At 42.9% G+C, this 103,818-nt stretch overlaps 5 protein-coding genes and 2 long non-coding RNA genes across 16 annotated transcripts; 6 read left to right on the top strand and 1 right to left on the bottom strand.

The window, feature by feature from the left end:
- Nucleotides 1–19,126: 19,126 nt before the first annotated feature.
- Nucleotides 19,127–48,024, bottom strand: LOC115139937 (phospholipase A2, minor isoenzyme-like). Of its 10 annotated transcripts, none has more exons than XM_065026588.1 (6): nucleotides 47,912–48,024; nucleotides 47,242–47,358; nucleotides 35,397–35,497; nucleotides 34,292–34,343; nucleotides 19,562–19,689; nucleotides 19,127–19,387 (listed from the first exon to the last, which is right to left on the bottom strand). In XM_065026588.1, the coding sequence occupies exons 2-6, from the start codon at nucleotides 47,340–47,342 to the stop codon at nucleotides 19,263–19,265; spliced, it is 507 nt and encodes a 168-aa protein (XP_064882660.1). In that variant the 5' UTR covers nucleotides 47,343–47,358; nucleotides 47,912–48,024; the 3' UTR covers nucleotides 19,127–19,262. The 10 variants fall into 10 exon arrangements, 8 of the variants coding, with proteins under 8 accessions (XP_064882660.1, XP_029533688.1, XP_064882655.1 ...); XM_029677828.1 differs by lacking the exon at nucleotides 47,912–48,024 and adding an exon at nucleotides 34,955–35,091 and having other exon boundaries at nucleotides 47,246–47,333; XM_065026583.1 differs by lacking the exon at nucleotides 47,912–48,024 and having other exon boundaries at nucleotides 35,397–37,379; nucleotides 47,246–47,334.
- On the top strand, nucleotides 31,532–34,228 carry LOC135574725 (uncharacterized). The gene is made up of 3 exons (XR_010465613.1): nucleotides 31,532–31,615; nucleotides 33,266–33,412; nucleotides 34,155–34,228. It is a non-coding gene; the product is annotated as an uncharacterized LOC135574725 (long non-coding RNA).
- A 31-nt stretch (nucleotides 48,025–48,055) lies between the features above and the next one.
- LOC115139938 (cytochrome c oxidase subunit 6A, mitochondrial-like) lies at nucleotides 48,056–53,353 on the top strand. The gene is made up of 3 exons (XM_029677832.2): nucleotides 48,056–48,239; nucleotides 52,711–52,859; nucleotides 53,047–53,353. Exons 1-3 carry the CDS (start codon nucleotides 48,137–48,139, stop codon nucleotides 53,134–53,136), a joined length of 342 nt encoding a protein of 113 aa, XP_029533692.1. The 5' UTR covers nucleotides 48,056–48,136; the 3' UTR covers nucleotides 53,137–53,353.
- A 142-nt stretch (nucleotides 53,354–53,495) lies between these two features.
- Nucleotides 53,496–63,611, top strand: LOC115139936 (BLOC-3 complex member HPS4-like). Its single transcript, XM_029677823.2, has 13 exons — nucleotides 53,496–53,745; nucleotides 54,024–54,082; nucleotides 54,225–54,315; nucleotides 54,470–54,613; nucleotides 54,881–54,988; nucleotides 56,889–57,005; nucleotides 57,170–57,264; nucleotides 57,367–57,439; nucleotides 60,735–60,874; nucleotides 61,095–61,830; nucleotides 62,338–62,464; nucleotides 62,838–62,949; nucleotides 63,118–63,611. Exons 2-13 carry the CDS (start codon nucleotides 54,042–54,044, stop codon nucleotides 63,287–63,289), a joined length of 1,956 nt encoding a protein of 651 aa, XP_029533683.1. The 5' UTR covers nucleotides 53,496–53,745; nucleotides 54,024–54,041; the 3' UTR covers nucleotides 63,290–63,611.
- Nucleotides 63,612–64,743: 1,132 nt separating this feature from the next.
- Nucleotides 64,744–67,039, top strand: LOC115140562 (uncharacterized). Its single transcript, XR_010465482.1, has 3 exons — nucleotides 64,744–65,264; nucleotides 65,511–65,655; nucleotides 66,301–67,039. It is a non-coding gene; the product is annotated as an uncharacterized LOC115140562 (long non-coding RNA).
- A 1,968-nt stretch (nucleotides 67,040–69,007) lies between these two features.
- Nucleotides 69,008–76,985, top strand: pop5 (POP5 homolog, ribonuclease P/MRP subunit). Its single transcript, XM_029677822.2, has 5 exons — nucleotides 69,008–69,095; nucleotides 69,177–69,319; nucleotides 72,617–72,766; nucleotides 73,117–73,200; nucleotides 76,422–76,985. Exons 1-5 carry the CDS (start codon nucleotides 69,076–69,078, stop codon nucleotides 76,502–76,504), a joined length of 480 nt encoding a protein of 159 aa, XP_029533682.1. The 5' UTR covers nucleotides 69,008–69,075; the 3' UTR covers nucleotides 76,505–76,985.
- A 1,472-nt stretch (nucleotides 76,986–78,457) lies between these two features.
- On the top strand, nucleotides 78,458–103,616 carry rnf10 (ring finger protein 10). The gene is made up of 17 exons (XM_029677821.2): nucleotides 78,458–79,020; nucleotides 84,859–85,043; nucleotides 85,321–85,526; nucleotides 85,623–85,713; nucleotides 85,802–85,986; nucleotides 86,105–86,241; nucleotides 99,727–99,881; nucleotides 100,047–100,175; nucleotides 100,268–100,481; nucleotides 100,599–100,732; nucleotides 100,849–100,966; nucleotides 101,078–101,179; nucleotides 101,277–101,414; nucleotides 101,775–101,866; nucleotides 102,028–102,085; nucleotides 102,246–102,410; nucleotides 102,512–103,616. Exons 1-17 carry the CDS (start codon nucleotides 78,855–78,857, stop codon nucleotides 102,589–102,591), a joined length of 2,355 nt encoding a protein of 784 aa, XP_029533681.1. The 5' UTR covers nucleotides 78,458–78,854; the 3' UTR covers nucleotides 102,592–103,616.
- The last annotated feature ends 202 nt before the right edge of the window (nucleotides 103,617–103,818 follow it).

The following is a 103,818-nucleotide window of genomic DNA, read 5'->3' as shown; positions in this document are numbered from 1 at the left end:
ATTTTCCAGCAATCCTCAACGTAGACTTGCACCTACGACACTAATCTAGTGAGCATTATTGGAGCTCCGTCCAAGCAAGGCATTTGATTGGTTTGACGCGTAGCGAGGCGTCACTGATTTACACCGGGTCTCCACCCCTATTTACCTATTTTTCTGCCATGAACTTCCCCAGGCTTACCCGTATTAGGGAAGCCTGGTTCTCGACGAGGCTCGCTTAGTAGAAACGCAGACCAACCCGAACCCAAACTTACACTCTTGGGGATACAATACACATTTCTTCAGTAAAAAGACAGGTGTTGCTGATAATACTATCATCATCGAGGCAGAGGACATGTATGTGAAGCCCATGTATCTAATGCTGTCTGGCAAAATAGAGTATGGCATGTTATACTCTTTTTGGCCAGACAGCATCAGATACATTGGCTACATATAGTAAGACAAGAGGGGGCGCTGTTTCTCTCGCTCGGATGCTTTCTCTGGTGAGATAGTCCATTGTTGATTTAGTCCCAACATGTTTTGCATGTCAGCAATCAAGTTTTCAAGATATATTACTTTCAAAATACAGTTATATGTATATTTAATGTGACCAGAGTAGTCATTCATAGGTGATTTACTTTTAAGTGAGTCTTCTGAGACATTTACAATGGGCAGAGGCCCACTAACATCATGATCCATAACATGACTAGAATCTCCCAACCACCATTAGCAGTTTTCACTCCTACCCCTGTGTAAAAATGGCTCAATCTTTTCCTGCTCTCTTTTTTTCCCTTTTTTCTATGTGGCTGATTCAGACTTAGGAATTTACGCTTTTCCTACGCATACCTTTCCGACACACTTCTCAGTATTTGGTATTCAGTCAAGTTCAGTTGCTTAACAGACTCTGGAGTGTGGCTACCTTGCATGCGTTGAATACATTTCATTCAACCCCTGAAAACCCTCCCACTTGCTGGCCAACATATTTTCCATCCCTTTAAATACGGTGTACATTTTAGTTTGAATTTTGTCGACAGACTCACTAGAATATATAGAGGGAACGCGTACAGAATATTAGGGATCAATGAAAGAAAGCCATCTAAATAAATGCATATTTGTCTCCGTTTCAGCACATATTGGTCTTGTAGATTATTTAGGTTTAGGGAAGTATTTATGAATCATAAAAAACAGGTTTGGAGAGCCTTTATGCATGAAAGAAAGTAAACAGTGGTTTGATTCCTCCTGAAAATTGCCACATTCAGTTCTTTAACTGAATGGTCATGTTGGAAAACTAGTGTACATAGAATGATAATAGGGAGAATAGTGTACAACAGTAGGCTGTACCCTCCTCTATTGCCTGCACTAACCATGAAACTGTGTGATGACACGGCCAGGTATTGCGCCATGCGTCAAGTTCAAGCTGTTAAGAATTGGTCTGCACTCCGATTCATAACAATTTAATTAGCCTATATGTCTTCATTAAAACATGATCAACTGTTACTAATGATCCTCAGCAACAACCACACAGCCGTGATGGCGTTTACAGATGAAGAAAAGGAAGGTAAAGGAAACAGTGTAATTAAATGGACTGTATGCTACATCAACTAAAGGGAACGAACAGTAAATTGGCAGTTGAATATGTGTTATTATTAGGCCTACTGACGGTCGATACTGATAGTGGATAATATTTAACATGATAGGAAAGAGAGAATCACGGGTTAGCCTATAATTAAAGGAGCTATATGTAATATTGTTTGGGCCAGCGAATCTCTTGTCAAATTGACTGGGGGCGCTAACGGTTTGTGCCACGTTCGGTTCGTGTGAGGCTCAGGCCCTGTCTGTCTTTTGTTGACCAATAAGAAGGCTGCACCATTAGAATGGGGGTGGGTCCGATACATATGAAAGTTTCTGAAATTACAATGCAAAAAGATTACATGTAGCTCCTTTAAGACATTCGAGTGCCATCCCTGCAAATGAAAAGACCATACAATTTCAATTCTGCATAATGGCACAGCATTTCATAAACTTTACTGTTGGAAAATTGATATGTTGATATGCTTCCGTTTGCTGCCATATGACATTTGTCTTCAGCGATTATAAGGTAAAATAGATCTAAGACAATTGTCATTTATATTTACAATTCCCTTATCCAATCGGTTTACTTATTTACATAGCTCTTATCAAGTTGTAAATTACAGAGCATGGAGAAGAGAAGGGTGTTTTTTCTATCTGAAAAAATAAAGTAGATGCTGTTTCCACTTGGAAGTGGTTGGTTTGCTAGACCTGGTTTCCATGGTTTCCTCACGTGTAAAGGTGTTGGAATATAGTGTATCTGCAGACACACCTCCGCCACGCCTTCATTTATATATTCGATCTCCACCCCAAAAGAATAGCGGGTGAAAAGCATGCAATTCTCGTGCTTAAGTTCAAGGTTAGAATACATATAGAGAAGTGCATAAAAAGGGAATTACATTCAATTTACACACGCTTGCAAGTAGCCTAGCAGTTAAGAGAGTTGAGTCAGTAACCTGAAAGGTTTGAATCCCGAGCCAGCAAAGGTGGAAAAATAGGCCATTAGTCCCCTGAGCAAGGCAGTTAACCCCAGTTTCTCCCTATCATCGTCCTCTCGCAGCCCTCCTCTCTCAAAAGAAGGATAGTATTCACCCCTGAAAGTAATTAGGTCATCTCTCATCTCTGGCTGGAGCCCCCAGTCTGCGTCCTTCTTCCCAGGCCTAAGGCAGCCTTAAGACACTCTTCCCCAGGTTGTTACATTTCCCATACATTGGCTTACTTTTTGACCTGGGTCTTCTACCTAATTTCTGTCCATCTCTGACTGACCAGTGTGACCCGTTTAGCTGGTTCGATGTCTCCAGGAACGCACCGGTCAACGGAGGTGAAGACCAAGCGACCACTGGACGAGAGTGCTGACCACTTGGGGGGCAGGGAGGCACAAGAGATCTCCCCTCTGAAGAACAATATCTACCTTACCATCCTCACCTGTCAACATCAAGGCTTTGACCTTCTCTGTACTGGTGTGTCGAAACAAATGCCCCAGGCATTAAAACAGGCATTAAGTAATGAGTATTGGTCAATGATATGTAACCTCTTGAAACTTCAGCCATGACATCACTTCATGGTAGTTTTGTGGCACAACAGTGTGCTACAACATACAAGGCAGGGGCAGAAATATTTATCAAGGGAGGATCAATGAACAGGCAAAATAACGTAGTCCAGCGATTGGAAGTTCTCTTTATTGAAACGTGAAGACCCCTAATTAATAGTCTTTTTTTCTGTGTGTGCATTGTGTAAATCTACATCAGCATTTCCCAAACTCGGTCCTCGGGACCACAAGGTGCACGTTTAGTTTTTTGCCCTAACACTACACATCTGATTCAAATTAGCAAAGCTTGAGGATTAGTTGATTATTATCAGCCGGGCAACAACCAAAATATTCAGTTTGGGAAACCCTGATCTAGATAGTACCATCTACTCCTGCCAAAATAAAGGAAACACCAACATGGTGTCTTAATAGGGTGTTGGGCCACCACGAGCCAGAACAGCTTCAATGTACCTACTACCTTGGCACTGATTCTACAAGTGTCTGGAACTCTATTGGAGGGATGCAACACCATTCTTCCAAGAGAAATGGGATAATTTGGTGTTTTGTTGATGGTGGTGTAATACGCTGTCTCAGGCACCACTGCAATTCAGTTGGGTTGAGATCTGGTGACTGAGAAGGCCATTGCATATGGTTTACATAGTTTTCATGCTCATCAAACCATTCAGTGACCACTCGTGCCCTGTGGATGGGGGCATTGTCATCCTATATGGGCATAGCCATGGTAGCCAAAATAATGGCCTGCCCCCCAGCATTTTAATACATGGCCCTATGATGGGATGTTAATAGCTTAATTAACTCAGAGACCACATCTGTGTGTGTGTGTATATATATATATATACACACACACACACACACACACACACTGAGTGTACAAAACATTAGGAACACTGTCCTAATATTGAGTTTTGCCCTCAGAACAGCCTCGATTTGTCGGGGCATGGACTCTACAAGGTGTCAAAAACATTCCACAGGGATGCTGGCCCATGTTGACACCAATGCTTCCAACAGTTGTCAAGGTGGCTGGTAGAGGATCTCTACGCCGATTCATCAGACCAGGCAATGTTTTTCCAATTCTCCAGTGTCCAGTGTTTTTGGTCCTTAGTCCACTGCAACTGCAGTTTCTTGTTTTCTGCTGAAAGAAGTGGAACTCTGTAAGGTCGTCAGCTGCCATACCCCATACGTGTCACAGTACAATGAGGTGTGTATTCTTCTTATGTCTTTGGGCACCAATGTTGTACTGGACTGTCAGTTGACTAAATGTATCCCGACTGTTGCGCTCCACAATTTGTGTCAGCTTCCTTTGTCCTCTTTCATCAATGACCCATTTTCAACCACTGGCCTGCCGTTGACTGGATGTCGTTTGGGTGGTGGACCATTCTTTATAAACAAATGAAACAGTAAAGCGTGAGAAACCCACTACTACCATACCCCGTTAAAAGGCACTTTTCTTGCCCATTCACTCTCTGAATAGTACACAATCCATGTCTCAAGGCTTCAAAATCCTTCTCTAGCCTGTCTACACCCCCTCATCTACGCTGATTGAAGTGGATTCAACAGGTGACATCAATAAGGGATCATAGCTTTCACCTGGATTCACCTGGTCATGGAAAGAGCAGGTGTTCTTAATGTTTTGTACACTCAGTGAATATCCCTAATTTACTAAATGTCCATTATTTTGTCAGTTACCTGTATGTAGGGTTGTTAATATGACAACTAGTTGATTCACAAATATATAGCTGATGCACTGAGAGCTTGCATACAACTAATGGACTTTAAATGTGGATTTCTCCTGTTGTTGTTTGATTTTGACATTCTACCTGCTTGACCAATACGGCTCTGGATTTTAATCTCTCTCTATTTCTCTTGGACAGACAGACACACACATTTATTCATACACCATGAGGGCCTCTGCAAGCCACCAGTGATTTTTCACAGGTTGGGTTCAACCTGGCACTGATGGGTGAGATGTTTTTTTGTCTGACTGCCTTCCCTACTCCCCCACCATTCCCACTTATTCTTCACACCCATTGCAATCTGGCAGGTCTGAAGGATCCTGTATTCTGATATGTAATCAAATCAACATTAAAAGGCTAAAAATAGAGGAGACGTTCCCCTGGTCTGTCACTCAGGTGGAACCTTAATGATGGTTTCAACATCACTGATTATGTTGATGATACGATGGGGGTGTTGTTGACGATGGTGAAGATGAGAAAAATAGAACCTTATGATGATCATTGCTTTGCTCTTATTTCATTCCACACATTCATATTTTAAGTAATTTCAGTAAAGAATGTAAAGGATTCAACATTTTGCAGTGTACAAGAAACTGAATCAATGCAAAAACGTGTTTTCCCATCTCTGATTGTCAAAACCTTGAGCTGCAGCTCCTGCTAAGACTGGTGTTCACACCCATCTGTGTTTATCTTAGTGTGTAAATTGTTTGGAGCCTCTGCGGATAGCTATGACTGGTTTCCCAGAGTATACTGTGGCGTGGCCCAGTTGTGAGACAGTGAAACTGGATAGCCGTGTGAAAGCATGAGAGAAATAAGTCAAACTCCAATGGGTGAGCTGAGACACCGTAGGTTATCTTCGTCAGGTGTCATATGTGTAGACAAACACATGATATTACCATTTTTAAAAGTTGGTTGATAAGTACCAAGAATGTTTTATCAGTGTAAACTCCACTTGCACATCATTTCCATATTTATTTATTTAGGCTATCAAAAACGTGATTATTGTACACTATCAAAAACTTCACTACGTCAAGGGAAATGTAGTATTATTTCTATCATTATTTCTAACAAAGATATCTAAATATATTTCAGGATGTTGTGCATCCCTGGAAATAATCTGAATTGATGTAAACATAAAAATTTTGAAAACAAAGCTTTTCCCAAAAAAGTGGTCTCTTGGCACCACTTACTCCAGTTATGTTGGGCATAGGGACAGGGTAAGTTGAGCTGCCTTGGGGTAAGTGGGTGATTGCACTGGTAGGTCAAAGTTGAATTCATGGAATGGGGGTGTGGTATATTGTACATATTAAATGTGCCTACATTCAGAGCTCTCTGTTCAATATAACTTACCCTTACATTTCTTGAACAGTTTTCTGTGGCAGGGATGTTGTTTCAATGTTTCTATGCATTTTAAACTAGTCCACGAGATTCTTGATATGTTTAGCAAGTTTGATGGAGTTAAACAGGAAATGAGGAAGCTTGTGGATAAGGTCTGCAGTCTCCAGCCAAGCAGAGCAGACCTGCATCAGTAGTCAAGACGCCAGACCACCCTCCAAAAGTGTCTACACCTCCGCCGTGTCCCAGAGAGCTAAGTTATCACCCTGATGGGGACTATCGCCAACCTCCTCACCAGGCCAGTGCCGCACCTTCACAGCGCTACGTTGGTGCAGTGAACCGACAGTCTTTTCCTCCTAGGGCTCACCCTGATGCAGCAGCCTATGAGCCACGAAGCGCTGCCAGCCAAAGGCAACCCACCAGGTCGCCAATCAGGTCAGGTTCCATGGATACCTAGGCCAGACCCTCAACACCATCCACAGCCACCTAGAGAAATCACCGCCGCAGCAGCATCGCAGACCTACAGAGGCCCTAGGCCAACCATCCCTAACTTCAACAGCTTTAAGATCGCACTAGGGAACCTCCTGCCAGTTGACGGGAATGAGCTCTTCAAGTATCGGATCCTAGTGGATCACTTAAAGCTAGAAGAAGCCTGTCAAGTGGGAGATTCATACCTCAACTCCCCCATGCCTTACTCAGACATCATGGCAGCCCTGAACGAGAAGTTTGGACAGCCACACCATGTCACCCTGAAGAAGATAGCCAGTGTCATGGACTCTCCCAATGTCCACTGTAGAGATACAGCTGCCTTAGATAAGTTCGCACTACAGGTCCAGTCCTTAGTGGGCATGCTCCGAACACCACAGCCAGAAGGCGACATAGACCTGATGGTTGGGTCTCATGTGGCACTCCTACTCAGCAAGCTACCACCTGAGATGAGGTCAGACTTCCGCCATTGCATGTTTCATCAGCCAGGTACCACATAAACCTTACTCGAGTTCTCAGAGTGGTTACAGTATGAGTCCTGGTGTCAAGGCTACGATGGCCAGACATCAAGCAAAGGGCATAAGGACAGGCTTGGGGCAGAAGTCAGAAGAGCGCACACAGGAAACATGGAGCATCCATCCTTCACAGGGCTAAAGACAACCCGGAGAGTGGAGCCGCTGCCTCAGCAATTCAACAGTTCGGCTGCCGGCAAGAAGAAAGGCAAAGCCATACTGTCCTTATTGCAACAACCCTGAGCACTATCTCAACCAGTGCTCAGCCATCCAGACGCTCACCAAGGAGAAAGTAACAAATCAAATCAAATCAAATTTTATTTGTCACATACACATGGTTAGCAGATGTTAATGCGAGTGTAGCGAAATGCTTGTGCTTATAGTTCCGACAATGCAGTGATAACCAACAAGTAATCTAACTAACAATTCCAAAACTACTGTCTTATACACAGTGTAAGGGGATAAGGAATATGTACATAAGGATATATGAATGAGTGATGGTACAGAGCAGCATACAGTAGATGGTATCGAGTACAGTATATACATATGAGATGAGTATGTAGACAAAGTAAACAAAGTGGCATAGTTAAAGTGGCTAGTGACATAAGAATGCAGTCGATGATCTAGAGTACAGTATATACATATGCATATGAGATGAATAATGTAGGGTAAGTAACATTATATAAGGTAGCATTGTTTAAAGTGGCTAGTGATATATTTACATCATTTCCCATCAATTCCTATTATTAAAGTGGCTGGAGTTGGGTCAGTGTCAATGACAGTGTGTTGGCAGCAGCCACTCAATGTTAGTGATTGCTGTTTAACAGTCTGATGGCCTTGAGATAGAAGCTGTTTTTCAGTCTCTCGGTCCCAGCTTTGATGCACCTGTACTGACCTCGCCTTCTGGATGATAGCGGGGTGAACAGGCAGTGGTTCGGGTGGTTGATGTCCTTGATGATCTTTATGGCCTTCCTGTAACATCGGGTGGTGTAGGTGTCCTGGAGGGCAGGTAGTTTGCCCCGGTGATGCGTTGTGCAGACCTCACTACCCTCTGGAGAGCCTTACGGTTGAGGGCGGAGCAGTTGCCGTACCAGGCGGTGATACAGCCCGCCAGGATGCTCTCGATTGTGCATCTGTAGAAGTTTGTGAGTGCTTTTGGTGACAAGCCGAATTTCTTCAGCCTCCTGAGGTTGAAGAGGCGCTGCTGCGCCTTCTTCACGACGCTGTCAGTGTGAGTGGACCAATTCAGTTTGTCTGTGATGTGTATGCCGAGGAACTTAAAACTTGCTACCCTCTCCACTACTGATCCATCGATGTGGATAGGGGGTGTTCCCTCTGCTGTTTCCTGAAGTCCACAATCATCTCCTTAGTTTTGTTGACGTTGAGTGTGAGGTTATTTTCCTGACACCACACTCCGAGGGCCCTCACCTCCTCCCTGTAGGCCGTCTCGTCGTTGTTGGTAATCAAGCCTACCACTGTTGTGTCGTCCGCAAACTTGATGATTGAGTTGGAGGCGTGCATGGCCACGCAGTCGTGGGTGAACAGGGAGTACAGGAGAGGGCTCAGAACGCACCCTTGTGGGGCCCCCGTGTTGAGGATCAGCGGGGAGGAGATGTTGTTGCCTACCCTCACCACCTGTGGGCGGCCCGTCAGGAAGTCCAGTACCCAGTTGCACAGGGCGGGGTCGAGACCCAGGGTCTCGAGCTTGATGACGAGCTTGGAGGGTACTATGGTATTGAATGCCGAGCTGTAGTCGATGAACAGCATTCTCACATAGGTATTCCTCTTGTCCAGGTGGGTTAGGGCAGTGTGCAGTGTGGTTGAGATTGCATCGTCTGTGGACCTATTTGGGCGGTAAGCAAATTGGAGTGGGTCTAGGGTGTCAGGTAGGGTGGAGGTGATATGGTCCTTGACTAGTCTCTCAAAGCACTTCATGATGACGGAAGTGAGTGCTACGGGCGGTAGTCGTTTAGCTCAGTTACCTTAGCTTTCTTGGGAACAGGAACAATGGTGGCCCTCTTGAAGCATGTGGGAACAGCAGACTGGTATAGGGATTGATTGAATATGTCCGTAAACACACCGGCCAGCTGGTCTGCGCATGCTCTGAGGGCGCGGCTGGGGATGCCGTCTGGGCCTGCAGCCTTGCGAGGGTTAACACGTTTAAATGTCTTACTCACCTCGGCTGCAGTGAAGGAGAGACCGCATGTTTTCGTTGCAGGCCGTGTCAGTGGCACTGTATTGTCCTCAAAGCGGGCAAAAAAGTGATTTAGTCTGCCTGGGAGCAAGACATCCTGGTCCGTGACTGGGCTGGGTTTCTTCTTGTAGTCCGTGATTGACTGTAGACCCTGCCACATGCCTCTTGTGTCTGAGCCATTGAATTGAGATTCCACTTTGTCTCTGTACTGACGCTTAGCTTGTTTAATAGCCTTGCGGAGGGAATAGCTGCATTGTTTATATTCGGACATATTACCAGACACCTTGCCCTGATTAAAAGCAGTGGTTCGCGCTTTCAGTTTCACGCGAATGCTGCCATCAATCCACGGTTTCTGGTTTGGGAATGTTTTTATCGTTGCTATGGGAACGACATCTTCGACGCACGTTCTAATGAACTCGCACACCGAATCAGCGTATTCGTCAATATTTCCATCTGACGCAATACGAAACATGTCCCAGTCCACGTGATGGAAGCAGTCTTGGAGTGTGGAGTCAGCTTGGTCTGACCAGCGTTGGACAGACCTCAGCGTGGGAGCCTCTTGTTTAAGTTTCTGCCTGTAGGCAGGGATCAGCAAAATGGAGTCGTGGTCAGCTTTTCCGAAAGGGGGCGGGGCAGGGCCTTATATGCGTCGCGGAAGTTAGAGTAACAATGATCCAAGGTTTTACCACCCCTGGTTGCGCAATCGATATGCTGGTAAAATTTAGGGAGTCTTGTTTTCAGATTAGCTTTGTTAAAATCCCCAGCTACAATGAATGCAGCCTCCGGATAAATGGTTTCCAGTTTGCAAAGAGTTAAATAAAGTTCGTTCAGAGCCATCGATGTGTCTGCTTGGGGGGATATATACGGCTGTGATTATAATCGAGGAGAATTCTCTTGGAAGATAATGCGGTCTACATTTGATTGTGAGGAATTCTAAATCACGTGAACAGAAGGATTTGAGTTCCTGTATGTTTCCTTCATCACACCATGTCTCGTTAGTCATGAGGCATACGCCCCCGCCACTCTTCTTACCAGAAAGATGTTTGTTTCTGTCGGCGCGATGCGTGGAGAAACCCGTTGGCTGCACCGCCTCGGATAGCGTCTTCCCAGTAAGCCATGTTTCTGTGAAGCAGAGAACGTTGCAGTCTCTGATGTCCCTCTGGAATGCTACCCTTGCTCGGATTTCGTCAACCTTGTTGTCAAGAGACTGGACATTGGCAAGAAGAATGCTGGGGAGTGGTGCGCGATGTGCCCTTTTTCGGAGTCTGACCAGAACACCGCCTCGTTTCCCTCTTTTTCGGAGTCGTTTCCTTGGGTCGCTGCATGCGATCCATTCCGTTGTCCTGTTTGTAAGGCAGAACACCGGATCCGCGTCGCGGAAAACATATTCTTGGTCGTACTGATGGTGAGTTGGCGCTGATCTTATATTCAGTAGTTCTTCTCGACTGTATGTAATGAAACCTAAGATGACCTGGGGTACTAATGTAAGAAATAACACGTAAAAAAACAAAAAACTGCATAGTTTCCTAGGAACGCGAAGCGAGGCGGCCATCTCAAGACCAACAATAAGTGCTGGTGTTGTGGAAGGGACCTTCAGGCATCCCAGTGCACCCTGCCAGGGAATGAATCTACAAGTCCTTCACAAGATCAATGCTAGAACCCGCAAAAAGACACCAAAAGAGGAGAGCTGCCTGGTAAGCACAGCCACAAAGGTGCTTTATCTACACAGACCACCCTGCTGAAGGTGATCACGCGTCCCTCGCGTCCTGCTGAAGGTGATCAGGGTGATTTACACCATGGAGACCATACCCTCAACACCTATGCTATTCTGGACGACAGGACCGAGCGTACCATGCTCCTTCCAGATGCTGCACAGAATATTGGGTTTCAGGGTACCCCAGAGGAACTCACCCTCAGAACCATTTAGCAGACCATCCAGACCCTCCATGGTGCATCAGTGACCTTACACATCCCTCCTGCCTCGCAATCCAAGACAAGTTTCCAGATCTAAGGGGCCTTCACCGTGACTCGCTTTGGGCTAGCAGACCGTTCCTATCCAGTGACCAGCCCTCAGAAGAGGGACAAGCACTTGGTTGGTCTCCCTTTACAGCCGTTCATCAAGCCTCTAGTCCTCATTGGTGCAGGTCATTCTCATTTGATCACCCCATCAAAACAGTGAGGCTGTGTCCTACCAGTTCCAGGGTCTCAACCTGAACGAGTCCCTGCTGCCAGAACTTACCTTGGGTGTGTCACTCCTGGGAGTACTGTTGCAGTTCTGCGAGCACGCCTTCAGGATCAGTAGGTACATCAAGGGGATGTTTAACCAGGTCCGCCTTCTGCCTGAAGATAGGCCCCTCCTACAGTTTGTGTGGCACGAAATGAAGAGAGAAAAGCCCCCTGATGTCTTTGAGTGGCAGGTGCTTCCCTTTGGCACCACATGCAGCCCATACTACCCAATATTTGCCCTCCAGAGGGATATCACAGAAAACAGCGAGCCTAGAATAGATATTCGGTTCTCCATAGAGAGGTGCTTCTACGTTGACAACACCCTCCAGAGCGTGTGAACACCAGCAGAAGCCAGACAGCTAGTGGACAAGCTATGAGAGCTCCTGGCATCTGGCGGGTTTGAGCTACGCCAGTGGGCCAGCTACGTGCCAAGCATCATCAATTACTTACCAAAGGAGGCCAGATCAGACAACCTCGAGCTTTGGTTTGACTAAGAGAAAGAAGATTCACCCGAGTCTACCCTAGGCCTCAGCTGACAATGCCAGTCGGACACCTTGGGGTACAAGCATCGAGCCGTGGACTACGGAGTGCCGACCATGCAGAATGTGTACAAGGTTCTTGCCAGCCAGGTTGACCCCCTTGGGTTCATTTTTGCCATACACCACCCAAGCCAAAGTGTTGGTCCAGCGCCTCTGGGATTAACATAGGGACTGAGATGTCTCCCTTCTCCCTCAAGATCTACTCCAGGCTTGTAACAATTGGGAAGGAGAGCTACAGATCCTGCCATGAATCACCCTGTCTTGGTGTTACATACCTGCAGATGTCGAGTGACCAGAGAGGTCCATGTGTTCTGCGATGCGTCAAAGGCCTATGGGTCCATTGCATACCTGAGGACAGAAGATAGTCACAGCAAGGCCTACTGGTCATTCCTGATGAGCAGGTCCAGAGTTGCTCCTAAGCGACTACATTCCATGCCAAGACTGGAGCTCTGTGCAGCTGTCACTGGAGCCCAGCTTGCCAAGCTGCTAGAGAAAGAGCTTAACTTGAAAATCGACCAGACCACCCTGTGAACAGATTCCACAATCGTGCTGATGTGGCTGCAGTCCTGCTGCTTCAAAACCTTAAAGACCTCTGTGCATGGCGCTATGTGGATTTGCGAGGAATCCCGCAGATTACATCACAAGAGCCAAGACTCTGAAGAACCTTGCATAGCCGAACAGATGGAGCCAAGGACCACCGTTTCTCCTTCAAAGTCCAGACGAGTGACCAGCTAAGCCAAACGCTCATCCTGAATACAACACGTCTGAACTCTGGAAGCTCACCTTCTGCGGTGTCACTGCAGTTGCTGGTCCCCAAGACCCAGATGTGAACCAGTGTTTCACCTGGAAGGAGCTTCTAGAAGTAACTACGCAAGTGCTACATGGGGGGGGGGGGGGGGGGCAGGTCAGGTCAGGGTGATGACCCTACTACCGAAGACTACCTTCCATCGCTTACATCGCACACCTGCACAGAATTCCGTAGATGGAAATCCAGACCTGCTGTCCCCAAGATGGCTGACCTGCCAGTTGCACACCTGTACCTTTCCAGGTCAAACTGGGGCAGCGTGTCGAGAAGAGATGGGGGATAATCTTCAAGTGTCTCACCACAAGGGGTGTATACTTGGACCTCCTGACCAACATTGATTCCAACTCCTTTCTGATGGCCTTTAGAAGATTCATCGCCTGCTGATGAGCTGAGCTGTTCTCTGATCAGGGAACAAACTTCCGGGGAGGCCTTCGCTGATTTCTCCCAACCTGCAACAGCAGCTTGCAAAACAGAAGATTGCTTTCCGCTTCAACCCCCCTGCAGCACCACACTTCAGAGGAGTTTGGGAGAGCAAGATTGACTCCATTAAGACTGCCCACTACAGTGGGTGCCCAGTCAGTGACTGAAGAAGTGCTCAGAAATGTCCTCATTGAAGTGGGGTATCCTGAATTCGAACCCCTTGGGCTCCGGGTCCTCCAGTATTGATGACCTGGACCCCATGACCCCTAACCTCCTGTTGATGGGGCAACCAAACGGATCCCTGCCGCAAGTGGTGTACCCAGAGACTGAGCTCCTCAGCAGGCGTCGATGGAGACACTGCCAGATCCTGACTGATCACTTCTGATGCAGTTGCATCAGGCACTACCTACCCAGCCTGAAAGCCCACCAGAAGTGGCATGCTATCCCTGGTGACCTCAAAAGGGATATGGTGGATATGTTGGTGGACCCCCAGCTTCCGAGAACACTCTGGCCCATTGGACGTGTCACTAAAGTTCACCCAATCACAGATGGTTATGCGAGGTCTGCCGAGGTCAAGATCAAGGACTGAACATACACCCGTCCTGTTGCCCGGTTGGTAGTCCTCCCAGCTATCCCAGACAGAGAAGATGATGAGAGTACGCCTGCCATAACCCCTCCCAAGATCCCTTTCTCAGGAGCAAATTGACATCACAATTTGGGGGCGGCTATACAGAAGGCTATTGAGAGTAAATATTAGTTCATCATAGGAGAGTTGTGGTTCCACCCACTGGTGATGTGGAGCCGAGCATTCTGAGCAATCTCTTACTGAGGAGAAGATAGTATCTAGAGAATACACAAGCCAAGTGATAAGTTCCAGCCATCTCCTGTGATTACCTTTAGTTAGCTTTCTTTGTTTTAGCCAAGGCCATTGTGCGTCCTTCAGAAATGTGAGTTTATATGTGTTGTGGACGCACTCCTCTTTGTTATGCTAATTCGCGTTTTTACAGCGAACTAGAAACTGTAAGTTTTCTAACCCTGTTGTTTCTGTCATCTCATTTCAGACATTTAGCGTTTCATTGTATAGCATAATGTCCATCAGTGTCTAGTCTTAAATGCTCTGTGGTTGTATGGATGTATACTGTATAGGTTATGTGGGCATTTTGTTAGCAATGAGCCTTGTGGATGTAGCTAATATGCAGTTGAAGTCGGAGGTTTACATACACCTTAGCCAAATATATTTAAACTCAGTTTTTCACAATTCCTGACATTTAATCCTAGTAAAGATTCCCTGTTTTAGGTCAGTTAGGATCACCACTTTATTTTAAGAATGTGAAATGTCAGAATAATAGTAGAGAGAATTATTTATTTCAGCTTTTATTTCTTTCATCACATTCCCAGTGGGACAGAAGTTTACATACACTCAATTAGTATTTGGTAGCATTGCCTTTAAATTGTTTAATTTGGGTCAAACGTTTCTGGTAGCCTTCCACAAGCTTTCCACAATAAGATGGGTGAACTTTGGCCCATTCCTCCTGACAGAGATGGTGTAACTGAGTCAGGTTTGTAGGCCTCCTTGCTCGCACACGCTTTTTCAGTTCTGCCTACACATTTTCTATGGGATTGAGGTCAGGGCTTTGTGATGGCCACTTCAATACCTTGACTTTGTTGTCCTTAAAGGCACAATCAATTTAGTGTATGTAAACTTCTGACCCTCTGGAATTGTGATACAGTGAATTATAAGTGAAATAATCTGTCTGTAAACAATTGTTGGAAAAATTACTTGTTTCATGCACAAAGTAGATGTCCTAACCGACTTGCCAAAACTATAGTTTGTTAACAAGAAATGCGTAGAGTGATTGAAAAAACGAGTTTTAATGACTCCAATCTGAGTGTATGTAAACTTCCAACTTCAACTGTACATTCAAGTTCATGCAGTTGTGTGAGGATTATGGTGCTGCTCGGTAGTGCTGTGTAGTTGCACTCTTATGATCATTCATTAATGAAGTCACAGCCATGTTGTTAGGTTGTACAGGAGTGCAGCACATAAACTATTGTAGGCATATTATTTACAGTTTATGTAATTGGAGGTTGTCTTACATTTATACCTGCCATTTACTATTGTATTTAATTTCCCCATTTTCAGAACCACACACACTCTTGGTTAACACAACTGTGAAGCCATACACTGTGCTGTGTCGTTGCGGCTTTATGTGAATCAGCGTCATTAAACTTCCTCAACTGGAATCCTACCTGTCTGTCATCTGTGCCCTTATAAGAACTTGGGAGAGAACAGTGCTAAGAAAAGGCTAAGAATATACAGGACAACGGGTCCTCCACTACACCCAGCCAGTTAATAAGCTAACTGGAACTGACCATTTTTCTAAATGGTAAACTGCCTGAGTAAGACATCATTTTTACACCATCTCTGCTCTTGCCAAAGATTATATATTATATTCCTCAGATCAGTCACGACTCACAAACTTGGCAGGCATTTCTAATTAATAAACAATTCCATGCTGGTGGGTGGTAACATTCAAATAAAACCCATCCCTGAAACTAAACGTAGGCAAAAAATTATTTACACGTCATTTCATAGGAAAAGACACATTGGCACGACGCGGGCAGTTCCCTTTCAAGCCCAAATATATCATACTTTGATTTTTTTTTAAATACTTATTGACTTACATCGTTGTGCAACATCATGGGTAATTGCACATCGTTACCCAAGTAACTAATTAGCTCAAATGTTAAAGTTGTCTATGATGAGATTTGAACACGCAACATTTTGGGTTGCTAGACGTTCATGTTATACACCCACTCATCCACCTCCATTTGTTTTTGCCTGAAATGCCCACACCAGTGAAAATCCAGTTTTTCATCTGAAAGACGATGCCCAGAGTTTACCCATGATGTTGCACAATGATTTAAGTCAATAAGTCATTGTTTTAATCAAACTATGATATATTTGGGCTTGAAAGGGATAACCGACACTGTTGTACAACTAAATGCATTCAACCAAAATATGGTCTTCCGCATTTAACCCAACCACTCTTAATCCGAAATTAAATGTAGGATTTTTCCACTTGGCAAAGATGAAGTGGGCTGTGAGTCGATGATAAATTAACAAGCACCGCATTGATTAAATGCAACGCAGGACAAGCTAGTTAAACTAGTAATATCATCAACCATGTGTAGTTAACTAGTGATTATGTTAAGATTGATTGTTTTTATAAGATACATTTAATGCTAGCTAGCAACTTACCTTGCAGCCACCAGGTCCTTTTGATGCTGCACTTGCGTAACAGGCAGTGTTGCCAATTCCTCAATAAGGAAAGTAGCTATTGTCTGTCCTAAAAGTCGCTAGAAGTCGCTAAAAGACATTGTCGCCTAATTTGCATAATTTGCCATGTGCATGTAATTGTGATGGACGCTGTAGAGAGAGTTTGCTGCACTGAAAGTAAAGGGGCTGAATAATTTTGCACGCCCAATTTTTCAGTTTTTTATTTGTTAAAAAAGTTTGAAATATCCAATAAATGTCGTTCCACTTCATGATTGTGTCCCACTTGTTGTTGATTCTTCACAAAAAAAAAACAGTTTTATATCTTTATGTTTGAAGCCTGAAATGTGGCAAAAGGTCGCAAAGTTCAAGGGGGCCGGATACTTTCGCAAGGCACTGTATATCATGTATCCAACAGTTACATTACCTACAGCATGGTCAAGCAAGTTAATGTTTATGACATTTTCGGATTAATAAACAACTATTTAGAACCAGAGTTAACGTACATCGCAAAGAAAACAGAAGCTGCCTCCACTAATTCCAACATCACCTATTCTTAGTCTAGTTTTTGTTGTCCTAGGCTACCTGAAATGCTTGCTTGCTAACCTAACTTTTCTTAATTTAACTAGGCATGTCAGTTAAATGTTTATTTACAATCACGGCCAAACCAAAACGACGCTGATCCAATCGTGTGCCAGGACAACTCACAGTTGAGCGCAAAGCTGATTGGGTATTATTTTCTAATTTAATAAATTATGAAACAGAGACAAAATAAATAAAAATTCTTGGTACATTGTGTCATGTCTTTGGCATCATTAAAGTGAAGACTGTTATTTTATCAAATCAATTCTCTGTAATTATTATTACGTGATTAAACTAATCATGTAAATGTAATTAACTAGGAAGTCGGGGCACCAAGGAAAATCTTCAGATTACAATTTTCCTAATATAACTTTTCAGATATTTTAATATCGGATCAATTTGTCTTCTAATTAATGAATTATTCTTTACCTCACGTTAGTCTAATTCCAAACATCGTAAATGGTTGGTTATCTGCACGAACCCAGTCTTTGCTATGAATCATTCATACATAAATTGTCTTAATCATTTATTTACTAACTAAATAATCACAGAAATACATAACAAACAGTAGGTATGGTTACAAGGAAATGATAGGGGATGTGCCCTAGTGGGCTAAACCGGTATGGCGGCTTGGTAGACAAAGGGACTGAGAAGGGTGCGAAAGACAAAAAACACTACACAGTTGATAATTGAAATGCTAATCCTTTGCAATCAATATATATATTTACGCTCAGTGTGTCGTGATCTGTTGGAATCGTCCTTTTCTGTTGGAAAGTTAATCCGAGATTCTCTCTGCGTCCCTGGAGACTTTGGTTAGAATGGATACTTGAGTAACATTCAGAAATGTTCTTATAGAATAGATGTTTCGGCTGTTGTCGGTCTTCGCATTCAATGGAACATAATTCCTAGCTGCAGTCTAGTAATTAGTATTGAAGATTTGCTCATATTCTGTCGGTATCGGTAGTCGGAGTTCAACCACGTGGTATGGTTAAGAATTCAGCAACCGAGGAATGCATGGTCTACTCAAACCTTAGCCCTCTCGGTAATCGAGGTATGCTTGGTCTGAAGGGACTTCCTCCAGGTGGGGGTTATATATGTAACAGTAGAAAGGCTGTCCCATGATGCCAGATCGATGTCTGTGCTCATTGGGGGTAGACCAATGACTTGGTGAAACTTTAAAGGGAATTGGATTTTCTTTCATTAAAACAGTTTAAAATCACAATTGCAAATAGTTTCATCTTTACTCATTCTATACAATTAGATGCAAATCTCATAACGGAGAATCTTGTATAAAAACAGAGTTATGGTAATGTGGCTATATTGTCTCGAGGTTACAAATATTAGACAACATGGACCAGTCGTAGCTGGATTCTCCAACGACCGTTTACACATTCTCCAAAACATGGATATTGTTCAGTTCAAGTTGAGAGATAGAAGTTCCTTTGTTCTGTGAACCCTCTCTCTATACTGCGTGAGGGAGAGAGTCTCCTCCAGGAATTTACAACCAGAGATAACAGAACCTGGGTGTAAGGGGGAGAGCGGGGGAAGGCACTCGCTATACCCAAAGAGGACCACGGCATGACCATTTTCTTTGGGGAAGCCTGGTTTACCTTGGCACCTATGAATACACATGACTGCTAACTAGGCACTTGACAGTGAGCAATTTGACCAGTCAGTCATATACAAGTGATATTTGCTTTAATTACCAGAACGTGCTGTTGGACTGAGCTATGTTAACACAGCCAACTACATCAACGAATTGAATTGGCTGATGCAGAACTTGTTCCAGGATATAGTCCCTGCCACCTGGAAGTTAGCATAGGCCTTTTTATATGATGGGACCAGCTCCAATTTAGAATTCTGTCAAGTGCAAGTAAAGAAACAATTTAAATTGGCTGATAAACTAACACAAATACTCAAGAGTGCCATTCAATAATTTAATCAGGTTGTCAGTTTTGTTAGCAAAATAAATTCCATTACAGCAAACATTATGCATGAAACAGGATTCATAAACATTCTGTGAATCTACAGTTGGTGCTGCTTCCAGATTTGACTTGGCTCAGGAGAGACAGTGGACTTTGGGGTCCAGGTGCTTGTTCTTAGGGTTGTAGGTCGACTGGGCGAAGCAGTTGCTGGCGACACGGTCACACTCACACACTGAGACCTGGCACACGTGGCTGGAGGCTGAGGAGTAAGGTCACAGGTTTAGGCTCATGATGAACATTAGTAGCAGACAAAGCTGAAACCTCACCTTCACAACAAAACGTCAGTGCATCTGACAATTTCATAGAGCTTGGACAGATTGCAATAAACAATACAAATGTCCAAATTATTTTGTTTCTAGAGTTCAGTTGTTACCTGAACAGGAAACCTGCCCATTAGCGCAAGAGAATCTATACGGATTGATGTAAGGGTAATCAATGACGGGACGGCAAGCTGGAAGATGCCTGCTCGCTTCATAGCAGTGGTCGTGGACCTCACAACACCTGAGTTAAAGAGGAAAAAGTAAAGAGTTTGAGATACACAGGGCTGTTGTGGTGACAATATTACTGCCATGAAGGCAGTCAAATTCCACATGACCGTTTAGCCACGGTAATTACGCTTCTCCAAGCTCTGATGCTGCTGATGGTCATTAGTAGCCTACCAAACGTGCTAGCTGCCTGGTACTCAGCACTCTATTGTCCCGCTAATCACTCTGACATCAAAGCAAATGTATTTGAAAATCGAATCAAATACTTAATGAGCTCATGTTGCGCAACATTTCAATAGGCTATGCAATTACACGAGAAAACAAAGTAATGGCCTCTACTAAAAAGAGGAGTATCAGCTTTCTATAGGGTAGGCCTACTCTATTTATTTTTCAACTTTCCTAATATTAAGCATATTGCTAATCTTTACAACAGGAGTATAGCCTAACTGGCAAGCATAAAAATAAACTACAGGGAAAAGCGTACTCCAGTCGCTATTTAAGTGCATCGATTACATGTATTTTTTCCTGCTGCCCCCGTTTCGTTACAGGTGCATGATAATGGTCCATGCTAAATCAATTCACATAATATTTAGTATATGTAAAGACAAGATTTACACTGCTCAAAAAAATAAAGGGAACACTAAAATAACACATCCTAGATCTGAATGAATGAAATATTCTTATTAAATACTTTTTTCTTTACATAGTTGAATGTGCTGACAACAAAAATCTCACAAAAATGATCAATGGAAATCAAATTTATCAACCCATGGAGGTCTGGATTTGGAGTCACACTCAAAATTAAAGTGGAAACCCACACTACAGGCTGATCTAACTTTGATGTAATGTCCTTAAAAGTCAAAATGAGGCTCAGTAGTGTGTGTGGCCTCCACGTGCCTGTATGACCTCCCTACAACGCCTGGGCATGCTCCAAATGAGGTGGCGGATGGTCTCCTGAGGGATCTCCTCCCAGACCTGGACTAAAGCTCCACCAACTCCTGGACAGTCTGTGGATGGAGCGAGACATGATGTCCCAGATGTGCTCAATTGGATTCAGGTCTGGGGAACGGGCGGGCCAGTCCATAGCATCAATGTCTTCCTCTTGCAGGAACTGCTGACACACTCCAGCCACATGAGGTCTAGCATTGTCTTGCATTAGGAGGAACCCAGGGCCAACCGCACCAGCATATGGTCTCAAGGGGTCTGAGGATCTCATCTCGGTACCTAATGGCAGTCAGGCTACCTCTGGCGAGCACATTCCCCAAAGAAATGCCACCTCACACAATGACTGACCCACCGCCAAACCGGTCATGCTGGAGGATGTTGCAGGCAGCAGAAAGTTCTCCACGGCGTCTCCAGACTCTATCACATGTGCTCTATGTGAACCTGCTTTCATCTGTGAAGAGCACAGGGCACCAGTGGCGAATTTGCCAATCTTGGTGTTCTCTGGCAAAGGCCAAACATCCTGCACGGTGTTGGGCTGTAAGCACAACCCCCACCTGTGGACCTTTGGGCCCTCATAGAGTCTGTTTCTGACCGTTTGAGCAGACACATGCACATTTGTGGCCTGCTGGAGGTCATTTTGCAGGGCTCTGGCAGTGCTCCTCTTTGCACAAAGGCGGAAGTAGCGGTCCTGCTGCTGGGTTGTTGCCCTCCTACGGCCTCCTCCACATCTCCTGATGTACTGGCCTGTCTTCTGGTAGCGCCTCCATGCTCTGGACACTACGCTGACAGACACAGCAAACCTTCTTGCCACAGTTCGCGTTGATGTGCTATCCTGGATGAGCTGCACTACCTGAGCCACTTGTGTGGGTTGTAGACTCAGTCTCATGCTATCACTAGAGTGAAAGCACCGCCAGCATTCAAAAGTGACCAAAACATCAGCCAGGAAGCATAGGAAATGAGAAGTGGTCTGGTCACCACCTGCAGAACCACTCCTTTATTGGGGGTGTCTTGCTAAATGCCTATAATTTCCACCTGTTGTCTATTCCATTTGCACAACAGCATGTGAAACTTATTGTCAATCAGCGTTGCTTCCTAAGTGGACAGTTTGATTTCACAGAAGTGTGATTGACTTAGAATTACATTGTGTTGTTTAAAACCTGTTAGGGATGATGCGGAATTTGGTCCCTGTACAGGAACCAAAATCAGCGGAAATTTCAGAGCGCCACCTGTAGTACTCGATAAAACTCAAACTTTCATTAAAACACAAATGCAAGGTACTCAATTAAAGCTACACTCGTTGTGAATCTAGCCAACATGTCAGATTTGTAAAATGCTTTTCGGCGAAAGCATGAGAAGCTATTATCTGATAGCATGCACCCCCCCGAAATACCTGAACGAGACCTAAACAAAAGATTTAGCGGTAGCCGGCGCTACACAAAACGCAGAAATAAAATATAAAACATTCATTACCTTTGACGAGCTTCTTTGTTGGCACTCCTATATGTCCCATAAACATCACAATTGGGTATTTTTCCCGATTAAATCCGTCATTGTATATAAATGTCCATTTATGAAGGCCGTCTGATCCAGGAAAATTCACCTTTACAAGACGCAACGTCACTTTTTAAAATTAAAAAAGTTGCCTATAAACTTTTACAAATCACTTCAAACTACTTTTGTAAACCAACTTTAGGTATTAATAAACGTTAATAATCGATCAAATTGATCACGGGGCGATCTGTATTCCATAGCAGCAAGTCTTGAAATCATCGTCCATTTTTTCACTTTCATAACTTCCTCGGTGGACCCCAAGACAGGAAGTGCCTATACGTCATCCCACCAAGGATAAACATGCAATGAAATGCCAGTACTGGCGACATCGTGTGGAAGCTGTAGGCATTGTAAACGGGACCTCATCTATTTTCTATCGCCTTAGACTGGCGGATGAATATTTTTGTGTTTTTGGTGAACAGTTTTCCCTGGGATTTTTACTTCTAAACACGTTCTGTTTTGAGCAGTGTATATATAAAAAAAACAGGTGTATATATATATTAAAATCAAGAATAGTCTAATGGGTGACAATATTACCCTATCACTTGTGAATGATGCCCAGCATAAGAAACAAAGCCTTTTTTTGCAACTTTTTCGAATCAGTCGCACACGTCATGTAGCCTAGCGGCCTGTGTTTTAATAAGATTTGTATCACAACTAAAGTGGCCAAATAATTTCTTAAAATTAAGCACATTAATCCACTTTACAAGGGGTGTAGAGCCTAACTGGCATACATCAGCAGCGCGTGAGGTTCAAATTTAGGTTAGATAATTTGCCATAAAAATGCACCTTTATAATAAAAGCATTACATGCATAATTGCATTTGCGGTCACTTTCGATAATGGTGTTTTCCACTAATGGAACATTCACGATTATAACCTACCACCATGTGTGCATTGCTGCGCTTATGTGAAGAAATAGCCTAATAGTTGATCAATATTTTAAGCTAAACGTTCTGTTGGGTCAGCCACACTGCGTAAAAAAAGTTGATGGTAGTGGTTGTATTAATTTGGGATTTATCGCATCCCACAACTGTCCCAGTCCAGAGTGGTGCAATGCTAGCTGTGCCACTAGAGATTCTGGTTTCGAGTCCAAGCTCTGTCGCAGCCGTGAGACCCATGGGGCGGCACACAGTTAAGGGAGGGTTTGGTCGGCAGGGATGTCCTTGTTCCATCGCGCACTAGCGACTCCTGTGGAGGTGCAGTGCACGCTGACACGGTCGCCAGGCGTACGGTGTTTCCTCCGACACATTGGTGTGTCTGGCTTCTGGGTTAAGTGGGCATTGTGTCAAGAAGCAGTGCGGCTTGGTTGGGTTGTGTTTCGGAGGACACGCGGCTCTCGACCGTCGCCTCGCCTGAGTCCGTATGGGAGTTGCAGTGATGAGACAACACTAACTTCCAATTGGATATTGGGAATTGGGGAGAAAGGGCTAAATCTTTATTTTTTTTAACCTCTTAAGTCGACCCCCTACTTTTTCGAACATTCTGTTAAAAATTGCGCAACATTTCAGCGCCCTGCTACTCATGCCAGGAATATAGTATATGCATATGATTACTATGTGTGGATAGAAAACACTCAGCCGTTTATAAAACTGGTTAAATCACGGCTGTGACTAACAGAACGTGCGTTTCATCGAAAAGCGCAGGAAAATCTGATCACTGAAAATGGGAAAATATATCCATGCGCCACTTGAACCTATTGTTGAATGGGAACCACATTAAATGGGGCCGAGGTTGCAATACCTACAGCTTCCACACGATGTCAACAGTCTTGTCATTTGCCTGGGCTTTGTTTCTTGGTCAACCGAACACGAGGCAGCGCATTTCCTCCGGTCTCCGACCGGATATTTTGGTTGAGATTTACCCGGACATTATTTCAAGACGTACAGCTATAGAATATACATCGCCTCATGATCAATTTGATCGATTATTAACGTTTACTAATACCTAAAGTTGCATTACAGAAGTATTTCGTATTTGTTTTGTGAAAATTTATCGTCGACTTTTTTAATTTAAAAAAATGATGTTGCGTTATAAAACAATGTTTTTTTTCCTTGATTACACAGTCTTCATAGATCGATATCTAGGCTATATATGGACCGATTTAAACGAAAAAAAAGACCCAATAGTGATGTTTATGGGACATCTAGGAGTGCCAACAAAGAAGATGGTCAAAGGTAATGAATGTTTTATATTTTATTTGTGCGTTTTGTGTAGCGCCGACTATGCTAATTATTTTGTTTACGTCCCCTGCGGGTCTTTTGGGGTGTTACATGCTATCAGATAATAGCTTCTCATGCTTTCGCCGAAAAGCATTTTACAAATCTGACTTGTTGGCTGGATTCACAACGAGTGTAGCTTTAATTCAGTACCCTGCATGTGTATTTTAATGAACGTTTGAGTTTTAACGAGTGCTATTAGCATTTAGCGTAGCGCATTTGCATTTCAAGATGGGACGCCTGCGTGTCGGGTGGAGGTAAGAGGTTTTTTAAGTATAAACTTTTTTTTATTTTTTTAAACTGGCCCAGACTGTTTGGAATATTTATTTCTCACACAGAATAGGTCGACTTTTGTACTTTGGGGGATAGTAGATTGACATAGGCTAGTGCTTTTTCTGTTCGTTAGGCCTACTCAGCTTGTTGGCTGACGAAAAGTAAAATGTGGACAGTTCTTCCAATATGCACATCAGAATTTGTAAGGACGCACGCAGTTGCATCTCCGATGTGTGTCTTCACTTGTAGCCTGTAAGAAACACACACTCACGTGATGAGCCGTGCAGCGCTCAGGGACGAGGGGTCACCGGCCATAAGAGGCCTGGATTTTTCTAGGGTGCATTACAGCCACAAAAGGGGATTCCGCCATGAAATTCTAGGCATTATCAAATTCTTGTCAAATTGTGACTTATGTAGTCTACAGCCTGCGTAAAAAACAAAGCAGAAAACTTTCAAGCAACTTCTCACAAATCATTAGAGGCGCATCATGCAGCTTGTATTAAAAATCAAAACATACAGCCCAACATTTGTAGAACAAATTAAAGTTACATTAATAACTCTAAATTAAGCATGTAGATGTTCCAAAGGTCTGCATCAGGGGCGTGTATGCTATGTGTGGAAGCCAAGAGATGCTAAATGGTTTTGTTAATTAACGGTCAATTACTATGAGACCGACAGTTATTTGCTGGCTGACGAAATTGTGACCCCCACAATCCTTATATATATATATATACACACACACACACACACACACACAGTGGGGCAAAACAGTATTTAGTCAGCCACCAATTGTGCAAGTTCTCCCACTTAAGAAGATGAGAGAGGCCTGTAATTTTCATCATAGGTACACTTCAACTATGACAGACAAAATCAGGGGAAAAATCCAGAAAATCACATTGTAGGATTTTTTATGAATTTATTTGCAAATTATGGTGGAAAATAAGTATTTGGTCACCTACAAACAAGCAATATTTCTGGCTCTCACAGCTCTCTCCTCTGTCCTCCACTCGTTACCTGTATTAATGGCACCTGTCCACAACCTCAAACAGTCCAAACAGTCCAAACTCCACTATGGCCAAGACCAAAGAGCTGTCAAAGGACACCAGAAACAAAATTGTAGATCTGCACCAGGCTGGAAAGACTGAATCTGCAATAGGTAAGCAGCTTGGCTTGAAGAAATCAACTGTGGGAGCAATTATTGGGAAATGGAAGACATTCAAGACCACTGATAATCTCCCTTGATCTGGGGCTCCACGCAAGATCTCACCCCGTGGGGTCAAAATGATCACAAGAACGGTGAGCAAAAATCCCAGAACCACACAGGGGGACCTAGTGAATGACCTGCAGAGAGCTGGGACCAAAGTAACAAAGCCTACCATCAGCAAGGGCATTGAAGATGAAACGTGGCTGGGTCTTTCAGCATGACAATGATCCCAAACACACCGCCCGGGCAATGAAGGAGTGGCTTCGTAAGAAGCATTTCAAGGTCCTGGAGTGGCCTAGCCAGTCTCCAGATCTCAACCCCATAGAAAATCTTTGGAGGGAATTGATAGTCCGTGTTGCCCAGCAACAGCCCCAAAACATCACTGCTCTAGAGGAGATCTGCATGGAGGAATGGGCCAAAATACCAGCAAGCCGGTCGCATCCGCGCTTCGGTCTGCAGGTTGTATAACTTTTTCATTACATTTCATTATAGTACAACGGTCTGATTTGTCTAATCTTAGCAATTTCTTCTTAGCTAGCTACATAGTCGTCGTTGTATCAAAGATAATTGCGTAATTATCGTATTTCGTCGTCTCCTATCTGCCCAACACGTTCACCGTCTACCGTAGCACTGTAGTAACTATCACACTCAACTGAACGACTTGATTAGTGTAGTGTTAGCTAGCTACATAGTTGTCTTTGCTGTCTTCGTATCCAAGATAATTGTGTAGTTAGAGTGTGTAGTCTTAGAGTGATTATCTTAATTTACCGAGGTTAGCTAGCCAGCTATTTTGTCGTCCTTAACGTAGGAGACACTCCTAGCTAGCCAATAGCCAGCCAACGTCTACTGAATAGAACTTTCGCATTCCGGTCGCATTCCGCTTCGCTCCACAGGTAGTATCATATTTTCATTTCATTTCATTACAGTCCCAACGGTGTGATTTGTTTGATCGTAGCTAGCTACATAGCTAGCTACATAGCCGTCTTTGTTTCAAAGATAATTGTGTAGTCTAGAGCGATTTTCTAGGTTAGCTAGCCAGCTATTGTCGTTCTCCTAACGCAACGTAACGTAACCAACACTGCTAGCTAGCCAGCTTGCCCCGAAAAAGCAGCATTGTAGAAACTTCACACTCAACGGAACGACTTGATTAGGGTAGTGTCAACAACGCAGCTAGCCTACCTCAGCAGTACTGTATCATTTTAATCATTTTAGTCAATTAGATTCTTGCTACGTAAGCTTAACTTTCTGAACATTCGAGACGTGTAGTCCACTTGTCATTCCAATCTCCTCTGCATTAGCGTAGCCTCTTCTCTAGCCTGTCAAATATGTGTCTGTCTATCCCTGTTCTCTCCTCTCTGCACAGACCATACAAACGCTCCACACCGCATGGCCGCGGCCACCCTAATCTGGTGGTCCCAGCGCGCACGACCCACGTGGAGTTCCAGGTCTCCGGTAGCCTCTGGAACTGCCGATCTGCGGCCAACAAGGCAGAGTTCATCTCAGCCTATGCCTCCCTCCAGTCCCTCGACTTCTTGGCTCTGACGGAAACATGGATCACCACAGACAACACCGCTACTCCTACTGCTCTCTCTTCGTCCGCCCACGTGCTCTCGCACACCCCGAGAGCTTCTGGTCAGCGGGGTGGTGGCACCGGGATCCTCATCTCTCCCAAGTGGTCATTCTCTCTTTCTCCCTTACCCATCTGTCTATCGCCTCCTTTGAATTCCATGCTGTCACAGTTACCAGCCCTTTCAAGCTTAACATCCTTATCATTTATCGCCCTCCAGGTTCCCTCGGAGAGTTCATCAATGAGCTTGATGCCTTGATAAGCTCCTTTCCTGAGGACGGCTCACCTCTCACAGTTCTGGGCGACTTTAACCTCCCCACGTCTACCTTTGACTCATTCCTCTCTGCCTCCTTCTTTCCACTCCTCTCCTCTTTTGACCTCACCCTCTCACCTTCCCCCCTACTCACAAGGCAGGCAATACGCTCGACCTCATCTTTACTAGATGCTGTTCCTCCACTAACCTCATTGCAACTCCCCTCCAAGTCTCCGACCACTACCTTGTATCCTTTTCCCTCTCGCTCTCATCCAACACTTCCCACACTGCCCCTACTCTGATGGTATCGCGCCGTCCCAACCTTCGCTCTCTCTCCCCCGCTACTCTCTCCTCTTCCATCCTATCATCTCTTCCCTCTGCTCAAACCTTCTCCAACCTATCTCCTGATTCTGCCTCCTCAACCCTCCTCTCCTCCCTTTCTGCATCCTTTGACTCTCTATGTCCCCTATCCTCCAGGCCGGCTCGGTCCTCCCCTCCCGCTCCGTGGCTCGACGACTCATTGCGAGCTCACAGAACAGGGCTCCGGGCAGCGGAAATGGAGCGGAAATGGAGGAAAACTCGCCTCCCTGCGGACCTGGCATCCTTTCACTCCCTCCTCTCTACATTTTCCTCCTCTGTCTCTGCTGCTAAAGCCACTTTCTACCACTCTAAATTCCAAGCATCTGCCTCTAACCCTAGGAAGCTCTTTGCCACCTTCTCCTCCCTCTTGAATCCTCCTCCCCCCCCCTCCTCCCTCTCTGCAGATGACTTCGTCAACCATTTTGAAAAGAAGGTCGACGACATCCGATCCTCGTTTGCTAAGTCAAACGACACCGCTGGTTCTGCTCACACTGCCCTACCCTGTGCTCTGACCTCTTTCTCCCCTCTCTCCAGATGACATCTCGCGTCTTGTGACGGCCGGCCGCCCAACAACCTGGCCGCTTGACCCTATCCCTCCTCTCTTCTCCAGACCATCTCCGGTGACCTTCTCCCGTACCTCACCTCGCTCATCAACTCATCCCTGACCGCTGGCTACGTCCCTCCCGTCTTCAAGAGAGCGAGAGTTGCACCCCTTCTGAAAAAACCTACACTCGATCCCTCCGATGTCAACAACTACAGACCAGTATCCCTTCTTTCTTTTCTCTCCAAAACTCTTGAACGTGCCGTCCTTGGCCAGCTCTCCCGCTATCTCTCTCAGAATGACCTTCTTGATCCAAATCAGTCAGGTTTCAAGACTAGTCATTCAACTGAGACTGCTCTTCTCTGTATCACGGAGGCGCTCCGCACTGCTAAAGCTAACTCTCTCTCCTCTGCTCTCATCCTTCTAGACCTATCGGCTGCCTTCGATACTGTGAACCATCAGATCCTCCTCTCCACCCTCTCCGAGTTGGGCATCTCCGGCGCGGCCCACGCTTGGATTGCGTCCTACCTGACAGGTCGCTCCTACCAGGTGGCGTGGCGAGAATCCGTCTCCTCACCACGTGCTCTCACCACTGGTGTCCCCCAGGGCTCTGTTCTAGGCCCTCTCCTATTCTCGCTATACACCAAGTCACTTGGCTCTGTCATAACCTCACATGGTCTCTCCTATCATTGCTATGCAGACGACACACAATTAATCTTCTCCTTTCCCCCTTCTGACGACCAGGTGGCGAATCGCATCTCTGCATGTCTGGCAGACATATCAGTGTGGATGACGGATCATCACCTCAAGCTGAACCTCGGCAAGACGGAGCTGCTCTTCCTCCCGGGAAGGACTGCCCGTTCCAGGATCTCGCCATCACGGTTGACAACTCCATTGTGTCCTCGTCCCAGAGCGCTAAGAACCTTGGCGTGATCCTGGACAACACCCTGTCGTTCTCAAATAACATCAAGGCGGTGGCCCGTTCCTGTAGGTTCATGCTCTACAACATCCGCAGAGTACGACCCTGCCTCACACAGGAAGCGGCGCAGGTCCTAATCCAGGCACTTGTCATCTCCCGTCTGGATTACTGCAACTCGCTGTTGGCTGGGCTCCCTGCCTGTGCCATTAAACCCCTACAACTCATCCAGAACGCCGCAGCCCGTCTGGTGTTCAACCTTCCCAAGTTCTCTCACGTCACCCCGCTCCTCCGCTCTCTCCACTGGCTTCCAGTTGAAGCTTGCATCCGCTACAAGACCATGGTGCTTGCCTACGGAGCTGTGAGGGGAACGGCACCTCAGTACCTCCAGGCTCTGATCAGGCCCTACACCCAAACAAGGGCACTGCGTTCATCCACCTCTGGCCTGCTCGCCTCCCTACCACTGAGGAAGTACAGTTCCCGCTCAGCCCAGTCAAAACTGTTCGCTGCTCTGGCCCCCCAATGGTGGAACAAACTCCCTCACGACGCCAGGACAGCGGAGTCAATCACCACCTTCCGGAGACACCTGAAACCCCACCTCTTTAAGGAATACCTAGGATAGGATAAAGTAATCCTTCCCCCCCTTAAAAGACCTAGATGCACTATTGTAAAGTGGCTGTTCCACTGGATGTCATAAGGTGAAAGCACCAATTTGTAAGTCGCTCTGGATAAGAGCGTCTGCTAAATGACTTAAATGTAAATGTAATGATGAAAACCTTGTGAAGACTTAAAAACATTTGACCTCGGTCATTGCCAACAAAGGGTATATAACAAAGTATTGAGATAACTTTTGTTTTTGACCAAATACTTATTTTTCCACCATAATTTGCAAATAAATTCATTTAAAAAATCCTACAATGTGATTTTCTTTTCTCATTTTGTCTGTCATAGTTGAAGTGTACCTATGATGAACATTACAGGCCTCATCTTTTTTTAAGTGGGAGAACTGGCACAATTGGTGGCTGACTAAATACTTTTTTGCCCCACTGTGTGTGTGTGTATATATATGTCTCTAAATAAAACACATACACACGATGTCCCACATAAGTTGAATGAAATTCAGTTACCCATCCAGCTCATCCCTTGGCTTGCCAGTCCCCCCCAAGCCACACCAACAGCCATAGTTATTATACATGAAGGGGTTGACACCAGGCTGGATGCACTTGATCATTCTGGCAAATTGCAGCAGTGAACCATGAGCCACGTAGGCTGGCAGAAGAAAGAGATGAAGCTATGTCACACTACTGCACATATTCCTGACATTGAGGTTCCATATAACAGAGTTACAGCCCACTGGGCACAGACATCAATTCAATGCCTATTCCACATTGGTTCAACAATGTTCTAATCATTATTAGAACATGACAGTCTTACCGGTCAGCAGCAACAGGAGGGCAGTTGGATGCATGACAGAGGATACACCAACTTTACCTCTGATATTGGATGAAGGGAGGCTAATGAGAACAAGTGATAAGGTGAGGTGTTGTGTCATTCAGCCAGGAATCTGAATGACATCTCAGGGTTCAAATACTTTCCTCGGGTGCTAAACTGGTATCAATAGCCCCATTTATACCTGGTTCCTACATCAGTCCTTTGTCCTGATCACGTCCACATTCCGATTGTGCCCATATTTTTAGACAGGTGTAGATGATTAGAAGATGCATTGTGATCAGATCTTCCTGCCCACCTCTGGAGGTAGTCAGATATGCATTGTGTCTGAATAGCGTAGGCTGCGTTTACACACAGTCCAATTCTGATATTTTTCCACTAATTGGTATTTTGACCAATCACATCAAAACTTTTTCCGTGCCGATTGGTCAAAAAAACAATTAGTGCCTGTGTAGACCAGTGTTTTCTAACTCCAGTCCTCGAGTAGCCCCAACAGTACACATTTTAGATGTAGCCCCGGACAAGCACATCTGATTCAACTTGTCATCAACCCCACAAGACATGCCACCAGCGGTCTCTTCACACTTCTCAAATCCAGAGCAGATTGTGGGAGGCGCACAGCATTAAATAGAGCCATGACTACGTGGAACTATATTCCACATCAGGTAACTGATGCAAGCAGTATAAATATATATTTCTTTTAAACATAAAAGTACACCTTATGGAACAGCGGGGACTGTGAAAGGACACACAGGTCCAGACACACACACATTGTAATATTGTTGTATGGTGGTATCATACATTTTGTGTTGTAGCTATATAGTGGTGTATTCGTATATGATGTACTTTTATCTCTTGTTTTGTGTAAGTGCCTTAATGTGTTTGGACCTCAGGAAGAGTAGTGAGGATGGGGATCGCTAATAAATACAAAAAATTGTAACCATTGAGTTTGTCCGGGGCTACAGCAAAAATGTGTGCTATTGGGTTAATCGAGGACTGGTGTTGGGGAAACACTGGTGTAGATGAAACCTTACAAATATAGACTGATCGGAACAGTGAAAGTTTTAAACCATTTAAATCATCACCACCTGCTCTCTAAAATCATTGGTGGGTAATGCCATTGATTTATGGCATCAATATGTGTCTTAAAATTAATATCTGTCAAATAACTAAATAACTTACATACAGGGAGGGACCAGGATATCTGGTCACAATGTGGATGCATAAGCGACATGTTTTACTATCATGTGTAGATGTATGTGGGCACAATCAGAATGTGGATCAGATCAAGACAAAGGATGTATAGTGTAATATACTCTAGTGCAGGTGTTTCCAACCTTGTTCCTGGAGATTAATCAACCTGGTTCAGCTAATTATTAGAATCAGGTGTGCTAGATTAGGGTTGGAGTGAACCTACAGGATGGTAGCTCTCTAGGAACAGGGTTGGAGTGAACCTACAGGATGGTAGCGCTCCAGGAACAGGGTTGGACATTTCCATTTCATGACTCGAGTCAAGTCTTGTACAATGACTTACTGAGTCTGTCTCTATGCATATGATCCTGTCGCTTGAAAAATAGATTTTTATCACAATGAGACTTAGACCTGTTAAATAAAACATGTATCCAGTATTGAAATGTGATTCCAATGCACCTTTATCACTATACACAGGTCTGTAAGTGTTTATGATAGTGTCTGTTTGTGCAGTAACCTGTGTACAATTGTGTACTTTGCATCTGGCACTCTCTGTTAATCATCCAAAGCTCGCCCCTCAAGGCCATGAGTCTATACAAATAATTTGTGTGCTAGATCATTGATTCTCTTCAACACCAAAATAAGGGCTTCTCACACTGCTGCTGTTAGCCTTCTGTCTGCCAGTCTGAGTATTATTAGGTATACTGTATGTTGAGACAGGGCTTTGATGCAGACTTGATGCTTTTCAGTAACAGAGCAGTGTAAAGTATGAGTGTTTTCTTGTAATTCATGTCCAGTTGTCCTGTCATAGTTTCTTCTGAGGAAATATTATTTTAGTTGAGTCAATGTGCACTGCAAGGTATTTGACCCAGTACCTACACAGTATCTCATTTCAGCTGGTTATGTCAAATGCACTTACATTATGCCACAAGGGCAAAACAGTCAGTTTTCTAGAATGAGACTTTGGGTCACCTTCCCATTTCAACCATGCTGCTATACTGTTAAATTGAACTTATTCATTAGAGTTAGTAAAGCAATACTAGTATGTGACCAGTCTCAAAATGGTCATGTGGATATTTGAACTCTCTGTATGTGGCCCCTCGTGTGTGTGTGTGTCTCTTTAGGGCAGGCGGTGCATGAACCCATCCCATGGGCACTATGGAAGTTCATGATTGGGCCAACCCTGACAGCTGGGCCTGTGCTGGACTATGCTGACACTGGCTGCTACTGTGGGAAGGGCAGCTTGGGCCACCCGTGAATCCCCTGGACAGGTATGCAGTCAACTTGTATTCTGCAACAGTAACCTCTTTAGGATGTTCTCATCATCTGCATCTTGTAGATTGTAGAAATCACTCTTATTTCCCCCTTAAACTTGCCATGCCATTTACCTGGCCTTCTCTCCCCCCGCAGTGGCCCACCTCCCTGCTTTCTGTTAGTACTGTACTAGCATGTTCTTCTCTTGACATCAATAACTGTCGTGATCCAATATGTGCCTCTGTTGGTTATTGGTCGGTTTCAAATCTCCCTTGCTATTCATATTCACCCACAATTCCCTGAAAAAAGATGTTAAATTCTGACATACCAAGCTTTAATCAAACATTCTATGACTAATGTGAAACACTGTGTGCTTCATCTGCTCAGAAGTCTGGTACAAACCCATGCCATAATATGTGATGTTTATATACAGTCACTGAAAGAAATACATCCTTTCTTCTGTACCCTGAGAATGTCATGTTATCAAGCAGCACCGGCATAGCTAACAGCGCATGGCAAACATGGGTCTACTGTTCATAATTTCCTGTTTGCCTCCGATGTAAATCTACTTCAGGGTGCAGTCGGCATAATTACAAAGCTTGTGTTGTTCATATGGACCTCTAGCACACATTTAACATGGCCCACAGACCCTAACTGTCTTACCAGCTCATCCTCACAGTTAAGAACAAGCAGGTGTGCTCCCAGCTCGATACAATTTTCCTTTGCACTGTTCCAGCTGAGTTTCCTTTTTGATGCCAGGTAGCAACTACCCTGGAAGGACCACCAGTCTTCACTACAAGTCCCTGAGGACAGAGGTCAGGCGGTCATGCTGGGTAACACTCAATGTTTTGTACAATGGCTGGGGATGGTCTATTATCTACCAATAAGTTAATTACCTCACTGGAATCTCAAATTCATCATAGTTGACATGGTTGATAGTAGCTGGGTCTGAAAGGGAACGGAGGAGCGTGAATGAAGGAAGGGGAGAGATTATGAACAAGCATCTACAATGTTATCAGCGCTTGACTTCACTTGGTGGTTAATCTAAATAGTTATTACTTCAGGTATTTTCTCCATACATTAATCTCCTCATTCAGTCTCTTCCAACTTTTAGTTAGCTCTATACTCCAGCGTTTTATATTTGAGATCAAATGTTTGAGGCGACAGTACAGACTGTCTGAGGGTTTTTTCATGTTTTACCGTTTTAGAAATGGAAAATAATTCACTTAATATATTAGTTGTCCCGTTTATTATTTGGTCCCATATTCCTAGCACACAGTGACTACAGCCTTGTGACTCTGCAAACTTGTTGGATACATTTACAGCTTGGTTGTTTCAGATTATGTTTTGCCTTATAGGAACTGACTGGTTAATGATGACTGGAATAATTATTTCTAAGTGAGCAAATAAGATGTTTCTGAACACTTCTAAATTAGTCCTGATAATGAAGAACAATCATGAATGATGAGTGAGAAAGTTAGCGGCTACAACAAAACATGCTAACCTCACCATTACCAATAACAGGGGAGGTATGATCTTTGTGCCTCTAATTTACTTACGCATCATAATCCATAATCATAGAACCAATCTTCTGAACTGAGAGGTGGAGCCTTCACTTACTTTACCGCAGGCCCTGTAGTAAAGTAGGCAAAGGTGCCATCTCTCAGTGATCACCTAGGTGACTCAGTGATCCAGTCTGTGGCCCGGGGTAAAAAAAAAAGACACTCAGGACTAGACAAAACATTCCTATTATGTACGTTAACTCATGTATATCCTTATTCTGTTAACAAATCTATTCTGAGGTAATGGAACGATAAGGGTGTATGATGAGCTCAAATCAAGTTTTTCAGTTGTCTATACTTTATTAAGTAAAGGAACATTTCCATAGTTGAGTTAAACAGGTTGTATTTCCCCAGAACGTTCATATCAATGACATGAATTGACCTTCTGTGCCAGTTCCACCCCTTTCTGTTCCAATTTGCTCACAGACAAGGCAAATACCTCTTGAAGGCCTCCCTTCACAGGGAATAGGGATGTGCAGGTTGTCAGGGTTAGTTTTGGTCCAGGGGGTAATGCAGGCATCTGGTTTCTCTATGGGGTTCCTGCAGCGGAAAATCACATTTGTAATGTTCTTTAGTTTTGCAGGCTTTGTATGGCAGAATTCATCAAGCAGGTGGATATGGACGAAACCCCAGTAAGAGGGAATACAAAGGTTGAGGTCCATGTGATAAAAATAAATAAAAAACATTCCTAATTTAATTTTTTTATTAAAAAATATCTGGGACATAAACCAAAGGCTCTGGGTCTTTCTTGTGGCGGTCCTCGTGAGCCAGTTTCATCATAGCGCTTGATGGTTTTACGACTGCACTTGAAGAAACTTTCAAAGTTCTTAATTTTCCGTATTGACTGACATTCATGTCTTTAAAGTAATGGACTGTCGTTTCTCTTTGCTTATGAGCTGTTCTTGCCATAATATGGACATGGTCTTTTACCAAATAGGGCTATCTTCTGTATACTACCCCTACCTTGTCACAACAACTGATTGGCTCAAGCGCATTAAGAAGGAAATTAATTCCACAAATTAACTTAAGGCACACCTGTTTCTTTATTTAATTGAAATGTATTACAGGTGACTACCTCATGAAGCTTTGAGGGAATGCCAAGGGTGGCTACTAAGAATCTCAATAGAAAATAATTTAATACTTTTTGGTTACCACATGATTCCATATGTGTTATTTCATAGTTTGTCGTCGCTACTATTCTACAAGGTAGGAAAGTCAAAAGAAAGAAAAACCCTTGAATGAGTGTGTGTGTGTACATACAGTTGAAGTCATTAAAACTTGTTTTTCAACCACTCCACAAATTTCTTGTTAAACTATATTTTTGGAAAGATGTTTAGGACATTTACTTTGCATGACAAGTCATTTTTCCAAAAATTGTTAAGACAGATTCACTGTATCACAATTCCAGTGGGTCAGAAGTTTACATACACTAAGTTGACTGAGCCTTTAAACAGCATGGGAAATTCCAGAAAATGTCATGGCTTTAGAAGCTTCTGAAAGGCCAATGGACATCATTTGAGTCAATTGGAGGTGAACCTGTGGATGTATTTGCAAGGCCCGCCTTCAAACTCCGTGCCTCTTTGCTTGACATCATGGGAAATTCAAAAGAAATCAGCCAAGACCTCACAAAAGAAATTGTAGACCTCAGTCTGGTTCATCCTTGGAACAATTTCCAAACGCCTGAAGGTACCATGTTCATCTGTAGAAACAATAGTATGCAAGTATAAATACCATGGGACCACGCAGCCATCCTACTGCTCTGGAAGGAGACGTGTTCTGTCTCCTAGAGATTAATGTACTTTGGTGCGAAAAGTGCAAATCAATCCCAGAACAACAGCAAAGGACCTTGTGAAGATGCTGGAGGAAATGTGTACAAAAGTATCTAAATCCACATAACCTGAAAGGCCGCTCAGCAAGGAAGAAGCCACTGCTCCAAAACCAACATAAAAAAGCCAGACTAAGATTTGCAACTGCACATGGGGACAAACATTGTACTTTTTGGAGAAATGTCTGATGAAACAAAAATAAAACTGTTTGACCATTGTTATCAAATCACATTTATATAGTCCTTACTTCAGCTGATATATCAAAGTGCTGTACACAAACCCAGCCTAAAACCACAAACAACAGCAAGCAATGCAGGTTTAGAAGCACGGTGGCTAGGAAAAACAACCTAACCAGGCTCTGAGGGGTGGCCAGTCCTCTTCTGGCTGTGCCGGGTGATTTTAACAGATTATGGCCAAGATGTTCAAATGTTCATAAATGACCAGCATGGTCAAATAATAGTAATCACAGTGAACAGGTCAGGGTTCCATAGCCGCAGGCAGAACAGTTAACTGGAGCAGCAGCACGGCCAGGTGGACTGGGGACAACAAAGAGTCATCATGCCAGATAGTCCTGAGGCATGGTCCTAAGGCAGGTCCTCCGAGAGAAAGAAAGAGAGAATTAGAGAGAGCATACTTAAATTCACACAGGACACCGGATAAGACAGGATAAATACTCCAGATATAACAGACTGACCGTAGCCCCCCGACACAAACTACTGCAGCATAAATACTGGAGGCTGAGACAGGAGGGGTCAGGAGACACTGTGGCCCCATCCGATGATACCCCCGGACAGGGCCAAACAGGCAGGATATAACCCCACCCACTTTACCAAAGCACAGCCCTCACACCACTAGAGGGATATCTTCAACCACCAACTAACCATCCTGAGTCAAGGCCGAGTATAGCCCACAAAGATCTCCGCCACGGCACAACCCAAGGGGGGGCGCCAACCCAGACTGGAAGACCACGTCAGTGACTCAACCTACTCAAGTGACGCACCCCTCCTAGGGACGGCATGGAAGAGCACCAGTTAGCCAGTGACTTAGCCCCTGTAATAGGGTTAGAGGCAAAGAATCCCAGTGGAGAGGGGAACTGGCCAGGCAGAGACGGCAAGGGCGGTTAGTCACTCCAGTGCCTTTCCGTTCACCTTCACACTCCTGGGCCAGACTACACTCAATCATAGGACCTACTGAAGAGATGAGTCTTCAATAAAGACGTAAAGGTTGAGACCGAGTCTGCGTCTCTCACATGGGTAGGCAGACCATTCCATAAAAATGGAGCTCTAAAAGGAGAAAGTCCTGCCTCCAGCTGTTTGCTTAGAAATTCTAGGGACAGTAAGGAGGCCTGCATCTTGTGACCGTAGTGTACGTGTAGGTATGTACGGCAGGACCAATCGGAAAGATAGGTAGGAGCAAGCCCATGTAATGCTTTGTAGGTTAGCAGTAAAACCTTAATCAGCCCTTGCCTTAACAGGAAGCCAGTGTAGGGAGGCTAGCACTGGAGTAATATGATATTTTTTTGGGTTCTAGTCAGGAGCCGTATTTAGCACTAACTGAAGTTTATTTAGTGCTTTATCCGGGTAGCCGGAAAGTAGAGCATTACAGTAGTCTAACCTAGAAGTAACAAAAGCATGGATTCATTTTTCTGCATAATTTTTGGACAGAAAATGTCTGATTTTTGCAATGTTATGTAAATGGTAAAAAGCTGTCCTTGAAACAGTCTTGATATGTTCGTCAAAAGAGAGATCAGGGTCCAGAGTAACGCCGATGTCCTTCAGGTTTTATTTGAGATGACTGTACAACCATCAAGATTAATTGTCAGATTCAACAGAAGATCTCTTTGTTTATTGGGACCTAGAGAACAAGCATCTCTGTTTTGAGTTTAAAAGTAGAACATTTGCAGCCATCCACTTCCTTATGTCTGAAACACAGGCTTCCAGCGAGGGCAAATTTGGGGCTTCACCATGTTTCATTAAAATGTACAGCTCTGTGTCATCCGCATAGCAGTGAAAGTTAACATTATGTTTTTGAATGACATCCCCAAGAGGTAAAATATATAGTGAAAATAGTGGTCCTAAAAACGGAACCTTGAGTTACACCGAAATTTACAGTTGATTTGTCCGAGGACAAACCATTCACAAACCATTCACAAACTGATATCTTTCCGACAGATAAGATCTAAACCCAGACCAGAACTTGTCCCTGTAGACCAATTTGGATTTCCAATCTCTGTGGTGATCGATAGTATCAAAAGCAGCACTAAAGTCTAGGAGCACGAGGACAGATGCAGCGCCTCGGTCTGATGCCATTAAAAGGTAATTTACCACCTTCACAAGTGCAGTCTCAGTGCTATGATGGGGTCTAAAACCAGACTGAAGCATGTCATATACATTGTTGGTCTTCAGGAAGGCAGTGAGTTGCTGCGCAACAGCTTTTTCTAAATTTTTTTAGAAAGGAATGGAAGATTCGATATAGGCCGATTAGTTTCTTATATTTTCTGGGTCAAGGTTTGGCTTTTTCAAGAGAGGCTTTATTACTGCCACTTTTAGTGAGTTTGGTACACATCCGGTTGATAGATCAAAATCAAATGTATTTATATAGCCCTTCGTACATCAGCTGATATCTCAAAGTGCTGTACAGAAACCCAGCCTAAAACCCCAAACAGCAAGCAATGCAAGTGTAGAAGCACGGTGGCTAGGAAAAACTCCCTAGAAAGGCCAAAACCTAGGAAGAAACCTAGAGAGGAACCAGGCTATGTGGGGTGGCCAGTCCTCTTCTGGCTGTGCCAGGTGGAGATTATAACAGAACATGGCCAAGATGTTCAAATGTTCATAAATGACCAGCATGGTCCAATAATAATAAGGCAGAACAGTTGAAACTGGAGCAGCAGCACAGCCAAGTGAGGATAGAGAGATGTTTATTATGTTCGACATAGCTGCTTCCTGTGCTTGGCCCTCCTATTTCAGTAGTTTAGTTGGAATAGGGTCCAGTGTGCAGCTTGACGATTTAGAGGCCATGATTATTTTCATCATTGTGTCAAGAGAAAAAGTACTAAAACACTTGAGTGTCTCCCTTGATCCTAAGTCCTGGCAGAGTTGTGCAGACTCAGGACAACTGAGCTTTGGAGGAACATGCAGATTTAAAGAGGAGTCCGTAATTTGCTTTCTAATGATCATGATCTTTAACTCAAAGAAGTTCATGAATGTATTACTGCTGAAGTAAAAGACATCCTCTCTTGGGGAATGCTGCTTTCTAGTTAGCTTTGCAACAGTATCAAAAATACATTTAGAATTGTTCTTATTTTCTTTCCTCAATTAAGTTGGAAAAATAGGATGATCGAGCTGCAGTGAGGGCTCTTCGATACTGCACGGTACTGTCTTTCCAAGCTAGTCGGAAGACTTCCAGTTTGGTGTGGCACCATTTTCTGGAAGCTTGCTTCAGAGCTCGGGTATTTTCTGTATACCAGGGAGCTAGTTTCTTATGACAAATGTTTTTAGGGGTGCAACTGCATCTAGGGTATTGCGCAAGGTTAAATTGAGTTCCTCTGTTAGGTGGTTAACTGATTTTTGTCCTCTGACATCCTTGGGTAGGCAGCGGGAGTCTGGAAGGGCATCAAGGAATCTTTGGGTTGTCTGATAATTTATAGCACGACTTTTGATGCTCCTTGGTTGGGGTCTGAGCAGATTATTTGTTGCGATTGCAAACGTATTAAAATGGTGGTCCAATAGTCCAGGATTATGAGGAAAAACATTAAGATCCACAACATTTATTCCATGGGACAAAACTAGGTCCAGAGTATGACTGTGGCAGTGAGTAGGTCCGGAGACATGTTGGACAAAACCCACTGAGTCAATGATGGCTCCGAAAGCCTTTTTGAGTGGGTCTGTGGACTTTTCCATATGAATATTAAAGTCACCAAAAATTTGAATATTATCTGCCATGACTACAAGGTCCGATAGGAATTCAGGGAACTCGGTGAGGAACGCTGTATATGGCCCAGGAGGCCTGTAGCTATAAAAAATGATTGCGTAGGCTGCATAGATTTCATGACTAGAAGCTCAAAAGACAAACGTCAGGTTTTTTTTGTAAATTGAAATTTGCTATTGTAAATGTTAGCAAAACTCCGCCTTTGAGGGATATGGTCACTAGTGTAACCAGGAGGCGAGGACTCATTTAACACAGTAAATTCATCAGGCTTAAGCCATGTTTCAGTCAGGCCAATCACATCAAGATTATGATCAGTGATTAGTTAATTGACTATAACTGCCTTGGAAGTGAGGGATCTAACATTAAGTAGCCCTTATGTTTGGAGGAAAAAGGGGGAGACTTGCAAGCTGAAAAACACCATCACAACCGTGAAGCACGGGGGTGGCAGTATCATGCTGTGGGGGTGCTTTGCTGCAGGAGGGACTGGTGCACTTCACAAAATAGATGACATCATGAGCAAAGGACAATTCTGTGGATATATTGAAGCAACATTCCAAGACATCATTCAGGAAGTTAAAGCTTGGTTGCAAATGGGTCTTCCAAATGGACAATGACCCCAAGCATACTTCCAAAGTTGTGGCTTAAGGACAACAAAGTCAAGGTATTGGAGTGGCCATCAAAGCCCTGACCTCAATCTCATAGAACATTTGTGAGCAGAACTGAAAATGCATGTGCGGGCAAGGAGGCCTACAAAACTGACTCAGTTACACCAGCTCTGTCAGGAGGAATGGGCCAAAATTCACCCAACTTATTGTGGGAAGCTTGTGGAAGGCTACTCGAAACGTTTGACCCAAGTTAAACCATTTCAAGGCAATGCTACCAAATACTAATTGAGTATGTAAACTTCTGACCCACTGGGAATGTGATGAAAGAAATAGAAGCTGAAATAAAACACTAATATTATTCTGACATTTCACATTCTTAAAATAAAAAGTGGTGATCCTAACTGACCTAAAACAGGGAATCTTTACTAGGATTAAATGTCAGGAATTGTGAAACTGAGTTTAAATGTATTTGGCCAAGGTGTATGTAAACCTCCGACTTCAACTGTACATACACAGTACCTGTGTATCAACTGTACATACACAGTCTTCCATTATCTCACAGGCAATAACATTAGCTTTTGTCTAGCAACCATGCAGAATTTTATTTTATGTTTACCTTTATTAAACCAGGTAGGCAAGTTGAGAACAAGTTCTCATTTACAATTGCGACCTGGCCAAGATAAAGCAAAGCAGTTCGACACATACAACAACACAGAGTTATATACAGTGCCTTCGGAAAATATTTTCCATAGTTACGTTACAGCCTTATTCAAGTGGGCCCGGATGAAAATCAAGCCAAGCAAATCTTGAAGCATCTCCATAGTCAAGGGACAGCTTAAAGATGTGAGGTTCTGCATTGGAGATGACCCGATACCAACGGTGTCTGAGCAACCCATCAAGAGCCTGGGTAGATGGTACAACGAAAGCCTCCGGGATAAAGATCAAGTGCAGCAAGTAAGGCAGGACATCGCCAACGGTCTTGAGAACATCAACAAGACCCTACTGCCTGGGAGGCTCAAGCTTTGGTGCCTACAGTTTGGACTTCTCCCCCGGGTAATGTGGCCACTCACCGTCTATGAGGTCCCAATAACAACAGTGGAGAAGATGGAGCGAACCATTACCTCATACGTGAAGAAATGGCTGGGTGTCCCACGATGCCTGAGTAACATCGGCCTCTATGGCAAAGGGGTCCTTGAACTACCTCTTACAAGTCTAACGGAGGAGTACAAGTGCTCTAAAGTAAGACGTCAGATGACATTGAAGGACTCCAAAGACCAGACCATTAGCAAGGCTGCACCTCCCCTGCAAACTGGACGGAAATGGACATCATCCAAGGCTGTGCAGCAAGCAACATCAGCCCTGAGACACCAAGACATTGTGGGGAATATCCAGCATGGAAGAGGAGGCTTTGGCCTGGCAGCAAGCAAACCAACGTTCCATAAGGCAACAACATCTGAACGCAGGAAGCTGGTGGTCGAGGAGGTGCGCAGACAGGAGGAGACTGCAAGAAGTGCAAAGGCTGTCTCTCTTGCGAAACAAGGGCAATGGACGCGGTGGGAAGGCCTGGAGAGGAGAAAGATCAACTGGAGTGAGCTTTGGCAAATGGAGGCAAGCAACATCGGCTTCATCATAAGAGCTGTTTATGATGTGCTTCCATCACCAAAAAATCTACATCAATGGTATGGCGAGGACTCGACCTGCCCCCTCTGCCCAGCTCCAGCGACTCTCAGGCATATAATGACAGGTTGCAAGACCAGCCTCTCACAAGGCCGCTACACCTGGAGGCACAATCAGGTCCTCAAGAGCCTGGCTGCAGCACTTGAGACCAAGAGGAGTGCAACCAATTCATTACCTCCAAAAACAAGCAATCCCGTCAAAACAACAACATTCATCCGGGAGGGACAGAAAAGGCCCAAGTATCCTCCTACAAAGCCAGAAACTGGACACCTAGCCATGGCCCGGGACTGGAAGATGCTTGTCGATATTGGCCAGCAACTCATTTTTCCACCTGAGATTGCTTCTACCAACCTTAGGCCAGACATGGTACTCTGGTCCCCTTCACGAAAGGCTGTGTACATCAGAGCTCACAGTCCCGTGGGAAAACTCTGTTGAAGAGGCCTACGAGCGTAAGAAACTGCGTTACACAGAGTTGGCAGCAGACGCAACTCAGCGTGGCTGGAATGCAAAGGTCTGGCCAGTTGAAGTGGGATGCAGAGGATTCGTGGCTTCTTCCATCATCAGGTTGCTGAAAGAACTTGGAATCCATGGACAGGCTCTGCGGCAGACCGTCAGAGCAGTTTCTCAAGCAGCTGAAAGAGGCAGCCAGTGGATCTGGATCAAACGGAAGGACCCTTGCTGGGCTATAACTTCATGACCCCCCACCCCCACCTGAGAACCCAATTCAGATCCCTCCAACTTGAGGAGGGCATATGAGGTATGCGGTCAGCTGTATGGCTGGCTCAGGGAAGAGGACGCCCCTGCCTTGCATAGTCCCGTGGGACATCTTAATTGGGCATGGGACACAAGCTAAGGCTTGATTACCCTTTAGCTGGCCACCTTTGATGAGGGTGTTTAGTGATTAAAGGCCGAAACACCCACTGATTCGAAGGCACACTACTAAGGATGTGTCCCAAAATTGACATCTTACCCCAGTCTAAGAAATAAAGTCCGCTTGGAATTTGCCAAAAGGCACCTTGAACAACTTCTTATGGCTCAAATCCCATTAACGGGATCGATTTGACAACAGCCAGTGAAAGTGCAGGGAGCGAAATTCAAACAACAGAAATTTCATAATTAAAATTCCTGAAACATACAAGTTTATACACCATTTTAAAGATAAACTTGTTGTTAATCCAACCACAGTGTCCAATTTCAAAAAAGGCTTTATGACGAAAGCATACCATGTGATTATGTTAGGTCAGCGCCTAGTCACAAAAAAACAGCCATTTTCCAGCTAAAGAGAGGAGTCACAAAAAGCAGAAAGAGAAAATTAATCACTAACCTTTCATGATGATAATCAGATGGCACTCAGGACTTCATGTTACACAATACATGTATGTTTTGTTCGATAAAGTTCATATTTATATCCCAAAATCTCAGTTTACATTGGCGCGTTATGTTCAGTAATGTTTTGCCTCCAAAACATCTGGTGATTTTGCAGAGAGCCACATCAATTTACAGAAATACTCATCATAAACGTTGATGAAAATACAAGTGTTATGCATAGTTTTAAAGAAACTTCTCCTTAATGCAAGCGCTGTGTCAGAATACAAAAAAGCTTTTCGCCGAAAGCACATCATGCGATAATCTGAGTGCAGCGCTCAGCCACCAAAACAAACCATACAGATACCCGCCATGTTGTGGAGTTAACAAAAGTCAGAAATAGCATTATAAATATTCACTTATCTTTGATGATCTTCATCGGAATGCACTCCCAGGAATCCCAGTTCCACAATAATTGCTTGTTTTGTTTTATAAAGTCCATAATTTATGTCCAAATACCTCCTTTTTGTTCGAGTGTTTAGTCCAGTAATCCAAATGCACAAGGCGCGGGCACTAAGTACAGACGAAAAGTCACAAAAGTTCCATTACAGTTCGTAGAAACATGTCAAACGATGTATATAATCAATCTTTAGGATGTTTTTATCATAAATCTTCAATAATATTCCAACCGGACAACTCGGAGCTCATGCTCACGGCCGTGCGTGACTAAACTAAAGGCTTTCAACCACACCCCTGGTTGAAACAGCTCTTATTCGCTCCCCTTTCACAATATAAGCCTGAAACAACGTTCTAAAGACTGTTGACATCTAGTGGAAGCCTTAGGAAGTGCAATCTGACCCCATTTACACTATATTGGATAGGCAATCACTTGAAAAACTATAAACCTCAGATTTCCCACTTCCTGGTTGGATTTTTCTCAGGTTTTTGCCTGCCATATGAGTTCTGTTATACTCACAGACATTATTTTAATTAATTAATTAATTAGTTTTAGTAACCTTAGAATGTTTTCTATCCAAATATACTAATTATATGCATATTCTAGCTTCTGGGCCTGAGTAACAGACAGTTTACTTTGGGCATGCTTTTCATCCGGATGTGAAAATACTGCCCCCTTGCATAAGAGGTTAATTAACTTATCTAGGGTAGGGGGCAGCATTTGGAATTTTGGATGAAAAGTGTGCCCAAATTAAACTGCCTTCTACTCAGGCCCAGAAGATGGGATATGCATATAATTGGTAGATTTGGATAGAAAACACTCTAAAGTTTCCAAAACTGTTAAAATAGTGTCTGAGTATAACAGAACTTATTTGGCAGGCAAAAACCTGAGAAAAATCCATTCAGGAAGTATTTTTTGTTTTTGTTTTGTAGTTTTTTATTCAATGCCATTACAGTATCCATTGGCGTAGGACTCAAATTGCAGTTCCTATGCCTTCCACTAGATGTCAACAGTCTTTAGAAATTGTTTCAGGCTTGTATTCTGAAAAATGAGGGAGTAAGAGCAGTCTGAATGAGTGGACCCTGCCGTGTCACAGAGCTTTTTCATGCGTGCGACCGAGAGAGTGCCTTTCTTGTTTACCTTTTATATTGACGACGTTATTGTCCGGTTGAAATATTATCGATTATTTAGGCTAAAAACAACATGAGGATTGAATATAAACATCGTTTGACATGTTTCTATGAACTTTATGGATAGAATTTGGATTTGTCGTCTGCCTGTTGTGACTGCGTTTGAGGCTGTGGATTACTGAAGAAAACACGCAAACAAAACAGAGGTTTTCGGATATAAAGAGAAACTTGATCAAACAAAAGGCACATTTATTGAATAAATTAATGTCTTCTGAGTGCAACCATATGAAGATCATCAAAGGTAAGTGATTGATTTTCTCTCTATTTCTGACTTGTGTAACTCTTCTATTTGGCTAGTTACTGTTTGTAATGATTTGTCTGCTGGGCGGGCTATGTTCTCAAATAATTGTAAGGTATGCTTTCGCAGTAAAACATTTTTTAAATCTGACACCGTGGTTGGATTCACAAAAAGTTCATCTTTAAACCTATGTAAAATAGTTGTATCTTTTCTGAATTTTTATAATGAGTATTTCTGTATTTGAATTTGGAGCTCACTGGATGTTGGTCAGGTGTCCCACATACCCTAGAGAGGTTAAGACTCTCAGACCATGAGAAACAAGATTCCCTGGTCTGATGAAACCAAGATTGAACTGTTTGGCCTGAATGAATGCCAAGTCTGAAGAAAACCTAGCACCTTCCCTAAGGTGATGCATGGTTGTGGCAGCATCATGCTGTGGGGATGTTTTTTCAGTGGCAGGGACTGGCAAAGATCGAGGCAAAGTTGAACGGCGAAAAGTACAGAGATCCCTGTTGAAAACCTGCTCAGGACCTCAGACTGAGGCGAAGGTTCACCTTCCAACAGGACAATGACCCTAAGCACACAGCCAAGACAATGCAGGAGTGGCTTCGGGACAAGTCTCTGAATGTCCAAGAGGCCCAGCCAGAGCCCGGATTTTAACCCGATCTCTGGAGAAACCTCAAAATAGCTTGAGAGGATCTGCAGAGAAGAATGGGAGAAACTCCCCAAATACAGTTGTCAAGCTCGTAGCGTCATACCCAAGAAGACTCGGGGCTGCCAAAGGTGCTACAAAAAAGCACTGAGTAAAGGGTATGAATACTTATGTAAATATGGTCAGTTTTTTAAAAATACATTTGCAAACATTTCTAAACCTGTTCTTTGCATGGTCATTATGGGGTTTTAAACGATTTAATAATTTTTTTGAATAAGGCTGTACCGTAACAAAATGTAGAAAAAGTCAAGGGGTCTGAATACTTTACAAATACACTAACTGGCATTCTAACACTGTGGTATAAGAACATCTTTATGACAGTGTTAATGTATTGTTCAGGTAAGTACCTACCAAGGAATGCTGCCATATAAGTGAACAGCCTTTGTAAAAGTGTCATCATGGACCACTCCTGCATCACTTCCTCCTTGGACCCAATGTGGTGGACCATTTTAAGTAGTCCATTTCTGTGTAGACAACGACATTAAATGCATTACAAAATGCAGTGCTAAAATGCTTGCCACTGGCCGTACCCTGTGCGCCTAGGCAGTATATTAAGGGAGACCTATGGCAACAACACACAAATGGTACAAACATTGGTAAGGGAAGATAACAGCCAAGGGACAAAATAGGCTCAGACAATGCACATCAGGACAAGAGGGATATCACAACACCAGATAATGCGGACATCCTGTTGGCAACAATGAAAAACATTGTAAAAGCAGGCATAAGGGATAAAGTATCACTGGGTAAAATCAGTGATGGCGACATGGAAACCGAACTGGATTTGCAAAAAGCCATCAAAAAGCCTAGGTTCGCCCATGGCTAGTTACCTTGCAGCAAACGTAGCTAGTTATAGCTAATCTACTGAGTAGTTTTAGCCTTAGTTTACCATTCATTTTACAATTACGTTTTCACGTTAATATTTATTAGTGTACTTACAATCGCTAATACATGTAGGAAATGGATATAGCTAAATGTATGCACAAGTGAAATTACTGTAGCAAGCTAGCTGCTTACCAGTTGGCTCCATGTTTATGTTGTGCGGAATAAAATTCTGCGCACTGATTGGTTTGACGCTAAAAAAAATAATGGTGCGCAGAGATTGGCTTGAACGTACAACCACCCAGGGTAGTTTATAGTGACAGCTACCTTGGGTACGCGTCTACCGTGGAGCCCCATTAGAAGAGCACGTTTCCCCCTACATCACTTCCGTTCATCTGATCGGTCAGAAAGACTGCGAAAATGGTGTCTTTTGGAAGAATTTCGCAAACTCTCCTACGGTCCTCAATAATCCAGACCCGTCAACTCTCTGCCTCAGCGGCCCATAGTCATGGGGAGCAAACAGGTAAGCCCACACAAACATTTCTCAAATGAAACGATTTAGTAATGACAAGACATAAACAGTTGTTTGAAGGACATGATAACGTAGTGACCTTGCTCGTTAGCCAACGTAACGTTAGCGTGAGGTAGCATAACAGATCATTTTACTAATGTAACTAGCTAAGTTAACGTTAGCTACAGGAACTTGGCAAATCAACCACATACACAGGAGTTGTTGGCAATTCAAGTCCCACCTATACTAGCCAGATGGCTAGCAACACTACATAACCTAAAGTATGACACCTGCTCATCGAACATCTCATTCCACAATCATGGGCATTAATATGGAGTTGGTCCCCCCCGTTGCTGCTATATCCGCCTCCACTCTTCTGGGAAGGCTTTCCACTAGATTTTGGAATATTGCTGCCGGGACTTCCTTCCATTCAACCACAAGCATTAGTGAGGTAGGGCACAGATGTTGGGTGATTAGGCCTGGCTCGCAGTCGGCTTTCCAATTCATCCCAAGGGTGTTTGATGGGGTTGAGTTCAGGGCTCTATGCAGGCCAATCAAGTTCTTCCACACTGATTGACACATTTCTGTATGGACCTCGTTTGTGCACAGGGGAATTGTCATGCTGAAACAGGAAAGGGCCTTGCCCAAACGGTTGCTACAAAGTTGAAAGCACAGAAGCGTCTAGAATGTCATTGTATGTTGTAGTTCCAGTGAAGGGAAATCTTAACGCTAAGGGGCCTAGCCCAAACAATGAAAAACAGCCCCAGACCATTATTCCTCATTCAATCTTTACAGTTGGCACTGCATTGGGGCAGGTAGCGTTCTCGTGCCATCCGCCAAACACATATTTGTCCATCAGACTGCCAGATGGTGAAGTGTGATTTATCACTCCAGAGATCAATGGTGGCGAGCGTTACACCCCTCCAGCATTGCGCCTGGAGATCTTAGGCTTGTGTGCGGTTGTTCGGCCATGGAAACCCATTTAATGAAGCTCCAGACGAACAGTTCTTGTGCTGACGTTGCTTCCAGAGGCAGTTTGGAACTCTGTAGTGAGTGGAGAGATGATTTTTACATGCTTCAGCACTCCGCGTTCCTGTTGTGGGCTTCACAATAACAGCACTTACAGTTGACCGGGGCAGCTCTAGCTGGGCAGAAATTATTTACTAACTTGTTGAAACAGATGACGGTACCACGTTGAAAGTGACTGAGCTCTTCAGTAAGGCCATTCTACTGCCAATGTTTGTCTATGGAGATTGCATGGCTGTGTCCTCGATTATTTTTATATACACCTGTCAGCAACAAGGTGTGGCTGAAATTGCTCAATCAACTAATTTTTTTTTTGTTTGGGGGGGGGTATACACTACAGTTCAATAGTTTGGGGTCGCTTTGAAATGTACTTGTTTTTGAAAGAAAAACAAAAATGACATCAAATTGATCAGAAATACAGTGAAGACATTGTTAATGTTTGAAATGACTATTGTAGCTGAAAACGTTTTTAAATGTTTTTATTTATGTAATATCTACATAGGCGTACAGAGGCCCATTATCAGCAACCATCACTCCTGTGTTCCAATGGCACGTTGTTAGCTAATCCAAGTTTATCATTTTAAAAGACTGCCCGCACGCAGTTTAGAGGGAACATTGCATTCTGACCAATCATAGTTACCTTAAGAGTTTTTACACTTGTAGGATGGCCAGCTTTAGGTTGAGTAAATCAACTGAGATGTCAACTGAGCACTGAGTGTATACCAAGCTTTTTATTTTCTATACCTTACATTTTAATTCAGCTCGTCATGCTAACTTAGCTTTTTGCGACTGGCAGAAACAACTTTGAAGACAAAGACCATAAAATGTAAAATCCTCAAGTTATGAGAAACATGCACCGATATGTCAGATCTCTGTGCTTATGAACGGATGTATTGGGTTATGAAATTTGACTATTTGGATAAATTGCACTCGGAAAGTATTCAAACACCTTCCCTTTTTCAAAATGTTATATTACAGCCTTATTCTACAATTTAAGAAAATGTTTTATTTAAATCACACAGGCTACCACATAATGGCAAAGCGAAAACAGGTTTAGACATTTTTGCAAATGTATAAATAAAAAAAGTATTCAGAGCCTTCGCTATGATACTCAAATTGATCATCCTTGATATTTCTACAATTTGATTGGAATCCACCTGTGGTAGGTTCAATTGATTGGAAATTATTTTGAAAGGGGCACACCGGGCTATATAAAGTCCCACTGTTGACAGTGCATTTCATAGCAAAAACCAAGCCATGAGGTCGAAGGAATTGTCAGTAGAGCTCCGAGACAGGATTGTGTCGAGGCACAGATCTGGGGAAGGGCACCAAAAAATGTCTGCAGCATTGAAGGTCCCCAAGATAAGTGGCCTCCATCATTCTTAAATGGAAGAACTTTGGAACCACCAAGACTCTCTTCCTAGAGATGGCCGCCTGGCCAAACTGAGCAATCGGGGGAGAAGGGCCTTAGCCCAGGGAGGTGACAAAGATCCCAATGGTCACTGACATAGCTCCAGAGTTCCTGTGTGGAAAACCCTCCAGAAGGACAACCATCTCTGCAGCACTCCACCAATCAGGCCTTTATGGTAGTGGCCAGATGGAAGCCACTCCTCAGTAAAAGACACATGACAGACCACTTGGAGTTTGCCAAAAGGCACCTAAAGACTCTCAGACCATGAGAAACAAGATTCTCTGGTCTGATGAAACCAAGATTAAACTCTTTGGCCTGAATGCAAAGTGTCACATCTGGAGGAAACCTGGCACCATCCTTACGGTGACGCATGGATACTGCAGCTCTGATTGGTTATGGCTCACCAGTCTGTATAGAATATGGGCCGGAGTCATGCCTTTCAATGCAATAGAATCCTACTCCATTACACTCTGAATACAAGACAATCCTTTGCATAGTTCGTTTTTGTTTTGGTATGTTTCATTGAAAGTAGCTAATATTGCATTAATTCGAAGGGAAACGTTGTTAACTAAAGGGGAAAACTGAAGTGCAATCTCGTGCTTCTCTGTGTGGGCTGATATTTCTTATGCATGGCAGTCGCAGGTGCGCAGCTCCCCCGGAAGTCAGAGGGAACATTGCTGTCAGGTACTTAGCGCAGTAGGAGGCCGTTCCTTCTCTTTCTAGAACAAGACGACCCTACTGCGTATCGACCTGGTGCCAACGAACCTGACGTTTTCTACTTGTTGAATCACAATGCTTGTCAGTGGCCGAGAACTTGACTTTGAGCCAATCGGAGAGCACAAAGCCAAGTCACAAGAGCAATTAGAGGGCACTTTTCCCGGTGTAATCCATCCCCCATTTCATCAGAATTATTCTAACTAAGGAAATCTGCATATAGAAAAAAATGATTTTTCTTTTTTAGTTGTGTTCAGTTTGATACTGTGCACATGCTCATTGGCAAGTTGACTTTAGCTAGATAACTAAACTGAGCCAGGCAGTCACACACATTTCATATGAAATTTGGGTGGTAAGTCCAGCACAATGCTTTACCAAGATAGCTGCCTAGCAATAAATGACAAATAAAACATTTAATTCACTCCAATTTCCAATACTGCCAGTTTACTTTCTAGCTAATGTTAGCTAAACGGTTCACATTGCCATTTAGCACAACATAGCTAGCTAATTTCTCCACTGACTCAAATCAAATGTATTTATATAGCCCTTCGTACATCAGCTGATATCTCAAAGTGCTGTACAGAAACCCAGCCTAAAACCCCAAACAGCAAACAATGCAGGTGTAAAAGCACGGTGGCTAGGAAAAACTCCATAGAAAGGCCAAAACCTAGGAAGAAACCTAGAGAGGAACCAGGCTATGTGGGGTGGCCAGTCCTCTTCTGGCTGTGCCGGGTGGAGATTATAACAGAACGTGGCCAAGATGTTCAAATGTTCATAAATGACCAGCATGGTTGAATAATAGTAAGGCAGAACAGTTGAAACTGGAGCAGCAGCATGGCCAGGTGGACTGGGGACAGCAAGGAGTCATCATGTCAGGTAGTCCTGGGGGATGGTCCTAGGGCTCAGTTCCGAGAGAGAGAGAAAGAAAGAGAGAAGGAGAGAATTAGAGAACGCACACTTAGATTCACACAGGACACCGAATAGGACAGGAGAAGTACTCCAGATATAACAAACTGACCCTAGCCCCCCGACACATAAACTACTGCAGCATAAATACTGGAGGCTGAGACAGGAGGGGTCAGGAGACACTGTGGCCCCATCCGAGGACACCCCCGGACAGGGCCAAACGGGAAGGATATAACCCCACCCACTCAACAGCTAACAGGCAGCTGCTTCATTCAAAAATTAATCCTTTGTGTGATTTAATTATGTTGGTAGTTGTGATTTAATTATGTTGCTGAAAATAAAGATCAAATGTATTGCTTAAGTGTAAATAAAGCCTTTGCTTCAGTGTTACTCATCAAATTAAATGTGTTCTTGTTTCTTCTCCAGCCAGAACATGGAAGATCCTCTCCTTTGTAATTGCCCTTCCGGGGGTTGCAGTGTGCATGTTGAACATGTACCTGAAGATGCAGCAACATGCTGCACACCATGTGGAACCTGAGTTCGTACCTTACAGCCACCTTCGCATTCGCAGCAAGGTCTGATTCAAGTTTTAAAATGTTTTATGGCAAAATACTAAATGCATCCAGTTGTTGCAAAACACCTCTGATCGTATAGTTTTTGGTATTATAGTCGCTGTAATTTTGTCTAGAGTATTTACACATTTGAATGTGCCCCCTGTTAGTTGAATTTGTCATTATGTTAACTTAATTCTTCTCTCACCAGCGTTTCCCATGGGGTGATGGCAACAAGAGCCTGTTCCACAACCCTGAAGTAAATGCCCTCCCTGATGGCTATGAAGGACGCGAAGAATGATCACTCTTCTTCCAGATTACCTCATACACTGGGACCAGAGTCTTCCCTCAATTCTTTACTCTGTTACTAGACCACGCTCTTCAAACAGTTTACGCTCCTCTATTCCATTATGTTTAACTATGCATACTTGTCACAAGGGATTCAATGATAGTAAAACCTTTCTGGACCATTTAACACAATGTGTGCTTAAACTTAACTAAAATAAATATTACCAAAATGTGTTTGTCATTATTAACTCGTGTACACTATCAAGTGGTTTCTTATGTCTCTTTCTCTACCAAATAAGTCTGCTATGTTTGGAGTTACGAAAGGAGTTTAGAAATTCGTGTTTCAGAGCAACGCACTGTTTGACACTATTTGCTTCCCCTTCTTTCACATGACTAGCTTCTTGTGACTCGCATTCCTCTAGCAAGCGAGTAGCTAATGTTAGTTACTCTGTTTTCAATTGAGTCTGTTAAATTGTCTGAAACAAAGGAGTGAAGTTTGGCAAAGTAAAGGTAGGAAATTTGAAGGTATTGTTCGACTGAGATGGCGACTTTACATGTATTACCTTGAAGGACCTGGAGGAAGACTGCGTCAACATCATTTAGAAGCGGCTTGACGAATTTGGTAAGCTAAATGCCAGCCAGCTGGTAGTCCGCGAGACATAACTTGATTTGTCAAATTAACGTTACACGCTAGTAGAACTACTTTGGGCAATTCTGTTCAATGTGTGGTCTTACGATTTTTAATCATGCAGTCGGTAATTGCCACCAGTTGGTTCAATAGCGAAGGCATGTCCTATGAAAATGAAAAACAATAGGCCTAGTTATCTGCATTGTACCTAGGTAGGATATAACATTCACGTAATGTATGCACTTGTTTTATTAATCACGGTCTTTATAAAGGTGAGGACAGACCAATCAATGGCAGCTATGGCTGAGATCATTGTGCCTGACTCAAGAAGGTGGGACTGTCACCTCTGATCTGAGGTTCTATTATTCTATTGAATTCCTATCCATTTTTTCTGCTATTCAATAGTCCTTACTTGGTTTTCTAATGTTAGTTTGGTTATTTTTCACTCAATCAGATTTCTTGGTGATTTGCAGATGCATTAACTTCTTCCTGTATGATGGGTCAAAGGTCAAGGGTGAGGGTGACCCTACAAGAGCTGGCATCTGCTACTTCTATCCTGAAGAGGTAGGGATGTCAAGTTTGTATGTGTTCCCTCAATGAGATTATTGATACTGTGAAATAAGAATGATTACTTGATTGCAGTAATGCTCCCCCAATTGGATGAGTCCAATTGGATGAGTCCATTGAATGATGGTTATTTGCCTTTTATTTCTTCCAGACACCTCTGGATAAGCAGGAGCTGCTGTGTGGACAGCTGGCAGGCGTGAGCCGCTGTGTCTCTGAGCTCTCCTCCTCCCCTGTACGTCTGCTCAGGCTACGGCGGAGCAAGTTCGCCATCCGCATGAAAGACAACTTTTTGTGGGTGAGTTAAGCCATAATCTCGTTACGACACTTCCGCCCGAGGTTATTTGCACCATAGCCTGGAACCACACCAGATCATTGTCATATGACAACTATGCACTATCTTCAGATGTTTGAGCAAAACTTGACAGATCTTATTGAAACATTCACCGATATCTCAGATGGATAGACTACTGTAATGAGACAGTTCGTCCCCTAAACAGTTGTTGTTTTTGTCTCAATCCCCTGTGTATATTTCATATTAACTATCCATGTTGCCCTCCCTCAGGCCTTAAGCTGTTCAGTGGAAATACCAGACGTCAGTATATGTGACTTCCTGGATCAGCTGATAAATCTCTTTAGTTTCTATAACGGCCCTATCCGCCAGAGCTACCAGGTACAGTCATCTCTTAACACTTCATAGTGATGGGAAGTTTGTGTATTTTTACTGACTGGTCTTTTCAACTTGTTCAGTCAAAAGAACCAATCTTAAGACTAATTTTGTTCATTTGAGTCTGTAATGCCCAGAGCACGCAGGACCCCTACCAGGGAAAGATAAACTGAGTCAAGCCTCTCGTTCACATGTCATCAGGGCAGGTTCACACGGTGGCCCTAAGCAACCTCTTATGTTGCTTATGCCTGGAACCGGCCCTGAAGACATGTGAACGAGAGGCTTGTAGAATCATGAGTTTTCAGTTTCTTTCCCTGGTAGGGATCCTGCGTGCCCTCTGGTGAATGAGATGTGACCTACAGCGCCGCCCCCCCCCTATTGATTTGTTAGTCATTCTCACTCCGATATCATATTAACATGGCACAAATCATTACAAAATATGTAGAATTGCAGGAAATTAACTTTAACTAAAATAATCACAGTTTAGGAGGGGGTCCACTAACATTTTTGCCGCAAGGTCGGGAGTCTCCCACAACCCAATCTCGCTTAGGGCCCCTATGGTGAACCACACCCTGCATGTGGTTCACCATAGGATGCTTATTGGAGCTGTCATTTGTGACAAACATGTAAAAGTGTGCTTTAACCTCTAAGGGATCGGTGTCCCCCGTGGGACGGTTGAGCTAACGTAGGCTAATGTGATTAGCATGAGGTTGTAAGGAACAAGACATTTCCCAGGACACAGACATATCCTGTATTGGCAGAAAGATTAACAAGAACTTTAAGCTAACTGCACTGTCCAATTTACTGTACCTATTACAGTGAAAGAATACCATGCGATTGTTTGAGGGGAGTGCACGGTTATGAACTTCAAAATGTATTAATAAACCAATTATGCACATTTGGGCAGTCATTATACAACATTTTGAACAGAATGCAATGGTTCATTGAAGAGTCTAAAACTTTGCACATACACTGCCTCCATCTAGTGGCCAAAATCGAAATTACACCTAACCTGGAATATTACATATTGGCCTTTCTCTTGCATTTCAAAGATGATGGAACTAAAAAAAAAAAAATGCACGTTTTTTTTCTTTGTATTCTCTTTAACAAGATCTAATGTCTTATTCTCCTACATTCATTTCACATTTCTACAAACTTCAGTGTTTTCGTTCAAATGGTATCAAGAATATGCATATCTTTGCTTCAGGTCCTGAGCTACAGGCAGTTAGATTTGGGTATGTCATTTTAGGAGAAAATTTAGAAAAAAAAGTGTCTGATCCTAAAGAGGTTTTAAACAATGTACATTTGTTGATTGCTAGGAATAAAAATATGATTATTTTTTTCAAATGTTTGAAACCAGGTCTACTTGTGGCCGCAACCGGACTAGATTCTGAACTACTCTTGGCGGAAAGCATTGCTTGACTGCCGTATGGCTGATAAGCACAATATCGTTCGAACTGCAGCCCTCCAAACTATTAGTTTTCGAGTGTTGGTTCTATAAAGCTATGTCCTTCATAACGTTCAATCAATTCATTGCATGGTGCAAGAATGAATTCAATCAATTATCAGTTATAATAAACATTTTGTTCTCTATGCTGCCTACAGCATGCTCTATTTTCCTTTTGCGTATGCCTATATATGGTGGTCGGATCACGTCTCAGAGGAGCATGTATCGGTCTTGTTGTAGGACTCATTGCGGCCAGCTGATCAAATGAAAGACTCCAATGAATGAATCTCAGGAAAAACTAATCCTGACTCTCCAGTCAGTAAAAAGAGGCGCTAAAAAATAAACGATTAGTTTGTGAACTGCACATCACTAACACTTATCTTAGCTCTATACAGCAATCTGTCATATCCATATCATGTCCTCACTTCACATAGATTTTTGCTAATGCCTTGCATTTAGATCTACAGTCAGGAAGATTTAGCTGTTCGATGGACCCAGTACCTCTCCCACTTACAAGGAGGTGCCACTGAACTCCACCACATCTTCAGTGTCTTGAGCACCATTGACTCTACACATGTAAGTAATAAGTTGTCTGTTGGGCATGATGTCGGTAGGGTTTGCTACCTCAGGTAATATCACTTATTTTAGGTAAGGCGCTGTTACAATTACTATCTATTTCATTGATCTTTTAAGTTGATTTACTTCTAGCCTGGCAATTATCTCCTTGTTTTGATTCTCAGATTGACCCACTTCTCCTACTCAAGGCTGCCCTCATTCTGCAGGCCTGTCAACGCTGCCCCCTTGTGTTAGCTGGTTGTGTACTCTACTGTGGGAGGTAAACTGTCTGACCTTTGCTGCAGCAAAGTGCTGGAGTAGTTAACCACAGATTAGAACCAGACACGAACTGTGTGTATATAAACCTGTCTTTGTTCCACAGGGTTGTCAGCACACAGATGCCTCCTGATCTCACAGTGAAAGTCATGGTTCATGAAATGGAAACATACAAGCAGGTATATGACAATGGCTGATAATTTAGGTGCTTCTCTCATTTGACATTTTTATTTTATCTTGTGATCGTCTTAATTTGTTGGGTTGTTGTATTATTCATCAATATCTTAATTCAAATGAAAATGTATTTGTCACGTGCGCCGAATACAACCGGTGTAGACCTTACAGTGAAATGCATACTTACAGGCTCTAACCAACAGTGCAATTTTGGGGGAAAAAGGCATTAGGTGAACAATAGGTAAGTAAAGACAATGAAAAATAACAGTAGCGAGGCTTTATACAGTAGCGAGTCTTATGGCTTGGGGGTAAAAACTTGAGAAGCCTTTTGGTCCTAGACTTGGCACTCCGGTACTGTTTGCCATGCGGTAGTAGAGAGAAAAGTCAATGGGTGGGGTCTTTGACAGTTTTTAGGGCCTTCCACTGACACCACCTGGTGTAGAGGTCCTGGATGGCAGGCAGCTTAGCCCTAGTGATGTACTGGGCCGTTCGCACTACCATCTGTAGTGCCTTGCGGTCGGAGGCCGAGCAGTTGCAATAACAGGCAGTGATGCAACCAGTCAGGAGACTAATGCCAAATCTTTTTTTTGATGCTCTCGATGTTGCAGCTGTAGAACCTTTTGAGGATCTGAGGGCCCATGCCAAATCTTTTTAGTTTTCTGAGGGGGAATAGACTGTTGTGCCCTCTACTCACTACTGTCTTGGTGTGTTTGGACAATTCTAGTTTGTTGGTGATGTGGACACCTTCAAGCTCTCAACCTGCTCCACTACAACCCTGTCGATGAGAATGGAGGCGTGCTCAGTCCTCCTTTTCCTGTACTCCACAATCATCTCCTTAGTCTTGGTTACGTTGAGGGATAGGTTGTTATTCTGGCACCACCCGGCCAGGTCTCTGACCTCTTCCCTATAGACTGTCTCGTCGTTGTTGGTGATCAGGCCCACCACTGTTGTGTCGTCTGCAAACTTAATGATGGTGTTTGAGTCGTGCCTGGCCGTGCAGTTGTGGGTGAACAGGGACTACAGGAGGGGATTGAGCACGCACCCCTGAGGGGCTCTAGTGTTGAGGATTAGCGTGGCAGATGTGAGTCTATCCTACCCTTACCACCTGGGGGCGGCCCGTCAGTTGATCCAGTTGCAGATGGAGGTGTTTAGCCCCAGGATCTTTAGCTTAGTGATGAGCTTTGAGGGTATTATGGTGTTGAACGCTGAGCTGTAGTCAATGAATAGCATTCTCACGTAGGTGTTCCTTTTGTTCAGGTGGGAAAGGGCAGTGTGGAGTGCAATAGAGATTGCATCATCCGTGGATCTGTTTTGGCGGTATGCAAATTGGAGTGGGTCTAGGGTTTCTGGGATAATGTTATGTTGATGTGTGCCATTACCAGCCTTTCAAATCACTTCATGGCTACGGACATGAGTGCTACGGGTCAGTAGTCATTTAGGCAGGTTGCCTTCGTGTTCTTGGGCACAGGGACTATGTTGGTCTGCTTGAAACATGTTGGTTTTACAGACTCAGTCAGGGAACATGTTGAAAATGTCAGTGAAGACGCCTGCCAGTGGTTCAGCACATGCCCCGGAGCACACGTCCTGGAAATCCTTCTGGCCCCGCAGCCTTATGTATGTTGACCTGTTTAAAGGTCTTTCTCACGTTTGCTATGGAGAGCGTGATCACACAGTCGTTCGGAACAGCTGATGCTCTCATGCATGCCTCAGTGTTGCTTGCCTCGAAGCGAGCATAAAAGTGATTTAGCTCGTCTAGTGGGCTCGTGTCACTGGGCAGCTCGTGGCTGTGCTTCCCTTTGTAGTCTGTAATAGTTTGCAAGCCCTGCCACATAAGTTGAGCGTCAGAGCCGGTGTTGTACGGTTCAATCTTAGTCCTGTATTGACGCTTTGCCTGTTTGATGGTTCGTCGCAGGGCATAGCAGGATTTCTTATAAGCTTCCGGGTTAGTCCCGCACCTTGAAAGCGGCAGATCTACCCTTTAGCTCAGTCCGAATGTTGCCTGTTATCCATGGCTTCTGGTTGGGGTATGTATGTACAGTCACTGTGGGGACAACGTCCCCGATGCACTTATTGATAAAGCCAGTGACTGATGTGGTTTACTCCTCAATACCATCGGAAGAATCCCGGAACATGTTCCAGTCTGTGATAGCAAAACAAACAGTCCCGTAGTTTAGCATCTGCATCATCTGACCACTTTTTTGTAGACCTAGTCACTGGTGCTTCCTGCTTTATTTTTTGCTTGTACGCAGGAATCAGGATAGAATTGTGTAGAATTGTGGTCGGATTTACCAAGTGGAGGGCGAGGGAGAGCTTTGTATGGATCTCTGTGTGTGGAATACAGGTGATCTAGAAAAAAACATTCCCCCTGGTTGCACATTTAACATGTTGATAGAAATTAGGTAGAACTGATTTAAGTTTCCCTGCATTAAAGTCTCCGGCCACTAGGAGCGCCGCCTCTGGGTGAGCGATTTCCTGTTTGCTTATTTCCTTATACAGCTGATTGAGTACGGCCTTTGGTGCCAGCATCCGTCTGTGGTGGTAAATAAACAGCCACGAAAAGTATAGCTGAAAACTCTAGGCAAATAGTGTGGGCTGCATTGTATCACAAAATACTTGAGACTTCCTTCCATTTCGTGCACCAGCTGTTAACAGATATGCACAGACACCCCCCCCCCCCCCCGTCTTACCGGAGTGTGCTGTTCTATCTTGCCGGTGCAGCGTATATCCCGCTAGCAGAATATCCATGTCATCATTCAGCCACGATTCCGTGAAACATAAGAATATTACAGTTTTTGCTGTCCCGTTGGTAGGATATTCGTGATCGTACCTCGTCTAATTTATTGTCCAATGATTTCACGTTTGCGAGTAATATTGACGGTAACAGCAGCTTTCCAACTCGCCTTCTGCGGATCCTCACGAGGCACACCGCTCTGTGTCCTCTGTACCTGCGTCTCTTCCTCTTGCCAATAACTGGGATGTTGGCTTGTCGGGTGTTCGGAGTATGTCCTGTGCGTCCTGCTTGTTGAAGAAAAAATCTTTGTCTAATCCGAGGTGAGTGATCGCTGTCCTGATATCCTGAAGCTAGTTTTTACCGTACGATACGGTTGCAGAAACATGTACAAAATAAGTTAAAAATAACGCGGAAAAAAACACGTAATAGCACAGTTGGTTGGGCGCCCGTAAAACTGCTGCCATTTCTTCCTGCGCCAAGTTATACTATTTCTTTTTTCTTCCAAAAGTCGGCCGTTTTAGTTACAGGCCTTTCCATACATTTTTGCTTATGCTTCTACATTGCTCTAGGAACAGAGACCCAATGGACTGAGTTCCTCCAGCTCTTCTGGCAGCACTCCTCTATCTAGCCCAGTGACCTCCACCACTGTGTTCCTGACCGCCACTGAACTACAGTATCTCCGCTCCGCTCCTGTGGACAGAGAATCCAGGTACTTCACCCACCTCTGAAAGAAACCCCCCTCCACTGTATAAATGATATCCTTTTCTGGTAAACACTCTAACTAGAGTGAGTTGTGTGTTCCGTCCTGATACAGTAAGCTCAAAGCCAAGTGAAAGTGGGGGTTAGACACGTTTTGAATGGTTGCCACGTTTTGAATGGTTGCCACACTGATATGAGGATACATTGTTGAGCCTGTCTCTGTCCTGCAGATCCAAATCTACCCAATCTACTCCAAAGGAATCAAACCGACCTAGGAAGTCCCGCCTCCTGTCAAGAACTCTATCTGACACACCAACCACTGATCCGCTTGACTCAGACCCCACCCACTACGTGCCACTATCCTTCCATTATCCCTCCACTCCCCAGTCAACTATACCTGATGAGTCGCTATTTAGCCCAAGTCCTTCATTTCACACTCCTGGCCCTCTCAGCCCTTCACCTATCAAGGTCGCTCCAGAGACCTCTGGTCATAACTTGTCCAATGGAAAGCTGTACCATGAGGTGGAGGAGGGTGTCACAGGAAGTTCGTACGACCACAGTTATAACAGCATAGATGGTGGGAGAGATGAATCGGGTCTTGCAGAAGGAGGCAGGTCAATGCAAAACAAGGACCTGCGTCACATCAATGGACAGAATGGAGGTAGTATTGTACTGAGTGGAGAGAGAGCTGGAGCCCTCCAGTTCAGAGGTCAGGAGTCCCCAGAGCCTGGCAGTCAGAGGATGGGGAATGTGAAGGTGTTTAAGGAGAAGGAAGGACAGGGGAGTAAAGGTTTACTGCAGGCTGATACTTGTGATGTGCCCCCCTACTCCCCTTCGCCCGGTGAGAACTCTACAGAGGCCCCTCTGCTCCCCATGTCGTTGTACCAGCACAGGGTGAGAGGGCTGGTACTGGCCCTACTGGTGGAGCCAGACTTCCACAGCAACACTGCAGCCACGGAGGAAGTGGTGAGGAACTTTTGGGGAATATGGGAGGGATATGAATGTTTGTTCATGCATGAGTGTTCCACAAGAGTTTCTGCCTTCTGGACCACCACCTGTGTTCAACAGTTAGAACATGAAATGTATAAACTGGGTGGTTCAAGCCCTGAATGCTGATTGGCTGACAGCCATATACCACGGGTATAGCCAGACCATGTATACCATGGGTATAGCCAGACCATATATACCATATACCACGGGTATGACAAAACATGTATTTTTACTGCTCTAATTACATTGGTAACCAGTTTATAATGGCAATAAGGTACTTTGGAGGTTTGTGGTATATGGCCAATATACTGGCTAAGGGCTGTATCCAGGCACTCCACGTTGCGTCGTGTTTAAGAACAGCCCTTAGCCGTGGTATATTGGCCATACCCCCCCCCTGTGTCTTATTGCTTATATATACTATTGCCCCACATGTTATTACAGCAGTTTGTTATTTAGTCTACTCTCACCCTGTGGTTTGCTCAGTATCACAGCAGCCTGGCATCTTTGAACGGACTGGAGGCACATCTGAGGACCACTGCTCTGGGGGCTCCCGGCCCACATGGACCGTACACCTTTGCACACTTTGACTGTATACAGAACACGCTTACAAGTGAGGCTTGAATATTCTCAGCGCTCTGTATATTCTATACTTATTTTTTCCACCTTTGCCTGACTCTTACCTTTTGCCTCTCTCTTTGTCCATTTCTGTCTATGGAACCATGTCTTTCAGTTTCCCAGTGTTCACCTTACTGCTAGAGTGAGTAGAAAGCTCAGTGCTTTGCAGTAGCTGATTGGGATGTTTTGGGGCATTTTGTGGGACTGTGGTGTTTTGTGTGAACTTTGTGTTAGCTGATATGGGTATTTTGGAGTACATTTGAGCAACTAGGACCCTGTACACGATCTCAGGCTTTTTTATTGCGTGGTTGATTGCCGTTCATGTTTGTGTGGTATTTGTAACGAGAGACTGCTGTGTGTCCCTGCAGCCAACCTGTCTGGCAGGCCAGGGGGAGCCCAGGAGTGTTCCTTTGTGAGAGCCACATCGCTGCTCCACTCGCATTTCTCTCACACTGAAGCTCTGCAGGAGGCTATTGTCAGGTCAGTATGACCAGCAGTGACGGAGGGGGCTCTCACCATTCATTACTCCTCAAGGCTGATAATGGGGGGTAGTGGAACGGAGGCCATCATTATGCAGTTTGTATTATCCTTGAGTGTTTTGGCATTGAGTTGTATGTATAATGTTTAGACACAATGTTTATACCACAGGAGCGCTGGTGCAGCTGTGTATGGGACCCGCAGTGTGGCCCAGGAGACGTACTTCCTGCAGAAAGGCGGAGCAGTGAGAAACTCTGGCATTCCTAACCACCAGGACAGCGCTTTCTCTCTGCCCAGCAAGGCCCGACACCGATTAATGAAACATGGGGTAAACTTGCTCTGACTGACCACGGCAAGGAGAGTTCCACCAGCACTACTCAGCACTCACTCTCTACTCAGTCACTGCTCTGAATATGATACTCTTTAAATTCATTTCCAACACTGTACTTACACTGAACCTTTTTGCAAGTTAATATAAGCACTTTGTAAAGAATTACAGGAAGTTATATGTATTTACCTGTTTAAGAAATGTTTGCTTTATCTGTAATGTCGTCACTTGTTCGCTTTGCTGCATGGTTCTTGTCCTATCTTGGTCAGGTCATTATTGTATAACCGAATGTGTTCTCAATGACTTAGCTGGTTAAATAAACTATTTACAAGAATGATGGTGAAGTTCTACATTGTTTTGTGTTAATGTGCAGAGGGCCATGATCTTTGTCAAGACTGCAGACATTTTGCACTATGAAATTCCAACACACCACATGAGCTTGTACAGAACACAAGTGGTTTTGTATAACAAATACTCAATGTACAAACTTCAGGACATGGCTGCTGGGTTTCCTAATCACTAATCCTCTCGGCTGCCACTAAATCGTTCACCACCACCACCCACAAATGACATAGTGTATGTAGAAAAAAATATGTATTTATTTACAGATATGTAATTATTGTGTACTCTTGGATTTCCTTATGGGGTTTATGTTAACTCAAAAGCCATTGCATACACTCAATGTGACAATTTTCAGTCCTTTTCCAATAATATTCGATGAGGTTGTTTGCAAAGACTGCAGTTTGCTAAAAATGAATGGGTGATTCTTGGAAAAAAATATTTTTGTCAATACATCTTGGTCTTATGGCAAGCAATTTTTCTTCCAGGTAAACTATTTCAAATGCATGTATTCTAATGTGGTTGTTTACAATATATCAACTGATGTATGGGCGAATTAGTAAATTAACTATCTTAATTGTATTGTCTAAATGAGCTGCACATTGTACTCTAAATTACAGGGGCCACTGGTCCCTGTAGTGCCATATCATTAATAGGAATAGTAGCTCAATGGAACAAGAGATGGAGGCGCTCGCAGTATTTTATAAACACTCAAGTACGAACACCAACCCCACTTGTTATCATGGTAATTAAATTGTTTTGGGTGAAGTGGAGGAACAATGACAAAATGTAAGTTGACATAAAATGTAAGATAATTTGGGGCTTCATAACATACAGGACTGTCTACGTGCGAACACTATCCATATAGAAAGTAATCTCGGTTTCTGTGCCTTTTGTTTGTCTTGTAAATGAAACCATTCTTGGTGGTCCAAATATAGTGTAATTAGGGTCATTAGTTGCGAAGCTGAATTTGAATGACTGGAGTAGGTGTTCCCGGGTGCCTTATTATGCAAACGCATTTTATGGGCCAGTGGGGTGCAACTAGGTGGTTAGGGGCACGAAAAAAACAGGGTGTGGAGAAACAGAATTAAAATTCTAAGTGGCAGAATGCCCGGCCATTGTCAGCGTAAGGGCATACCCCTTAAACCACGGAGATAAGCGGTCCTTTTCAGTAACGCTGTACTACTGGACGGAGCTGGTACAACTCTAGTGGAGCACTCCAACTACGAACCCACCACCATGGCTTTTACAGCCTTATTTTGGATTGCCTTAATGTGTCTATCCATGACTACTCATTTAATTGGAGTACAGTGTGGCGCGGTTAAGGAGTTACTGTCAACGTCATCCACTTTTCAGGATGGACACAAGACTTTACACACAGATATCTTGAGACGGTGGCGACGGGAGAGCGAGGCGACACAGCGGCAACATTGCGCACTGTTGGCAGTGCCTTGGATGGAAACCAACGCGCTCCCGATGGATTTGGCACAGCAACATCGTCTTCGGGTGCTTTCAATGCCCCAAAGAGGTTTACGGCGTGCAGTCTATCCAGAGCAACCGCTATTCCGTTTTGTCAGACGGGTCTATCGTTGCTGTCAATTACATTTCCATTGCAGAGGCGTCAAGGGGATTCAGGGTCGTATCAGTGGAGGTAGGAATCTAAATCCAGTCATTTGAAGTAGATTATCAGCCATTTATTGTGCCTACTCTTGGACTAAATAAGTAGGCCTGTGTAGACAGACCTACAATAAAGAATCTAAATTCAAAGTGCCTTTAAGACTTAGGTTTTATAGAAGATAACATTAATTCTAGTGAGGAGGAATGGGGCCACTGTCACATTCTGAGTGGTACTTCTTTCATTTAGGCTTTTCATAATGTTTCTCCTCCCCCCCATTAGATACAGACATGGAGTTCCTTCTCAGTCAGGATGTTCTGTCAGTGACAGTAATGAGAGCTGAGATTCATCTCTATGTGTTGAATCCTCAACACCTGAACATTGAGCCTGTCCTTTCCTACATGGCAAAACGCAAGCTTCCCACACGGTAAGAGTCCTAGTTGACATGATGATACACATACTTAGCTGTATTACCTCAACTTTTTAAATAACTATATTCCATATCTATGGAAACTGAAAGTTGTGATTATGAGGCAAAGGTACTGTGGTCCTTTTTTATTTTATTTTTTATTTCACCTTTATTTAACCAGGTAGGCCAGTTGAGAACAAGTTCTCATTTACAACTGCGACCTAGCCAAGATAAAGCATAGCAGTGTGAACAGACAACAACACAGAGTTACACATGGAGTAAACAATAAACAAGTCAATAACACAGTAGGAAAAAAAGTGTCTATATACATTGTGTGCAAAATGCATGAGGAGGTAGGCAATAAATAGGCCATAGGAGCGAATAATTACAATTTAGCAGATTAACACTGGAGTGATAAATGACCAGATGGTCATGTGCAAGTAGAGATACTGGTGTGCAAAAGAGCAGAAAAGTAAATAAATAAAAACAGTATGGGGATGAGGTAGGTAAATTGGGTGGGCTATTTACAGGTGGACTATGTACAGCTGCAGCGATCGGTTAGCTGCTCAGATAGTAGATGTTTAAAGTTGGTGAGGGAAATAAGTCTCCAACTTCAGCGATTTTTGCAGTCCTGACTCCACTCTTCACCTTTTTATTCCACAGATACAGTTTGCTGTCAAAGCAAAATGTTCTGGAGCTTCAAGTTGATCTGCTGTTCCTATTCCAAGGTCTTCAGGAGGCAGCTGGTGGTGCCATAGGGGGGCCAAGCCTAGTTGGCATGCGGAAAGTGGGGGAGCTTTCAAGTGGGGGCCCACGAGAAAGGCCAGGAGCACCATGGTCTCTGCAGGATACCAATGTTGATCTCTGGGGGGAGGGGGTGGGCCCCCTGCTGACCAATGTGGAGTTAGGCCTTGCCCTGAACTGTGACAGGGGGGGAGTGGAGGTATCTTGTGAGCACAATGGAGTCCACCTATTACACTCTCCATTCATTGCTTTCTCCTACAGATAAAGATGACACAAACCAGGATTGTACACACTATCACATTTTACCTTGTGATGCTCCATAACCCCATCTCCATGTTATCTCGAATGTCCTCAAGTCTATGAAGCTGCATTTATTTTTCTGAGGGCAACAACTTTTATTAATGTTATGTGAAGGCAGTGGATGTGATGTGTTCACTACCTAACATTTTTTTTTGTTGCAAAATCTATATATTTTTAAGATGTTATACCCCAAGGGGTTCTTTGCACTTCAGCAAATGCTTGTATATATTAAATTATCTATGTTGCTGTGTTTTGTATAAAATATATTGATTTGTAAAGATGCAAATATTGTATATAATCACATGTGTTTATTGGAAATGTGTTTGTTTTTCCTTTATTGAAACTGAATCTTATTAAATTGGGGAAACTCTGTCTCTCTTTTTTTTGTTGCATTAAACAAAAGTTGTTCATAATAGGGTACAGTCCTAAACTGTGGCAAAAATCTAATTGTCTTGTATCTTATGTATGTGTGATTCGCTTGTTGTTTTCCCTGTTTTTTCACCTGCAAGTTTTCAAGCAACAGGTGTTTTTTTTTCTCTCTCAGCTGACAGAAAGACCTTCACTTGCTAGGGCTCCTGAGTGGCGCAGAGGTCTAAGGCACTGCATCTCAGTTCTAGAGACGTGATGTCCTGGGCTGTATCACAACCGTCCGGAATCAGGAGTCCCATACGGCGGCGCACAATTGGCCCAGGGTTGGCCGGGGTAGGCTGTCATTGTAAAATAAGAATTAGTTCTTAACTGACTTACCTAGTTTAATAAAAATAGGCTTCAACACAAGTTTTGACAGTTGGTGTGAAAAAAAGTGGTGGACAAAGAACTCCACCTGGACTACCAAATCATGAGAAACCAACAGCTAGCAAAAACATCTATTCTGAGTTATTGACACTTAATTGTCCATGGGGATGGCAAATAAGAAATTGTTATGAGTTATAAATGGTAATGAGGGAAAAGGAAAAATAAGAAAAAACATGTCAACAACTTAAACTCAGTTTCATAATACAGTCAAAGGGGGAAACATTGCATATGGAGGTAAAAATGTCAGTAGTACTACAGTAGTTATATATTCTGTTGGCAGAAGCCAAGTAAAAGGGGTTTGGATTGGTTTTGATTAGAAAGGATATTTGTATTTGTATTCATTAAGGATCCCCATTAGCTGCTTCCAAGGGGTACAGCAACATTAACGCAGTTATATACATTTAAAAATATTACATTTCAGAACACTTTTCACAACACATTAAGTGTGTTACCTCAGGCCACTATCCTACTACCACATATTTACAATACCACATCCATGTATACGTGTCTTATCATGTGAATGTGTGCCTGTGTGTGTGTCTCTTCACAGTCCCCACTGTTACATAAGGTGTATTTAAAAAAAAATCTGATTCTACTGCTTGCATCAGTTGCCTGATGTGGAATCGAGTTCCGTGTAGCCATGGCTCTAAGCAGTACTGTGCGTGTCCCATAGTCTGTTTTTGACTTTGGGATTGTGAACAGACCTCTAGTGGCATGTCTTGTTGGGTATGCATGGGTGTCCGAGCTGTGTGTTAGTAGTTTAAACAGACACCTCAGTGCATTCAGCATGTCAACAAGAAGTGAATCTTTCCTCCACTTTGAGCCATGAAAGATTTACATGCATATTATGAATGTTTAGCGCTCTGTGTACAATAAAGGGCCAGCCGTGCTGCCCTGTTCTGAGCCAATTGTAAATTTTTGAGGTCCCTCCTTGTGGCGCTTGACCACATGCCTGAACAGTAGTCCAGGTGTGATCTGCCTTGTTGATAGTGTTGTTAAAAAGGCAGAGCAGCCTTTTATCATTGACAGACTTCTACCCATCTTAGCTACTGTTGTATCAATATGTTTTGACCATGACAGTTTACAATCCAGGTTTACTACAAGCAATTTAGTAACCTTAACTTGCTCAATTTCCACATTATTTATTACAATATTTAGTTGAGGTTTAGGGTTTAGTTTACGATTTGTCCCAAATACAATGCTTTTACTTTTTGAAATATGTAAGACTAACTTGTTCCTTCCACCCATTTTGAAACTAACTGCAGCTCTTTAAGTGTTGCAGTGATTTCATTCACTGTAGTAGCTGACGTGTATAGTGTTGTCATCCGCATAGGCTACATTTTTTTTGTCAGATTTGACCTTTCGTAGCAGGTTAAGATAATTAGGGTAGGACAACAGTTAGGACATAAACTGTATCCATTCTAACCAAGACAATCTGGACTCGAGCTCCTCTGAGTTTGCATCTGCGCAGTAAAGTTATTTTGGTAAAAGATCGCGATTGGTTTATCATGATGCCAATCAATCTTGAGCCCCACCACGAGTTGTCATTCGTTAAATTACCCAACACGGAAGTAGAAACATCGACATGTGTTGAGCGAAATGGTGCGACTGAAATCCAGGTAAAATAGCTCGTATTTACATGTTGCTAATGTGTACAATTATGAAGTTCTCCCCTCCTGATCAAACGCGTTTCTTCGCAGATATTTGCTGTGTGAAGTTTGCGTATCAGATCGACGCAATCTGTCACTGCTAGATGACCGAGCCATCTACACTGCCACAAAAGCAGCAGTAGCTCGAGCGCACGGTGACTATGGCGCTGCACTGTCCAGCCTCGGATTCTCAGGTATTGATAAAGGGAATCAGTCCACCTTGTGTAGCTAAGCAATGTGATTTGATCACTTAAAGTAACGTTAATGATGCAATAGCATACACTTGAAAAGGGCTTGCAGTCCACTATGCTAGACTAGGGTTACAATAACATTTCAGATTAGTTCATTGACAGTGGCGTAAAGTTTTTTTTTTTTTTTAACTGTTCCTTCTACATTCCTGAATGTACTTTTACTCCCTGCAGCTTCCTTGACTCCCAAAAGTACTCGTAACATTTACAATGCTTAGCAGAACAAGAAAATTGTCCAATTCATGCACTTCAAGAGAATGTGGTCATCCCTACTGCCTCTGAGCTGGCTGACTCACTAAACCCATGCATCATTTGTAAATTGTCTGAGTGTTGAAGTGTGCCCCTGGCTATCCGTGCATTTTAAAAACAAGAAAATGGTGCCATCTGCTTTGCTTAATTTGAAATGATTTACACTTAAGTATATTTACAACCAAATACTTTGACATTTACTCAGGTAGTAATTTTACTGAGTATCTTTATTAAAAAACGTATACTTTTACTCAAGTATGACAATTGGGTACTTTTCCCACCACATAAGATAAGTGATATTGTTGGAACTCAACGTGCAGCTAGGGGGATGCTGGTGGTATGAACCACTGCAGTTGTGCAGCACTTAACCCAGTAACCTGAACAGCTTCGACACCCAAGCCATAACTGATAAATGGCTAACAATAACGCTACCCGGACTACCTGCAATGACTCTTTGCACACAGTCTTAGGCTTATACCAACACACATACTGATGCAACACGTTTGCTGCTACTATATCAATCCTGTTGCATAGTTACTTTACCCCCCCACACACAGTGCATTTAGAAAGTATTCAGACCCCTTCACTTTAACGTTTTGTGATAGCCTTATTCTAAAATTGATTTTTTAAAATTTAAATCCCCTCCACGCAATACCCCATAATGACAAAGCAAAAACAGATGAAGAAATTGTTAATTTATTACCAAATCACATTTACATAAAGTTCAGACCTTTACTTAGTACTTTTGTTTTAACACCTTTGGCAGCGATTACAGCCTCGTCTTCTTGGGTATGACACTAAAAGCTTGGCACCTGTATTTGGGGAGTTTCTCACATTCTTCTCTGCAGATCCTCCGAATCTCTTGTCAGGTTGGATGGGGAGCGTCACTGCACAGCTAATTTCAGGTCTCTCCAGAGATGTTTGAGTCCGGGCCTCAGACATTCAGAGACAAGTCCCGAAGCCACTCCTGCGTTGTCTTGGCTGTGTGCGTAGGGTCTTTCTGTTGGAAGGTGAACCTTCACCCCTGTCTGAGATTTTGAGCAGGTTGTCAAAAATCTCTGTACTTTGCGCAGTTCAACTTTCCCTCAATCCTGAGAAGTCTCCCAGTACCTGCCGCTGATAAACATCCCCACAGCATGATGCTGTCACCAGCATGCTTCACCGTAGGGATTGTGCCAGGTTTCCTCCAGATGTGAAGCTTGGCATTCAGGCCAAAAGGTTCAATCTTGGTTTCATCAGACCAGAGAATCTCTCATGGTCGGGCCTTTTGGACGCTTTTGGCAAACGCCAAGCAGGTGGTCATGTGCCTTTTACGGAGTGGCTTCCGTCTGGCCACTCCACCATAAAGGCCTGATTTGGTGGAGTGCTGCAGAGATGGTTGTCCTTCTGGAAGGTTCTCCCATCTTCAGATGAACAGTCGGGCTCTTGGTCCAAACTTCTTCCGTTCAAGAATGGAGGCCACTTTTCTTGGGGACCTTGAATGCTACAGAAATGTTTTGGTACCCTTCCCCAGATCTGTCGCTCAAAGGCTATTACCTTTGACCTCATGGCTTGGTTTTTGATCTGACATGGACTAACAACAGTGGGATTTTTTTTATATAGACAGGTGTGCCTTTCCAAATAATGTCCAAACAATTGAATTTACCACAGGTGGACTCCAAGTTGTAGATACATCCTCAAGGATGATCAATGGAAACAGGATGCACCTGAGCTCAATTTCGAGTCTCATAGCAAAGGGTCTGAATACTGGTATATCTGTTTTATTTTTAATACATTTGCTCAAATGTCTAAACCTATTTTTGCTTTGTCATGATGGGGTTGTGTGTGTGTAAATCAACTTTTTAAATTTAGAATACGGCTACAACATAACAATGTGGAGAAGGGGTCTGAATCATTTTGAAATATACAAAAATATATAACTGCAACATGTAAAGAGTTGGTTTCATGAGCTGAAATAAAAGATACCAGAAGTGTTCCATATGCACAAAAAGCTTATTTCTCTCAAATTTTGTGCACAAATTTGTTTACATCTGTTAGTGAGCATTTCTCTTTTCCAAGATAATCCATCCACCTGACAGGTGTGGCATCAAAAAGCTGATTTAAACATCATGATCATTACACAGGTGCACCTTGTGCTTGGGGACAATAAAAGGCCACTCTAGAATGTGCCGTTTTGCAACACAATGTCTTAGATGTCTAATGTTGAGGGAGCATGCTGTCTGCAGTAATGTCCACCAGAGCTCTTACCAAGAGAATTTCATGTTATTTCCTCAACCATAAGTTGCCTCCAATGTAATTTTAGAGAATTTGGCAGTATGTGCATCCGGCCTCACAACCGCGGACCATGTTTGGGCGAGCGGTTTGCTGATGTCAACGTTGTAAACAGAGTGCCCCCTGGTGTTTTTATTTATTTTTTGCGATGGCAGTTTGAATTAACCAATAATAACGTAACAAGATCCTGAGGGCCATATTTTTTTTCTCTCTAAGGTAGCTGACCAACAGATGCATATCTGTACTCCCAGTCATGTGAAATCCATAGATTAGGGCCTAATGCATTTTTTTCAATTGACTGATCTCCTCATGAACTGTAACTCAGTAAAATCAATTATATTGTTGCATTTATATTTTTGCTCAGTATACATATTCGGGGTAGCTATCTGGTACCCCTGAACATCGACTCAGTACTGATACTCCCTGTTTATAGGCTAGACATGTTGTTGTTACTCAGTGTGTTTATTCCTTTGTCACTTTCCTTTAAAAAAAAAAAGAAAGTTTTATCTTTAACTCTGCATTGTTGGAAAATAACCTGTAAGAATTTCACTGTCAGTCTACACCTGTTGTTTACGAACCACTTGACAAATACAATTTGATTTAACCCCAAATTGCTTTCCATCCAGGGTGGGCGCTGTGGCCATGTGTCACTTAAATTAGCTGGGGATAAAGTAAAAGGCAGAGGATAATTCATAAAAGTAATGAATACATTTTATTTTTCAGTGAAGTATCTGAATGCCCACACTGGAATTGTGTTCCTGCGCTGTCGGAAGAGCCACTACAGACTCATCTGGTCTGCATTGCCATTCATCACCAGTCTAGAGAACCGAGGGCAAAGAGTGCCATGTTTTCTGAACTGTTTGCATGTGGGAGGTAAGACAGACCAACTTCCCTTTGCATGAACAAGTTGTAGCTGATATTTGGGATGTAAAAGTGACACTCATGCATACATTATTTGTATTTATTTGCACATAAAAAGACAGGTTTCCAACTTGTTTTTATTTGAACTGTTTTGTCTTCCACCTAAGAGGGCTTATATGAAAAAAGTTTGTTCAGTTAATCAAAGCATACTAATTACAATTTAACATTTATAAACTTGTGTACAATTTTTTTTTTTTAAATATACCAGCTCTAGTGCCGTCATCAACTTAACAAAGACATATATTTTGCACTGAAGGTAACTAACTGCAAATTAAATGTCTACTTATTTTCATTTTATGCAGGAACCATCCGGACATGTCAGAAATTTCTGGTCCGATACAATACTCAGCAGCTCCACCGAATGCTCCCCCTCTGTCAGAGTGAAGGTATGCAATGGTCTGCTTTATTTTTGTACATCAGTTCCTTACCCATGCACGGTTTTCTCATTGCAGACAATATGCCTAGTAATCTAGTCAATTTTGAATAGGCAACAACCAGGTTACAGAGAAGCTATAATTAGGTGGGACTTCCAAAGCAAATAAACTTTTTGTTATTATTTTGTATGCTACTCCTCTTACACTGTTTAAGATAGAAATGCCTTTCAAACTTTAAAATGTGCGGACAGGTCTGGAATTGTGTGCTTGCGTAACTTTTTCATATTTTTTTAACTTAATTTTGCAGTCTGTGTCCATCTTCAGTCACTTTAACTTTTGTTCAACTTTCACTTCCAATATTCACTGTAAACAATAACTTTTGACACATCAGCTTATTTGACCACTTTGCGATCAGTTTAGTTCGTAAATTCACTCTGGCGATCTACTCCGATGTCAGAGTATTCTCGTCTGAGTGTGCCAGAGCACAGAATAACGAACGCTCAACACCCGTTGAATATGGCTGGTGTCAGTAAACGTCGGTTTAAAAAAGCATGATTGAATTGTAACCAGCAGCAGTTAAGTTAGTCACCAACACTCTGGATAACCTAAAAATAGGATGAGTAAAATGGTCAGAGTGAGGTATTCTCACATTTGTGTCTGGAAGTAGCTAGCCAACGATAGCCAGTTAGCTTGACTGCCGTGTGTGGCCAGAACGCTGTGATCAACCCTACTCCTCGGCCAGAGCGTCCAGTGTGCGCGCTGAACGCACCGAGAGTGAAACGCTCTGAATTTACAAACGCCCAGAGAGCACTGACCACACTCTGGCACTCCAGGTTGAATTTATGAACGCACCCTTAGACAAAAAGTTACAGTTTATGAAATCTTCCTCTGCTTCTCTGCTATTCAAATCTGGCGTTTGAACAACAATATATTTTACCAATTTAAAGGTTACAGTTTGTCAGTTTAGAGTGATGAAAAGCAGCTAGCTATTTATTTTTTTATTAATATCAAATCAATACATAAAGCACATGAGGGAACACAAGCATACATAGATTACAAACAATTGAGCTAGGGGGTACAATATCACTTTACAATTACACAAGGACCTTAAGGGACATGCATATACTTACAATTCTAACAGCTTTTTTGTTAGTAGAGCATTTAACCGTCTTAAAATACAGTTCAATTTATTTTTGTAGGGTATGAAAATGTGGTTTTCTGTTTGTAAATTTACATTTGTGTATATGAAATTTGGCCAAAAGAATAATGAAATTAATTACATAAAAATGATTCTGCTTATTTCTATTGTATGTAAAGAATCCAAACAGTACATCTCTCCACAATAGTGTAAAATCTTCACAAATGTGTTCAATTATAAACCTACTGATGTCTTGCCACAGTTTTCTTACATGCATACAATCCCAAAAAAGATGCACAACTGTTTCTGGGTGGTCATTACAAAAGAAGCAATTTGAGTTGATGTTTTCCTTAAACTTCTTCATATAGTGGTTGGCAGGATAATATTTATGAATAATTTTAAAGGAAACTTCCTTAATTTTGTTAACAAGTAGGTATGTGTGTGGCAACATCCAAACTTTTTTCCAACAGATATTATCAATAAATCCATTCCAATAAGGCATGACATAAGGTATAGATACAAGGATCGTATCGCTCTGTTGTTGAATGGACCAAAAGAGAAACAAATCTTTCCTACTGATGAGTCAACAGGGTCAATAGAAGGTAGGCTCTGAGGGTCAGGTCTTGAAGACATGTTCCTGAATAACATAGCAACTCCTGAGGGAATGTTATCTAAAACAATTGCAAAATCTTTAGGTGTTACAGGGACCTTGTAAAGTGATAAGAATTCTTTATAACTGAGTAAAAGACCCTCTGCATTTACCAGTTGGCTCACCAATAGGATATTATTTCGGAATCAATATTCTAAAAACAGAGAGGTATTTTTATACAATATATCCCGATTATTCCATATATAATATCTGTGTGGAGAAAAATTGTGTTTATAAATTAAGGACCATGACAAGAAAAGCAGAAAGTTTCACTGGAACTTAGTCAATATTATAATTGCAAAACAACATGAAGTTAAAGTAGAGGAGACATGATGAGGAATAAAATTCCAGATAGAAGTGGGTCTTCTTAGGAATTGTTTTATCCAATTGATCTTAAAAGTATTATTTAAAGTAGTAAAATCCAGAAAATTCAGTCCACCATTCTCATAAGTGTTCATTACAACAGTTTTCCTAATGTAATGGGTACGGTTTCTCCAAAGAAAGTTGAAAAGCATCTGGTCTATCTCCTTGCTTATTTTACGGTCAAGATATAAAGATAGAGCACCATATGTTAGTCTAGAGATACCTTCAGCCTTGGTTATTAGGACTCTACCTTTTAAAGATAAGTCTCTCTGTAGCCATTGATGTTAGCTAACTAATGTTAGCTAACAGCTCTTCCATATTGCGTCATCGAGCAGCCCAAACGGAGCCGTTGGTATGGATACCAAATGCGTTTCAATGGCAAAAAAGGGCCATGCGCTAGAATGGTAAAAAAGTACAATTCTTGATCTCATCTTTTACCGCTTAAGCTATTAACTCCAAACCAACGCTGAGATGTTTTGACTGACCATACTTAGATTGCTTGTCAAAAGATTTTTGATACTATAATTTAACTAACCATTTTAAAATGTGCATAAATTAATAGGTTTGAATGAGAACCAAAGAAATGCAGAGGTAGCAATTGAAAATGGCCCTGCTCCTTGGCCAATTAAGCTACAAGACCAACTTTAAAACATTCAGGCTATCTACTTCTATAACACTTATAAACTAGAACTAAAGACATTTGCATAAAATAACTCCCCAACAGTAATCTTTTAACTGTTCAAGCTAGGGACACCAAACCACCTTTCAAATGCTCAGGCTATCCTAACTTTTCATCTACCTATGTTTTCAACTATAACCAGTCACCGTCATTACTACTGCAGACAATACCACTACTATAAAACATTTTCAAAACCATACATACTTCAAAATGACTTTACTTTAAATGGTAAAGTAAAACTTTTTAAACTTCTACCATTACCACAAATACTTTTTAAAGAGGTAAAGCATGTCACACTGCTTTTGTAATTCATGTACAATTACCATCTAGTTTGATTTCAAAACATTGAACTGAGAATTGAACAAACTATACCGTGGCTGTTTTGTTTGTCTTTCCTTGTGCAGCAGAGAGATCAGAGATCCGCAAGTCAGTACTGAGCTGCACCCTGAAAAAAGAGGCAGATGATGAAGAAGAGGAGGATGAGTGACTCCAACATCATTCTGACGCTCTTGCTACTTGCAGTGTATCTCACCTCTGGGAAGACACTGTTAATCCCAATACAGGTAGTTCTGTTACTGGGCTGATGGATTTCATGACAGAATAGAGCCCTCAAACTCAACTCTGGACCTCGAAGCCAGTTCTACGTTTTTCATTGTTCACCTCTAATTAGGGACTGATTTAGGTGAGTGCAATTAATTCAGGTAGAACAGAAAACCAGGAGGCACCGGACCTCGCAGGTTAAGAGTTGAATACCCTCTGGAATAGAGCCTGGTGCTTCAATGCAGCTGTTGGAGTGTGAATGCAGATCAGCTGTGAGCTCATTAAAACAAAGCAAATAAAACATTGGACATGTGTACATAAATAGTTTTGTTATTTCTGCAATGTGTATAATTAATGTTACTTTCTGCACTGTTGTGTAAACATTTTATGAAAGCAAAATAATAATAAAATCTCTTCTAGCAAGCCAACCATTAACCCTTATTCATGACTCCAATTCCATTACATTGAGCCATTGGATGGCCCCTTTAGCCTTGTGGAAAATGCAGCAATGCTCTGATGCGGGCCAAATGCTCTGTCTAAACGCAAATACACATTATACAGTTTTGGAAACATTTGGAGCGTATCTTTCATATACTGAACAAAAATAGATACAAAACATGCAACAATTTAAACAATTTTACGGAGTTACAGTTCATATAAGAAAGTCAGTCAAGTGAAATAAATTCATTAGGCCCTAATCTATGGATTTCACATGACTGGGCAGTGGCGCAGCCTATGCCCTCCCAGGCCCACCCACATGGGAGCCAGGCCCAGCTAATCAGAATGAGTTTTTCCCCACAAAGGGCTTTATTACAGACAGTAATACTCCTCAGTTTCATCAGCTGTCCGGGTGGCTGGCCTCAAAAGTTCACGCAGGTGAAGAAGCCTGATGTGCAGGTCCTGGGCTGCCGTGGTTATACATGGTTTGCGGTTGTAAGGCCGGTTGGACGTACTGCCAAATTCTCTAAAACAAAGTTGTTGTAGAGAATTAAACGATTTGGCAGCAGCTCTAGTGGACATTCCTGCAGTCAGCATGCTAATTGCACACTCCCTCAACTTGAGACATCTGTGGCATTGTGTTGTGTGACAACTTGTCCATTTTAATTCCCAGCACAAGGTGCACTTGTGTAATGATCATGCTGTTTAATCAACTTCTTTATTTGCCACACCTGTCAGGTGGATGGATTATCTTGGCACAGGAGAAATGCTCACTAACAAGGGATGTAAACAAGTTTGAGATAAATATGTTTCTGTGCATATGGAACATTTCTGGGGTCTTTAATATTAAGCTCATGAAACATGTTTTATATTTTTGTAAAGTGTGTGTGTGTGTGTGTGTGTATATAAGCAATAAACAATTTTTCAATTACAAAATATATACTTGATGTTTTAGGAAAATTGCACCCAGCTGTATTTTCAAGAACACTGACTCCAACCATGACTACACCTCCTCCGTCCTCCAATTTCCGCTTTAAACTTTCCAATGGAGCATAACTGGGGAGGAAGTTCAGTACCTCGGCAGGGGCTGTGTTTTTGTCAACTGGATCTGGCCCTGCCTAAGGTTTCCATCAACCATATCACAAGCAAGGATTATTAACGTTTCTAAACGTTAAAACAGAGGGTCGGGATCATAGTTCATTGATCCAGCTATAGTCCATGCGGTACATTCAATTGGGAACTCAAGGGCTGGGTATATGTCCCCCCCCCCCCTTGGGTTTTCCAGAGCTAGTCAACCATACTACCACTTTTTCCTCAAACATTTAGAGAAGGACCACAACGAGGGGGGCGACAATTCACTCTGAACTACTATTCACATTTGTTACTTGTATTCTCATTGATGGTGGATTTCTACTACATTTCCCACAATCCCACCCTGTACAAAACAACAACGCGCAAATGTCTCATCCGGGTCTCTGTGGTTCCTGTTTGGCGACCTGTCGCCATTAGTTTTAGCTCGTCCGTACGATCATATATTTTGGGGGGGATAACTGCACATTTGTCCGTTTTCCATTCTTTGGAGAACGGTCAGCGCCTTTTTGGGGCCAAGTGTTTCCCAGAACGCGAAAACGCTCAACTTTCCTGGGTCTTGGCCCCGGTGTGAGCCTTCGCTTCGTTCTCAATTTCTACACCGCCTCCATTACTGAGACGCCTAAATTGTGTCTCTATTTTTCTTGGTTTGTTTTGTTGTCAAGATGTCGCCGTAATGGAGTCTCCCATTTTGACCGAAATTAAACAGGGCCTTCGCTGCCTGACCCGCACTCGCTACAATCTGCTCTCCTCTCCCTTTGTCCCATTTAATGCTAGGGAGCTCGGACGCTCTCTGCCCGGAACTCGGCCTAAATACCTCTCGCAGAAAGGACACAACCATGGAGAAGAATCCAAACAGCAATGCCAACAGCAACAAGGTTCCGCCCCGTTCGAGTTCTACAGGCCCAACACCGGGAGAATCTAAACCGAAAACAGGTGAACATTAATCAATGGCTTTTCTCATTCGAACTAAATCCTAGCCAATCCCCCTCTGACTCGTTTAGAATTGTAGTATTTGGGTGTCACGGAGTAGAGCGACACAAGGTCCATAGGTAACGGCTAATCAGCCTACAAAATGACCCCCACAGATTACAATTCTAAAGAGTTTACACAAATATTATCTTCTTAGATATTGTGTTGCTGTGGGGTCGTTCCATGTCGTAAGCCATTTCACCCACCATCTCAGAACAGAAAATAATAGCATTCCTGCAATATTATTTTGTTGCAATGTAACTTGATATCTGAGAAATTAAGCAAATTGATTGCACCCAGTGACATTTTTTTTGTTTATAGGATTTCTATAATATTCAATAAATATATGCCCAGTACCTAACATCCGATTTGGACCAAATGTTTTTTTCTAACAATTAGTAAGACATGATGACTCCAAAGAACTGGTCAAAAGCCACCCACGGACAACCCCACACAAATCCCAACCAAACAACAAGTATACATTATCAGTTCTTGTATGTCTGAAGTAGTATGGAGCTGTGGCTTGGAGTATTGTTTCTTCATCATCGGTAATGTCTTCTCAGTGAATTTGGTGATGTCACCAACAACTACCAGCTTCTTACCACTAGAAGGAGGTGTTCCTTCTATTATGTTTTTTTGTTTAACCAAATAACATTTTGTTTTCCTTACCATGTAAATGCTCTATGGACAAGGTATGATTGCAACCCATGTTTTGGTAACATTGTCACTGTTTCAAATGCTAACATTTTTGCATTTGTGGCACAAATCAGTGGTACCTATATTAGCACTTTTGTGCTTCGTATCCAAATGATCTATAAAAGGGATGGGCAACTTTGATTGGGGTGGGGGACACATCTGAAATCATCATGAGGCTCCCCCCTCTTGCTACCCCCTCTTGACAGCTGGGATTGACTTTATTGATTTATATATTTAAAAAAGAATGTGCACTTCTACACTTTGCCATGGGAAGTAGAGAAAATGTTGTGGTTTCTAAAGCACGTTTGCTGTAATTCTACACATTTTGAAATGGGGCGGGGAGAATATTCTGCAATTTTATAACTCATTTCATGTAATTCTACTCATTTTGCCATGGGGCAGACAGGAAAATTTGCGGTTTTACAACCAATTTCCTCCAGTTCTACACATTTTGCCATAGGGTGTAGAGAAATATATGCAGTTTTTCATGTGATATTTGCGTCAGTGACTAACTAATTCAATGGTGGACCCCTGATCGGTAATTCAACAATGATTAGGCCAACTACAAATTTGTCTAGCGGTCAGCTATCTAGTAACAAGTAACATAATCCATTTTTTATCATATGTTTCTTTAGACCTACCTAAAATAATGGATTTATTGTGATGGTGTATATGAAATGAATTCTACTTTTATGTAGCTGTTCCAAAGGCGTGGAGACCTGGAGATGCTAAATGTGTTTGTTAATTACCGGGCAATTACCATGAGACCAGCAGTTTTTGCATGGCAATAACCGGTTGACTAAATGTCATGGCCGTCACAGCCCTAGATAAGAGTGAGTCAAGCATCTATCATCATGTCACCAGAATAAGAGCCTCAATATTTAATGGAAAGGAGCAGCAGGAACACCGTGCACGTTCACCACCCTGTGAAGTTGTTCATAACTTATTTCATCTGTAGCCTAATAAACTGCATGGTTTCCCCGAGTTGTAGTAAGAGGACCACACATGATCATCGCGTGACTCCAAATTTACTTCGATATGATGGTTCTTAAATCAATATTTGCCCATAAATGTTTCCACTGCCATTTCTCGCATTCTGTCAGCATTTATAAAATTGTACCAAAACTGTGTCCATCACAGCTGTTGTGATTTTTAATTAAATGATTTAATACGGTATGACTTTACTAATGTGAACGTGGTTACCGAGTAGGCTGATACCTCGGGATCGAGTCCATGAAATGGTGTAATACGGTATGACTTTACTAATGTGAACGTGGTTACCGAGTAGGCTGATACCTCGGGATCGAGTCCATGAAATGGTGTAAGGCTATACATTGCAATATACAGTACCAGTCAAAAGTTTGGACACTTACTCATTAAAGGGTTTTTATTTGTACTATTTTCTACATTGTAGAATAATAGCAAAGACATCAACACTATGAAATAACACATTTGACTGGGACTGTATGTCCCCAATGCAATTCTGAAGTATAATACATCCACAGTGCAGTTCCAACAGATTTCTTCATCTTTTTTTGTGTCAAATTAACTGTTGTCTTTTATTGAATTTAAACAACATTTCAACTTTGTTTAGCGTCTAGTACAGTTGTTGCACGATTACACTTTTTATATGTTTGCATCAGTTCAGTGGGGTAATTTTATTTTGAAGGTGATCTGCCAATTCCACCATTGTTATTCACGACACGTGAATTTGCTCCATTCATTAAGATCACAATGTAACCAGCCCCCATCTTTTTTTGTGACGACCTGGACCTACCAATTTTTGTTTTTTAAAGTATTGAAACCAAACCATATGGATTTGAATGAAAAGTAATTGAAAAAACATGAAAAGGTGAATGTAAGAAGTGACCATTTCAATATACTACGTATCATATTAAACAGCATAAACACTAAATGGGTCAGGAGCCAGACAGTGAGCCTGAGAAGGAATGAAAAATGAATTATTTAGACTATATTATTTCAAGGCTATAGCCTACAAAGAAGTACATTGAAGCAGTTGCAAGTGCGACACAATAGGCTGGTAGGGGCATAAAGCACATTTCATGGTATTAAATCATTACATTATATAAATTGCGCATTTAGGCTGTGACTTACTTAGAATTTAAATACATATTAAATCAAAAATGACTTTCCTTTTGAATTCATTTTCAGAAACATGAGTTTGGCCAGTCTGTGGCTTCAGGCTCGTGATGGTGCCTGGAGAGCAGGTCAGCAGCGAAGAATATTCTCTCCACACTTGCAGAGCCACTGGGGATGCTAAACACCCTTTTGTGCGTTCTTGCCAGGCTGGGCAGAGTCGTTTTATTCTTTCCATAGGTAGACCTAAAGTTTATTTAAATATGCCAGGCTTATTGGGCCAAAATCCGTTATGGCCGATTGTATAGATAATATAAATAACATTTTTAAGGGATCTGATTTGTAGTTTGTAAGTGTGCCATTCTAGCAAAGCATTTATCTACCCACCTCGTTCCTTTTAGCATGGTGTACTTACTACGTACACATCATACTTCAGATAACTGAAAATACACTTTCCACAATGATTCTTTAGTTGTGGACACTACATCACCGCACCTTCTCTCTTGCTCTTGGTCCTGATCTTTATAAGTCACCTTGATTTTTATCAGTATCTTTATGAAAATATTTAGGGAACTCCATGACAGTAGCTAAAGCAAGGGGCTATAGCAGCACACAAGTAGACTACAAATGCATGCTGGGGCGGGCATGCCCTGAGCTCGTGAAGTGAGCATTGCTGGAGCGAAATTGAAGCGGGCGAGAAGGCCGATGCTCCAGCCTTTGGGAATCTCGCGCCACGCTGCAGTCACCTTGTGCACGCTCCGCTCACATACTCTGATCCACGCTACGTTGCAGGGCCTAGTGGTAGGGCTGGTTTGTTTACGTGATATTGGAGGTGATGTAAGTCGTGCCTTTTGACAGAGCATTGACACCATCACCAAGAGTCGGTGCATAATGATTTCTGCACATTGCATTGAATTTAATGTATTTTGGCCTTTTTCAATATGTTACTGATATGTAACCACAGGTAAACTATTGTTCAAACAGGCTAAGTTGGGCTGTTTCATAACTGCAATATGTGACCCTCCGTTGAGGAGAAAATTATTCCAAGTGTGTGTTTCATGCATATACAGAATACTAATTTAGTATTGTTGTACAGTCGTCCATAGAGGCTGGTGGGGTTAGCTAGTTATCGGACTTACGACAGTGGATGACACCTCATTTCATCATTGTAGGTCAGTGATCACCAATCTTTTGAGTCAAGATCACTTTCGCAGTCAAAAAGCAAGCCGAGGTCTACCGCTCTGATATTATTCTTTTTTTAAACAAGCCTATGCAACACAAACATAAAAACAGTTCTGTAGGAATGAGGTTTGTGCATTAGGCCTAATACATTATCACAGCATATTGGCTATGCTTGACTTGTCAATATTCTTATCAGGCCATATTATACACTAAGTATGTGGACACCCCTTCAAATTAGTGGATTTGGCTATTTCAGAGACATCAGTCGCTGACAGGTGTATAAAATCAAGCGCACAGCCATGCAATCTCCATAGACAAACATTGACAGCTGAATGGCCTTACTGAAGAGCTCAGTGACTTTCAGTGTGGCACTGTCATAGGATGCCGCTTTTCCAACAAGTCTGTTTGTCAAATATCTGCCCTGCTAGAGCTGACCCGTTCAACTGCAAGTGCTGTTATTGTGAAGTAGTAGGCTCAGGCGTGAAGTGGTAGGCCACACCACACTCACTAGCAAGTTCCAAACTGCCTCTAGAAGCAACGTCCGCACAAGAACTGTTCGTGGGGAGCTTCATGAAATGGGTTTCCCCGGCCAAGCACAAGCCTAAGATCACCACGCGTAAGGCCATGCGTCGGCTGAAGTGATGTAAAGCTCGCCGCCATTAGACTCTGGAGCAGTGGAAATGCGTTCTCTGGAGTAATGAATCACTTCACAATCTGGCAGTCCGACAGATGAATCTGGGTTTGGCAGATGCCAGGAGAACATTACCTGCCCCGATGCATAGTGCCAACTGTAAAGTTTTTGGCGGAGGAGGATCAATGGTCTGGGGCTGTTTTTCATGGTTTGAGCTAGGACCCTTGGTTCCAGTGAAGGGAAATCCTAATGCTACATCATACAATGACATTCTAGACGATCCTGTGCTTCCAACTTTGTGGCAACAGTTTGGCGAAGGATCTTTCCTGTTTCAGCATGACAATGCCCCTGTGCACAAAGCGAGGTGTTACAGAAATGGTTTGTTGAGATAGGTGTGAAAGAACTTGACTGGCCTGCACAGAGCCCTAACCTCAACCTCATCGAACATCTTTGGTATGAATTGGAACCAGGCCTAATCTCCCAACATCCGTGCCCGACCTCACTAATGCTCTTGTGGCTGAATGGAAGTAAGTCCCTGGAGCAATGTTCCATCATCTAGTGGAAAGCCTTTCCAGAAGAGTGGAGGCTGTTATAGCAGCAAAGCTCTCACTCCCTCCACTATCTGTGATCTTTGGGAAATCTCTACCTCATTTGAAGTTGAAATATAAAATGGTTTAAGTAGCGGTCGACCGGTTGCTGACAACTGTTGTAGACTATCTTTGCCATTCATTTGGGATTGAGGCACGTAACAGGATCTACACACAAGAGGACATTTTAGAGTGATCTATCACTTGTGTGCAAGTGTGACTTGACTTGCTCTGGCTTGTGCTGATAAGTGCACTTGACACGGCTCACTCTGTACTAGTCATGTGGGTTCTAAAGATGAGCTTTTTTTTTTTTTAAACGAGAGGCCCGGCAGGATATGTTTATCTTTTTACCAATATGCCTTTCTGCGTTGGTGTCTTTCAGAGAGGTATTTGGTACAACAGTAATAATATCAGCAAGATCTGCATGATCTTCACCCTTCCTTTGGTTGATTTAGGCTACAAGCTGGTACATGTTCATTTCTACTTTACATCATAGTGCCTCACGGGCAACAGTGAGCATGAGAAAAGCAATGATAATGCAAATAGAATTGCTGATGATCCTGCTGGAATGATAAATTCCCTTATTTTTTTCCCTGTTGTTCTCCTCAGATGGTAAGAATAATGGAGGTTCTAAGCGCTACAGCCGCAAGCGAGAGCCCTCCGTTCCCAAGAGTGACAGTTTCCCTGGCCCTCGTCGCACCAATTCACAGAAAAGCAAGAATTTTGACAAGAGACCTCCCCAGAGAGGTGGATCCCGGCAGTATTGCGTTACAGGTGAAGGAAGATGTGACGAGGTGAGCATTCACAAGATAACAACAACATGAATCTGTCATTGGCTATGGAATAACCTACATAAGCCTATTTTAAGAGAGCTTTGTTCGGCCCTATAGTTGTATATTCCCACTTTGGGATCTTGTTCGCTCTTAAATAGCACTTATTATAGTGACATTATATGCTAGAATGATATGAGTCACTGATCGGTAGAAACAAGGCATCAACCCATAGGAATATTATTATTTCTGCCTGTGAATCAGGAAAGTTCGGTTGTAATTATTTTCTCCCTTCCCCCAGGTAGCAGAGTGCCGCCAGGCTGAGTTCAACCCGGCTCAGTTTGCTGGACCTAAAAAGATCAGTCTAAACCACTTGCTCAACTTCACCTTTGAGCCTCGTGTGGGCCATGGTGGTCTAGGAGGAGAAGGACACTCCTGCTGGGGCCGCCGCAACAAGTGGGGCCACAAGCACAAGCCCTTCAACAAGGAGCTTTTCCTGCAGGCCAAGTGAGCGCCCTCTCAATTCAGTGCAGTATGACATAAGGCTTGTTGAATTGTTAGATTGGTGTTTTTTTTTAACCTTTTGGTCTCCTTTTGCTTTAGCTGCCAGTTTGTGGTGACCGATGACCAGGACTACAAGGCTCACTTCACTGACCCAGACACTCTGGTGAACTGGGACTGTGTGCAGCAAGTGGTAGGTTCCGTACATCAGCCCTCTCTTTCGCTTGAAATCTCCACCTCCTAATTGGACTTTTAATGCATCTATTATTTCCCCCCTCTAGCGCATCTACAGTCATGAGGTGCCCTCCTGCCCCATCTGCCTCTACCCCCCGGTAGCAGCCCATATCACCCGCTGTGGCCATATCTTCTGCTGGCCATGCATGTTGCACTACCTGTCTCTCAGTGACAAGAGCTGGTCCAAGTGCCCCATCTGTTATGAGTCTGTGCACTCTGATGACCTCAAAAGGTTAGTGAGATGTTAAATAGCCCTATTAGAACATTCTCTATCGCCACCTTTGGGGAAAGAAAATATAATGGTTGAAAATGGTGAATAACACACTCTATCCCCTCATGTCTCACTGCAGTGTGGTTGCGATGGAAACCAGGCAGTATGCAGTCGGTGACCTCATCACCATGTGCTTAATGCGGAGGGAGAAGGGGGCTCTGGTGGCCATGCCCAGCTCTCAGTGGGTGAAAGTGGAGGAGCCTATACTCTTCGGAGGTGAGCGATGAGGAGGATGATTACCATATGTTTGTGTTGTCACGATACCAGAAGTTTGACTTCTAATACCACGTTTAGTATCACGATACCGCAGCAACAAAATAAAAAGGCAGGGAGAATCACACATTTTAATGTTTTAAGTCCACAAAAGTGATTCAATCACACCAGGGGAGGTCTGGAGAAAAACAGATACATTTTGATTTGTGTATTTGTGACCCTTTATTTCATGTGCACATGCACCAGTGTTGCCATGTTTGTGGTTTTCCTGCAGCTCGGGCTACTTTGAAAATTATGTCCTGGTGAAAATGTATTGGTTGCTGGTTTTTGGGATATTTCTAAATGGTACTTTTGCAGCCATGGCATTTTTCTTTTATAAAAACAAATAAAAAATGTAACCTTCTGGTTAGGACCCTTCATCTCAATATCTGACTAAAATGACATACCCAAAACGAACTGGCTGTAGCTCAGGACCTGAGGCAAGGATCAAATCAGATTTGATTGGTCACGTACACGTTTAGCAGATGTTATTGCGGGTGTAGCAAATGCTTGTTTCTAGCTCCAACGTTGCAGTAATATCTAACAATTTCACAACAATACACACATCTAAAGGAATGGAATTAAGAATATATAAATATTTGGACGAGCAATGTCGGCGCGGCATAGACTAAAATACAGTGGAGTAGAATAGTATATACATATGAGATGAGTAATGCAAAATATGTACATTTATTAGGGACCTAGTGTTCCATTATTCAGGTGGCCATTGATTTCGAGTCTATGTATATAGGGCAGCAGCCTCTAAGGTACTAGTGATGGCTATTTAACAGTCTGATGGCCTTAAGATAGAAGCTGTTTTTCAGTCTCTCAGTCCCAGCTTTGATGCATCTGTACTGACCTCGCCTTCTGGATGATAGCGGGGTGAACAGGCAGTGGCTAGGGTGGTTGTTGTCCTTGATGATCTTTTTGGCATTCCAGTGACATTGGGTGCTGTAGGTGTCCAGGAGGGTAGATGGTTTGCCCCCGGTGATGCGTTGGGCAGACCACACCACCCTCTGGAGAGCCCTGTGGTTGCGGGTGGTGATACTACTGTTGTGTTGTCTGCAAACTTGATGATTAAGTTGAAGGCGTGTGTGGCCATGCAATCATGGGTGAACAGGGAGTGCAGGAGGGGACTGATCAAGCCCCCTTGTGGGGCCCCTGTTTTGAGGATCAGAAAAGTGAAGGTGTTGTTTCCTACCTTCACCGCCTGAGGGGCGGCCCGTCAGGAAGTCCAGGACCCAGTTGCACAGGGCGGGTTTTAGACCCAGGGCCCAGTTTTGTGATGAGCTTGGAGGGTAATATGGTGTTGAATACTGCGCTATAGTCAATGACTTTGCACGCACACTGTTGCATATTCGTGATACTATTTGAAAGGAAACACTTTGAAGTTTGTGGAGATGTGAAATTAATGTAGGAGAATATAACACAATAGATCTGGTAAAACATCAAATAAAACAAACTTGGGCATTTTATTGCATCATCTTTGAAATGCAAAAAGAAAGGCCATACATTGAGATAGGAAGCTGGGATGTTGTCCACAACAGGGCAACGGTTTGTGTGCAATGTTTCATACTGGTATATTCAGGAATGTGAGCACTAGGGCTGGGCGATATGGCCAAAATCTCACACCCTGATACAGGTCATTTCCTATAACGATACATATCACGATATACACATTTTCTGTAAATTCAATGAATAAATAGTTAATATTTAAAATGACCACATGTAAAGGCCTATTTCTTATTACATTTTGAATTATACTCAACAAATTGGCATTTGGTACCTTGGTTCGAGTGTTGGCACCAACTCACGAAACCCCAGTTTCTCAACCGTGTAAATTGGGGCCATGTCTTTGCAGATGTAAATTGTAACGACAGCTGTTATCTCCTTCCATCTTCCTGATTCTTTGCCATATGCTGTGTCGCGGGCAAAAGCCTCTTGCAACGTCTGAGTCGGGGGTTTGTTTTGAGCACTCGACTGTACTTGTTTGGGTCTCATCCGTAGACTCACTCCGTAATGTTTCACTTGATTCTTGCGTAGGTGGTAAAAGAGGTTATTGGTGTTTGAGCCTGTTGTCAGGACCGTGTAGGTGGTAAAAGAGGTTAGTGGTGTTTGAGCCTGTTGTCAGGACCGTGTAGGTGGTAAAAGAGGTTAGTGGTGTTTGAGCCTGTTGTCAGGACCGTGTAGGTGGTAAAAGAGGTTAGTGGTGTTTGAGCCTGTTGTCAGGACCGTGTAGGTGGTAAAAGAGGTTAGTGGTGTTTGAGCCTGTTGTCAGGACACTGTAGGTGGTAAAAGAGGTTAGTGGTGTTTGAGCCTGTTGTCAGGACCGGCCTGCGGCATATTTTGCAGTGAACGGTTTTCTGACTTTTCATACCCAAACCACGTCCATGCAACCGAAGTAGCCCCTATTTTAGGTACGAGCTCTGTGTCACGTTCACTCTCCTCCATGTTTGTTTGCGTTGCAAATTTCAGAACGCGAAGCGACTTTCAATGGATGAAAAGTATTGCCGTGAAGAGTGTGATTTGCGACACAGCGAAAGAAACAATAGAGCATAATATGAAACCATAGACGTTTTTCTATCGTCACACGATATATATCGCCCATCCCTAGTGAGAGCTACATAATATTTAGTATGAACTTTCCCAGGTGTCCCTCATGAGTTTGGCCGAATTGGTCAATTGATTAATGTAAGGACAAAACTATAGAGAACATACAAAAATGTTAACTTATTTTTTAAATTAACACAAAGATGAAGGGGGCGGTACTTTCCAGTAATGTCCAGCTGAGGTCCTGGCTGCTTTTTAGGTCAAAATGTTGGTGGAAGTGGCTCCAAATAGTCCTCTAGCACAGTGTGCCAACGGTCCTCTCCCTCGGTGGTAGTTGTCGCTGGTGCACTGGCCCTCCTCCGCTTATGGGCTGGCCTCTTCACACCTAGATGGCTGGGTGGGTGTGGAGCCAGAGAAAGCAGCAGGGGTTAGACTGGAGGAACCAGTTCCTACTTTTGAATGAGTGGGGGATGGAGGGCTTGAATGTGGTCTATTTAGAGTTGGCTCCCAGAGGTCATCTCTACCACTATTGTGGATCATTTTCTTTATTTTTTCAGTGAAGTAAAGTTTACTATTACTTATTTTAGTTAACCTTTATTTTATCAGGGGTGAGCCCTGTGTCAATACATCAAATACACAAGACATATCTATAAACATATAACGTATATAGAGTATGGGGAACACAATCACTATAATTAAATATGTAGACCAATGGGCAACATGACACTCAAACCACCTCCAACATAACATACACACACAGTGCATTCAGAAAGTATTCAGACCCCTTGACTTTCTCCACATTTTGTTACATTACAGCCTTATTCAAAAACAGACTTTAAAAAAGAAATCCTCATCAATTTACACACAATACCCCATAATGACAATGAAAAAAACAAGTTGTTAGAAATGTTTGCAAATGTATTAAAAATAAACGAGACCTTATTTACATAAGTATTTAGACCCTTTGCTATGAGACTCAAAATTGAGCTCTGGTGCATCCTGTTTCCGTTGAACATCCTTGAGATGTTTCTACAACTTGATTGGAGTCCACCTGTGGTAAATTCAATTAATTGGACATGATTTGGAATGGCACACCTGTCAATATAAGGTCCCACAGTTGACTGTGCATGTCAGAGCAAAAAACCAAGCCATGAGTCGAAGGAATTGTCCGTAGTAGAGCTCAGAGAGGATTTTGTCGAGCCACAGATCTGGGGAAGGGTACCAAAAAAATTCTGCAGCATTGACTGTCCCCAAGAACACAGTGGCCATCATTCTTAAATGGAAGAAGTTCGGAAGACTCTACCTAGAGCTGGCCGCTCGACCAAACTGCGCAATCTGGGGAGAAGGGCCTTGGTCAGGGAGGTGAACAAGAACCTGATGGTCACTCTGTCAGAGTTCAAGAGTTCCTCTATGGAGATGGTTGTCCTTCTGAAAGTTTCTCCCATCTCTGCAGCACTCCACCAATCGGGCCTTTGTGGTAGTGGCCAGACATTGTTAAAATGCACATGACTGCTTGCGTCGAGTTTGACAAAAGGAACCTAAAGGAGATTTGATGAGAAACCATATCCTCTGGTCTGATGAAACCAAGATGGAACTCTTTGGCCTGAATGCCAAGCGTCACATCTGGAGGAAACCTGGCACCATCCCTATGGTGAGGCAGCATCATACTGTGGGGATGCTTTTCAGTGGCAGGGAATGGGAGACAAGTCAGGATCGAGGGAAATATGAATGGTGCAAAGTACAGAACGCTCAGGACCCCAGATTGGCGCAAAGATTCACCTTCCAACAGGACAATGACCCTAAGCACACAGCCAAGACATGCAGGAGTTGCTATGGGACAAGTCTCTGAATGTCCTTTAGTGGCCCAGCCAGAGTCCGGACATGAACCCGATCGAACATGTCTGGGGAGACCTGAAAATAGCTGTGCAGCGACGCTCCCAATCCAACATGACAGAGCTTGAGAGGATCTGCAGAGAATGTGAGAAACTCCCCAAATACATGTGTGCCAAGCTTGTAGCGTCATACCCAAGAAGCCAAAGGTGCCTCAACAAAGTACTGAGTAAAGGGTCTGAATACTTATGTGAATGTGATATTTCAGTTTTTTTTTATACATTTGCATACATGTCACGAGAATTTTCAATCCCAATGATAATAACTAACAATCAATAGCTTTGACCAATCCCCGAGGTTTGTAAGACCCTGGGTTGAAGAATAATTAAGTAAAGACTCAGCTTATGCAAAAGGTTCGTACAGTTTATTCACAAGCACTTTCTAAAGTCCATAATACAAAGACATCCATTTTATAACTCACTCCCTACTTGCGCACATACATACACACGAACAGTAGATAGCCAACGCACATACATACACACGAACAGTAGGTGGAATGTATCCTTCCCCATGGTTCTCACCATTGTTTATCACTACCAAACTGGCAGTTCCATTCCCCCGAGATTAGAGGAACCTTGACAGGACTCCCTGTGAGTTCTAGCCAGGTCAGGTCATACACAGTTTAATTGTTCTCGGTATCTTCTTAGTCACACACACACACACATTTCTACTTGTCTCGACCCAAACCTTATTATACTGAAGTTTACCATTCTAATTCATTATACATGTTACAGAAATGAATGATTACTAATAGTTACATTTAATTATTCATTATATATGTTACATAATGTCATAATTACGTTTTGGGGGTGGAATTGCTTAGTCATTACCTTTAAGCATATAAATTCCCTTATCAATCCACCCCATGACTAAATAATACACACTGATACATCAATCGCCATATGGAATCATAAATGTTCTATAAAAGTAAACAAAACCAATATATGTATTTACATCTGATACTCATCAATGACTGTTCTAGGCCTATATCCAATTATAACTCTTCTTTTTAGGATTTTTATTATAATCTTCATTAAAGGAACAGTCTGTCTAAACATAGTCTCATCCAACATTGGCTCCTCGTGGTTGAAAGAAACGGAGCCATCTCCTAGACCTGGAGGCCTGTATTCGTCATCCCACTGGTCGGAGCTCGGAATCGGTCCATATCTCACCATCTGTTGGTCATCGATCTCTCTCTAGAGTTCTGGTGATTAAACCTCTCACACATGGGACCAAACAGCATCCACACAACACCAACACACTCATACAGGTGAAAACAGCCCACAATAGAGTACTTAGGACATTCTTTCATTTCCCAAACATGCTATCGAACCACCCAGTCAGGGAAGTATCCACCCAGATTTCTCTGCTAACTCATGAGCTAATGTGGTTAAACCAGCCAGGGCCTTGGTCACTGATTCGTCTGGAGCTGTGTTATTAGGAATGTACGTGCAATAATGAAACCCAATCATTCTACCTAACCCGCCCTTTTCTGCCAATAACATATCGAGAGCCGGCCTATTTTGCCAGGTCATGAGGGAGGTGGCGGATAATTGGTCAGAGAACCCCTTTACTGCATCCCCGGGTTCATTCACGAATCTCTGTTGAGCCCTAACCTCTACTACCCGGAATGGTACCTTCGTGTCGATGCTGGTCTGGTCGAAGCCCACCTACCATAACCCGAGATCCTCTTTCTTCACGCTTTTAATGGTCATTCGTACCTTTATGCAATACGTCCCTCGCTCCGGGTTGCAGTCAAAAACCCTGACCTTTACTATACTCCATCTATTTGTATATTGGAAATGTGGATTTACATAGCCTTCTCTCTCTGTGTGAGCTATAACCTGATTCCAGGAGTTACAAAGGGATCTACACAGATATCTTCCCTAAAAAGTCCTAGACTGCCAGGAGGTTAAGGACCCTATTTGGTCTAGTGGTAAAGCCTTCACCTATTTGATTCATAGCTTTGTATTCATCTGGAACTTCCCTGGTGATGCCAATAGCATCCATCTAGACAAAGCTACTCCCATCCAGGTCAAAACTCCTCCTGTGCCTACTTTAGCCTCCAATAACTGGCCTCTGATGACTAACTCGAACTGGTTGGACCAATAACCCCGGGGCGCAAGTTCCTAACAACCCTTTTGGTAGTGTCTATAGTATGCGTCCTTTGCTGGTACAAGCCCACCCTACATCAGTTATAGGTGCTGTGAGGTTAAGAATTTTCTCCTGTACTTCCAAACCTAAGTCGGTCACATTAACTATTGCCTTACAGCCATTAAAATCACCTAAGTTCTCGGTGCCCTTCTTGTATCTATAACGCTGGTACTCATCAGGAGTTAAAGGAAACCGAGGTGGGTTGGCTGAGTACTTCCATCTGGCCAACCCAATCCCTGTACAGTTGTCTGCTTCCCCAGGAAATTGTTTGTTTACCTTAAATCCTACATCTTGACCTTCTTTGACTCCTATTCTGTAAGTTACTCGTCCATGATGGTCAGTATTTTATATTGTTTGTCTTTTGCCTCTTATCAATGACAACTGCATTGTATGATTAGTTCCGGAAGGTGGTGGATCTGAATGTATCAGAAAGACTATGATGCAGCTCAGAGCCCCTAATCTTCCCAAAAACCGCCAACCCTCTCCTGCCCTTAGTCTGTCTGCTAGGTACCACCCCATACTCACACTTCTAGGAGCACCCACAGTGAGGAACGGTCGGGATAGGGAATCTTCATTAAGGAGGTAACCCCCGGACCCTGTTGGTACTCGGTTCTTCTCCTAACTCTGTGTGTGTGTGTGTGTGTGTGTGTGTGATCAGCAGTGCTTATATGTGTACATACCTCTTTGCAGTGGGTAACGTGGACCCAAGTGACTCTCTCAGCTAATGGAAAAGGCAGTGGTTAACAGAACCTTGTATGGGCCTTCCCAACAGGACTGCTTCCAGTCTTTTCTCCTCAGGGACTGGATCCACACCCAGTCCCCTGGTTGGATTGAATGAATCACCTTCTCTGTAATTCACCTGTTGGACACAAAGTCTTGGACATACGGGTTTGGTTAACAAACAGTCTTATGTGTTCTGCTAGTATATCTTCAACTTCTATGTCTACCTGTTCTGGTCTCCCTAACTCTGGCATTCTATATGTTCTACCTGATAAGCTGAAGTGTTATCCATTGTTTAAAGAAATAGATCCTAGTAAACCAACTCTAGGGATAATATCTGGACCTAATATTTTAGCTACCCTAATCGTGTCGGGAAAGTTGGGAACGCTTCTACCCATTTAATATACTTATCTATTATTGTTAAACACCCCTTCTTTCCCTCACTTCGGAATAGTTCAATGAAGTCCATTTCCAATTGTTGGAATGGATATTCTACCCCAAAAAAATGTTTTTAAGTAGTTATCCTTTAGGCCACTAAGTCTTTCCTAACCTGCAGTGTTTCCTAACCTGCTCTACCATCCTTCCCCCCTGTTGGCACATGGTTCTGCCCATGTGTCAATATTGCTGCATATCTAAACAATGACTTGGGTAGTATGGATAACCAAATACAATCTGTGTAATCTACAAATAGCTAACTTTTCTGGCAAAAGTACAGCATCTAATAGATTCAAAATCAACTGAGCATGTGCAATAAGTATTTACTATACCTCTGTGGCAGAATTCACAACTAGGGCTGCTTTCTTTGCCAAAACCTTGGAGAATTGCACTGTGCATCTCTTTCTCTAATTACACCCCCCTCTACCAAGTCCTCAAAGGTGGGAGTAATCTCTTTTATGGCCTCTGGCTTTCTGTGGGGGTGACGGCCACATTCAATAGTCATTGTATCTCTTCCCAACAGATTAACTAGACATAACCTGGAGTTGAGGACTGGAATGCATGCCTGCCCTCCTGACATCTCATGTTTAATCACCAATGGAGCAGACAGTCTTTCCACTGTCTGATGTCCTGAAGCTGAACTGACAATCTTTTCCCCATTTATTCTTACTCCTTCAGGCTTAAAATATGTCCTAAATACTTAACATAAGTCTACCATAATTAAAACCTATTCTTACTGGCTTTATAACCTTATTCAATAAAAAAAATCTGATAATACTATAATATCAATTTTACAGCCTTATGTTAAATTTCTTACATTACATACAACAACAGCTACGGGAAAATAAACTTGGCTAGGTTACTAAATGTTACTTAAGCCAAAATAGTGGGATTTTTCAAAATAACCTTATGACAATTTTTTTATAAACCCACCTCGCCCCATTTTTTTAAACACATCTTTCCACGAGAGTAATGTATACAAAAAAATACTACTACTGGTTAAAAGATAAAACAACATTTCAATAAACAATAATCAGAAACTATCACACAACTTTTACAATTCAACTATTCAGACCTGAATCCCTTACAGCAAAATATAGCCTGCGAGCACAACTAACTGACCTATTCTTACCAGTAGGCAAAAATATAACGTTCTGCCGAACCTCTATCGTAAGATTAAAACTAAACTTCACAACTTTCCCTTCTCTTTCAGCTTCACACTTATGAAATGTCCAAGACTTAAAAGTAACATGTAAATCACCAAATTTATAACACACATCATTCAACCCTTTAGAATAAAAAAACATTTTGATGGGCACAACTCTATCGCCATTACCTATCTGCTTATTATTAGGATTCATTGATTTTTGGCAACTGTCTCTTCTGTGATTCAGTTATTCTCCTATTCTCAATATGTTATTCCAGCAGACCATTTAGGCAATAGACAACGTATTACATCGAAATCGCCTCGCTATTCTTTTGGATGAATTAGTCTTTCAATTTAACTTAAACAAGCTATTATTGTTCAATTGATATCTTAAACAAACACTAACAACCGTATCTTTCCAGGAAAAACATCAATAGTTGAATTACAATCAGAAACCCAGATTTTAGTCAATTGGTGCATAGGCTGTGAAATAAACCCGACCCTCCCGTGTGCCAGGCGAGAATTATACGACTGGACCACCAAAGCTAGTGAAATGACTAAGACTCCTCGCAAAGAACCCTATTTATAATTATCTGTAGTCGTAAAATCAGGCACGTACTACTGAGACAATTCCCAGAAAATAATTTAAAATGTCCAAGCATTTCTCCGGCGATGATTTTCATTACTCTCACTCTCGTTGTCTCTCTCTCCCGCTCCTGCCTTTCCCTTTGTTTGCAGTTGCGGTGGTTGTGTCCTACTCGGTCACAATGTTTACAGGGAGCCTTACACTCCCGGGCGAGATGTCCTGTCTCATCGCAATTGAAACACTTTCTATCGTCTGATCCTGTCCATTTTTTCCCGTCTCTCTTCGGTCCATTTCCCTTAAAGCCTCCTTTGTGCTTATCTACAATTACCCCAATAGTAACTGTTCAATGCTCTTCTCCTTTCTGTTCTCTCTTTTTACAGTCTCGGTGATTATGACCTACTTTATTGCAGTGTTTACACGCCGCCTCACAATCTCTAGTAAAATGACCCGGTTTGTGACAGATGCTTTATCTCCCCCTTTCTCTTGACTTACTCTATCCACTTTTCTCGACTTTCTCCCTTTCTCTACCTCTATCCACTTTCTCAATAAAGTTTCTAAATCCTGTCCTCCTTTCTGTGTCCCTCCCTCCCTCGGCTCCCTGAGGACCAGCATATGGGGGAGGTGGTGACGGGACAGGCGGCACCGGGTTTTTCTGCCCCCGTTTCATCACCACCTCGTCGTCTGGATTTTCCCTCCACGCTTGATCTACCAGAGAGGCGTATCATTTGGGTTTATGTGGTGTCTCTGTGGGAGCCGTGGGAGTCCTCCCTGTCTGCTCCTGGCTACCTAATCCTTCCTCCCTTAGTAGCTCCCTTTTTCTTGGCCCCCTCCGCTCTTTTTCTAGCTTCAGCCAGCCAAACGCAGGCGGTGTCGAGCCCTTCTGCCTGTTGCTTCTGTGCCTTGTCCCCACATACCCTATGTATCTGTTTAATCATTGATTCCAGTTTTTCTATATTTAAACGTCCATCAAATTCATACTTTTTTCTTCTCTCCATTTCTGGCCAAAATAGATGTTTCTTTTATCTTTTCCCTGCATATACAGTGGGGCCCCACTGTATATCTCTCATCTCTAGTTAATTCCGGAATCCCCTTAGAGGATTCACTACCCATGTTTATTCAATTACTATTATTGTTATTATGCTTCTTCTCACAATCTATGTGCATGTACTATTAATCTCTGTGTTCTTTCTATTACCTTTAACCTATGTTGATAAATACCTCCCGTTAATCTCTCCTAGAATTCCCGAATAATTATTGGGAAGACTTTTGATATATGATTTAGTTCTCACACATATACAACAATAAGTTCCTACTTTCATTTGTTGTTCCTTATGACTTTTGACTGTATCAATATATCAATCTCACGCGCAAATAATTATCTTCTTATCCTCGTTCAAAACTTTCTGTGTGTGTTTTTAAAACTGATCAAATTGCTTCTGTGTATCTCTTCTTACAGTCGACTGCTTATTCCTTTCTTGAAACTATCTATAGAGATGTCTTTCGATCGGACATTAGGTCTCACACGTATACAACTATAAGCTATATCCCAGGGTTTGTACGGTCCTAGTTAACAGCCTATTTTTCTGTTGTTCCTTGTGATTTATGACTCGTTAATATCTCACCCTGCTATATTAGGCTTCCCTCCTTCAATGGATAATCAGACCTAGATGTGCGCCTCCTAAAGATCTGACTATCCCCTTCCAAGCGTATTTAGACAGGTGACCTATATTACGCTGCAGTACATTTTTTATTCAGTTTGGGGGAAGCCTTTTTCAGTTTGGGGGAAGCCTTTCCATCTACCTGAAGACGGTTAGCATTAGCATGCTAAAGGCTACACAAAGTGGTCGACATGCATGCACAGAACGCATTCCTGTGTCATATTGTCTTCAGAAAGTTGCAGGGAATATGAAACGGTGATGGATTCTGTTTGTCTTAGACTTGGGCTAATTAATACATTTTAGAATAAGTAAAATACATTTAGTTGGTTTACAAACGTGAGACATTTTGATAGACGAACCGGAAGTAACAAAATGATATCTAATAGTTTTTCGTGTTGTAGTTAGGGCTGTTGCGGGGACAATATTCTCGTGACACCGCCATCCCGGCAGTCATGACCACAGTCAAAGTAATCTCTTGACATGTGTTTGTAGTAACCAACATGCTAACTACCATCAGGTCCTAATGGCCTGATATTCAGTGCTCTATTGTCCCTCTAACCACTCTGACATCAATGCAAATGTTATTGAAATCACATCAACCACTTATCAAAATAATATCATGATTTTAAAACTCACCTCACTGTGACGACAGCAGGTTGAAACTGTGTGGGAAACATGGTTGTCGTGGATGTTGTTTCAAAGCCAAACAACAAAATAGACAGCGCTTTAAGGGGATTTCATTCAAAGCATTTAAGACGTTGCATGTAGAACACCCATACGCATATTACAGCTTATGCATTCGCCTGTATATGAGCCCAAGCCACACTCCCAAAAAACTGAATCAAAATAATGATAAATTACCTACCGCATATAAAAAAATAAACATTTAAGATGTCTTTGGTACTTAATTGGTCTAGCCTATAACCCAAAAGTAAACAATCTAGTAATTTCCTTTGAGTGTTGACTGTATTATATGCATTCTGGATGGAATGAGTACCTCATGCTACGCTCCAGTCTTTCTATCCACGAGTCTGGGAGAGAACATATAGGCCTAGGCGATGCCGTTGGTTCACTGATTGTGCAGGGTGGCTTAGTTAGCCTACATTTTATAGTGAATTTGATTTTGAATAACCTAGTAATGGGGCACGTTTTAATATTTTCATAATTAATAGGTTGACACTACCTTTTTTAGCTATAGAATATCTCACTGCGTTTCTCCATCTCCTCTCCATTGCTTTCTCGATCGCGCAGAGATGGGGGGGGGGGGGGCTGTCAACAGTTTATTGAAATGCTTTGTTGTGAAAACTTGTTACTATCGACGTTTCCAAAATTAAGCATTGGGTAGCTGCAGGAACATGGTTGGAGAGCCCATGACAAACATGTGTGAAGTGAAATTAGTGTTTTTATAAACAGACATTTCTATATGCAATCCCATGTGAAAGCAGAGTTTTGATGGTTGCCACTAAAAAGAGGATCCCAGCTGCTACTATAGTAGCCTACCCAGCATGATTTACACTGCGGGAAAGCGGCTGCCCGTCGTTATTCGAGTGCATACGGATTACAGTTTCGTCAGTCCCTGGTCCTGCCCTTTTTGCGACTTTTTCAAATAGTTAATCGCCTGTAGTCGCATCATGTAGCCCATATATGTTTGGATTTCTAAGACATTCTAAGGTTTGTGTCATTCACAACTAAACTTGCCAAATAACTCTAAATCCTGCGCATAGGAGCCGTTTTTATGCTCAACATAGCCACTTCATATGCACACCCACTCCGAAATTTATAAATATATTTATATTTAAGTTCAATTATGTTATTAATACAATAAAATCATATAAAATAATGGCACTCATAAGCATATTGTGTCTGCTAAATAAACTAGCCTACAGCCTTTGACATTTCGCACAGTCGGTAGTAGGCCAACTCATATTCGGTTCCTTTTGAAATACACTTTTTTCAGTTTAATGTTTCTTTAGATCTGCCTAAAATAGATGATGGATTTATTGTGATGGTGTATATTAAATGGATTTATTAGACCTTTTAAAAATGTTCCAAAGGTCTGCATCAGTGACTTGTATGCCTGGAGATGCTAATCGTGTTTTTTCATTAACGGTCAATTACCGTGGGATCAGCAGACATTTGCATGGCAATAAATGGCAATAACAAAATGTCATGACTGCCACAGTCCTAGTTTGTAGTATTGAAAAAGTACCAACGTTTTAGTGTACCGTGCGACACTGTTTACCATATACCTGTTTCTGTGGTATGGTATATGTGCGTCGTTGTGACATTGCTGTACCCCTGTGCTGTAGATGTGCATCTGAGCCCGTACTCCAAACTGCTGCTGGCCTCTCGGGAGCAGGTGCTGGGCCTAGTGGCCGAGGAGAAGGCCGCTCTGCAGGGTCAGCTCACCCAGGGAGAGGATGCCACAGCCTGTTTCATCCAGAGTGCCCTGTGCAATCTGCAGGTAACACTGACAAACTAGCAGCTTGTCATTTAAAATACAGGCAGCTTCGACTGCAAGAAGTGATGTGTGTGTGAAGTTTGACTTGCTACACAAACTTAGGTCAAGTCATATAATATGCCTATATAGCATGAACTGACCCCCTCTCTTTCCTCTGCTGTGGTCCAGGAGCGAGTGGAAGCTCTGCTGAAGCACCAGAAGGCATGTGCTGAGGACAACCTGGAACTGTCAAATCTCACCCTGGCAGATCCCACCTCCCCTGAGGAGGAAGTGGTGACCACCTTTAGCAGTACCAAGGTAAGTGTTTGCATTTATAACCCATTAATATACTCTCCAAACTTGCCCTTGTTATTGGCTCTGAGAGATTCTCCATGTTTTACTCTTTCCAGCCAGTTCTGCAGTATTCCTCTGCATTTGATGATGAGGTGGCAGAGGTTCCAGAGGAGGACCCTGAGGAGGCCACCGGTGAGGAACCACAGCTCCCTGAAGGGCTCCTGGAGAGAGTGCTGGAGGAGTCCCCTGAGGATGCAGCGCCCCAGCCTGCTGAGGAAACGGCGCGCACCCAAACCTCAGAGCACGGCCCCTCCTACTACTTCTACCAAGGTAGGATACCCTTTAGCAGAACTACGGTTTATCCGTGTCTCTCCACTTAACATCTACCTTGTCTTCTTTATTACATTCAAAAGTCCAGTCTCTGCACTTACTCCTTTGTTCTTCCAGCGGAGGACTGCCAGCAGATGTTCCTGCACCCAGTGAACGTGCGCTGTCTGCAACGTGAGTACGGCAGCCTAGAGGCCAGCCCCCACACCATCACGGCCACTGTGGTGGAGATTGAGGGGCAAACTATCACTGAGGTAAGTGATTAGATCTAAACCATGTTTGTTCTTGAAAAATGTACCAAGACTTTGTTTCTTCTGCTTCATCCCAGGAACATGTGCAATATCTCAGGTTTTGATTCTCTTGGCTACAGGAGATTCGCCGTCGACACCGCTACCTGGCTCACCTGCCGCTCACCTGTGAGTTCAGTATCTGTGAGCTGGCCCTGCAGCCCCCCACCCTGTCCAAAGAGACCCTGGACAGCTTTGCAGGTCAGAACCGAACATACGCTCTATTCTAGTCATGTACATTGCTTCTTGGAGTAAATACTAATCCAATAATGATCTTCTTTCTCCATCACTTTTTTAAATTCTGACTCTCAGATGATTTGGAGAAAAGAAAGCGTCTCAGACAAAAGAAAGCAAGGGATGAGAAGCGCAGGGAGAGGCGTATTGAGATGGAGGAGAACAAGAAGCAGGGGAAATGTGAGTCCATATCACTTTTGGTTGTTTCTCAATGTAGAATGTGTAACTGAAAAATTGTCATCAGATAAAGTATCTTCATATGAATGTTTTTTCTCAGATCCAGAGGTGCATATTGGGCTGGAGAATCTTCAGCAGTTCCCGGCATTTGGGTCACCACCTCACAACGGCAGTCCACAAGTGTATCCTGAATTTCTGTTGGCCCCTCCTTCAGCCCTCACCAGCAGCGCTGTCTCTGGTGAGACCAGCTCTTTCAACTGTCCTTTATTTTGATAGGCTTGGAACTTTAAAGTGTCACTGTTTTATGGACTCCTGATAGTAATGTTTGTATTTTGTGCCATGGAATTCTTTTTTATTAAACTAGGCAAGTCAGTTAAGAACAATTTTCTTATTTACAAGGACAGCCTAGGAACAGTGGGATAACTGCCTTGTTCAGGGGTAGAATGACAGATTTGTACTTTGTCCGCTTAGGGATTCGATCTAGCAACCTTTCTGTTACTGGCCCAACACTCTAACCACTAGGCTACCTGCCGCCCCAAATATAGCACATTACAAATGGTGTCTTGTAAATTGAAACGCCATTTCCATCTTGTTGTAGATGGGATGATGTTCCCTAGTCTGACTGGAGACAGCCCTGCGCCCAGCGTGGGCTGTGTGGAGGATGACTCTCACTGCATGTCCTTCGCTCAGGTCTGTAGGCCTAACTCATTCATTTAGTCAGTCCTACATGTCTGTACCTACAATTTTTTTTATTACAGACTGATTACCTTGGATGTCAGGATGTCACAACTTTTGGATATAGACAATTTAGATGACTTATCTCTCATCACCCCTTATTCTCCCCTGATAAGATGCTGAGGGATGGGAAAGCCAGGGCTGATGCCGGGCCATGGACCACTCCAAAGAAAGGTGACAACTCCACGTCTACATCATTCATTTCTCCTCCGTTTCTGTTTGCTCAAGGCGAGCATTGTCAGCTGAACCCTATGTTTGTTTGGACCATAGAGTGTCAGTATTCGACAGTGTTGGTCCATGTTTGACTCCTGTTTTTCTTGTGCTGCTCCCTCAGAAATGCTTCTGGCTCCTCCAGCGGCAGACAGCGATGGAGAGAGTGATGTGTCTGACCGGGTCCCAGTGCCCAGTTTCCAGAACTCTTTCAGCCAGGCCTTTGAGGAGGCACTCCTGCAGCTGGACCATGGTCCAACTGCTCCACCACGGCCAGTGGTCATCCCTGGTCAGTCTTTCACTGTGTTTGTCTGTGTCTTAGCTTGTGTAAGTGATGCTTTATTTGTGGAGTTAGAATACTGCATACTTATCCTATTCCTTCTCTCTCAGATGAAAAGGGGGGAAAGAAGAAGAAGAAGAAGCAGAAACAGAAGCTTCTGTTCAGCACCTCTATGATTCACACAAAGTAGATGACACTGAAGTTGAAATGTATCCCTTCACCTGCTCAGATTTGAGTTTGATCCATCTCCCATCACTGTCATTTTTCCATGCAGCTCTATTTTAGAATGACAGACAATGGAGAATTTTTGTTGTTGTATGTAGCCCAGGTAAGTAATGCCTCCACCACAGTCCCACTCACAATGTCTTACATTGTGCAATTGGTTTATTATGTGTTCTACAAAGATGTGTTCCAACTTCCTGCCACATTGAAAATCTTCTTTAAAAATCTGCTGTAAGGATGGAGGGTAGAATGAGTTACATTTGTTATAGAGACCATATTAGGATCTACGTTGGGTTGAATGGAATTGTTTTGAGGGGTGCATTTTATTTGGGGTAGCAGTCAGCCAGCTGCAGGTACGTCACACCCTCTGAACCATCCCAGATTTCCAATCCCAAGTCGCAAACACTGTCAGCACTGAATTTGGTCTTTAAATTTTTTTTCTGCTTAACAAAAAACTCATCCACTGCAAGTTGTATGTTCTGCTTGCGTTTTACTCTGATTTGGCCTGAACATAGCACAACCTCTATGTATGAGTCTGATTCTCATACCGGTCTGGAGGAAATGCAAGGAATACAGTGTAGCTAGTATTAAAGAAAGGATTGGAAATCTTTTGTGTGTTGATGGCAGACAACTCAAATGCACTGTGGACCTTGTGTTAGAATTATTAGACCATGGATATGCAGTTTCTTCTCTTTGATCTATTCATTTTCCCCCTTCTAGCATAGTCATTTGTTTGTCCTTCCTAGTCTAATTTGTAACATTGGCACTTTACCCCCCTGGTTTCAATTCAGTGTTGCAAATATGTTTTATGTGTGAAGCTAGAGATCTGACTTTTGATTACTTGCTATATAAGGAGTGAAAAGGTGGGATGCAAAGATACTATATAGAAGTTTTGTTTGAGGGTTCCTTTTGTTCTTTTTTAAGTTTGTAGTGAACATGAACATTAAATGTCAACTGGCCTGACATTGGAATAAAGGATTATGCACAATCAAACTAATTGTCTGGTTATTTTTTGTATTGCAGCAAAATGAGAGGGTATTGATGCACAATTGTTATTTTGTTACTATTATTTTTTTAACTTTAGTTGACACTTGGCTGTCAGAAGGAGAAAGCTAGTTGAGTGTACTGGAAATCTTTTTTTTTTTTTTTTTTTTACATTTTCTTAACTGACTTGCCTAGTTAAATACAAAATTAT

The sequence above is a fragment of the Oncorhynchus nerka genome, linkage group LG13 (genome assembly GCF_034236695.1).
Source record: "Oncorhynchus nerka isolate Pitt River linkage group LG13, Oner_Uvic_2.0, whole genome shotgun sequence".
NCBI classification, from domain to species: domain Eukaryota; kingdom Metazoa; phylum Chordata; class Actinopteri; order Salmoniformes; family Salmonidae; genus Oncorhynchus; species Oncorhynchus nerka.
This window is presented reverse-complemented; position numbering and strand designations above follow the sequence as displayed.

Excerpts from the sequence above, each read along its gene's own strand:
- LOC115139936 (XM_029677823.2), top strand. The coding sequence starts at position 54,042 with ATGGCAGCTATGGCTGAGATCATTGTGCCTGACTCAAGAAG. Across the intron at positions 54,083-54,224 it reads ATTGTGCCTGACTCAAGAAG|ATGCATTAACTTCTTCCTGT; the intron begins GTGGGACTGTCA and ends GGTGATTTGCAG. Across the intron at positions 54,989-56,888 it reads CTATCCGCCAGAGCTACCAG|ATCTACAGTCAGGAAGATTT; the intron begins GTACAGTCATCT and ends CCTTGCATTTAG.
- LOC115139937 (XM_065026583.1), bottom strand. The coding sequence starts at position 35,682 with ATGTCCCAGATATTTTTTAATAAAAAAATTAAATTAGGAATGTTTTTT. Across the intron at positions 34,344-35,396 it reads TGAAGGGAGGCCTTCAAGAG|ACCCAGCTACTATCAACCAT; the intron begins GTATTTGCCTTG and ends GTTCCCTTTCAG. Across the intron at positions 19,388-19,561 it reads TGGGCAGGTTTCCTGTTCAG|CCTCCAGCCACGTGTGCCAG; the intron begins GTAACAACTGAA and ends CTTACTCCTCAG.
- LOC115139938 (XM_029677832.2), top strand. The coding sequence starts at position 48,137 with ATGGTGTCTTTTGGAAGAATTTCGCAAACTCTCCTACGGTCCTCAATA. Across the intron at positions 48,240-52,710 it reads TAGTCATGGGGAGCAAACAG|CCAGAACATGGAAGATCCTC; the intron begins GTAAGCCCACAC and ends TTTCTTCTCCAG. Across the intron at positions 52,860-53,046 it reads ACCTTCGCATTCGCAGCAAG|CGTTTCCCATGGGGTGATGG; the intron begins GTCTGATTCAAG and ends TTCTCTCACCAG.
- pop5 (XM_029677822.2), top strand. The coding sequence starts at position 69,076 with ATGGTGCGACTGAAATCCAG. Across the intron at positions 69,096-69,176 it reads ATGGTGCGACTGAAATCCAG|ATATTTGCTGTGTGAAGTTT; the intron begins GTAAAATAGCTC and ends GTTTCTTCGCAG. Across the intron at positions 69,320-72,616 it reads GTCCAGCCTCGGATTCTCAG|TGAAGTATCTGAATGCCCAC; the intron begins GTATTGATAAAG and ends TTTATTTTTCAG.
- rnf10 (XM_029677821.2), top strand. The coding sequence starts at position 78,855 with ATGCTAGGGAGCTCGGACGCTCTCTGCCCGGAACTCGGCCTAAATACC. Across the intron at positions 85,527-85,622 it reads GAGCTTTTCCTGCAGGCCAA|CTGCCAGTTTGTGGTGACCG; the intron begins GTGAGCGCCCTC and ends CTTTTGCTTTAG. Across the intron at positions 101,180-101,276 it reads GAACAAGAAGCAGGGGAAAT|ATCCAGAGGTGCATATTGGG; the intron begins GTGAGTCCATAT and ends GTTTTTTCTCAG.